Source organism: Alligator mississippiensis, chromosome 1 (assembly GCF_030867095.1).
Source record: "Alligator mississippiensis isolate rAllMis1 chromosome 1, rAllMis1, whole genome shotgun sequence".
In the NCBI taxonomy this organism is placed as follows: Eukaryota; Metazoa; Chordata; order Crocodylia; family Alligatoridae; genus Alligator; species Alligator mississippiensis.
In genome coordinates this window covers 418,730,495-418,867,661 of record NC_081824.1, presented here as the reverse complement: position 1 = coordinate 418,867,661, position 137,167 = coordinate 418,730,495, and the positions used below count along the sequence as shown (strand labels likewise).

At 50.4% G+C, this 137,167-nt stretch overlaps 1 protein-coding gene and 52 non-coding genes across 53 annotated transcripts; 1 reads left to right on the top strand and 52 right to left on the bottom strand.

Annotated features, from left to right (window-relative positions):
• Window positions 1-37,316: 37,316 nt before the first annotated feature.
• Window positions 37,317-37,389, bottom strand: TRNAK-UUU (transfer RNA lysine (anticodon UUU)). Its single transcript has one exon. It is a non-coding gene; the product is annotated as a tRNA-Lys (tRNA).
• A 1,210-nt stretch (window positions 37,390-38,599) lies between these two features.
• TRNAK-UUU (transfer RNA lysine (anticodon UUU)) lies at window positions 38,600-38,672 on the bottom strand. Its single transcript has one exon. It is a non-coding gene; the product is annotated as a tRNA-Lys (tRNA).
• Window positions 38,673-39,888: 1,216 nt separating this feature from the next.
• Window positions 39,889-39,961, bottom strand: TRNAK-UUU (transfer RNA lysine (anticodon UUU)). Its single transcript has one exon. It is a non-coding gene; the product is annotated as a tRNA-Lys (tRNA).
• Window positions 39,962-41,170: 1,209 nt separating this feature from the next.
• On the bottom strand, window positions 41,171-41,243 carry TRNAK-UUU (transfer RNA lysine (anticodon UUU)). The gene has a single exon. It is a non-coding gene; the product is annotated as a tRNA-Lys (tRNA).
• Window positions 41,244-41,825: 582 nt separating this feature from the next.
• TRNAP-AGG (transfer RNA proline (anticodon AGG)) lies at window positions 41,826-41,897 on the bottom strand. Its single transcript has one exon. It is a non-coding gene; the product is annotated as a tRNA-Pro (tRNA).
• A 1,844-nt stretch (window positions 41,898-43,741) lies between these two features.
• Window positions 43,742-43,814, bottom strand: TRNAK-UUU (transfer RNA lysine (anticodon UUU)). Its single transcript has one exon. It is a non-coding gene; the product is annotated as a tRNA-Lys (tRNA).
• Window positions 43,815-44,402: 588 nt separating this feature from the next.
• TRNAP-AGG (transfer RNA proline (anticodon AGG)) lies at window positions 44,403-44,474 on the bottom strand. Its single transcript has one exon. It is a non-coding gene; the product is annotated as a tRNA-Pro (tRNA).
• A 557-nt stretch (window positions 44,475-45,031) lies between these two features.
• Window positions 45,032-45,104, bottom strand: TRNAK-UUU (transfer RNA lysine (anticodon UUU)). The gene has a single exon. It is a non-coding gene; the product is annotated as a tRNA-Lys (tRNA).
• Window positions 45,105-45,692: 588 nt separating this feature from the next.
• On the bottom strand, window positions 45,693-45,764 carry TRNAP-AGG (transfer RNA proline (anticodon AGG)). Its single transcript has one exon. It is a non-coding gene; the product is annotated as a tRNA-Pro (tRNA).
• Window positions 45,765-46,321: 557 nt separating this feature from the next.
• TRNAK-UUU (transfer RNA lysine (anticodon UUU)) lies at window positions 46,322-46,394 on the bottom strand. Its single transcript has one exon. It is a non-coding gene; the product is annotated as a tRNA-Lys (tRNA).
• Window positions 46,395-47,610: 1,216 nt separating this feature from the next.
• On the bottom strand, window positions 47,611-47,683 carry TRNAK-UUU (transfer RNA lysine (anticodon UUU)). The gene has a single exon. It is a non-coding gene; the product is annotated as a tRNA-Lys (tRNA).
• Window positions 47,684-48,265: 582 nt separating this feature from the next.
• On the bottom strand, window positions 48,266-48,337 carry TRNAP-AGG (transfer RNA proline (anticodon AGG)). The gene has a single exon. It is a non-coding gene; the product is annotated as a tRNA-Pro (tRNA).
• Window positions 48,338-48,894: 557 nt separating this feature from the next.
• On the bottom strand, window positions 48,895-48,967 carry TRNAK-UUU (transfer RNA lysine (anticodon UUU)). The gene has a single exon. It is a non-coding gene; the product is annotated as a tRNA-Lys (tRNA).
• Window positions 48,968-49,549: 582 nt separating this feature from the next.
• Window positions 49,550-49,621, bottom strand: TRNAP-AGG (transfer RNA proline (anticodon AGG)). The gene has a single exon. It is a non-coding gene; the product is annotated as a tRNA-Pro (tRNA).
• Window positions 49,622-51,465: 1,844 nt separating this feature from the next.
• TRNAK-UUU (transfer RNA lysine (anticodon UUU)) lies at window positions 51,466-51,538 on the bottom strand. The gene has a single exon. It is a non-coding gene; the product is annotated as a tRNA-Lys (tRNA).
• A 588-nt stretch (window positions 51,539-52,126) lies between these two features.
• Window positions 52,127-52,198, bottom strand: TRNAP-AGG (transfer RNA proline (anticodon AGG)). Its single transcript has one exon. It is a non-coding gene; the product is annotated as a tRNA-Pro (tRNA).
• Window positions 52,199-52,755: 557 nt separating this feature from the next.
• Window positions 52,756-52,828, bottom strand: TRNAK-UUU (transfer RNA lysine (anticodon UUU)). The gene has a single exon. It is a non-coding gene; the product is annotated as a tRNA-Lys (tRNA).
• A 588-nt stretch (window positions 52,829-53,416) lies between these two features.
• TRNAP-AGG (transfer RNA proline (anticodon AGG)) lies at window positions 53,417-53,488 on the bottom strand. Its single transcript has one exon. It is a non-coding gene; the product is annotated as a tRNA-Pro (tRNA).
• A 557-nt stretch (window positions 53,489-54,045) lies between these two features.
• Window positions 54,046-54,118, bottom strand: TRNAK-UUU (transfer RNA lysine (anticodon UUU)). Its single transcript has one exon. It is a non-coding gene; the product is annotated as a tRNA-Lys (tRNA).
• Window positions 54,119-55,334: 1,216 nt separating this feature from the next.
• On the bottom strand, window positions 55,335-55,407 carry TRNAK-UUU (transfer RNA lysine (anticodon UUU)). Its single transcript has one exon. It is a non-coding gene; the product is annotated as a tRNA-Lys (tRNA).
• A 582-nt stretch (window positions 55,408-55,989) lies between these two features.
• On the bottom strand, window positions 55,990-56,061 carry TRNAP-AGG (transfer RNA proline (anticodon AGG)). The gene has a single exon. It is a non-coding gene; the product is annotated as a tRNA-Pro (tRNA).
• Window positions 56,062-56,618: 557 nt separating this feature from the next.
• Window positions 56,619-56,692, bottom strand: TRNAK-UUU (transfer RNA lysine (anticodon UUU)). Its single transcript has one exon. It is a non-coding gene; the product is annotated as a tRNA-Lys (tRNA).
• Window positions 56,693-57,274: 582 nt separating this feature from the next.
• TRNAP-AGG (transfer RNA proline (anticodon AGG)) lies at window positions 57,275-57,346 on the bottom strand. The gene has a single exon. It is a non-coding gene; the product is annotated as a tRNA-Pro (tRNA).
• Window positions 57,347-57,903: 557 nt separating this feature from the next.
• TRNAK-UUU (transfer RNA lysine (anticodon UUU)) lies at window positions 57,904-57,976 on the bottom strand. The gene has a single exon. It is a non-coding gene; the product is annotated as a tRNA-Lys (tRNA).
• Window positions 57,977-59,192: 1,216 nt separating this feature from the next.
• TRNAK-UUU (transfer RNA lysine (anticodon UUU)) lies at window positions 59,193-59,265 on the bottom strand. The gene has a single exon. It is a non-coding gene; the product is annotated as a tRNA-Lys (tRNA).
• Window positions 59,266-59,847: 582 nt separating this feature from the next.
• Window positions 59,848-59,919, bottom strand: TRNAP-AGG (transfer RNA proline (anticodon AGG)). Its single transcript has one exon. It is a non-coding gene; the product is annotated as a tRNA-Pro (tRNA).
• Window positions 59,920-60,476: 557 nt separating this feature from the next.
• On the bottom strand, window positions 60,477-60,549 carry TRNAK-UUU (transfer RNA lysine (anticodon UUU)). Its single transcript has one exon. It is a non-coding gene; the product is annotated as a tRNA-Lys (tRNA).
• Window positions 60,550-61,765: 1,216 nt separating this feature from the next.
• On the bottom strand, window positions 61,766-61,838 carry TRNAK-UUU (transfer RNA lysine (anticodon UUU)). Its single transcript has one exon. It is a non-coding gene; the product is annotated as a tRNA-Lys (tRNA).
• A 582-nt stretch (window positions 61,839-62,420) lies between these two features.
• TRNAP-AGG (transfer RNA proline (anticodon AGG)) lies at window positions 62,421-62,492 on the bottom strand. The gene has a single exon. It is a non-coding gene; the product is annotated as a tRNA-Pro (tRNA).
• A 557-nt stretch (window positions 62,493-63,049) lies between these two features.
• TRNAK-UUU (transfer RNA lysine (anticodon UUU)) lies at window positions 63,050-63,122 on the bottom strand. The gene has a single exon. It is a non-coding gene; the product is annotated as a tRNA-Lys (tRNA).
• Window positions 63,123-63,704: 582 nt separating this feature from the next.
• TRNAP-AGG (transfer RNA proline (anticodon AGG)) lies at window positions 63,705-63,776 on the bottom strand. Its single transcript has one exon. It is a non-coding gene; the product is annotated as a tRNA-Pro (tRNA).
• A 557-nt stretch (window positions 63,777-64,333) lies between these two features.
• Window positions 64,334-64,406, bottom strand: TRNAK-UUU (transfer RNA lysine (anticodon UUU)). Its single transcript has one exon. It is a non-coding gene; the product is annotated as a tRNA-Lys (tRNA).
• A 1,216-nt stretch (window positions 64,407-65,622) lies between these two features.
• On the bottom strand, window positions 65,623-65,695 carry TRNAK-UUU (transfer RNA lysine (anticodon UUU)). The gene has a single exon. It is a non-coding gene; the product is annotated as a tRNA-Lys (tRNA).
• Window positions 65,696-66,277: 582 nt separating this feature from the next.
• Window positions 66,278-66,349, bottom strand: TRNAP-AGG (transfer RNA proline (anticodon AGG)). The gene has a single exon. It is a non-coding gene; the product is annotated as a tRNA-Pro (tRNA).
• Window positions 66,350-66,906: 557 nt separating this feature from the next.
• TRNAK-UUU (transfer RNA lysine (anticodon UUU)) lies at window positions 66,907-66,979 on the bottom strand. Its single transcript has one exon. It is a non-coding gene; the product is annotated as a tRNA-Lys (tRNA).
• Window positions 66,980-68,195: 1,216 nt separating this feature from the next.
• On the bottom strand, window positions 68,196-68,268 carry TRNAK-UUU (transfer RNA lysine (anticodon UUU)). Its single transcript has one exon. It is a non-coding gene; the product is annotated as a tRNA-Lys (tRNA).
• A 582-nt stretch (window positions 68,269-68,850) lies between these two features.
• TRNAP-AGG (transfer RNA proline (anticodon AGG)) lies at window positions 68,851-68,922 on the bottom strand. Its single transcript has one exon. It is a non-coding gene; the product is annotated as a tRNA-Pro (tRNA).
• Window positions 68,923-69,479: 557 nt separating this feature from the next.
• Window positions 69,480-69,552, bottom strand: TRNAK-UUU (transfer RNA lysine (anticodon UUU)). The gene has a single exon. It is a non-coding gene; the product is annotated as a tRNA-Lys (tRNA).
• A 1,216-nt stretch (window positions 69,553-70,768) lies between these two features.
• Window positions 70,769-70,841, bottom strand: TRNAK-UUU (transfer RNA lysine (anticodon UUU)). Its single transcript has one exon. It is a non-coding gene; the product is annotated as a tRNA-Lys (tRNA).
• A 582-nt stretch (window positions 70,842-71,423) lies between these two features.
• On the bottom strand, window positions 71,424-71,495 carry TRNAP-AGG (transfer RNA proline (anticodon AGG)). The gene has a single exon. It is a non-coding gene; the product is annotated as a tRNA-Pro (tRNA).
• A 557-nt stretch (window positions 71,496-72,052) lies between these two features.
• On the bottom strand, window positions 72,053-72,125 carry TRNAK-UUU (transfer RNA lysine (anticodon UUU)). Its single transcript has one exon. It is a non-coding gene; the product is annotated as a tRNA-Lys (tRNA).
• Window positions 72,126-73,341: 1,216 nt separating this feature from the next.
• TRNAK-UUU (transfer RNA lysine (anticodon UUU)) lies at window positions 73,342-73,414 on the bottom strand. Its single transcript has one exon. It is a non-coding gene; the product is annotated as a tRNA-Lys (tRNA).
• Window positions 73,415-73,996: 582 nt separating this feature from the next.
• On the bottom strand, window positions 73,997-74,068 carry TRNAP-AGG (transfer RNA proline (anticodon AGG)). Its single transcript has one exon. It is a non-coding gene; the product is annotated as a tRNA-Pro (tRNA).
• Window positions 74,069-74,625: 557 nt separating this feature from the next.
• On the bottom strand, window positions 74,626-74,698 carry TRNAK-UUU (transfer RNA lysine (anticodon UUU)). The gene has a single exon. It is a non-coding gene; the product is annotated as a tRNA-Lys (tRNA).
• A 1,216-nt stretch (window positions 74,699-75,914) lies between these two features.
• On the bottom strand, window positions 75,915-75,987 carry TRNAK-UUU (transfer RNA lysine (anticodon UUU)). Its single transcript has one exon. It is a non-coding gene; the product is annotated as a tRNA-Lys (tRNA).
• A 582-nt stretch (window positions 75,988-76,569) lies between these two features.
• TRNAP-AGG (transfer RNA proline (anticodon AGG)) lies at window positions 76,570-76,641 on the bottom strand. Its single transcript has one exon. It is a non-coding gene; the product is annotated as a tRNA-Pro (tRNA).
• Window positions 76,642-77,198: 557 nt separating this feature from the next.
• TRNAK-UUU (transfer RNA lysine (anticodon UUU)) lies at window positions 77,199-77,271 on the bottom strand. The gene has a single exon. It is a non-coding gene; the product is annotated as a tRNA-Lys (tRNA).
• A 1,216-nt stretch (window positions 77,272-78,487) lies between these two features.
• Window positions 78,488-78,560, bottom strand: TRNAK-UUU (transfer RNA lysine (anticodon UUU)). Its single transcript has one exon. It is a non-coding gene; the product is annotated as a tRNA-Lys (tRNA).
• Window positions 78,561-79,142: 582 nt separating this feature from the next.
• On the bottom strand, window positions 79,143-79,214 carry TRNAP-AGG (transfer RNA proline (anticodon AGG)). Its single transcript has one exon. It is a non-coding gene; the product is annotated as a tRNA-Pro (tRNA).
• Window positions 79,215-79,771: 557 nt separating this feature from the next.
• On the bottom strand, window positions 79,772-79,844 carry TRNAK-UUU (transfer RNA lysine (anticodon UUU)). The gene has a single exon. It is a non-coding gene; the product is annotated as a tRNA-Lys (tRNA).
• Window positions 79,845-80,431: 587 nt separating this feature from the next.
• TRNAP-AGG (transfer RNA proline (anticodon AGG)) lies at window positions 80,432-80,503 on the bottom strand. The gene has a single exon. It is a non-coding gene; the product is annotated as a tRNA-Pro (tRNA).
• Window positions 80,504-81,060: 557 nt separating this feature from the next.
• Window positions 81,061-81,133, bottom strand: TRNAK-UUU (transfer RNA lysine (anticodon UUU)). The gene has a single exon. It is a non-coding gene; the product is annotated as a tRNA-Lys (tRNA).
• A 22,068-nt stretch (window positions 81,134-103,201) lies between these two features.
• On the top strand, window positions 103,202-134,969 carry UFM1 (ubiquitin fold modifier 1). Its single transcript, XM_006271526.4, has 6 exons — window positions 103,202-103,288; window positions 103,377-103,433; window positions 113,732-113,789; window positions 131,025-131,064; window positions 131,530-131,562; window positions 133,145-134,969. Coding segments are annotated over exons 1-6 (258 nt in total). The 5' UTR covers window positions 103,202-103,286; the 3' UTR covers window positions 133,213-134,969.
• The last annotated feature ends 2,198 nt before the right edge of the window (window positions 134,970-137,167 follow it).

Genomic DNA, 137,167 nt, shown 5'->3' with positions numbered 1-137,167 from the left:
TATTTCACCAAGGGTCCTGATCCTTCAAGAGATCCTTGAGGAACTCTTTTGTATGTATTATTTATACACAGTTAACATCAGACACCAGAGTTAGGATGAATGAAGCTCAGGAGGCAGGTAATTTAAAGGTAGTTTTAGGCTGCCATGTGTACACTAAATGAGAGGTGTGTGTGCACAACCCTTTAAAGTGGGCTAAATGCTTTTGCACCACTTTAATGGTGTCAGTGTTTGCACGCCTCAGCAGTGAATTGTGCAATAATTCCAACTGCTGTAGAAAATTCAGCAACATAATGCACCTTAAATTACTAGGGGTGCAGCAAACTAAAACTCAAGGACTGAGAGGGGATCTGGTAGCTGTCTATAAACTCACCAGGGGAACCTGTGGAAAATAGGTGAGGCTCCATTCCCCTGGGCACCACCTGGGATAACAAGGAATAACGGCCACAAATTGCTTGAGAGTAGGTTCAGGCTCGATATCAGGAGACGTTACTTCATGGTTAGGGCTGCCACGCTCTGGAATGGGCTCCCAAGGGAGGTGGTACTCTTCCCTACCTTGGAGGTTTTCAAGAGGAGGTTGGATATATGTCCCAGCAATCATTCCTGCCCAGGGCAGGGGGTTGGACGTGATGATCTGTTCAGGTCCCTTCTGGCCCTAGAAACTATGAAACAATGAGTTTTAGTTTGCTGCCCCTACAGCCACAGAGCCAAGCACCGGGCTCTGTGCAGCTCCATGGTTCTGCAGGAAGCCCTGCAGGCAGCAGCCCAGGAAAGCAGCTCCACCCAAGAAAAGTGGTGAGCCTGATCTTTTTTTTTCCCCCCCTCCCCTGGAACCTGTCTGCCTGAGCTGCACAGGGGCCCGGTGCTTCCCTACGCGGCTGCAATGTCCCCCAGGACTGCGTAAGCCAGGTGCCTGTGGTTACGTGCTGCCTGAGGGGGCGCTGCTGCCACAGAGGGATGCACCCCCCACCCACAGCCCAGGGACCGCTCTGCATGCCAGCAGCTTGTCCTCCCCTCCCCACTGGAGAGGCAGGTAAATCAGTGGGGTGTGTGCACGACACAGGGGTTTAATCAGCCCTGAATTGAAGTGGTATTTTTTAAAATCCATCACTTCCATGTTGGGCCCCTGTTTTGTCTATACAAGGCTTATTTCTACCTACCTTATGTTTTCCTAGGGATTAGGCCAGTCCCTGGGGCAAAACCTCAGGCTGATCTGCTTTATCCCTAATCATCTCATTCTGACAGCTGGGGATCATAGCAAAGGTGTAGACACAGTCTCTTTTTCTTAATCCATACTGATCCCTTTCTGTAGGGACAGCAGGAAAAGTGGGTATTGTAACCCTTCACCACTAGACAATTCTATCATGTATTTTCAGCTGATCACTTAAACTGACTTTAATTTTGCTTTTTGTGTCCCTGGATAGCATCAAGCAGATTTAATAAGTGAAAGGATGTGCCCCTTGGATTTCAACCTTCTCTTGGGACATACCAGTGCACATCTCTGACACCATTACAGAATCCCATTATAGCCACATTTCTTTAAGCTTCAAATTTTCTAAAACACTGAATACATCCTCTCAGACTTCCTACTTCAAGGTAAGGGAGAATAAATATTATGGGATAGTTTTGTTGATGTTTTTTAAGTAGGTTATCTTTTGGTTATTTGCTGCAAAGCTAAAAAATGTAAAGGATGCAAAAATATGCCACACTGGTAGGGAAAAAAAAAAAAAAAATCAACAAAAAATGTTCTCAGAACTGCAAAAATCAGGACTGGTTTGAGTTCTGGCCAGAGATTTGGATTAGTTCTTAACTTTTTGATTTGCCTACTATAAAGCAACAGATACTCTAAATGGTCCTTATTTCACCATTAAAAATATTAATGAGGTGTGTGTGCATCTTCCATACTATCTACACGTACATATTTAATCTTAAATTTTCACAAAAAAGGCATACTCTGACTCTGAGGATGCAATTAATTACACAGGCTAAGTACAGACAGTCAAAAAGTCCAAGACTGAATTGATTCAATCTTTGCAGGTTAGTCTAAACTTCATAGATTGAACTCATAAGTAAACAGATGTTCATTTTCCTTCCAGAAATGCAGTCACATGCCTGCAGTGGCCCAGGCTAGAAGCCAGGGTTGCTAGAGCAGCTTCCCTATTTGTCTAGAGCAGACAGCTTGGGCCAAGGCTAACCCACCCACCTTAAGCGGGGTAGGGGAGTGTCTGCAGTGAAGGTGCCAAGCATTCTGGGGTGCTGGGAGATTGTACGTTAACTTGAATCTGGAGGAGATCTGGGACAGAAGTTAAATAAACTGACTTAACCCAAATCTGTTAAGTCTGATACTACATCCATCCAGGTTTATTTTAAACAGTTTCAGCCATTTTGAAAGCAGTTTATGTTCTGAACTTCTGTTGTGTTACAGATTTGAACCAGTTTCTACTTACTTACTCAAGTTTGTATAATTTCTGTCCCTAGACATTAGTGTTTATGGTATACTTTATCCTTGATTAATGATTATGTAAGTGATACCAGGCTGATCAACGCAATCATTTAGCTAGTGCCAGGTTATCACTTAATACACTGCCCTGGTTGAAATATTCATATAATGCAGTATGTATCTCTTTGATGGAAATGTAGGTTCAGTAAACATATATAAACTATAAATTAGCTGAATTCTATTAATTAAAACACAACTACTATGATTCTTATATTGCCATCTTGTGGAAAGTCAATGCAATTTTAATTTTGGGTAACTTACACTGGAAACTCTTCATTTGATAGAGATTATTAGAAATTAATCAAAATATCTTTTAGAGAATTTTGGCACAAAATTATAATGTTTTCTTAATATGTCCATATAATTTCTATTAGCTTGAGCAAGTTCTGAGGGAAAATCAGTTCTTATATTCCTCTGAATGTTTTGGCATTGCCTTTTCTAATTATAACCAAAATACCTTTGAGAACTGAAATATTTACAGTGAACTGTCTTGATTAATAAATACATTAAAATGCCGGTAACTAAACATGTTCTGATTGGTATAACTTATGTCTTGCAATTATAATAATGGCTTCCTTTTCATAAGACATACACTTCTTATAAAAGGCTGAACATACATCCTCCATAATACCCATCAAGGTCACAATACCCCATACAATAAAATCCAGGTCCTACTAAAATCAAAAAAAGGTTTTCTATTCACTGAAATGGAGGCAGAATGTCACCCTAAATAGCTAAAAATTAATTATGTGCTCCATTTCTCACTTAACAGTTTTCTTTCTCCCAGTTACATGTATGGCTCTCCAAACACCTTTTTTATACAGAATATTTTTCAGGAAATCTGGTGACAGGATTTGATTTTTACATATAGTTTCTTAGTTTTCAAGGTCTATGGGGCATTAGCTTTTTTTAAAACTAATTTTCAAAAAATATATAGAAACAAATTGAATATAATTTCCCTTTAAATATATTCCAATGTGTTCAAACTGGTCATATTTGTATTCAGAATTATAAGGATTAATGATATTGCTTCAAATTAAAGCTTAGGTTCTGAAATAAAGAGAAGACATTAAAAGAAAATACCAGCTCATAAAGTTCCTATAAGCAGGTTTGATTCAGTCCAGATTATTAATAAAGAAGCAATAGTTTAGAGTTTGTGAAATGGCTGCCTGTATTTTTAGTTTCTTGAATATATTCCAAAGCAAATTATATTAAACATTGTGGTAGTGTCTCTAACCAAATTATAAAAAAAAAAAAAAAGACCTCTATTACTGTTACTGCACCTGATTCACCAATGTCTTCATCTAGTTTTATACCAGTACAATTAGAGGAATAACATCACAGTGGGTCAAAAGCATTGTCTATGCAAAACTAAAAAGCTGAGAATTCTGAATACTGCCTTGGTAATATCAAGTATTTGAACTTGATATCTTTGTGCCTTTCCAAAAGTCTAACATCTATCTCATATAAAAAGATTTATCTATGTGCCTCATTGATGGAATATCATATAGCTAAATTATAGGTACATTGTTAGAGGGTTTTTTAAACTTTTATTGAAAAGAGTAAAGAAAGTTAATTGTCTCATTTGCATGAAATTTCATATATTTGTTTCTTGGTATGGCCCAGGGAAGAAATTTAATTTATGCTATAAAGGCTTCACTTTTGGGGCATGTGTGTTATTATTTTTACTTGTAATTTTCACTACAGCATGTCTCAAAAATAATCTTATCTCCCATGGATTCTGCTAAAAACATGTGTGCAGCTTAATGGATTATACTGAAAATCGAGTGTGTTTTAAAGCTTAAAGGTGTGGGGGGGGAGCTTACAATTTCTTTATGCCTTTTATTTTCCCAGAATCAAATGGCTCACTAATGCACTTAAAGCACTCTCCTGTTGAACGTTTCTGTGGCTCTGGCTGTGAGAGAGACCAACCTAATCATCAGAAAGTTTTTCCTTTCTGGCCTCTCACATAATGCAGTTGTCCTTTCATCTCAATGGGTCTGTCTACATGAGACATTTTACTGCACATTAGACTACTCTAATGTGCAGTAAAGCATTACCATCTACAGGTGCACAGCAAATACTGTGTGGTTGATCAGTCTAATATATCATTTTTGAGTACCTATAGAGACAGATACTAGAAATCAGCACATTAAACTAATGCACCAAAGCACACACGTAGACAGTGACCAGGAGCAAATAGCACCTGGTCAGCCTAAGCAGCAGGGGGCTGTAGGGGGTAATGAGAGCTGTCCTGGTTCAGTGAGATACTGCCTTCCAGCCACATAGAGATCGGGACCATCCCAATCTCCACATGACTGGGAGGCAGCTGCCTGGCACCTGGGACAGTTCTCCCTGCCCCATGGAGATCAGAATGGGTCCTGATCTGCATAGGACTGGCAGGCAGCTCCCCACTACCACTCTGCATAGTTCAGGACTGCCCACAGAGCAGGATAGCTAGGGGCTGGCACCTGGGGAAGCTTGGAGCTCCCCCTGGCTACTGCACAGGGTCAGAGCAGGGCAGGAGCAGCCCTAGACTGGGTTGATCCTGTCAGGTGCAATTTGCTCCCAACAGGGGTACACATATAGATGTGTTCCCAGAAACGTTTTAATGGGCCTTAATTTTCTGCAGAGAAAATTCATGTGCATTAATTGTACATGTAGATGCACCCAGTGACACTGTATTACTTTGATGGGGACATGCAATAGCCCATAGGAATAAGACCCTTCTTAGCCCCGTCAGATGGGAAGATAAATTAGCATTTGCACAAAGAAATGCCTGGAGAAATAAAGGATCCCAATCTTCATTCCTGTCATGTGCCATAATGCAGAAACAATAAAGGACGAAACCTTATGCAAAATCTGTTGATATAAGATAGTGAAGGACAGTATCTGAATTCCAGTAAACTAGAGACTGATGGCCAAAACTCTCTCTAAAGGATTAATGCACCATATTCATTTTGCATTGATCTATTTGAGGCTCTGTTAAAGGATTCATACCAAAGAGGCCATATGATATATCCCAGAAAATAACTGTCATGGAATTCCTTCTTCAAATATTACCAATATCCTGAGTAAATCTTCAGGTGATTTGTCTGAAGGATGATAGTCGTTTTAAAGACAAAGCCAGAAAGAACAGTTTTTCAGAATTTGCTTTTGATGTTCATTTGAATTAATCACCAAAATATTCACTGAAAACCCAATAGCCTTTATGCATCTCCAGTAGTAGTTCTCTGGAAGAAAAATATAACTCTTAAGTTTTTCAGGCTAGTTGAAATTTAATTATTTAACTTAAAAAATGCTGATCTATTTTCATGACCATGAGGGAGGTATTAGCCATATTTTCTTGTTCTCTAAGATTTTCTGCCCAGATTATAAAAGAATATTCTGCTTTGAAAGAAGAAAATAAATGTCTGAGGACAGCCTTAATTATATGAAAAGGAATGTAACAGTTTAAGAGACAACATAATTGACAACTTTTTTAAGACCATCTCAACTGCTTTCTCTAGTAACCCAATCTTGGCAGTACTGGCCATAAGGCCTAATATATAAGGCTCACCTAACAAAACTATTGTCTGATCATGTATTGTCTCCTTCAAAATGTAAATTGCTCCAGAAATCTATCAAGTACTTGAGACTTGTGAATTTAGAAGAAAAGATTGGTACTGACAAGGGAAAAATGTCTATGACAGAGAAATGACAATAGTTTATCACTGTCCTAGAGCTATTCTCATTCTTGGGATATGCTAGGTTAATTTGTCCTAAAGTACTCTGCCATTGCAAAGCCACTGAATGCCTTCCTGGGTGGATAACCTCATAACATAAAAGAAAAAAATCCAAAATGCATCAAGAAAGCCATCACAGATTTCTGGATGCTGGCATGCCAGCAAATATTCAATAAATAACCTGAAAAGAAACCGTAATTTCAGTTTCCATACTGGCATTTGGAAGCTTCTTTATGTCCATACAGATTCAAGTGTCCAAAAATTGAAAGCAACCTTTTTGTGAGATTCAAGAGACTAAGCAAGCCTGGGCAAAACATGATTTGATCTGAAACAACATAAACTGTCTTTTACAAAAACTCAATTTCTAAAATATCCTTCAGTTGTTGAAAATTTTCATGTATGCCAATGGTGTAGAATTTGAACTGAACACTTAAAACAACTCACTAAAATATGTTCTCATTACAGTCAATTTAGATGCATAGAGGAATGAACAGCCAGCACTAGTTTTACTATGTAGTGTTGAAACTGGAGACCAGAATGCTAATTCAGAAAGCCTGTCAAGGATCCAACATGGCATACTGGAACAAGCCTTTGACTCAAAAAAATGGAAGTGTTGGTAAAAAGAATGAGCCTCAGGGCTTGCCCACTAGTGGAGGATATGTTATATTTCATGACTCGTATAGATCTAAAAGACTTTATATAGATCAAAGTTCTGAGAGTAATAAGTCAGTCATCAGGAAAAGAAGTCTTTTCATGCAGGAATAAGAAGTTCCAGGGAATGGTCAGGCACTCCTAATTTATCTGGGGTACCATCTACTGAATGAAAGCAATTACAAAGACAGAAAAATACATCTTCATCTTAAACAATCTTATTATTTTTGATAAGGGGAGGAACTAGATAAGATAGATGAAAAATCTGCAACATGGTTTTGCTGTGGAAAATAGCATGCATGCTGCAAACAGCAGGAACGCTATATCCTACATTCAGTAAAGACCAACAACTTGGTGCCGCTAGTTGTGGTTCCTTGTGTATTTACTACACACAAATCTTCTGTGGAATCCATGCTGCAGGAAGTAATCTAGGATCTCTCTTTTCTAACTAAAAATGTTGAAGGGTAGCTTTATATAACCCCACAACAAATTTGGCCCAAATTAAATATTCAATATAAAAGACATTCTCCTTTAATCAGCCTAGAAGTTCTCTTTTTTCACACCATTACATTATCCTATTTTTTTTAATATGATGCCATCAAATAGGGTGGTATCTATGTGTATCTCACTGTTAAGGCTTGAGAGATCTTGGAATACTGCTAAAATGCATCAATACTTTAGAAAATAAGTGGGCTTCATATATAAAAGGGTTAGATTTTTAAACAATGTTTTTGCACTAGAAATAGCAAAGTTGTAGTTCTCCCTGGGGCTATTGTTATTCCTTATACTCACAACTACTAACTGCATAAAATATATTCCTACGCTGGTAGATAAAGGAATGAATCTATTATCTCTTAGCTAACCAGTAATTTAACAACCTAGACCTTTCTTTTAGTTTAAGTGCACTTAGACTGTTCACCATGACTGACATGTAGCAGATCATTAATCTAGTCTGAAAATCTATTCTTTGAGTATGCAGAAGATATCATGTGTAGTGTTTCTGTAAGTAGAGCTGCACAAAATTGAGTGTCACTGTTTTTGAACTCTGGCAATTTAACCCTTCAAGAGCTCTGTGAGGCCCATCCCGAAAAGGCCTCTGGGAGGAGGCCAAACTGACACCCTGAAGTGGGGGTCAGCTTCGCGGAACCCGGAGGCCACGGGATCATGACCTAATGCATCTGCTGATCTGCTGAAAATAAGAAAAAGGAACTGCTTTATGTAACTAACTGTTCTGGAAAAGTACCCGAAATAACTGCTCTGGAAAGGGAAACTGCAACAAGGCCCGAGGTGACCCTGCTTTGCAGCATACGATGAGGCTTGCTCTAACCCGTAAAAGGTGATAAGGCTAGAAGCTTTCTGTGATTGGAGGATCCAATGGGGATGGGAGGCAGAAAGGTATAAAGGTTATAAGAACAGAGACTTGGGCAGAACTACTTTGGGGAGGACAAGGCTGAGGACCAGATAAAGGAGGTAGTCTCACCACCCTGGATGCAGGGTGGGGTTCCTGAGACCCATCAGGTAATAATATAGGACAGGGTGGGGAGTGCCTTTCCTCCTGCCTGATGTGCTAGCAGCTTGTGGGTATGATAATAATAACTCTGTGTGTGTGTGTTGTATTCATTACAATAAAGACTTGTACCTGAGTTTTACCTTGGTGAGTAACCCATAAGTCACACACCTTCTCCCTTTGGGAAGGGAGGGAGCCCCTAACAGCTCCCAAGACACGTTACTGGAATTCACCCTTAGGTTTGTTCTTCATTGTGCATCTCAAAGCATCCATTAGCCCCTCATGAAAGGACAAATCAGAAGCAAGGTAAAAAGAGAGTGATTATTCTACAGATAAGTCTACCTGTCCAAGCTGCTTCAGCTGCCAGTAGAATTGCTAGATACTGACAAACAGGGATAGGGGGAGCTAGTTGTGATAAATTAAAAGCTAAGCAAAATAGATTTTTGAGGATCAGAAAGGTCAAAAATGAACTTATTTTAAATGGTTTAACTATGAAATTTAACTATGAAGTCTATGTTCGTGACACGTTCATCCCAGTTTTACACATCCAAGATGCCAGGATAAAGTTATATAGGCATGCAGACATTTCAATACTTGTCTGAATCACCTGTCCATTTGCACATTCCTGTGATATAGTGCTTAAGCAGCTGGAGTTACATTGCAGTCTGAAATTCCTGATTTCTTTGTACTTACAGTATCACTCATATATTCCTAAAAAAGTAACATAAAAATATATACTGAACTCTAGAAAGAAGATGAGAGTTTTATTATTATTACACAGGAATGACAGGTCCAGTACTGGCATTAATAATTCTGTATAAGTAGTAGTAGATCAAAAAAGTCTTATTGAACTACATCTTATAAAGCTGACATCCAGAACCAATACATGCAACTTAACTGCATCTTTGAAGACATGATCATTTAGTCATTTAAAAGTTAATATAGCATCTGTGCCTAGCTCTTCTTTGCCCACAGAGATTTCGGTGCCCACCCGCCTCACACCGTCTAGATATGTAATGATTCATCATATGGAGCCATTAAAAGCTGCTGCACTATAAAACATGGGCTGGGGGAAGCCAAAACCTCATTTACTGTTATTGTCTGTAAATGTATCTGGCCTGATTTTCAAAGAGTGTAAGCACCCCCCAGAGCCTGCTCACACAGCAGATAAAGGGGGACAAGTCACTGCATCCTGGATGCTTCCACTGTGCATACTCCAGCAGCTGTTAACAAGCATGCCCACCCCATTTTTACCAACATGACTGAGGAGATTATGTTGTAGCAACGTTAGCTTTTAGTTACTAGTTTTGGACTCAACAAAATCTCTCACTGTGTTCCAGTTACTTGAGATCCTTTTATTTTGGTTCAAGGATTTAAATAACTTATTTTAATACTCCAAAATCAATGTGAACTTGATTCAAACCAATAATTTTCCCTTGAAATCTTGGGTAATAAGATATACATGTTCACATCACATGGATTCAAGTTGAATTTTTCTACTTCACACATTTGAGTTAGTGTCAGAGCAGCAAAAAGGGATCTAAAGAAACTATCTAGCTGTATAGGCAGTTTTATTCAGTTCCTTATTTATCCTAATTCTTAAATCTTTTGTCCCTTCTGCCACCCACCTGAACCTAATTGGCATAATGTTCTGTAGTATCTTGTTAATGTAGGCTATGTTGCAGACTTATTCCATTGAATTTTACTTTCTAAAAATTTACTAATGTAGCAGGCTTGCCTTTTGGAGCTTTGGTTGAGTTCCAGGCTTGAAATCTTGCTGTTTTGATTGGTGGAGCCCATCCACCAATCAGGAGGCAGCAAGAGGAGTTCAGTCACGTCCCTCTCCTGAGGGGAAGGGGAGAGGAGTTTCCTGCCCCCCATCCCCCCTGTCCTTGTGGACCTGATTGAAGACTGCAACACTCAGGTCTGGAAGACTTTGGGGTGGAGCCCTGGAGCATATAAAAGGAGCTGCGTGCCCAGAATGAGGGGAACACATCTGGGAGCGAGAGGAGCGGGGCTTAGAAGAGCTGAGGAGAGCTGCAAAGCAGGGCAAAGCAGTAGCCCAGGAGTGCCCCTTGAAGACTTCCATCAGCGGGGAACGGCAGACGGCTTCAGCAGCTAGGCTCTTGGTATGCAGCACGGCACACAGTGTCCAGACCTTGGGAGCTGCGTGAGGTGGCTCGGATCTACAACCTCTGGTGTGCTGCCAGGGACACGGTGCACAGGACGGTGCACGGAGTAGGACCTTTGGAGCACTTGGGCATCTCAGGTCCTCGACCCCCGGAACAAGGCTGGGAGCTCGTTGCAGGAAGCGCTGCATGGAGGGTCCAGGAGTGGACTGAGCCTGGTGCTGCACGAGGCAGCCCAGGCCTCCGACCCATAGCAAAAGGTTGAGTCTAGGGAGCCAGATGGTGATAGGGCTACTGAGCCAGCAGACAGGGCCAAGCCAGAGGCCCCAGAAGCCCTGCATAGCGGAGCTCTGTTCCAGGGGACAGTGACCCACCCCCGAAGCCCACTGCAGGCAAGAGAGCAGCCTGGCACAGAGGACGAGGGCCATCCTCCAGGCCTGGGAGCTGTGAGTTGCAGGGAAAAGAGGATTCCCATGGGGGAGGGGAGTTCCCCCCCTAGTTAGTTAAGGGCTCCTGAAAGGGGAGGTCCCACTGAGAGGGCCCCCCCTAAAGTTACCAGTTTCTTTGTAGAGCTTGGGAAAAGCCCAAGGGCATTGGGGTTTCCCCTCGGGATTGAGTTTATCTTTGGGGTTTATCTGTTTCAAATCAGATACTTACCTGTGACTTACCTATATCCGGAGCACTGGTATAAGAATTTATGTCATTTACCCAGAGGGTATTGTTTATGTTACTGGTTTAGATATCTTATTGCATGCATGCATGCATACATGCAGTGTGTGTGTGTATCCATGTTCCTTTCCCTTGTGATACGTTCATGTAAATAAATGTGTATATAGTTAAGTCCCCCGACTGTCCTGGCCTGGTTCTACAGGGATGGAGGGAAACTGAGCGGTCTGCAGTTCCCATCCTACAACACACCTGCCAGCTAACAATCCCCTTCAATTGGAGGAAGAGAGTATATACCCAAGTTACCTGGGCTACACTAACATTCCCAAATATTCTTGGTTTTTAAAAAGGATCATCTTTGACAAATAAAAAACCTTAGGGAAATAAAGAATATTATTCCATAAGTTTTACAGTTTTTTTTTTTCCTGATTCCATTATACTTGGCTGCCTTGTCAATATAACTAACATAGATATTAAACCCATGCCTGTATCTCTTTACATATTGTATTTTTACATATGTAAAGTATTTCAAAAGGTAGAGTTAATTCATTAAATCAATGTGGGTTTTTTTCTGCACATAAAGAGTAAAAGCTTCCATTTACCCTTCACACTTTTGAAGAGCTTCCAGAGCATATGTATAAATATATCTTAAATGTATAATACTATCTGCAGCACTTTTCACAGTGGTGATGATCTGCAAGGATGAGAAGAGGATCTTGGTGACTTTCAGAGCACAAGACAATAGTGCAAGGCTGACAATTAACTTTTTTATTTCAAACTGAGGAAGTTTGATATAGGCATTATTGAGAGACAGTTAACACAGACCACTACAACAACATACCATTTGGTGCTCAAATACACTTTTCAGAGTAGAAACAAATTCTAATTTGATTTACGATGGAATACTAGGAGCACACAATATCTTTAAAAGTTTGTTTCATTAATAATTCAGAATTCAGTCAAATTTAAAATAAGATAGTAAGTCATTACAAGTCCATATATACTTACAATAGATTTTCCCTTCCCTGATCATGCGTGGCCAAAAAGATTGAATATAGGCTGTTGAGCACAACTAGATTCACAATTTAGACTATTATGTGTAATAAGTAGGGCTGTGCGAAGCTTCAGTTGCTGATTTCATTTGGCAGCTGAATCTCTGAATCAGATCAGGAGACCCTTTAATCTCTCCAAATTGAATCAGAACCCTTAGAATCATCTCAGAAAGATTCAACAATTCAGACATAGACACAGCTTTAAATCTTTTTTCTATATACCTCAAGGTACCAGGCGGCTCGTGAATGCTGAGATGGTGGGGCAGATGGAGCATCCCACAGGAGCACAGGAGCAGTCCCTAATGCATTCAGTTTTGGACCTGAAAGTGGACCAGAATTACTTCCAGTCCACTTCTGGGTCTGCTGTGGAGCATGTGGGGGATTCCCCCCCCCCCCATCCCCTGGCTTGGTGACTGGTGCCTCCTGGGTCTGGGGGGGCATCCAGAGTCCCCCCCATGGCTGATTGCTGAGCCAGGAGGCCCACGGGGGGCGGGGGGGGGTCTCCCATGTGCTCAGCAGTGCACCCAGAAGTGGACTGGAAGTACTTCCAGTCCACTTCTGCATCCACCGCTGAGCACGCGGGGTGTCTCCCCATGCTTCTATGGGACGCTCCATCTGCCCCACCATCTCAGTGTTCAAGTGCTATGCCTGGTACCTCAAAGTACATAGAAAAAAAAAACATTTAAAGCTGTGTCTATGGCCAAATCGCTGATTCTCTGAATCAGCATTGAATCATCAGATTTGGATTCAACTGAATCAAATTGGGACAGTGATCCGAATCAACAAGTCAAATCACTGTGCCCCAATTTGGGCTGAATCTGAATTGAATCTGACCCACTTTGCACACCCTTAGTAATAAGCCTTCTGGGTAATTGTTACAATTGCTAAGGTTTGTGTCCTATTCATTTTAGAAGACAGAATTTCCCTAAGGATCTAATACCCTAATGCATATTTAATTGGATGCCAATCAAGTTTTGCTCAGAACATGCTGATAACTATAGTTCTTGTGGTGTTTAGTATTCATTTTGAGTCAAACTAAGTTTTTAATGACAAATATTTTCTTATGAGTAGCTGTTTACCTAAGTGTCAGTGGGCATGTCTCCACATGTGTTTTAATACACAGTAGATTATTTTACTGTGTATTAAAGCATCACATAGAAAACCATGACATTATGCTAATACACAGTAAAATAGTCTACTGTGCATTGTGTCACTAAAAAAGCATGCAAATGTGCTCTTGTGCATTAGCGCAGCCTAATGTGTATTAATTTAGTACCTCACACTGGAGGAGGGCGGCTGAAAACTCAGCCACAGTGAGAGGAGCTTCCAGCCAATCCTGGTCACCCACATTGATGTGAGGGAGTCCCTCCTACAGATTCTGACAGGCTTTGGCATTGGTCAGATCCAGGAAGAAGAGCTCTTCATAGAAGGCCTGCACGCACTGGCGCATCTCACCTGGATCTGTGAGAGGGGTGCTATCACCCACCAGAAGGCAGGTGATGTACTTTTTGGCTCCCCACCTCCTCTCCAGGGCATAGAAGAAGCGGGAGTCATGGTCCATCTCCCGAAGAAGCTGGATGCGAGAGTGGTCAAACGCACCGCGGGCGCAGTGGTCATCTACAGCACGAAGCTCTTCCCATCTCTCCCGACACTCTCTGCAGAGGAATGGGTTGGTTGGGTCAGTGGCGAGATGCCTCTCCAGCCCTAGCACTTCCTGCTCAAGCTGCTCCCGGACTTCCTCCCGCTGCTGGGTATGCCCCCTAGTGTAGCCACGGCAAAAAAGCCAGATGCGCACCTTCTCCACATCCCACCATCTCTGAGCCAAGGGGAAAGCTCTCCGTTGCTCCTGCCAGGCCTTCCTGAACCCCACATTCTCCAGCAGAATGGCATTGAAATGTCAGTAGGCCGACCCCAGATGCCCAGGCCCTAGTGTGGCCTGGGCCCAGACAAGGTGGTGATTGCTGAAAGGGGTCAGCTGGATGCCAGAAGATTGGGCCCGGGCAAAGTGCAGCAAAGAGAATGCAGGGCTTTTGCGAAAGTAAAGAAGACATATGAAAAACAGAAGAATTTCCACAGTTGTGAATCATAACTTATCTTATTACAGCTTTATACGTTTTCAGGTAGAAGTCATTTCAGTGATCCCCTTCCTACCCAAAAAAGTGAGTAGAATAAGAATATGATACCTTCCATTGGAGACTGTGAGCAGACTTCCAGTAGAAACTGTCACAGTAGAGACTTTGAAAATAAGATCAAACACAATGCTCCTATAACCACTAGGCAGATGCAATGAAATTATTCCTAATCATCCACACTTGAGTACAAGGAGTTAGGTGACATCTGGTGTCCCTGCTGCCTCAGGATAATGAATAGCAGAAAGATAAACAGTGAAACTAGAAGATGAATGTAATTGCTGGATAACATAAAAGAAGAGAATGAGAGAGGTACAGTTACTTTTCTCACTAGCCTGGCAGAAAGAAGGAATAACAAATTTATAAGAAGCAGAAATTCACTTAGTTAATATTCAAGCCAACAGTCACTATAATGTTCCGCTGAAAGAGAAAGAAAGAGGCAAATAAACTAAATATAGGCTCTACTAGTCACATTTGTTAACCCAGAAGGCATGGCTCCATAGAATTTTTTAAAATAAAAGATTAGTTTTGATCCACATGTAATAGGGAATTCAGTTAAAATGAAATTAAAATCACTATGCCTCAGCAGTTGTATTCTTCAACATACTCATTTAGGAGAAACTGAAAATGCACCACCCCTCTACACTGCATTTGTAAATTGTTTAGTTGCAGGAAGAAATTTTATAGTCTGCTACTGGCAACAGTTCAGTTAGCTTTTTTACTTAAATTCTTCAACACACATTCAATATCAAACTCTTTAGCAAGTACTGCTTGTTCAAATGATGGTTGTTTTTTTCTGTATTAGTTCTTGGCTGATCAAAGCAGAAAAAAAATTGTAACCTTGGTTCCCCAGAGAGATCAAAGTTAAAAGCAGTGGTGTGGTTCTGTCATATTTTCTTGGAACTGTAATTCTTCATCTAGTATTGAATGTGGAGAATGTGACCCAGCTATTGGAGGGTAGTCTGAAAAGCTCAGTCTTTTTGTATGGTATATTCACTTGAAAGAGTGGTGAACATTTTTACTCAGAACTGCAAATATAACTTCCTAGAGGAATTTTATATGAACTCAGATTTCTTACTATAGTAAGAGCAAAAAATGCACTGAAGCCCCTATGACATTGTTACACTTTCTTCTGGATTTTAAGTGTTATGTTGATCTAATCAAGGACCAGAAAGGTTATCATATGTCCTATCTGGCCAATCCATAATTAACAAAGAATCCAATTTACAATTCAAAGTATTGAATACTGGGAACATTTTGATCCGTATGATTTTTAAAAATATGCAGAATGAATCTGAATATACTGAAATCATGAACATGAAAGAGGGCATTACTATCTGATGACAGAAGTTCTATGAACTAGAGTAATTCATAAAAGGTTTGAATAAAATTACTTTCTGTGGATATTTGTTTAGTCCTATTACCTACAGAACACAAAAATATTTTCAACTTTATTGCCTTTCAAATATCTCCTTCCTGTTATGTATTGTTTTGTACCATTTGTTTAAAGAATATGATCATTGTGTTGTACAATTAGTACAATTGGTCTATCATTATAAGGAAAAGATATTGAAATATAAGGGACAAAAATTATTGAAATGGAATTGCTCTAATGGACTTATCTAAAAATAAAACAATGAGGCCTGTTTCTTCTTTCTGCTGGATAGGTTTTATCTGATGCGACTCTGGTGACATTAGTAGAGTTGAAAAATCTAATTCTAATGTCATAAACAGATGTTGTCCTTGGAGTGGTATCATCTGAGCTGGGATGTTTCTCAAGGCAAGTAATCCACTTCACTGGATGATATTCCTTGTCTTGAGTCAGCTCTTTCCTGGGGAATTCCCAGGACACATCTCTGCAAGTAGTTCCTGGTCAGGAACTCTCAGGCTTCTGGAGCCTGATTCTGCATGCCCTGGGAACTACCCTAGACTTCTGGGAGCATCTGCCTAGGGTAGCTCGAGAATGCATACAGCTCTAGGATGCTGTGACAGGTGCATGATCTGGGCCGACCTAAACGGGGCCCGCACACCTGTTCCTGGGGCAACCGCCCACCTACTCACCTGCCATGCCTTGTTATTAATTGATTAATTCATGTTAATTAGCGGGAGGCTGCCCTTGTACTGCCCCACTGCCAGGGGGCGCTATCTGCAGCTCCATTTCCTCCCCTACACCGCAGTCCACACCGCGCTGATGGAATGGATGTTATGTCTCAATCTAATTACGCACAGGACCCCTTTTGTTCTCTCTGGGCCTCCCCAGTCATTCCACCCCCACTCTGGGCTCCCCAATAATGCCCCCTCCTCTTGGGCTCCTCAACAACTGCCCCCCTCTCTGGGGCTCCCCAGTAGTGCTGCCCCCTTTCCAGGGCTCACCACGCCCGCACTGGGGCTTCTCTGTAACTGGCCCCTTCTCTGGGGCTTTCGCCTCCTCTCAGGGTGCTCTGCCCTCTCTCGGGGCCTTCTCTGTCAAGCCGCCCTCTCTCTGGGGATTTCACCTCCTCTCGGGCACTCCTCAATACTGCCGCCCTCTCTCTGGGGCCTTCTCCGTCACGCCACCCCCCCTCGGGCTCACCATGCCCTCACTGGGTCTCCTCAGTAATGCCCCCTTCTCTGGGACTTCTCAACTGCCCCTCTCTGGGGCTGGAGTCTATGCACCGCAAATGCTGGGCCCTCACTGGTGCTAGGGTCCTCACACTCTGCCGTGAGTCCCCTATGAGGCCTCCTCCAACCCCCAATAGCTTCACCCAAACCACCAGTGTAACAACAACAACAACAACAACAACAATGCAAAACACAAGCCCCTAGGCTATAACAACTTAAAGCCGCCCGGCTGAAACTACATTGCTCACACGTCCCAGAGCTGCCAACCTTTACCTGGCATGGGCTGTACCTGTGGTTCTCACATCTTTGCTCAGGAAGTTCCTTTCTCTCTGGCTGCTGGCAGGGAACTGTCTCTGGCCCCATCCCCTAGGGTTTATAAAAGGAGCCAGGCCCTGCCACTAGTGATCAGCTGACCTTCTCTGGTTGCCCTGGCAACCCACAGCTGGGCTCCTTATTCTCTGCTAGGACTTCCTCCCTAGCACTTTTCCCCTCTTTGGGAGCAGGGCACCTCAGTGTTCTGTGACAGATGCTCTCCCACCAAAAAGCAAATAGACATCCACCACAAAAAAGTAGCACAAATTTTCACTGCCTATAGTTATGGCCACAATTTGGGGCATTTGTGGCATGAAAAGAACATGGATGCCTATTGGCTCAGGCTATGTGCTGCCATAGAAATGTTTTTAAGGTGGGAGTAAGCCAACATCTGTTTGCAACCTAAATCTACAAATGTCTCATTTGGGTTAAACTTTCAAAAGGGACTGATTCATGTGGATGCTTTCTGAAGGTGTATCCATTATTCCTAGTATCTTAATTAGGAATAAAAGGATGGACAGGGCAGCCAGGCAATTTTATCTGGCCTGTGGGCACCCACCAATTAATTGTGCCCTGCCCAGCCCATACACTTTGCTCCCACCCTCATGTGCAGGAGGGCCCCGGTCCCAGCCAGCATGCACAGCTTCCAGGCAAGGTCACAGCTGCCACTGATGCAGCCATCAGGGGACCTGCTCAACTTTCCCAGCCTCCAGTGGCTCCTCCCCCTGTCCCTGCTGCAGTGCTCACTCCAGGCAGCAGAGGAGGAGGGGAGAACTGTAGCTGAGCAGGAGCATGGGACTGAGAGTGGGGGGTGGAATGGAGCCTGAACACAGTGGGGTTGCAGGAGCATGAAGCTTGGGTGAGCAGGGTGTGGTTGTGTGTGGGATTTATGGGGTATGAAGGAGGGTGGGGATATGGAGACCTCCCCAGACACTTTCCCCCCACCATTGGCACACAGTCCCTGCTGCCAGTGGCAGCAGCAGCAGTCAGGGGTCCCTTGGCCTGTGTGGGCCATGAGCACCCCAAGGGACTGCCCACTGCTGCTGCTGGTGATGGAGGCCGTGCACCATGAAGGGAGGGTGTGGGTGGGACCCTCACACTCTCCCACCCTCCCTCACACCCCACAAACCCCATACACCCAAACCCTGTCCCCACAACCCCTCACATACACACACACGCTACAACATACCCTACACTCCCCTACATACAACCTGTTACAAACCCCATACACATATACTCACAAACACACACACACACCATCATACACACACACAGTCCCCAACCACACCCCACACATTCACTCACACATGCCCCCACCCCCCCACATACAATATACAAGAGTAAGAATATTTTGAAGCTATTATGCAATCAGCTTTATATATACTATGCAAACAAATAAATCGGGGCAAAAGTATTTTTTGAAATCAAATTTAATTATGTTATAGTAGATGTTTTACTTTTAGTATACAATTTGATTTTTTTCTGGCTCTAAAATGGCACAAGCCCCCCTTTCCCATCCCTCCCAGCTCTAAAAGGAGTGCTTCTAAAGCAGGGCTGGGCAATTATTTTGGGTGGAGGGCCGCTTACTGGGTTTTGGCAAGCCATCGAGGGCCAGATGACAGGCAGCCAGGGGCAGGTAAATATTAATTTTCTAAATTTCTTAGGGGCCTGAGGGCCAGATAGAATGGCCTGGCAGGCTGCATCTGGCCTGTGGGTTGCATTTTACCCACCCCTGTTCGAGAGGCAAGGGTAGGGACATCTGGTGGCAAAGGTTAGGGGTTGGGGCAGAACTTCTGGTCCCAAGATGAAAGCCAGGGGTCACTTACTGAGGGATGGGGCTACCCTTGTGGCCCTCACCAGTTCCCTAAAACTCATTAAGCAGTCCTACAGCCAAAATAATTACCCACTCCTGGACTAGACTGTAATGACCTTTTTTTGTTTTGTTTTGTTTTTTGTTTTGTTTTTTGAGAAGGGTGAGAAAGAGAAATCTTTCTAATTGTGTTAGCATGAAAACTGTGATTTTTTTTTCCTGAGACAATATTGTTAAAACCTAATATTTTTTAAGGTGAAATTACTTATATATTTTTTTAACGGTATAATTGAGAACTGAATATTAGCTTAATTATTTAATATTACCTTCATACCCAAGGTACCCAAGTAGGAAAAATGCTGCAAGAAATACAATCTTTACTTTGCCTTCATTGGTCTGACTAAGGGCTTTGAGTCAGTCAACAGAAAGGCCTTATGGAAGATCCTGGTGAGATTTAGATGACAACCAAAGTTTGTTACTATTATAAGACTCCTTCATGGTGATATGACAGCACCTGTCCTAAGAAATGGTTCAGAAATGGACCTCTTCAGTATTAGAAGTGTGGGCAAGCAAGGATGTGTGATTGCACCAACACTCTTTTCCATCTATATCACAGAAATTCTGCATCTCATAGCTGATATACTTCCACCTGGAGTCAGCATCTAATCGTGCACGGATGGGAATCTCTTTAACATTGGTCAGTTCCTTTCTAAATCCAAGATAACCAATACCTACATTACTGATCTTCAATAAGTTGATGATAGTGTCATGTGTGCTGACTCAGTTAAAGATCTCCAGGTCACTCTTGACTGATTCTGTGAAGTGCATAAAATACTTGGACTCACTGTCAACTTCACAAAAACCAAAATACTTTACCAATCCACCCCAAACCAACCAGCTGCTCCTCCACACATTACAATTACAGGGCAGTCCTTGGAGAACACAGAGCATTTCCTCTACTTGGGTAGCTACCCTTTCCCAAAAAATAACCATAGGATGCATCTACATCTGCTATTAATGCTATAAAGGTTTACTGCAGTAAGCCTTCCCTGGGAGCAGATGTTCCCTGTTGGGAGCAAATCTTCTGCCAATGGGAGCAGCCAGGTACAAGGCTGCTCCTACCCTGCTCTTCCCTCTGCAGCAGCAAGAGGGAGTTCCAGGCTCCCCCTGGGTGCTAGCCTGGGGGCTGGCACAGAGGACAGGGCTGGTCCCCATGCACAAGGGGCCAAGGTAGCTCTGCTGGCTGCAGTGGCAGCTGCCTCCTTGCCCTGTACACATCAGCAAGGGTCCTGATGTGCAGAAAGGCCAGGAGACAGCTGCCACTGCAGAGCTCTCCCAGCCCCCTACACATTGGGACAAGCTGCATGCCCAGCAGGGCTTTCCCATGCAGCTGGGGGCTAGCCAGGAAATTCCCACCCAGCTGACCTAGAAACAGGACAGCTCCCAGCTAGCCCCAGGCTGCTCAGGGAAATACCTGTTGAGCTGGGAGCTGTCTGGGAGCTGCCCCAGAAGTGGGACAGTTTCTGGCCATCCCTTGGCTGTGCAAGGAAGCAGAGAGCACCAAAGTCCCAGCACTGCGTGGCTCCCAGCTCCTGTGGGGAGCTGGGTGCTGAGCAGCACTGGGGGCAAGGGTAGAGAGATACTCTGTCCAGGTACTGCTCAGTTCCCAGCTCCTGGGGTGAGCTGGGAGCTGAGTAGCTCCAGGATCTGGGGAGTTCCTTATCTCCCATGGTCCCCTAATGTTGGGGCTGACTGGAAGCAAATTTTCTCCCGGTCAGTGTCTACATATGCGCTACTGTGTAATATTTACTGCACAGGTAGTTTACTACTGTATTTACAGGTAGTAGCTAACTGCACAGTATACTAATTTACAGTTACAGATTAATCTACTGTGCAGTAAAGTGTTTCATGTAGACACAGCCAAGAAGACGATAGTCAACACCAGATAAAGTCTTCCAGTGCTGCTTTTGGAGATCTCCAAAATTGTGTCTTAGATAATTATGACACCAAAACAAACTGCTCATCTACCAGGCTGTTGTCATCCCTACCCTGTTGTCTGAATATGAAACATAGAAAACACATCAGAAACACCTGAAAGATTTAGAGTGTTACCATCAGTGATATCTTTGGAAAATACCTCATATCACTTGAAAGGACAGATGAATGAACACCAATATTCTGGCTTAAGCCAACCAGCATTGAAACCCTGTTTATATGGCACCAGCTCTATTGGACAGGACATGTCATAAGAACATGACATAATCCTGACAAACAGCTCCCAAAATAGGCCCCCAACTCACTGATGGTCACTGTCATAGAGGTGAGCAAAAGAAGAGATTCAAGGACACTTTGAAGTCCAATCTGAAAAAAATGCAATATTAACATCAATACCTGGGAGACTCAAGTACTGAATTATCTCCAATGGTGCCATGATGTACAACAAGGCATTGATCATTGTGAGCAAACTTGCCTCGCTATGGAGGCAGATAGCTGAGACAACCTGACATCACCAGGATCTACTCTGTCCACCACATGTGCAATTGAATGTGTAGATCTTGAATTGACTTCCTCAGTCATCTATAGACTCACCACTGACTTCCCTATTTACTGGAAAACTGTCATTCTCACATTGAGGGTCTGCCACCACCAACAACTCAGTCAGTACCCTCTTCTGTTGCTTATTGCACAGAAATATAGAAAACATGAGAAAAGCCTCCTGGGGATGTAGATAAGAATCCAGTGGGCTTGTGAAAATTGCAGTAGTTCAGGACTGTCCAAGATCTAAGTGGCTGGGGACTGCATACCCTGTGAGCTGCACCAAGAGGGGTCACAAACACACTATGCAGGCCACACCAGTGCAAACCACACACTCCTGGGGTTGCACACATAGGTGCCCCCACCTTTGCAGCACCGTAAGTGAAGCTGCCACAGCCTCACTCTGAGTTCCCTGGGCAAGGGCTTCTCTGTTGCACCATGCCCCACAGGTGCCCTGAGCCACGGACTGCACCACCCCTCTCACTGAGGCAGGGACAGGAATTGAAAGCTGGGGGAGGGGAGTCTGGAAACCCCAGCTGCTGCTGCCACTGGACTGATGGAGGCAAAGGCAGCCAGGTGGGAGCCTAGAGGCCTCAAATTAACTCCTTGTGGGCAGTTAGTTGGACAGCCCTGCAATAGATGAAATACCTAGGCCTTGAAATTAAAATATCTTAGATACTGAAATACCTTTAAATAACTAATGGTCAGAAGCAGGCAGCAGGGGACAGATTCTTTAATTTTAAGTGAATATCTTAAAGGTAACAGTAACTATAATCCTTATTCTGAAAAAATGCATAATAATCAGGGATCCCGGTTTTCCATCCATAACAGACAAATGTGGGAAAACCTGGATTTTCTCATTTTAAGGAGAAAAATGCAGGTTAAGGCGAGTTTCTCCTTCCAGGCTGGCAGAGTTCCAGTCTGTAAGAGATTGGGGGGAGTGGGAGGAGGGTGGTCAGGCAGGGTTGCCATGTGCATGTGAGCATGCATACATTCATATGACCACCAGGCAGCCTGGACAGCAGTTTCCACAGGTAAGTCAGGGGAGGAAATTGAGGCCCTCAAAGTGAGGGAGGGAGGGAGGGAGGGAGTTGGGTAGGGCTGGGGCTGGGGATACTGCCCACCCTGGGAGGTGCATGGAGCTTGGGGCCCAGGGCTACATGTGGGGAGTGAGGCAAAACCATGGGGGGGGCTTGTCAAAGTGGGGGGAGGAGGCTCCCTGCCACTGCACGCACTCCTGGGGGGAACATGGGGAGCATGTGTCCCCAAATTGTGCATGGGGTAGGTATGGGCTGCTCACTGCAAGTTCAGGGCTCCCCACCCTGCTGCCCTCCCCACACAACATTTGCAGCCCAGTGGGCAGGACCCAGCATGGTAGAGCAGAGTGGGACTGAGCAGGAAAGCTCAGTGCCACTGCTGCAAGCCCCATGCTTCCCTTGGTGAGGCGCCGCCTCACCGTCCAGCAGCAGCAGGGGTGGCCACGTGGGGTTGTGCCCCCTGCTGCTGCTGGGTGGGCAGAGGGTGGCTTGCCAGGGCAGTGCATGGTTCATGGCAGCAACACTAAGCTTCCCCACCCTGCTCAGTTTTTTAGTTAAGTATATTTTTAAAAAATATATTTTATTTTTATCTTCCTTTTTGCTTCTTGTTTAGGACTTCTGAAATCTCTTTAGTACAGCTACTTAGCAGGCAAACCTACAACTGTGCCCTGAAGCAAATATAGATACAAAGTTAGCCTATCCAGTTTCCTAGTCATTGAGAATCAGATTGTGTAACTCTTACTCAGGTTGGCCTGGGGGCTACTTCTGTGATAAGCATTCACTGATAAAACTTGGAGATGTATTAATCTAGTTCTGAAGTAAATGGCATTACTACTTGGAATATTCTTTAGCTATTTTGTTTTTGGAAAAGAATACATAAGACAGTATAGTTTTAAGCTGCAAATCTCTTACATTCTTGGATTCTTACATTCTTAATGTTAGATTACTCCCTCTTTTGTTTGTTCCTGATAGTTTCCTCCTGTGAGGTAGACAGCCCAAGTACAGAATGGCAAAACATAGCTATACTGCCTCTATTTGGGTGCTAGCAAACAAAGAACTAGTTCAGGTGGCCGTGACTACACGATACACTGACTGAGCAGTAGCCCGATACTACTGCGCAATAGCATCACATGGCAAAAACTGTGAGGCGACACTACTGCATAGTAGTATTAGGCTACTGTGCAATAGCATTACAGGAAAGGCATTCACTGGCACTAACTAATTCAAGTTACTGCATATTTATTTAGGACTTGTTTATACAAGTCCTAAATAAATGCACAGTAACCACTGTACAGTCGTGTCTCATGTAGACGCAGATGGTATGTCTGTATTGTGCTGCCTTATGCTGTATCATTGTACCTCTTAAGTCTGTTGTGGATTCTCTGGGTATCATCCTCCTAAATGTATTAGGATGCACAATGAATGATGGCATAATGGACACCAAATCCCTTGGCTTGTTTTCACATCTGATTACAGGATAATGCAATCTTTAGTATACCTATCAACTTCCCATTTCTATTAGAAGCCAAAATTAAATGTGTTAAGATAAAGTACTTCATTTCTACTTGGGATTCCCCAAAATACCCAGAATTTCTACCCACTATAATATTTATCTGCTGATATTAATCAAATTACAGAGCAAAAACATGTCTGTCATTCTGTAAATAAGGATCTATATTCTGTCAGTGAAAATCTTAGGAATAGTATTAATTTTTTGTCGAATTGATTCTGAACAAAACCAAAATATATATTCACCCTGAGGACATTCTCAAAATCTGGAATATTAATAAAATTAAGCATATATCTTTAGATCTGAATTTTAATTGAACATGCATTATGGATTCTTATAAAAGATATTTCATACTTGGTAAGTTCTCCAATAGTCAGAAAAACTAAATATATATATAACACAGATCCTAAAAAAGGAAAATACTTCATTTTGGGATATAACTGAAAAAAATATTCACCTATTTGGTAAGTACATAAAGTAAGAAAAGCAGAGTAGTATAATTGGTACCTAATGCCTTTTCATAGTCCATTTCCCAAAGCAATCTTCTGCTACAATCCAGTGGTGAAGACTATATTAGTCAATACGTATTTAAGAAATAACTTAGTTTAGTCAAACATCTGAATAACAACTTTTGTAGCTAAATTACCCAAAACACGTTTTGAGTAAATTCCATTTCCAGATGGAAAAGCAGTTCATTATATATAATTTTGTCCATTACTATCAATGAAGCAACCTAGATTTTTGGTTATGACAAAAGAACTCTTTTCTATTCTATCTTATACATCTAATTTTAACAATTGGAAACATATCCTGCCCTTCACCCAGAGCATTCATCACTGGCAAATAGCCTAAGTTATCTCTGACCTTGGTAGAACTGTGAAGTAATATATTTGTAAAGGTGACAGTAATAAGTAATAGTACTAAGTAATAGTACCATTAATGTATTAAGCACACAGTGTTACTACTGCTCAGTATCAGGCATTTCTTACATGTGCAGAATCAATGTGTGAAGTAGCCAGGACCCAAACTTCACAAGGTTTTATATATCAAAAGTAACATCTTGCTTTGTAACTAGGTATTGGAAGTTAGTGTAGACTCTGGAGCACAGGTGCTTCCTGTATGAAATTAGGCAGCCATAATTGCTATCTGAAACTTTAAGGTCATCTTTAGATGTTGCCTAAAGTAGAACCCATCACAGTAATCTAATCTGGAAGTGACAAATGGAGAACTATGGTTATGGGACAGGAATGAAGAATGACAACCATGTCCTGGCCACAGCTACTGCTGCCTGGCTGTCTAAAAAGCTGAGAATCTAACACAGGGGTTGGCAAAATATGGCTCATGGGCCGGATTTGGCCCATGAGGCCATTCTATCCATCTTGTGGGGCCCCTAAAAAAATTTAGAAGATTAATATTTATCTGCCCTTGGTTCCTGTCAAAAATGACAGGAGACAGGGGCATTCGGACCCAGAGGAAGCCCTGGGTGGCTCCTGCAACAGCAGGGCCCACCTGGCGCTGCCGCCCTGACCAGAAGCCCCAGCAGGAGCTTCTGGACTAGGAACATGCAGCTGCACCAGCGCCAGAACCTCAGGTAAGGAGGGGGAAAAGGGCAGGGGCAGGGGGAAGGGCAGGGGAGGACCCTGGACAGAGAAGGAGCCCAGGGAAAAGCTGCCCAGGGAAAAGCTGAGCACAGGGAAAAACAGCCCCTGGCCTACCCTGTGGCCGACACTCCCTGCTGCAGCTGCTCACAGCCTGCATGGGACTGTCCTGAGCAGGCACAGGCAGCCCCACATTGGCTGCAAGCAGCTGCAGTGTGGGGTGCCAGCCACAGGGCAGAGGAGGGGCAGCTTTTCCCCTGCACTCAGCACCACCTTGTAACCTGCCCCCACAGCCAGCTTAGGCCTCACGCCAGCTCCAGGCTTGCCCATTGGGGCTGTGTGTGGTGGCAGCATCTGTGGCCCCTGCACTTACCTTGCTGGGCAGTGTTTACCACTTCCACTTCTGAGCTTCCTAGCGCATGAGCTTCAGGTGGGCAGCAGCAGCAAACACTGCCTGGCATGGCAAGGGGGGGGGGGGGACCTGCAGCTGCTGCCACTGTGTGCAGCCCTGACAGGTGAGCCTGGAGCTGGCACTGGGGCCAGGCTGGCTGCGCGGGCAGGTTATAAGCTGGTGCCGAGTGTGGGGGGGGGAAGAAGTCCCTTGCCTGCCCTGTGGCCAGCACCCTGTGCTGCAGCCACTCACAGCCTGCTTGGGGCTGCCTGTGTCTGCTCAGGACAGCCCTGCATGGGCTGTGAGTGGCTGCAGCAGGGAGCGCTGGCTACAGAACAGAGAAAGGGATGCTTTTCCCACCACTCAGCACCAGCTCCTTCCCTGCTGGTGAGCAGGGGGTCAGGGCTGTGTGCTGCCCCCTGTCTGTACCACGGGGTGGGGGGGCACTGGGAGTGAACGGGCAGGGAGTCAGCAGGATCACAGGGCCTGCACTGGTGTGTCCCAGGGGCCAGTGCCAGTGAGGCCCAGAGCAGGGCAGCAGGGGTACAGGGTCCTGGCTGGCAGGGGCTCTATGGACCTGGGCCAGCTCCCCCCTCTCCCTGATGGTGAAGCCCAGCCTGGCTCCACAGACCCCCGCCAGCCTGCGCCCCACTTTGGGCCCCAACAGTGCTGGACCTGGGACATTGGTCCCAAGACATTGGGACATTGGTCCCAAGATGGTGACCAGGGGGTGGGGCACCTGTCAAGAGGCGGGGCTACCCATGCAGCATTCAACAGCTTGCCAAAACTGAGTAAGCAGCCCTCTGCCCAAAATAATTGCCCATCCCTGATCTAACAGGACATTTAGGTTCTGCACTTTGCATGGAATCTCTTCTGACTGTATCAAAGCAGAGAAGCTGTTTTCTTCTCTGAAAAAAAAGCAGCAAGCCTGGAGACACTTGCATGCCATACAGCTGCCAAAATGGTGTAGTCCTGTGTTTGACCTCTACCTGACTCAAGAAGTCTATGGGCCAACGAGAGGCAAAGCGCTGCTTGACCTGGTACTGGCTACTGGGGATGACCTAGTCGGCGACCTAGCGATCGATGGGAAGCTGGGTGACAGCGACCATGAGCTGATCACCTTCACCATCCACCGAAAAGCTGGCAAGTCAGTCAGCAACACGGAAGTCCTTGACTTCAGGAAAGCCGACTTTAACAAGCTCAGGAGGCTTGTCAGTGAGGCCCTAAGGGACCATGACCACAGGGAGAGGGGAGTTCAAGAAGAGTCGTTGCTCCTCAAGGGAGCAATTCTCAATGCACAAACTAAGTCTACTCCATCTCAGAGGAAAGGTAGCAAGAGGGCACAGCAGCCCCCCTGGCTCTCCAGGGACCTAGCAGACCTCCTGAGGCTAAAAAGAAAGGCCTACAAAGGATGGAGGATGGGAGTCACCTCCAAGGAGAATTATTCTGCACTGGTCCGGTCCTGTAGGGAGCAGACCAGGAAAGCCAAGGCTGCAATTGAACTCCAACTAGCTTTGAGCATCAAGGACAATAAAAAGTCCTTTTTCAGATATGAGGGGAGCCGGAGGAAAAGCAGGGGCAGCATTGGACCCCTGCTGAACCAGATGGGGCAACTGACAACTGACACCCAGGAAAAAGCCAACCTATTAAATAGGTACTTTGCGTCAGTCTTTCATCAGTCCCATGGGACGCCCATGCCCGCTACGGGACAGGGAAGTCCAGGGGAGGGTGATCCCCTTTCCTCCATTAATGCTGACTTCATGAAGGAACATCTTGAGAAGCTGGACACCTTCAAGTCAGCCGGCCCTGACAATCTTCACCCCAGGGTACTCAAGGAGCTGGCGAGCATCATAGCCCAGCCTCTAGCACGGATCTTTGAAAACTCTTGGCGCTCTGGTGCAGTGCCCGAAGACTGGAAGAAGGCCAATGTGGTGCCTATCTTCAAGAAAGGGAGGAAAGTGGATCCGGCTAACTATAGGCCCATTAGCCTGACTTCTATCCCGGGGAAGATCTTAGAAAAGTTTATTAAAGAGGCCATCCTTAATGGACTGGCCAATGCCAACATCTTAAGGGATAGCCAGCACGGGTTTGTTGCGGGTAGGTTTTGCTTGACCAATCTCATTTCCTTCTACGACCAGGTGACCTATCACCTGGACAAGGGAGAAGAGATTGATGTCATATATCTTGACTTCAAAAAAGCCTTCGATCTGGTTTCCCATGATCACCTCTTGGAGAAACTGGCCAGTTGGCGCCTTGGGTCCTCCACGATCCACTGGCTGGATAATTGGTTCCGTGGTCAGACCCAGAGGGTAGTAATTGATGGAAGTCACTCATCATGGTGTCCTGTGACCAGTGGGGTCCCCCAAGGCTCTGTCCTTGGACCCATACTGTTCAACATCTTCATTAATGATGTGGACATAGGAGTCAGAAGCGGACTGGCCAAGTTCGCCGATGACACCAAACTTTGGGGCAAAGCATCCACACCAGAAGACAGGCGAATGATCCAGGCTGACCTGGACAGGCTCAGCAAGTGGGCGGATGAGAATCTGATGGTATTCAACGCCGATAAATGCAAGGTTCTCCACCTTGGGAAGAAAAACCCGCAGCATCCTTATATAGGCTCGGCAGTGCCTGTTGGCTAGCACTATGGAAGAAAGAGACTTGGGGGTCATCATTGACCACAAGATGAACATGAGGCTAGTAAAGTGACCAAAACGCTGGCTTGCATCCATAGATGCTTCTCAAGCAAATCCCGGGACGTCATTCTCCCCTTGTACTCGGCCTTGGTGAGGCCGCAGCTGGAGTACTGTGTCCAGTTTTGGGCTCCACAATTCAAAAAGGATGTGGAGAAGCTTGAGAGAGTCCAGAGAAGAGCTACGCGCATGAGCAGAAGTCAGGGAAGCAGACCCTATGATGACAGGCTGAGAGCCCTGTGGCTCTTTAGCCTGGAAAAGCGCAGGCTCAGGGGTGATCTGATGGCCACCCATAAGTTTATCAGGGGTGACCACCAGTATCTGGGGGAACATTTGTTCACCAGAGCGCCCCAAGGGATGACGACTAGGTCGAATGGTCATAAACTACTACAAGACCGTCTCAGGCTGGACATAAGGAAGAATTTCTTTACTGTCCGAGCCCCCAAGGTCTGGAACAGCCTGCCACCAGAGGTGGTTCAAGCACCTACATTGAACACCTTCAAGAGCAAACTGAATGCTTATCTTGCTGGGATCCTATGACCCCAGCTGACTTCCTGCCCTTTGGGCAGAGGGCTGGACTCGATGATCTTCCGTGGTCCCTTCCAGCCCTAATGTCTATGAAATCTATGAAATCTATGAAACCCTCTCACAGGCATAGTTATTGGCAGAGAACTGTAGCTCATGCATGAAACAGCAAGCAAAATGCTGGTAGTATCTTGGTGAGACTTGCAATGTGGAAACAACATTTTGGATAAGTAGAAATGTTCTAAAAACCAAGACAGACTTGGTTTAAATTTCCTGATTTACTCTAAGTGCCCTAGGTTAGGTTGGGACTGAACAGAATAAGTGTTAGGCTTTCACATCTCTATGTATCTGACAGAAGATGTTCCAGGTGTGGTGGCCTGCTTTGAACTGTCTAAGCATGTCCTCCTGGCCCCATTTGGCCAGGAGGTCAGCCACAGCCAGATGGGTCCAAGGTGCCAGCTCTGAGTAAGCAAGGTCCTGCCACTGGCCTCCCTAGCAGGAATTCTGACATTCCCTACTGGAAAACTGAAAAATCCCTGATAAAAAAAATCCTGAAGTCACTCTCTAAAATACCCCCAAATCCATGTTCCTCCACAAGTAAAACAAAAGACCACTATAAAGAGAGAGAGAGAGAGTGAGACAGAGACAGTGGTCAGTTGGACAATGTTGTATTGATATATCTACAGTGTTAAAGCAATTCTCTTATCATAATAATAAAGTGAACTCTAACTACATGTTTCATGAATACATATTTTGCTGCCCTCCCACAGGGTGATGGCCCTTACACAAGGGGTTGGTCCCCTACACAAAGGCTTGCCCCACCCCCTCCCAACAGGGGATTCAGCCCCTACACAAGGGGTTTGGGCCCAAAGAAGGGGTTCAGCCCCCAACAGAAGTTTCAGCCCCCACACAAAGGCTACACCCCCGAACAGGGGGTTCATCCCCCACACAAAGGTTTCAGCCCCCCAATAGGGGGTTCAGCCCCCCAAAAGGGTTTCAGAGTCCCAACAGGGGGTTCATCCCCCACACAAAGAGTTTGGCCCCCAACAGGGGGTTTGTCCCCCACACAAAGGGTACAGCCCCCCAGTGGGGGGCAAACAGTCCCTGCAGGGGCTACCACCCCCCTGCAAGGCCCACATGCCCCACCCCAGCCCCCCAATTGCTGCCCCACCAGGACCCATCCCCCACCAACTGCTGCAGCCGCCACCAATGGCTGCCCCACCCCCTCCTCCCTCAGGCCCCCTGATGGGTGCCCCACCCAGCCTCACTCCTCAACTTGCAACCCCAGACCCCCAAGGCTACCCCCACAACCCTAGGCACCATCACTTAAAAAAAACCCGAGAAAAATAACAGAAAAAAATGGGGAAAAAAAAGCCTCTGCTTACCTTAGAAGCCGGGGGGGGGGGGGGGGGCTCCAGGGCCTCCTGGCAGAGCCCCCAAGGCAGCACAGGACAGCAGATGGGCAGGAGGGCCCAGGCTGGGGCCACTGGGGCTGTCACCCTGACCCGCACTGTGCAGGCAGGCCCCCAGTCAGCAGACAGCAGCTCCAACTGCTGGTAAGTGCCAGGGTTTGTATTTTTTCTAAAGTCTGGGGTGAGGGGGCAGGAATGGGGGGGGTTTGGGGGGATGAGGCTGGCCAGGGCAGGGGGAGGGGGTCTTGGGGGGGCTGGTGGGGGGAGGGGCTGGCCGTGGCAGGGGTTGGAGGGCTGGCAGGGGCTGGCAGGGGGAGGGTCAGCCGCAGCAGGCGTCAAGGGCCTCGGGGGGGCTTGTGGGGGGAGGGGCCAGTCGCATCAGTGGTCGGGGGCCTGGGGGGGCTGGTGGGGGCCAGGGGGGCTGGGGGAGTGGGTGGGGCCAGCAGAGGTCCCCCTCACAGTCCCTTCCCCGCTCCTCCAGCCCTCACAACCCCTTACTCACTGGCACCGGAGCCCTGGTGGTGAAACATGTGGCCTGGCCAGCCGTTTGTTCCAGACCAGGGCTAGGGGCCAGCCATAGAGACGCTCTGACAGCCAGAGCATCTCTATGGAGGACCCATCCTCCAGTTGCCTCAAGGCATGGTCAGGGACCGTGCCCTGCCCCACTTTTTTATATTGCAGTGTTTTTAGACCCCTGGATTTCCACGGGTCAAATTTTCTCCCCCATGCTGCAAACCTGCAGCATGGGGAACATTTTTTTGTTCCTGCACATGCCTGTTGCCCCGCCTCAAAGGGGTTTGAGGCGGGACAAGAGGCACGTGCACACTTGTGTGGACGTGCCCATAGAGTACATGCAGTCACAGACTAAAAAAGATTGTGTTGCTAGGAAAATACCCAACAATTTCTAACAACGCAGGCAGCTGTTTGTATGGAGGCTCAGTTCCTTGTCTGAGTAGATAAAATGCAAACAAATCTCCTACCATTCATTCCTTCACAACATTTTCTGATTCCAACCAACAGCTCCATTATCTGTTATCCAAACAAATCAATGTACTCCAAAGTCTATAAAATGCAATGAAAATTCCCTCAATTATCTGATACTTTGCTTATGGTATTTCTTAATGGCCTGATGATCTAAAATGGTTGGTATTTTAATGAAAATCACATCCTAATTTTGAACAGATTTAATTAGAGTTCTTCTGGGAAAGATAAGGATTAACTGTATCTTTTTAGTAAAGTACTTTAGCTGTTTTATTCCCATTGCATATAAAGCTTTCTCTGAAAATCTTCAGATCTAGTTCCAAGGACATTTCTCTAAAGTTGATTCATAGTTAGGGTATGCTCCAAATTTTACAGTCTCATAAATATCATGGTTGAAGTCTTGAATCACAGCATTGGAAGGGACCTGAAAGATCTTCTAGTAGGATTTTTTGTTCCTAAATCATATTAGACACACGCTTATTCACCCTCTTTCTAAAAATCCTGAGTGAATCCAGCTTCCCTAGGCAGAACCCCCATCCTCCCCAATTGTCTAACTGTTTCTATAGTTAGGAAGGTTTTTTTTAATATTTAATCTAAATCTTTTTGCTATCGTTTAAATAAGGGGTTCCTAAAATGTGGCCTGCAGGCCACACAGGCCCCTTTCATGCGATGTGCATCTCAGCAGTACTTTTTTTTCAACAGTTAAACCCCTGCTAAAAATATTGGGCAATGGCCACACTGTATGTACAGTATTATGAAACTTACTGGGATCAGGTCCAGTCTTTCAGGCTAGTTTGATCCAAGACTGCTCCTTTGACTAGCACAGCAGAGGAGACTATCAATGGCCTTGGTAGCCATGGGGACTTATCCAAGTGTGCACGTGTACCCGAGTTCCACTTAGAGACATTGTCTGAATCAGTGAGCAACCATGATTCAACATATTGGTTATGGAGCAAAACAAGAAGTACCATATTGTTGACAAAAAAAGAAAGTTTCAGGAGAAATGGAGTGAGACCTATTTTGTTTCAGAGCAGTGTGATGAAGTGTTGTACTTTATTTGAAAACAAAATATATGAAGGAATACAATATAAAACACATGACAAGATGAATCACAGTTCTTATCAAGGGGTTGTTGTTCACAGTCAAAAGAAAATGAGCTGTTGAAGAATGACCTTAATTACACAACAGTAAGGTTTTAAAACTGTTGTCCAAGGCAACAAAATCTTCTTTGCTGGCCAGCTCTGTTGTGGCTCATGAAATAGTAAAAAGAGTCTTTTACCAATGGTAGGTCCTTAAAGGTTGCATGCTGAAAATTGTGGATATAGTCTGTCCACAGAAAAAGCCTGCATTTAGTCAGGTTAGCTTGTCTAAAATGACAATGTCACATAGAGGTGAGGGTAATAGTGATGATTTAAACGTAAAGCTTCAGGATATTACCAAGTCTGTGACATATTCCAACATTATGGATCCTACTCGGGTCTTCATTTTCATTTGTCAAGCTAGAGGAGACTTTCAAACACATGAAGAGCTCCTTTTGTTTGAAAGCCTGAAATACTGAATGAGAGTAGTAGAGTGTTTAATAGTGTGCTGTGTATTTGAGGCAAGCATTGTGAAGTGTGAATTTCTCATTGGTGTCACTATAGTTCATGCTGTATCCATGGTAGGAGCTAAAACCAGAGCAATGGCACTACTAAACCTAAGTAATTACTGAAGAGCAGATTGTGAACATGTTATTATTATTACCACTGCATTATCCACCAAAAAAAGTTGTGTTGCTCAAAGTCTCAGGATGGCCCATTTCATGAGTGTTGTGATGAAGTTTGTGGACTTCACCAAATCTAGAAGACTCAGTCAACGGAAGCTGAAGGTCTTTTTGGAGGACTATGAAGATGAATTTGGAAATATTGTATCTTTAACAGCAGCAAAATGCTAAGTATGAGTACTATCCCAAAACACTTGCTTAGTTTCAGGAAAAGCAATTTTTGATTTTCTGAATGAAAATGGCCAAGATTTTCCTTAACTGACTGATCCTGTATGACTGTGTGATTTGGCATTCTTAGTCATCTCAATTAATTGAATTTGAAGCTTCAAGGCCATGGGAAATTTGCTTTGATTCTTTTTGGAATTGTTAAGTTTCCTCAAAGAAAATTAAAACTATACCAGAAGCAACAGAAGCAGGTAATATTGCTTATTTTGCAGCATACAAAGTGCTCTTAGATAAAGAACTCAGTGTATTTGAAGTTCTCTATTCCAAAAAGTATTTCCAAATTATTTAGTCTGTTGGAAGAATTCAGCTGGTATTTCTCAGATTTTAAGTCTCACAGGCAATAGCTGTTTTTCAACATTCTTGTGAGCCAGGAAGTATGCAGAACATGCAGTTTGAATTAATCCACTTGCAAGAGACTGCATAAGCAAAGGTAATCTAACTGTGAATCCAGTCCAGTTAAGATTTGCAAAGGACTTTCCCCAAAACCTACCGTGCAATATGTAATCATGGACAAGAAATGGCTTCTATATTTCTAGGTGTGAGAAATCCTTCTCTACAGTGATTAGCAGAGATCAGGGTTTTCCATTCCCCATGGAAGAACACAGATTTTCCCTTTTAAAGGAGAAAAACTGGGAGGCCACGGCTTTTCCCTTGTAAGCTGGCAAAATCAAATGCCAAAATATATAGGTATTTAGGATTAATTTCATTTTAATGATTGAGGCATCCAAATTGCTTTAAATTTTGTAAAACTATCAGTAAAACATTGTATTCAATGGATACCTATATATATAGTAGCGTTTCACTTCAATCACAGAAAAACATAGATTTGGGATCATTTTTTTTTAAATCAGAGATTTTTGGATTTTTTATCAGAGAAAGCCAGGGTCCCTGGTAATTAAAGACAAGTCTAAGCTAAGACTCAGGCAGATGGATGATCATCTTCATGCGATTCTCTATATTGCAGTGTCAAGCACTGAACCAAGATTGCAACAGATGGTATCTGAGAAAAATTAGCTGCATAACTCTCATTCAACAAAAAAATAGGGATAGGGCCTATTCACTTTTTTCAGAATCATGCCCCTCCAGTGTTCATCCCACTGTGGCTTAACATACATGTGACATGAGTTTTGCTTGTTAGCAGCTTGAGGTGCAGTTTCCAAGAACCCCCTGCACCTATCTCCTTGAAACTTGGCAGACTTTGTGGCCACAGCAAGAGCTACCATCCCTGCAATTTTCACCCCGCTGTGACTTAACACACACACGTGACACGAGTTTTGGTTTCAGGAATTTGAGGATCAGTTTCCCAGAAACCCCTTCACCTGTCACCTTGAAACTTAGCAGGCTTCATGCCCTCTGCAGCAGCCACCATCTCTGTAAGTTTCATATGAATTAGCCAAAAAAAACCCAGTTATAGATATTTCATTGTTGCCCCATTATACCCTATGGCCAAATCTCCAAATCGCTGAATATTTTCTGAATCTTTTCGGTCGAATCGAATCAGAAAAGAGATTCGGATCTCTGAATCAAATCAGACGAATACGAATTCAATGAATATGAATCCAAATGAAAAAACGTGCCTATTCACACAGGCCTAGAAATAAGCAGGGCTAACTCTGATGAATATGCAGTTGCACAGACCAAGCAATGGCAGCACCACCAGGATGTGGCAAGGACAGCAGATGGCAATTGTTTCCCTCTTGAAAAGCCACATATATCCTTTAATAGTGCTGTAACGTGGCAAGTACAAGTTGCCACAATAATAAGCCTGCCCAGCCCCCAGCGACAAGTTGACAAGTCCTAGGTAGCGAAGCAGGTGGAAGAAGATGTTAGACTCTTCATAGCTGTGAAGGCGAATGAAGGCTGCAGCACAATGAGATCCCCAGTTGCCTTGGACTCCTTGATCAAGGTCCCCTTCTGTCAAGAGCTGTGTGGAAGCTGATGTGCAGCAGCTTCTCCACAGTAAAAGAAGTCAAGCACAGGTGCCCTTCCATGCCAGCACGCAAACTGGTTACCTGATCAGATCAATTTGGTTCCATCAGCACCCAGGGGTGAATTTCATTAGATCCTGATGACTGAAATTCATTTAAATTACCCAGAGGCTCTTTGATAATCTGTTACTTAACATGTAACTCTTTACCTTATTTGTTTATATTAATGTTATTAGTTGTTTTATTGCTGACTTTTTTTTAGTGAAGACAGAAACAAAGTAGTCATTGAGCACATTTACATTATTTATGTTATCCATTAATACCTCACCATTACCCTGGAGGAGTGGACACACGATGACCCTGGCCTATCTTTTCAATCAGACGTGTATAAAACCCCTGGTTGTATTTAGCAATTAGCTGTAACTTTTTTTTTTTTAAGTATCTTATTTTTTACATTTGTCTGATTTTGCTTTTGCACTGGTACTGCTTGGTATATTTCCTTAGTGATCTGCTTTCCTTCCACAGTTCATATGTTTCTCTCTTACTTTTGAGGTAGCTAGATCAGTATCATGTGGTGGTTCTTATATCCCTACCTTAATGTTGTCACTCAAGACAATATTAGCTTTTTTGAACCACTTCAAACTTACATCTCTCTATCCATGGGACCTTATCTATTATTTCTCTGAGTTGGATAAAATAAGTCATTCTAAAGTTCAGTGTCCATGTTTTCATAAACTCATGCCGTCTTTTTCTTCTACTCATGGATTCTACGTATATTATGAGTTCTTCCTCCCAGATTTCCAATCACACTCATGTTCAGTACGAGAACAAGATAACAGGTAGATGACCTATTCACAATTATCTGAAGCAGAAAGTTGTCCGTAATTACTGTTATAAACTTGTTGGCAAGCCATAAGTAGACATGTTAATGATTTTATAAACCATAATAAATGATTAACACCACACAGTTTGAATCAAATTTAAATATGACTTAAAGGTTAATACACAATCAGCTCCTTAACAGACATAATTCAAAGCCTCTGTGTGTTGAATTAAAAACTTAGAACTTGTGGTTGGACGTAATAAGGATGGGATAATAATCATGTTTAGAGACCCCTACACTATGACAAACCTACTGACAGTTATATAAACAGTTCTTCCAAAAGCAGTAGTGAAGAGCTAGGCAAAACACAGCATGCAGGACACATGCAGCCTCACAAGGCAAACAATAGGCCAAACAATAGAGACCACAAGGCCACTAAAAAATTTATTAAATTAATTTTTATATGCCCCTAGTTGCTGTGGTACTCTGTAGCACAGTGGAGTGAACGCTTTTCTCCTCCAGGTGGGTTCCAGCTCCAGGAACGGGCAACGCTGCTACATGTCCACAACACTACCCCTGCACCCCGCAAATGGGATTTCGATGGGAGGCCAAATCCCAAGCACTGGTAGGCCGAAAAGGTCCCATGAGTGAGACCACAAAGGGAGCCCTGGGATGCTCCCAGTGCAATCAGTGGCTGTAGGCCAAGCAGCAGGAAAAGGGGAGCCACGCGCACACCCCTCAGAACCAGCAGATGAGCCAGAACCAGGTCTCTCTCTCACACCTTCAAAGGGGCAAGCCTAGCACAAGGCCCCACCTGTGCCTGAACAGGGACTTGAACCCTGGACCCTCAGATTAAAAGCCTGAAGCTCTGCCAACTGAGCTGTCCAGGCCACACCCAAAAGCCCGGCCTCACTCTCTTCGCCGCGCTTGCCACCCGCCCCAGGCCCAACCAAACAAGCTAGGCCAGGCCACGAGGACTCCTTCTGGCTCCTCTGGCACTCTCTTGCATAGCGGAGTGCACACTTTTCACCTCCAGCTGGGTTCCAGCTCCTGGCACGGGCAGCCCCTGCCACATGTCCACACCACTGCACCTGCACTCCCCAAAGCCTGCCCAGAAGACTCCTCGCTCAAGGACATGCCTCCCTGACGATGGCTCCCCTAGCTCTTTGGCCACACCCATGCACAAGTAGTCACCTGACCCAAGTGGGACCCAGGGGCCCTGCCCAAGAGGGGCGGGGCAGCACCAGGCCCTGATTTCTGACCACCCCCACGGCCCGACTCTCCTCGCATCGCCTCCTCCACCGCCACCGTCCCAAAACACTATGGGCGTGGGGGCCAGGGAGATGGGGCAAGCAGGTGACTAAAGCTCCCTGCTCTGGGCCATGCACCAGCCTCAAAAGGGAAATGGCCCCACCTGCCTCTGGAGCGGGACAAAAGGGGCAACCCGGCTCCCTCGGCAGGACGCAGAGCAGGGTTCGTCAGGGAGTTGCACCCAGGACCTCCTGCACACTAAGCAGGAATCATGCCGGTAGACTAACAAGCCAGGGACCTCCCCACTCGCCCCTCTGCCCTGCCACATCTCAGGTGCCTGTGACATGGGACCCTCTGGTGCCATGGATCTGCGACGCGGGACTTCCCAGCCCGGCCTTGCAGATCCATAGCATCCCCTGCTGCTCTTCCGCCATGGCGAGCTCTGAAGAGCAACCCTTCCGCTCAGGTCACTACGTCCTCTGCTGCCAACCGGGACTTGGAGGGGACGCCAAATGCCAGGCGCCGGTAGCCCCAAGAGATGCACTGGCAGGCCAGGCTTGGGCTGGGCGGGGCAGGGCCCCTTGCCTGCAGAAGCCCTGATTTTGCTTCAGCCACAGGGCTTGCGATGACGGCAAGAGGGAGGAGCACCTGCTGCCCTTTCCTCACCTGCCCCACATGGGTGGGACCACAAAGGGAGCCCTGGACTGCTCCCAGTGCAATCAGTGCCTGTAGGCCAAGCAGCAGGAAAAGGGGAGCCAAGCGCACACCCTTCAGAACCAGCAGCTGGGCCAGAACCAGGTCTCTCTCTCACACCATCAAAGGGGCAAGCCTAGCACAAGGACCCACCTGTGCCTGAACAGGGACTTGAACGCTGGACCCTCAGATTAAAAGTCTGAAGCTCTGCCAACTGAGCTACCCAGGCCACACCCAAAAGCCAGCCCTCCCTCTCTTCGCCGCGCTTGCCACCCGCCCCCGCCCCAGGCCCAACCAAACAAGCTAGGCCAGGCCACGAGGACTCCTTCTGGCTCCTCTGGCACTCTCTTGCATAGCGGAGTGCACACTTTTCTCCTCCAGCTGGGTTCCAGCTCCTGGCACGGGCAGCCCCTGCCACATGTCCACACCACTGCCCCTGCACTCCCCAAAGCCTGCCCAGAAGACTCCTCGCTCAAGGACATGCCTCCCTGACGATGGCTCCCCTAGCTCTTTGGCCACACCCATGCACAAGTAGTCACCTGACCCAAGTGGGACCCAGGGGCCCTGCCCAAGAGGGGCGGGACAGCACCAGGCCCTGATTTCTGACCACCCCCACGGCCCGCCTCTCCTCGCCTCGCCTCCTCCACCGCCACCGTCCCAAAACACTATGGGCGTGGGGGCCAGGGAGATGGGGCAAGCAGGTGACTAAAGCTCCCTGCTCTGGGCCATGCACCAGCCTCAAAAGGGAAATGGCCCCACCTGCCTCTGGAGCGGGACAAAAGGGGCAACCCGGCTCCCTCGGCAGGACGCAGAGCAGGGTTCGTCAGGGAGTTGCACCCAGGACCTCCTGCACACTAAGCAGGAATCATGCCGGTAGACTAACAAGCCAGGGACCTCCCCACTCGCCCCTCTGCCCTGCCACATCTCAGGTGCCTGTGACATGGGACCCTCTGGTGCCATGGATCTGTGACGCGGGACTTCCCAGCCCGGCCTTGCAGATCCATAGCATCCCCTGCTGCTCTTCCGCCATGGAGAGCTCTGAAGAGCAACCCTTCCGCTGAGGTCACTACGTCCTCTGCTGCCAACCGGGACTTGGAGGGGACGTCAAATGCCAGGCGCCGGTAGCCCCAAGAGATGCACTGGCAGGCCAGGCTTGGGCTGGGCGGGGCAGGGCCCCTTGCCTGCAGAAGCCCTGATTTTGCTTCAGCCACAGGGCTTGCGATGACGGCAAGAGGGAGGAGCACCTGCTGCCCTTTCCTCACCTGCCCCACATGGGTGGGACCACAAAGGGAGCCCTGGACTGCTCCCAGTGCAATCAGTGCCTGTAGGCCAAGCAGCAGGAAAAGGGGAGCCAAGCGCACACCCTTCAGAACCAGCAGCTGGGCCAGAACCAGGTCTCTCTCTCACACCATCAAAGGGGCAAGCCTAGCACAAGGACCCACCTGTGCCTGAACAGGGACTTGAACGCTGGACCCTCAGATTAAAAGTCTGAAGCTCTGCCAACTGAGCTACCCAGGCCACACCCAAAAGCCAGGCCTCCCTCTCTTCGCAGCGCTTGCCACCCGCCCCCGCCCCAGGCCCAACCAAACAAGCTAGGCCAGGCCACGAGGACTCCTTCTGGCTCCTCTGGCACTCTCTTGCATAGCGGAGTGCACACTTTTCTCCTCCAGCTGGGTTCCAGCTCCTGGCACGGGCAGCCCCTGCCACATGTCCACACCACTGCCCCTGCACTCCCCAAAGCCTGCCCAGAAGACTCCTCGCTCAAGGACATGCCTCCCTGACGATGGCTCCCCTAGCTCTTTGGCCACACCCATGCACAAGTAGGCACCTGACCCAAGTGGGACCCAGGGGCCCTGCCCAAGAGGGGCGGGACAGCACCAGGCCCTGATTTCTGACCACCCCCACGGCCCGCCTCTCCTCGCCTCGCCTCCTCCACCGCCACCGTCCCAAAACACTATGGGCGTGGGGGCCAGGGAGATGGGGCAAGCAGGTGACTAAAGCTCCCTGCTCTGGGCCATGCACCAGCCTCAAAAGGGAAATGGCCCCACCTGCCTCTGGAGCGGGACAAAAGGGGCAACCCGGCTCCCTCGGCAGGACGCAGAGCAGGGTTCGTCAGGGAGTTGCACCCAGGACCTCCTGCACACTAAGCAGGAATAATGCCGGTAGACTAACAAGCCAGGGACCTCCCCACTCGCCCCTCTGCCCTGCCACATCTCAGGTGCCTGTGACATGGGACCCTCTGGTGCCATGGATCTGCGACGCGGGACTTCCCAGCCCGGCCTCGCAGATCCATAGCTTCCCCTGCTGCTCTTCCGCCATTGCGAGCTCTGAAGAGCAACCCTTCCGCTCAGGCCACTACGTCCTCTGCTGCCAACCGGGACTTGGAGGAGACGCCAAATGCCAGGCGCCCCAAGAGATGCACTGGCAGGCCAGGCTTGGGCTGGGCGGGGCAGGGCCCCTTGCCTGCAGAAGCCCTGATTTTGCTTCAGCCACAGGGCTTGCGATGACGGCGAGAGGGAGGAGCACCTGCTGCCCTTTCCTCACCTGCCCCACATGGGTGGGACCACAAAGGGAGCCCTGGACTGCTCCCAGTGCAATCAGTGGCTGTAGGCCAAGCAGCAGGAAAAGGGGAGCCAAGCGCACACCCTTCAGAACCAGCAGCTGGGCCAGAACCAGGTCTCTCTCTCACACCATCAAAGGGGCAAAGCTAGCACAAGGCCCCACCTGTGCCTGAACAGGGACTTGAACCCTGGACCCTCAGATTAAAAGTCTGAAGCTCTGCCAACTGAGCTACCCAGGCCACACCCAAAAGCCCGGCCTCCCTCTCTTCGCCGCGCTTGCCACCCGCCCCCGCCCCAGGCCCAACCAAACAAGCTAGGCCAGGCCACGAGGACTCCTTCTGGCTCCTCTGGCACTCTCTTGCATAGCGGAGTGCACACTTTTCTCCTCCAGCTGGGTTCCAGCTCCTGGCACGGGCAGCCCCTGCCACATGTCCACACCACTGCCCCTGCACTCCCCAAAGTCTGCCCAGAAGACTCCTCGCTCAAGGACATGCCTCCCTGACGATGGCTCCCCCAGCTCTTTGGCCACACCCATGCACAAGTAGTCACCTGACCCAAGTGGCACCCAGGGGCCCTGCCCAAGGGCGGCGGGGCAGCGCCAGGCACTGATTTCTGACCACCCCCACGGCCCGCCTCGCCTCGCCTCCTCCACCGCCACCGTCCCACAACACTATGGGCGTGGGGGCCAGGGAGATGGGGCAAGCAGGTGACTAAAGCTCCCTGCTCTGGGCCATGCACCAGCCTCAAAAGGGAAATGGCCCCACCTGCCTCTGGAGCGGGACAAAAGGGGCAACGCGGCTCCCTCAGCAGGGAGCAGAGCAGGGCTCGTCCGGGAGTTGAACCCAGGACCTCCTGCACCCTAAGCAGGAATCATGCCCCTAGACCAACGAGCCAGGGGACTGCCCACAGGCCCCTTTGCCCTGCCACATTTCAGGTGCCTGTGGCATGGGACCCTCTGGTGCCATGGATCTGCGAGGCGGGGCTTTCCAGCACTGCCTCGCAGATCCATGGGTCCCTTTGCGGCTCTTCCCCCATAGCGAGCTCTGAAGAGCATCCCTTCCGCTCGGGCCACAACGTCCAATGCTGCCAACCGGGACTTGGAGGGGAGGCCAAATGCCAGGCGCCGGTAGTCCCAAGAGATGCACTGGCAGGCCAGGCTTGGGGTGGGCAGGGCAGGGCCCCTTTCCTGCAGAAGCCCTGATTTTGCTTCAGCCACGGGGCTTGCGATGACGGCGAGAAGGAAGAGCACCTGCTGCCCTTTCCTCAACTGCCCCCCATGGGTGGGACCACAAAGGGAGCCCTGGGCTGCTCCCAGTGCAATCAGTGGCTGTAGGCCAAGCAGCAGGAAAAGGGGAGCCACACGCACACCCCTCAGAACCAGCAGCTGGGCCAGAACCAGGTCTCTCTCTCACACCTTCAAAGGGGCAAGCCTAGCACAAGGCCCCATCTATGCCTGAACAGGGACTTGAACGCTGGACCCTCAGAATAAAAGTCTGAAGCTCTGCCAACTGATCTATCCAGGCCACGCCCAAAAGTCCGGCCTCCCTCTCTTCGCCGCGCTTGCCACCCGCCCCCGCCCCAGGCCCAACCAAACAAGCTAGGCCAGGCCACGAGGACTCCTTCTGGCTCCTCTGGCACTCTCTTGCATAGCGGAGTGCACACTTTTCTCCTCCAGCTGGGCTCCAGCTCCTGGCACGGGCAGCCCCTGCCACATGTCCACACCACTGCCCCTGCACTCCCCAAAGCCTGCCCAGAAGACTCCTCGCTCAAGGACATGCCTCCCTGACGATGGCTCCCCTAGCTCTTTGGCCACACCCATGCACAAGTAGTCACCTGACCCAAGTGGGACCCAGGGGCCCTGCCCAAGAGGGGCGGGGCAGCACCAGGCCCTGATTTCTGACCACCCCCACGGCCCGCCTCTCCTCGCCTCGCCTCCTCCACCGCCACCGTCCCAAAACACTATGGGCGTGGGGGCCAGGGAGATGGGGCAAGCAGGTGACTAAAGCTCCCTGCTCTGGGCCATGCACCAGCCTCAAAAGGGAAATGGCCCCACCTGCCTCGAGCGGGACAAAAGGGGCAACCCGGCTCCCTCGGCAGGACGCAGAGCAGGGTTCGTCAGGGAGTTGCACCCAGGACCTCCTGCACACTAAGCAGGAATCATGCCGGTAGACTAACAAGCCAGGGACCTCCCCACTCGCCCCTCTGCCCTGCCACATCTCAGGTGCCTGTGGCATGGGACCCTCTGGTGCCATGGATCTGCGACGCGGGACTTCCCAGCCCGGCCTCGCAGATCCATAGCTTCCCCTGCTGCTCTTCCGCCATGGCGAGCTCTGAAGAGCAACCCTTCCGCTCGGGCCACTACGTCCTCTGCTGCCAACCGGGACTTGGAGGGGACGCCAAATGCCAGGCGCCGGTAGCCCCAAGAGATGCACTGGCAGGCCAGGCTTGGGCTGGGCGGGGCAGGGCCCCATGCCTGCAGAAGCCCTGATTTTGCTTCAGCCACAGGGCTTGCGATGACGGCGAGAGGGAGGAGCACCTGCTGCCCTTTCCTCACCTGCCCCACATGGGTGGGACCACAAAGGGAGCCCTGGACTGCTCCCAGTGCAATCAGTGGCTGTAGGCCAAGCAGCAGGAAAAGGGGAGCCAAGCGCACACCCCTCAGAACTAGCAGCTGGGCCAGAACCAGGTCTCTCTCTCACACCATCAAAGGGGCAAGCCTAGCACAAGGCCCCACCTACGCCTGAACAGGGACTTGAACCCTGGACCCTCAGATTAAAAGTCTGAAGCTCTGCCAACTGAGCTATCCAGGCCACACCCAAACCCCCGGCCTCCCTCTCTTCGCCGCGCTTGCCACCCGCCCCCGCCCCCGCCCCAGGCCCAACCAAACAAGCTAGGCCAGGCCACGAGGACTCCTTCTGGCTCCTCTGGCACTCTCTTGCATAGCGGAGTGCACACTTATCTCCTCCAGCTGGGTTCCAGCTCCTGGCACGGGCAGCCCCTGCCACATGTCCACACCACTGCCCCTGCACTCCCCAAAGTCTGCCCAGAAGACTCCTCGCTCAAGGACATGCCTCCCTGACGATGGATCCCCCAGCTCTTTGGCCACACCCATGCACAAGTAGTCACCTGAACCAAGTGGCACCCAGGGGCCCTGCCCAAGGGGGGCGGGGCAGCGCCAGGCACTGATTTCTGACCACCCCCACGGCCCGCCTCGCCTCGCCTCCTCCACCGCCACCGTCCCACAACACTATGGGCGTGGGGGCCAGGGAGATGGGGCAAGCAGGTGACTAAAGCTCCCTGCTCTGGGCCATGCACCAGCCTCAAAAGGGAAATGGCCCCACCTGCCTCTGGAGCAGGACAAAAGGGGCAAAGCGGCTCCCTCAACAGGGAGCAGAGCAGGGCTCGTCCGGGAGTTGAACCCGGGACCTCCTGCACCCTAAGCAGGAATCATGCCCCTAGACCAACGAGCCAGGGGACTGCCCACACGCCCCTTTGCCCTACCACATTTCAGGTGCCTGTGGCATGGGACCCTCTGGTGCCATGGATCTGCGAGGCGGGGCTTTCCAGCACTGCCTCGGAGATCCATGGGTCCCTTTACGGCTCTTCCCCCATAGCGAGCTCTGAAGAGCATCCCTTCCGCTCAGGCCACAACGTCCTCTGCTGCCAACCGGGACTTGGAGGGGAGGCCAAATGCCAGGCGCCGGTAGTCCCAAGAGATGCACTGGCAGGCCAGGCTTTGGGTGGGCAGGGCAGGGCCCCTTTCCTGCAGAAGCCCTGATTTTGCATCAGCCACGGGGCTTGCGATGACGGCGAGAAGGAAGAGCATCTGCTGCCCTTTCCTCAACTGCCCCCCATGGGTGGGACCACAAAGGGAGCCCTGGGCTGCTCCCAGTGCAATCAGTGGCTGTAGGCCAAGCAGCAGGGAAAGGGGAGCCAAGCGCACACCCCTCAGAACCAGCAGCTGGGCCAGAACCAGGTCTCTCTCTCACACCATCAAAGGGGCAAGCCTAGCACAAGGCCCCACCTGCGCCTGAACAGGGACTTGAACCCTGGACCCTCAGATTAAAAGTCTGAAGCTCTGCCAACTGAGCTATCCAGGCCACACCCAAAAGCCCGGCCTCCCTCTCTTCGCCGCGCTTGCCACCCGCCCCCGCCCCCGCCCCAGGCCCAACCAAACAAGCTAGGCCAGGCCACGAGGACTCCTTCTGGCTCCTCTGGCACTCTCTTGCATAGCGGAGTGCACACTTATCTCCTCCAGCTGGGTTCCAGCTCCTGGCACGGGCAGCCCCTGCCACATGTCCACACCACTGCCCCTGCACTCCCCAAAGTCTGCCCAGAAGACTCCTCGCTCAAGGACATGCCTCCCTGACGATGGCTCCCCCAGCTCTTTGCCCACACCCATGCACAAGTAGTCACCTGAACCAAGTGGCACCCAGGGGCCCTGCCCAAGGGGGGCGGGGCAGCGCCAGGCACTGATTTCTGACCACCCCCACGGCCCGCCTCGCCTCGCCTCCTCCACCGCCACCGTCCCACAACACTATGGGCGTGGGGGCCAGGGAGATGGGGCAAGCAGGTGACTAAAGCTCCCTGCTCTGGGCCATGCACCAGCCTCAAAAGGGAAATGGCCCCACCTGCCTCTGGAGCGGGACAAAAGGGGCAACGCGGCTCCCTCAGCAGGGAGCAGAGCAGGGCTCGTCCGGGAGTTGAACCCAGGACCTCCTGCACCCTAAGCAGGAATCATGCCCCTAGACCAACGAGCCAGGGGACTGCCCACACGCCCCTTTGCCCTGCCACATTTCAGGTGCCGGTGGCATGGGACCCTCTGGTGCCATGGATCTGCGAGGCGGGGCTTTCCAGCACTGCCTCGCAGATCCATGGGTCCCTTTGCGGCTCTTCCCCCATAGCGAGCTCTAAAGAGCATCCCTTCCGCTCGGGCCACAACGTCCAATGCTGCCAACCGGGACTTGGAGGGGAGGCCAAATGCCAGGCGCCGGTAGTCCCAAGAGATGCACTGGCAGGCCAGGCTTGGGGTGGGCAGGGCAGGGCCCCTTTCCTGCAGAAGCCCTGATTTTGCTTCAGCCACGGGGCTTGCGATGACGGCGAGAAGGAAGAGCGCCTGCTGCCCTTTCCTCAACTGCCCCCCATGGGTGGGACAACAAAGGGAGCCCTGGGCTGCTCCCAGTGCAATCAGTGGCTGTAGGCCAAGCAGCAGGAAAAGGGGAGCCACACGCACACCCCTCAGAACCAGCAGCTGGGCCAGAACCAGGTCTCTCTCTCACACCTTCAAAGGGGCAAGCCTAGCACAAGGCCCCACCTGCGCCTGAACAGGGACTTGAACGCTGGACCCTCAGAATAAAAGTCTGAAGTTCTGCCAACTGAGCTATCCAGGCCACACCCAAAAGTCCATTCTCCCTCTCTTCGCCGTGCTTGCCACCCGCCCCCGCCCCAGGCCCAACCAAACAATCTAGGCCAGGCCACGAGGACTCCTTCTGGCTCCTCTGGCACTCTCTTGCATAGCGGAGTGCACACTTTTCTCCTCCAGCTGGGTTCCAGCTCCTGGCACGGGCAGCCCCTGCCACATGTCCACACCACTGCCCCTGCACTCCCCAAAGCCTGCCCAGAAGACTCCTCGCCCAAGGACATGCCTCCCTGACGATGGCTCCCCTAGCTCTTTGGCCACACCCATGCACAAGTAGTCACCTGACCCAAGTGGGACCCAGGGGCCCTGCCCAAGAGGGGCCGGGCAGCACCAGGCCCTGATATCTGACCACCCCCACGGCCCGCCTCTCCTCGCCTCGCCTCCTCCACCGCCACCGTCCCAAAACACTATGGGCGTGGGGGCCAGGGAGATGGGGCAAGCAGGTGACTAAAGCTCCCTGCTCTGGGCCATGCACCAGCCTCAAAAGGGAAATGGCCCCACCTGCCTCTGGAGCGGGACAAAAGGGGCAACCCGGCTCCCTCGGCAGGACGCAGAGCAGGGTTCGTCAGGGAGTTGCACCCAGGACCTCCTGCACACTAAGCAGGAATCATGCCGGTAGACTAACAAGCCAGGGACCTCCCCACTCGCCCCTCTGCCCTGCCACATCTCAGGTGCCTGTGGCATGGGACCCTCTGGTGCCATGGATCTGCGACGCGGGACTTCCCAGCCCGGCCTGGCAGATCCATAGCTTCCCCTGCTGCTCTTCCGCCATGGCGAGCTCTGAAGAGCAACCCTTCCGCTCGGGCCACTACGTCCTCTGCTGCCAACCGGGACTTGGAGGGGACGCCAAATGCCAGGCGCCGGTAGCCCCAAGAGATGCACTGGCAGGCCAGGCTTGGGCTGGGCGGGGCAGGGCCTCTTGCCTGCAGAAGCCCTGATTTTGCTTCAGCCACAGGGCTTGCGATGACGGCGAGAGGGAGGAGAACCTGCTGCCCTTTCCTCAACTGCCCCACATGGGTGGGACCACAAAGGGAGCCCTGGACTGCTCCCAGTGCAATCAGTGGCTGTAGGCCAAGCAGCAGGAAAAGGGGAGCCAAGAGCACACCCCTCAGAACCAGCAGCTGGGCCAGAACCAGGTCTCTCTCTCACACCTTCAAAGGGGCAAGCCTAGCACAAGGCCCCACCTGCGCCTGAACAGGGACTTGAACCCTGGACCCTCAGATTAAAAGTCTGAAGCTCTGCCAACTGAGCTATCCAGGCCACACCCAAAAGCCCGGCCTCCCTCTCTTCGCCGCGCTTGCCACCCGCCCCCGCCCCAGGCCCAACCAAACAAGCTAGGCCAGGCCACGAGGACTCCTTCTGGCTCCTCTGGCACTCTCTTGCATAGCGGAGTGCACACTTTTCTCCTCCAGCTGGGTTCCAGCTCCTGGCACGGGCAGCCCCTGCCACATGTCCACACCACTGCCCCTGCACTCCCCAAAGTCTGCCCAGAAGACTCCTCGCTGAAGGACATGCCTCCCAGACGATGGCTCCCCCAGCTCTTTGGCCACACCCATGCACAAGTAGTCACCTGACCAAAGTGGGACCCAGGGGCCCTGCCCAAGGGGGGCGGGGCAGCGCCAGGCACTGATTTCTGACCACCCCCACGGCCCGCCTCGCCTCGCCTCCTCCACCGCCACCGTCCCACAACACTATGGGCGTGGGGGCCAGGGAGATGGGGCAAGCAGGTGACTAAAGCTCCCTGCTCTGGGCCATGCACCAGCCTCAAAAGGGAAACGGCCCCACCTGCCTCTGGAGCGGGACAAAAGGGGCAACCCGGCTCCCTCAGCAGGGAGCAGAGCAGGGCTCGTCCGGGAGTTGAACCCGGGACCTCCTGCACCCTAAGCAGGAATCATGCCCCTAGACCAACGAGCCAGGGGACTGCCCACAGGCCCCTTTGCCCTTCCACATTTCAGGTGCCGGTGGCATGGGACCCTCTGGTGCCATGGATCTGCGAGGCGGGACTTTCCAGCACTGCCTCGCAGATCCATGGGTCCCTTTGCGGCTCTTCCCCCATAGCGAGCTCTGAAGAGCATCCCTTCCGCTCGGGCCACAACGTCCTCTGCTGCCAACCGGGACTTGGAGGGGAGGCCAAATGCCAGGCGCCGGTAGTCCCAAGAGATGCACTGGCAGGCCAGGCTTGGGGTGGGCAGGGCAGGGCCCCTTTCCTGCAGAAGCCCTGATTTTGCTTCAGCCACGGGGCTTGCGATGACGGCGAGAAGGAAGAGCACCTGCTGCCCTTTCCTCAACTGCCCCCCATGGGTGGGACCACAAAGGGAGCCCTGGGCTGCTCCCAGTGCAATCAGTGGCTGTAGGCCAAGCAGCAGGAAAAGGGGAGCCACACGCACACCACTCAGAACCAGCAGCTGGGCCAGAACCAGGTCTCTCTCTCACACCTTCAAAGGGGCAAGCCTAGCACAAGGCCCCACCTGCGCCTGAACAGGGACTTGAACCCTGGACCCTCAGATTAAAAGTCTGAAGCTCTGCCAACTGAGCTATCCAGGCCACACCCAAAAGCCCGGCCTCCCTCTCTTCGCCGCGCTTGCCACCCGCCCCCGCCCCAGGCCCAACCAAACAAGCTAGGCCAGGCCACGAGGACTCCTTCTGGCTCCTCTGGCACTCTCTTGCATAGCGGAGTGCACACTTTTCTCCTCCAGCTGGGTTCCAGCTCCTGGCACGGGCAGCCCCTGCCACATGTCCACACCACTGCCCCTGCACTCCCCAAAGTCTGCCCAGAAGACTCCTCGCTCAAGGACATGCCTCCCAGACGATGGCTCCCCCAGCTCTTTGGCCACACCCATGCACAAGTAGTCACCTGACCCAAGTGGCACCCAGGGGCCCTGCCCAAGGGCGGCGGGGCAGCGCCAGGCACTGATTTCTGACCACCCCCACGGCCCGCCTCGCCTCGCCTCCTCCACCGCCACCGTCCCACAACACTATGGGCGTGGGGGCCAGGGAGATGGGGCAAGCAGGTGACTAAAGCTCCCTGCTCTGGGCCATGCACCAGCCTCAAAAGGGAAATGGCCCCACCTGCCTCTGGAGCGGGACAAAAGGGGCAACGCGGCTCCCTCAGCAGGGAGCAGAGCAGGGCTCGTCCGGGAGTTGAACCCAGGACCTCCTGCACCCTAAGCAGGAATCATGCCCCTAGACCAACGAGCCAGGGGACTGCCCACACGCCCCTTTGCCCTGCCACATTTCAGGTGCCTGTGGCATGGGACCCTCTGGTGCCATGGATCTGCGAGGCGGGGCTTTCCAGCACTGCCTCGCAGATCCATGGGTCCCTTTGCGGCTCTTCCCCCATAGCGAGCTCTGAAGAGCATCCCTTCCGCTCGGGCCACAACGTCCAATGCTGCCAACCGGGACTTGGAGGGGAGGCCAAATGCCAGGCGCCGGTAGTCCCAAGAGATGCACTGGCAGGCCAGGCTTGGGGTGGGCAGGGCAGGGCCCCTTTCCTGCAGAAGCCCTGATTTTGCTTCAGCCACGGAGCTTGCGATGACGGCGAGAAGGAAGAGCACCTGCTGCCCTTTCCTCAACTGCCCCCCATGGGTGGGACCACAAAGGGAGCCCTGGGCTGCTCCCAGTGCAATCAGTGGCTGTAGGCCAAGCAGCAGGAAAAGGGGAGCCACACGCACACCCCTCAGAACCAGCAGCTGGGCCAGAACCAGGTCTCTCTCTCACACCTTCAAAGGGGCAAGCCTAGCACAAGGCCCCATCTATGCCTGAACAGGGACTTGAACGCTGGACCCTCAGAATAAAAGTCTGAAGCTCTGCCAACTGATCTATCCAGGCCACGCCCAAAAGTCCGGCCTCCCTCTCTTCGCCGCGCTTGCCACCCGCCCCCGCCCCAGGCCCAACCAAACAAGCTAGGCCAGGCCACGAGGACTCCTTCTGGCTCCTCTGGCACTCTCTTGCATAGCGGAGTGCACACTTTTCTCCTCCAGCTGGGCTCCAGCTCCTGGCACGGGCAGCCCCTGCCACATGTCCACACCACTGCCCCTGCACTCCCCAAAGCCTGCCCAGAAGACTCCTCGCTCAAGGACATGCCTCCCTGACGATGGCTCCCCTAGCTCTTTGGCCACACCCATGCACAAGTAGTCACCTGACCCAAGTGGGACCCAGGGGCCCTGCCCAAGAGGGGCGGGGCAGCACCAGGCCCTGATTTCTGACCACCCCCACGGCCCGCCTCTCCTCGCCTCGCCTCCTCCACCGCCACCGTCCCAAAACACTATGGGCGTGGGGGCCAGGGAGATGGGGCAAGCAGGTGACTAAAGCTCCCTGCTCTGGGCCATGCACCAGCCTCAAAAGGGAAATGGCCCCACCTGCCTCGAGCGGGACAAAAGGGGCAACCCGGCTCCCTCGGCAGGACGCAGAGCAGGGTTCGTCAGGGAGTTGCACCCAGGACCTCCTGCACACTAAGCAGGAATCATGCCGGTAGACTAACAAGCCAGGGACCTCCCCACTCGCCCCTCTGCCCTGCCACATCTCAGGTGCCTGTGGCATGGGACCCTCTGGTGCCATGGATCTGCGACGCGGGACTTCCCAGCCCGGCCTCGCAGATCCATAGCTTCCCCTGCTGCTCTTCCGCCATGGCGAGCTCTGAAGAGCAACCCTTCCGCTCGGGCCACTACGTCCTCTGCTGCCAACCGGGACTTGGAGGGGACGCCAAATGCCAGGCGCCGGTAGCCCCAAGAGATGCACTGGCAGGCCAGGCTTGGGCTGGGCGGGGCAGGGCCCCATGCCTGCAGAAGCCCTGATTTTGCTTCAGCCACAGGGCTTGCGATGACGGCGAGAGGGAGGAGCACCTGCTGCCCTTTCCTCACCTGCCCCACATGGGTGGGACCACAAAGGGAGCCCTGGACTGCTCCCAGTGCAATCAGTGGCTGTAGGCCAAGCAGCAGGAAAAGGGGAGCCAAGCGCACACCCCTCAGAACTAGCAGCTGGGCCAGAACCAGGTCTCTCTCTCACACCATCAAAGGGGCAAGCCTAGCACAAGGCCCCACCTACGCCTGAACAGGGACTTGAACCCTGGACCCTCAGATTAAAAGTCTGAAGCTCTGCCAACTGAGCTATCCAGGCCACACCCAAACCCCCGGCCTCCCTCTCTTCGCCGCGCTTGCCACCCGCCCCCGCCCCCGCCCCAGGCCCAACCAAACAAGCTAGGCCAGGCCACGAGGACTCCTTCTGGCTCCTCTGGCACTCTCTTGCATAGCGGAGTGCACACTTATCTCCTCCAGCTGGGTTCCAGCTCCTGGCACGGGCAGCCCCTGCCACATGTCCACACCACTGCCCCTGCACTCCCCAAAGTCTGCCCAGAAGACTCCTCGCTCAAGGACATGCCTCCCTGACGATGGATCCCCCAGCTCTTTGGCCACACCCATGCACAAGTAGTCACCTGAACCAAGTGGCACCCAGGGGCCCTGCCCAAGGGGGGCGGGGCAGCGCCAGGCACTGATTTCTGACCACCCCCACGGCCCGCCTCGCCTCGCCTCCTCCACCGCCACCGTCCCACAACACTATGGGCGTGGGGGCCAGGGAGATGGGGCAAGCAGGTGACTAAAGCTCCCTGCTCTGGGCCATGCACCAGCCTCAAAAGGGAAATGGCCCCACCTGCCTCTGGAGCAGGACAAAAGGGGCAAAGCGGCTCCCTCAACAGGGAGCAGAGCAGGGCTCGTCCGGGAGTTGAACCCGGGACCTCCTGCACCCTAAGCAGGAATCATGCCCCTAGACCAACGAGCCAGGGGACTGCCCACACGCCCCTTTGCCCTACCACATTTCAGGTGCCTGTGGCATGGGACCCTCTGGTGCCATGGATCTGCGAGGCGGGGCTTTCCAGCACTGCCTCGGAGATCCATGGGTCCCTTTACGGCTCTTCCCCCATAGCGAGCTCTGAAGAGCATCCCTTCCGCTCAGGCCACAACGTCCTCTGCTGCCAACCGGGACTTGGAGGGGAGGCCAAATGCCAGGCGCCGGTAGTCCCAAGAGATGCACTGGCAGGCCAGGCTTTGGGTGGGCAGGGCAGGGCCCCTTTCCTGCAGAAGCCCTGATTTTGCATCAGCCACGGGGCTTGCGATGACGGCGAGAAGGAAGAGCATCTGCTGCCCTTTCCTCAACTGCCCCCCATGGGTGGGACCACAAAGGGAGCCCTGGGCTGCTCCCAGTGCAATCAGTGGCTGTAGGCCAAGCAGCAGGGAAAGGGGAGCCAAGCGCACACCCCTCAGAACCAGCAGCTGGGCCAGAACCAGGTCTCTCTCTCACACCATCAAAGGGGCAAGCCTAGCACAAGGCCCCACCTGCGCCTGAACAGGGACTTGAACCCTGGACCCTCAGATTAAAAGTCTGAAGCTCTGCCAACTGAGCTATCCAGGCCACACCCAAAAGCCCGGCCTCCCTCTCTTCGCCGCGCTTGCCACCCGCCCCCGCCCCCGCCCCAGGCCCAACCAAACAAGCTAGGCCAGGCCACGAGGACTCCTTCTGGCTCCTCTGGCACTCTCTTGCATAGCGGAGTGCACACTTATCTCCTCCAGCTGGGTTCCAGCTCCTGGCACGGGCAGCCCCTGCCACATGTCCACACCACTGCCCCTGCACTCCCCAAAGTCTGCCCAGAAGACTCCTCGCTCAAGGACATGCCTCCCTGACGATGGCTCCCCCAGCTCTTTGCCCACACCCATGCACAAGTAGTCACCTGAACCAAGTGGCACCCAGGGGCCCTGCCCAAGGGGGGCGGGGCAGCGCCAGGCACTGATTTCTGACCACCCCCACGGCCCGCCTCGCCTCGCCTCCTCCACCGCCACCGTCCCACAACACTATGGGCGTGGGGGCCAGGGAGATGGGGCAAGCAGGTGACTAAAGCTCCCTGCTCTGGGCCATGCACCAGCCTCAAAAGGGAAATGGCCCCACCTGCCTCTGGAGCGGGACAAAAGGGGCAACGCGGCTCCCTCAGCAGGGAGCAGAGCAGGGCTCGTCCGGGAGTTGAACCCAGGACCTCCTGCACCCTAAGCAGGAATCATGCCCCTAGACCAACGAGCCAGGGGACTGCCCACACGCCCCTTTGCCCTGCCACATTTCAGGTGCCGGTGGCATGGGACCCTCTGGTGCCATGGATCTGCGAGGCGGGGCTTTCCAGCACTGCCTCGCAGATCCATGGGTCCCTTTGCGGCTCTTCCCCCATAGCGAGCTCTGAAGAGCATCCCTTCCGCTCGGGCCACAACGTCCAATGCTGCCAACCGGGACTTGGAGGGGAGGCCAAATGCCAGGCGCCGGTAGTCCCAAGAGATGCACTGGCAGGCCAGGCTTGGGGTGGGCAGGGCAGGGCCCCTTTCCTGCAGAAGCCCTGATTTTGCTTCAGCCACGGGGCTTGCGATGACGGCGAGAAGGAAGAGCACCTGCTGCCCTTTCCTCAACTGCCCCCCATGGGTGGGACCACAAAGGGAGCCCTGGGCTGCTCCCAGTGCAATCAGTGGCTGTAGGCCAAGCAGCAGGAAAAGGGGAGCCACACGCACACCCCTCAGAACCAGCAGCTGGGCCAGAACCAGGTCTCTCTCTCACACCTTCAAAGGGGCAAGCCTAGCACAAGGCCCCACCTGCGCCTGAACAGGGACTTGAACGCTGGACCCTCAGAATAAAAGTCTGAAGTTCTGCCAACTGAGCTATCCAGGCCACACCCAAAAGTCCATTCTCCCTCTCTTCGCCGTGCTTGCCACCCGCCCCCGCCCCAGGCCCAACCAAACAATCTAGGCCAGGCCACGAGGACTCCTTCTGGCTCCTCTGGCACTCTCTTGCATAGCGGAGTGCACACTTTTCTCCTCCAGCTGGGTTCCAGCTCCTGGCACGGGCAGCCCCTGCCACATGTCCACACCACTGCCCCTGCACTCCCCAAAGCCTGCCCAGAAGACTCCTCGGCCAAGGACATGCCTCCCTGACGATGGCTCCCCTAGCTCTTTGGCCACACCCATGCACAAGTAGTCACCTGACCCAAGTGGGACCCAGGGGCCCTGCCCAAGAGGGGCCGGGCAGCACCAGGCCCTGATATCTGACCACCCCCACGGCCCGCCTCTCCTCGCCTCGCCTCCTCCACCGCCACCGTCCCAAAACACTATGGGCGTGGGGGCCAGGGAGATGGGGCAAGCAGGTGACTAAAGCTCCCTGCTCTGGGCCATGCACCAGCCTCAAAAGGGAAATGGCCCCACCTGCCTCTGGAGCGGGACAAAAGGGGCAACCCGGCTCCCTCGGCAGGACGCAGAGCAGGGTTCGTCAGGGAGTTGCACCCAGGACCTCCTGCACACTAAGCAGGAATCATGCCGGTAGACTAACAAGCCAGGGACCTCCCCACTCGCCCCTCTGCCCTGCCACATCTCAGGTGCCTGTGGCATGGGACCCTCTGGTGCCATGGATCTGCGACGCGGGACTTCCCAGCCCGGCCTGGCAGATCCATAGCTTCCCCTGCTGCTCTTCCGCCATGGCGAGCTCTGAAGAGCAACCCTTCCGCTCGGGCCACTACGTCCTCTGCTGCCAACCGGGACTTGGAGGGGACGCCAAATGCCAGGCGCCGGTAGCCCCAAGAGATGCACTGGCAGGCCAGGCTTGGGCTGGGCGGGGCAGGGCCTCTTGCCTGCAGAAGCCCTGATTTTGCTTCAGCCACAGGGCTTGCGATGACGGCGAGAGGGAGGAGAACCTGCTGCCCTTTCCTCAACTGCCCCACATGGGTGGGACCACAAAGGGAGCCCTGGACTGCTCCCAGTGCAATCAGTGGCTGTAGGCCAAGCATTAGGAAAAGGGGAGCCAAGAGCACACCCCTCAGAACCAGCAGCTGGGCCAGAACCAGGTCTCTCTCTCACACCTTCAAAGGGGCAAGCCTAGCACAAGGCCCCACCTGCGCCTGAACAGGGACTTGAACCCTGGACCCTCAGATTAAAAGTCTGAAGCTCTGCCAACTGAGCTATCCAGGCCACACCCAAAAGCCCGGCCTCCCTCTCTTCGCCGCGCTTGCCACCCGCCCCCGCCCCAGGCCCAACCAAACAAGCTAGGCCAGGCCACGAGGACTCCTTCTGGCTCCTCTGGCACTCTCTTGCATAGCGGAGTGCACACTTTTCTCCTCCAGCTGGGTTCCAGCTCCTGGCACGGGCAGCCCCTGCCACATGTCCACACCACTGCCCCTGCACTCCCCAAAGTCTGCCCAGAAGACTCCTCGCTGAAGGACATGCCTCCCAGACGATGGCTCCCCCAGCTCTTTGGCCACACCCATGCACAAGTAGTCACCTGACCAAAGTGGGACCCAGGGGCCCTGCCCAAGGGGGGCGGGGCAGCGCCAGGCACTGATTTCTGACCACCCCCACGGCCCGCCTCGCCTCGCCTCCTCCACCGCCACCGTCCCACAACACTATGGGCGTGGGGGCCAGGGAGATGGGGCAAGCAGGTGACTAAAGCTCCCTGCTCTGGGCCATGCACCAGCCTCAAAAGGGAAACGGCCCCACCTGCCTCTGGAGCGGGACAAAAGGGGCAACCCGGCTCCCTCAGCAGGGAGCAGAGCAGGGCTCGTCCGGGAGTTGAACCCGGGACCTCCTGCACCCTAAGCAGGAATCATGCCCCTAGACCAACGAGCCAGGGGACTGCCCACAGGCCCCTTTGCCCTTCCACATTTCAGGTGCCGGTGGCATGGGACCCTCTGGTGCCATGGATCTGCGAGGCGGGACTTTCCAGCACTGCCTCGCAGATCCATGGGTCCCTTTGCGGCTCTTCCCCCATAGCGAGCTCTGAAGAGCATCCCTTCCGCTCGGGCCACAACGTCCTCTGCTGCCAACCGGGACTTGGAGGGGAGGCCAAATGCCAGGCGCCGGTAGTCCCAAGAGATGCACTGGCAGGCCAGGCTTGGGGTGGGCAGGGCAGGGCCCCTTTCCTGCAGAAGCCCTGATTTTGCTTCAGCCACGGGGCTTGCGATGACGGCGAGAAGGAAGAGCACCTGCTGCCCTTTCCTCAACTGCCCCCCATGGGTGGGACCACAAAGGGAGCCCTGGGCTGCTCCCAGTGCAATCAGTGGCTGTAGGCCAAGCAGCAGGAAAAGGGGAGCCACACGCACACCACTCAGAACCAGCAGCTGGGCCAGAACCAGGTCTCTCTCTCACACCTTCAAAGGGGCAAGCCTAGCACAAGGCCCCACCTGCGCCCTGAACAGGGACTTGAACCCTGGACCCTCAGATTAAAAGTCTGAAGCTCTGCCAACTGAGCTATCCAGGCCACACCCAAAAGCCCGGCCTCCCTCTCTTCGCCGCGCTTGCCACCCGCCCCCGCCCCAGGCCCAACCAAACAAGCTAGGCCAGGCCACGAGGACTCCTTCTGGCTCCTCTGGCACTCTCTTGCATAGCGGAGTGCACACTTTTCTCCTCCAGCTGGGTTCCAGCTCCTGGCACGGGCAGCCCCTGCCACATGTCCACACCACTGCCCCTGCACTCCCCAAAGTCTGCCCAGAAGACTCCTCGCTCAAGGACATGCCTCCCAGACGATGGCTCCCCCAGCTCTTTGGCCACACCCATGCACAAGTAGTCACCTGACCCAAGTGGGACCCAGGGGCCCTGCCCAAGGGGGGCGGGGCAGCGCCAGGCACTGATTTCTGACCACCCCCACGGCCCGCCTCGCCTCGCCTCCTCCACCGCCACCGTCCCACAACACTATGGGCGTGGGGGCCAGGGAGATGGGGCAAGCAGGTGACTAAAGCTCCCTGCTCTGGGCCATGCACCAGCCTCAAAAGGGAAATGGCCCCACCTGCCTCTGGAGCGGGACAAAAGGGGCAACGCGGCTCCCTCAGCAGGGAGCAGAGCAGGGCTCGTCCGGGAGTTGAACCCAGGACCTCCTGCACCCTAAGCAGGAATCATGCCCCTAGACCAACGAGCCAGGGGACTGCCCACACGCCCCTTTGCCCTGCCACATTTCAGGTGCCGGTGGCATGGGACCCTCTGGTGCCATGGATCTGCGAGGCGGGGCTTTCCAGCACTGCCTCGCAGATCCATGGGTCCCTTTGCGGCTCTTCCCCCATAGCGAGCTCTGAAGAGCATCCCTTCCGCTCGGGCCACAACGTCCAATGCTGCCAACCGGGACTTGGAGGGGAGGCCAAATGCCAGGCGCCGGTAGTCCCAAGAGATGCACTGGCAGGCCAGGCTTGGGGTGGGCAGGGCAGGGCCCCTTTCCTGCAGAAGCCCTGATTTTGCTTCAGCCACGGGGCTTGCGATGACGGCGAGAAGGAAGAGCACCTGCTGCCCTTTCCTCAACTGCCCCCCATGGGTGGGACCACAAAGGGAGCCCTGGGCTGCTCCCAGTGCAATCAGTGGCTGTAGGCCAAGCAGCAGGAAAAGGGGAGCCACACGCACACCCCTCAGAACCAGCAGCTGGGCCAGAACCAGGTCTCTCTCTCACACCTTCAAAGGGGCAAGCCTAGCACAAGGCCCCACCTGCGCCTGAACAGGGACTTGAACGCTGGACCCTCAGAATAAAAGTCTGAAGTTCTGCCAACTGAGCTATCCAGGCCACACCCAAAAGTCCATTCTCCCTCTCTTCGCCGTGCTTGCCACCCGCCCCCGCCCCAGGCCCAACCAAACAATCTAGGCCAGGCCACGAGGACTCCTTCTGGCTCCTCTGGCACTCTCTTGCATAGCGGAGTGCACACTTTTCTCCTCCAGCTGGGTTCCAGCTCCTGGCACGGGCAGCCCCTGCCACATGTCCACACCACTGCCCCTGCACTCCCCAAAGCCTGCCCAGAAGACTCCTCGCCCAAGGACATGCCTCCCTGACGATGGCTCCCCTAGCTCTTTGGCCACACCCATGCACAAGTAGTCACCTGACCCAAGTGGGACCCAGGGGCCCTGCCCAAGAGGGGCCGGGCAGCACCAGGCCCTGATATCTGACCACCCCCACGGCCCGCCTCTCCTCGCCTCGCCTCCTCCACCGCCACCGTCCCAAAACACTATGGGCGTGGGGGCCAGGGAGATGGGGCAAGCAGGTGACTAAAGCTCCCTGCTCTGGGCCATGCACCAGCCTCAAAAGGGAAATGGCCCCACCTGCCTCTGGAGCGGGACAAAAGGGGCAACCCGGCTCCCTCGGCAGGACGCAGAGCAGGGTTCGTCAGGGAGTTGCACCCAGGACCTCCTGCACACTAAGCAGGAATCATGCCGGTAGACTAACAAGCCAGGGACCTCCCCACTCGCCCCTCTGCCCTGCCACATCTCAGGTGCCTGTGGCATGGGACCCTCTGGTGCCATGGATCTGCGACGCGGGACTTCCCAGCCCGGCCTGGCAGATCCATAGCTTCCCCTGCTGCTCTTCCGCCATGGCGAGCTCTGAAGAGCAACCCTTCCGCTCGGGCCACTACGTCCTCTGCTGCCAACCGGGACTTGGAGGGGACGCCAAATGCCAGGCGCCGGTAGCCCCAAGAGATGCACTGGCAGGCCAGGCTTGGGCTGGGCGGGGCAGGGCCTCTTGCCTGCAGAAGCCCTGATTTTGCTTCAGCCACAGGGCTTGCGATGACGGCGAGAGGGAGGAGAACCTGCTGCCCTTTCCTCAACTGCCCCACATGGGTGGGACCACAAAGGGAGCCCTGGACTGCTCCCAGTGCAATCAGTGGCTGTAGGCCAAGCATTAGGAAAAGGGGAGCCAAGAGCACACCCCTCAGAACCAGCAGCTGGGCCAGAACCAGGTCTCTCTCTCACACCTTCAAAGGGGCAAGCCTAGCACAAGGCCCCATCTATGCCTGAACAGGGACTTGAACCCTGGACCCTCAGATTAAAAGTCTGAAGCTCTGCCAACTGAGCTATCCAGGCCACACCCAAAAGCCCGGCCTCCCTCTCTTCGCCGCGCTTGCCACCCGCCCCCGCCCCAGGCCCAACCAAACAAGCTAGGCCAGGCCACGAGGACTCCTTCTGGCTCCTCTGGCACTCTCTTGCATAGCGGAGTGCACACTTTTCTCCTCCAGCTGGGTTCCAGCTCCTGGCACGGGCAGCCCCTGCCACATGTCCACACCACTGCCCCTGCACTCCCCAAAGTCTGCCCAGAAGACTCCTCGCTGAAGGACATGCCTCCCAGACGATGGCTCCCCCAGCTCTTTGGCCACACCCATGCACAAGTAGTCACCTGACCAAGGTGGGACCCAGGGGCCCTGCCCAAGGGGGGCGGGGCAGCGCCAGGCACTGATTTCTGACCACCCCCACGGCCCGCCTCGCCTCGCCTCCTCCACCGCCACCGTCCCACAACACTATGGGCGTGGGGGCCAGGGAGATGGGGCAAGCAGGTGACTAAAGCTCCCTGCTCTGGGCCATGCACCAGCCTCAAAAGGGAAATGGCCCCACCTGCCTCTGGAGCGGGACAAAAGGGGCAACCCGGCTCCCTCAGCAGGGAGCAGAGCAGGGCTCGTCCGGGAGTTGAACCCGGGACCTCCTGCACCCTAAGCAGGAATCATGCCCCTAGACCAACGAGCCAGGGGACTGCCCACAGGCCCCTTTGCCCTTCCACATTTCAGGTGCCGGTGGCATGGGACCCTCTGGTGCCATGGATCTGCGAGGCGGGACTTTCCAGCACTGCCTCGCAGATCCATGGGTCCCTTTGCGGCTCTTCCCCCATAGCGAGCTCTGAAGAGCATCCCTTCCGCTCGGGCCACAACGTCCTCTGCTGCCAACCGGGACTTGGAGGGGAGGCCAAATGCCAGGCGCCGGTAGTCCCAAGAGATGCACTGGCAGGCCAGGCTTGGGGTGGGCAGGGCAGGGCCCCTTTCCTGCAGAAGCCCTGATTTTGCTTCAGCCACGGGGCTTGCGATGACGGCGAGAAGGAAGAGCACCTGCTGCCCTTTCCTCAACTGCCCCCCATGGGTGGGACCACAAAGGGAGCCCTGGGCTGCTCCCAGTGCAATCAGTGGCTGTAGGCCAAGCAGCAGGAAAAGGGGAGCCACACGCACACCACTCAGAACCAGCAGCTGGGCCAGAACCAGGTCTCTCTCTCACACCTTCAAAGGGGCAAGCCTAGCACAAGGCCCCACCTGCGCCTGAACAGGGACTTGAACCCTGGACCCTCAGATTAAAAGTCTGAAGCTCTGCCAACTGAGCTATCCAGGCCACACCCAAAAGCCCGGCCTCCCTCTCTTCGCCGCGCTTGCCACCCGCCCCCGCCCCAGGCCCAACCAAACAAGCTAGGCCAGGCCACGAGGACTCCTTCTGGCTCCTCTGGCACTCTCTTGCATAGCGGAGTGCACACTTTTCTCCTCCAGCTGGGTTCCAGCTCCTGGCACGGGCAGCCCCTGCCACATGTCCACACCACTGCCCCTGCACTCCCCAAAGCCTGCCCAGAAGACTCCTCGCTCAAGGACATGCCTCCCTGACGATGGCTCCCCTAGCTCTTTGGCCACACCCATGCACAAGTAGTCACCTGACCCAAGTGGGACCCAGGGGCCCTGCCCAAGAGGGGCGGGGCAGCACCAGGCCCTGATTTCTGACCACCCCCACGGCCCGCCTCTCCTCGCCTCGCCTCCTCCACCGCCACCGTCCCAAAACACTATGGGCGTGGGGGCCAGGGAGATGGGGCAAGCAGGTGACTAAAGCTCCCTGCTCTGGGCCATGCACCAGCCTCAAAAGGGAAATGGCCCCACCTGCCTCTGGAGCGGGACAAAAGGGGCAACCCGGCTCCCTCGGCAGGACGCAGAGCAGGGTTCGTCAGGGAGTTGCACCCAGGACCTCCTGCACACTAAGCAGGAATCATGCCGGTAGACTAACAAGCCAGGGACCTCCCCACTCGCCCCTCTGCCCTGCCACATCTCAGGTGCCTGTGGCATGGGACCCTCTGGTGCTATGGATCTGCGACGCGGGACTTCCCAGCCCGGCCTCGCAGATCCATAGCTTCCCCTGCTGCTCTTCCGCCATGGCGAGCTCTGAAGAGCAACCCTTCCGCTCGGGCCACTACGTCCTCTGCTGCCAACCGGGACTTGGAGGGGACGCCAAATGCCAGGCGCCGGCAGCCCCAAGAGATGCACTGGCAGGCCAGGCTTGGGCTGGGCGGGGCAGGGCCTCTTGCCTGCAGAAGCCCTGATTTTGCTTCAGCCACAGGGCTTGCGATGACGGCGAGAGGGAGGAGAACCTGCTGCCCTTTCCTCTCCTGCCCCACATGGGTGGGACCACAAAGGGAGCCCTGGACTGCTCCCAGTGCAATCAGTGGCTGTAGGCCAAGCAGCAGGAAAAGGGGAGCCAAGAGCACACCCCTCAGAACCAGCAGCTGGGCCAGAACCAGGTCTCTCTCTCACACCATCAAAGGGGCAAGCCTAGCACAAGGCCCCACCTGTGCCTGAACAGGGACTTGAACCCTGGACCCTCAGATTAAAAGTCTGAAGCTCTGCCAACTGAGCTATCCAGGCCACACCCAAAAGCCCGGCCTCCCTCTCTTCGCCGCGCTTGCCACCCGCCCCCGCCCCAGGCCCAACCAAACAAGCTAGGCCAGGCCACGAGGACTCCTTCTGGCTCCTCTGGCACTCTCTTGCATAGCGGAGTGCACACTTTTCTCCTCCACCTGGGTTCCAGCTCCTGGCACGGGCAGCCCCTGCCACATCTCCACACCACTGCCCCTGCACTCCCCAAAGTCTGCCCAGAAGACTCCTCGCTCAAGGACATGCCTCCCTGACGATGGCTCCCCCAGCTCTTTGGCCACACCCATGCACAAGTAGTCACCTGACCCAAGTGGGACCCAGGGGCCCTGCCCAAGGGGGGCGGGGCAGCGCCAGGCACTGATTTCTGACCACCCCCACGGCCCGCCTCGCCTCGCCTCCTCCACCGCCACCGTCGCACAACACTATGGGCGTGGGGGCCAGGGAGATGGGGCAAGCAGGTGACTAAAGCTCCCTGCTCTGGGCCATGCACCAGCCTCAAAAGGGAAACGGCCCCACCTGCCTCTGGAGCAGGACAAAAGGGGCAACCCGGCTCCCTCAGCAGGGAGCAGAGCAGGGCTCGTCCGGGAGTTGAACCCGGGACCTCCTGCACCCTAAGCAGGAATCATGCCCCTAGACCAACGAGCCAGGGGACTGCCCACAGGCCCCTTTGCCCTTCCACATTTCAGGTGCCGGTGGCATGGGACCCTCTGGTGCCATGGATCTGCGAGGCGGGACTTTCCAGCACTGCCTCGCAGATCCATGGGTCCCTTTGCGGCTCTTCCCCCATAGCGAGCTCTGAAGAGCATCCCTTCCGCTCGGGCCACAACGTCCTCTGCTGCCAACCGGGACTTGGAGGGGAGGCCAAATGCCAGGCGCCGGTAGTCCCAAGAGATGCACTGGCAGGCCAGGCTTGGGGTGGGCAGGGCAGGGCCCCTTTCCTGCAGAAGCCCTGATTTTGCTTCAGCCACGGGGCTTGCGATGACGGCGAGAAGGAAGAGCACCTGCTGCCCTTTCCTCAACTGCCCCCCATGGGTGGGACCACAAAGGGAGCCCTGGGCTGCTCCCAGTGCAATCAGTGGCTGTAGGCCAAGCAGCAGGAAAAGGGGAGCCACACGCACACCACTCAGAACCAGCAGCTGGGCCAGAACCAGGTCTCTCTCTCACACCTTCAAAGGGGCAAGCCTAGCACAAGGCCCCACCTGCGCCTGAACAGGGACTTGAACCCTGGACCCTCAGATTAAAAGTCTGAAGCTCTGCCAACTGAGCTATCCAGGCCACACCCAAAAGCCCGGCCTCCCTCTCTTCGCCGCGCTTGCCACCCGCCCCCGCCCCAGGCCCAACCAAACAAGCTAGGCCAGGCCACGAGGACTCCTTCTGGCTCCTCTGGCACTCTCTTGCATAGCGGAGTGCACACTTTTCTCCTCCAGCTGGGTTCCAGCTCCTGGCACGGGCAGCCCCTGCCACATGTCCACACCACTGCCCCTGCACTCCCCAAAGTCTGCCCAGAAGACTCCTCGCTCAAGGACATGCCTCCCAGACGATGGCTCCCCCAGCTCTTTGGCCACACCCATGCACAAGTAGTCACCTGACCCAAGTGGGACCCAGGGGCCCTGCCCAAGGGGGGCGGGGCAGCGCCAGGCACTGATTTCTGACCACCCCCACGGCCCGCCTCGCCTCGCCTCCTCCACCGCCACCGTCCCACAACACTATGGGCGTGGGGGCCAGGGAGATGGGGCAAGCAGGTGACTAAAGCTCCCTGCTCTGGGCCATGCACCAGCCTCAAAAGGGAAATGGCCCCACCTGCCTCTGGAGCGGGACAAAAGGGGCAACGCGGCTCCCTCAGCAGGGAGCAGAGCAGGGCTCGTCCGGGAGTTGAACCCAGGACCTCCTGCACCCTAAGCAGGAATCATGCCCCTAGACCAACGAGCCAGGGGACTGCCCACACGCCCCTTTGCCCTGCCACATTTCAGGTGCCGGTGGCATGGGACCCTCTGGTGCCATGGATCTGCGAGGCGGGGCTTTCCAGCACTGCCTCGCAGATCCATGGGTCCCTTTGCGGCTCTTCCCCCATAGCGAGCTCTGAAGAGCATCCCTTCCGCTCGGGCCACAACGTCCAATGCTGCCAACCGGGACTTGGAGGGGAGGCCAAATGCCAGGCGCCGGTAGTCCCAAGAGATGCACTGGCAGGCCAGGCTTGGGGTGGGCAGGGCAGGGCCCCTTTCCTGCAGAAGCCCTGATTTTGCTTCAGCCACGGGGCTTGCGATGACGGCGAGAAGGAAGAGCACCTGCTGCCCTTTCCTCAACTGCCCCCCATGGGTGGGACCACAAAGGGAGCCCTGGGCTGCTCCCAGTGCAATCAGTGGCTGTAGGCCAAGCAGCAGGAAAAGGGGAGCCACACGCACACCCCTCAGAACCAGCAGCTGGGCCAGAACCAGGTCTCTCTCTCACACCTTCAAAGGGGCAAGCCTAGCACAAGGCCCCACCTGCGCCTGAACAGGGACTTGAACGCTGGACCCTCAGAATAAAAGTCTGAAGTTCTGCCAACTGAGCTATCCAGGCCACACCCAAAAGTCCATTCTCCCTCTCTTCGCCGTGCTTGCCACCCGCCCCCGCCCCAGGCCCAACCAAACAATCTAGGCCAGGCCACGAGGACTCCTTCTGGCTCCTCTGGCACTCTCTTGCATAGCGGAGTGCACACTTTTCTCCTCCAGCTGGGTTCCAGCTCCTGGCACGGGCAGCCCCTGCCACATGTCCACACCACTGCCCCTGCACTCCCCAAAGCCTGCCCAGAAGACTCCTCGCCCAAGGACATGCCTCCCTGACGATGGCTCCCCTAGCTCTTTGGCCACACCCATGCACAAGTAGTCACCTGACCCAAGTGGGACCCAGGGGCCCTGCCCAAGAGGGGCCGGGCAGCACCAGGCCCTGATATCTGACCACCCCCACGGCCCGCCTCTCCTCGCCTCGCCTCCTCCACCGCCACCGTCCCAAAACACTATGGGCGTGGGGGCCAGGGAGATGGGGCAAGCAGGTGACTAAAGCTCCCTGCTCTGGGCCATGCACCAGCCTCAAAAGGGAAATGGCCCCACCTGCCTCTGGAGCGGGACAAAAGGGGCAACCCGGCTCCCTCGGCAGGACGCAGAGCAGGGTTCGTCAGGGAGTTGCACCCAGGACCTCCTGCACACTAAGCAGGAATCATGCCGGTAGACTAACAAGCCAGGGACCTCCCCACTCGCCCCTCTGCCCTGCCACATCTCAGGTGCCTGTGGCATGGGACCCTCTGGTGCCATGGATCTGCGACGCGGGACTTCCCAGCCCGGCCTGGCAGATCCATAGCTTCCCCTGCTGCTCTTCCGCCATGGCGAGCTCTGAAGAGCAACCCTTCCGCTCGGGCCACTACGTCCTCTGCTGCCAACCGGGACTTGGAGGGGACGCCAAATGCCAGGCGCCGGTAGCCCCAAGAGATGCACTGGCAGGCCAGGCTTGGGCTGGGCGGGGCAGGGCCTCTTGCCTGCAGAAGCCCTGATTTTGCTTCAGCCACAGGGCTTGCGATGACGGCGAGAGGGAGGAGAACCTGCTGCCCTTTCCTCAACTGCCCCACATGGGTGGGACCACAAAGGGAGCCCTGGACTGCTCCCAGTGCAATCAGTGGCTGTAGGCCAAGCATTAGGAAAAGGGGAGCCAAGAGCACACCCCTCAGAACCAGCAGCTGGGCCAGAACCAGGTCTCTCTCTCACACCTTCAAAGGGGCAAGCCTAGCACAAGGCCCCATCTATGCCTGAACAGGGACTTGAACCCTGGACCCTCAGATTAAAAGTCTGAAGCTCTGCCAACTGAGCTATCCAGGCCACACCCAAAAGCCCGGCCTCCCTCTCTTCGCCGCGCTTGCCACCCGCCCCCGCCCCAGGCCCAACCAAACAAGCTAGGCCAGGCCACGAGGACTCCTTCTGGCTCCTCTGGCACTCTCTTGCATAGCGGAGTGCACACTTTTCTCCTCCAGCTGGGTTCCAGCTCCTGGCACGGGCAGCCCCTGCCACATGTCCACACCACTGCCCCTGCACTCCCCAAAGTCTGCCCAGAAGACTCCTCGCTGAAGGACATGCCTCCCAGACGATGGCTCCCCCAGCTCTTTGGCCACACCCATGCACAAGTAGTCACCTGACCAAGGTGGGACCCAGGGGCCCTGCCCAAGGGGGGCGGGGCAGCGCCAGGCACTGATTTCTGACCACCCCCACGGCCCGCCTCGCCTCGCCTCCTCCACCGCCACCGTCCCACAACACTATGGGCGTGGGGGCCAGGGAGATGGGGCAAGCAGGTGACTAAAGCTCCCTGCTCTGGGCCATGCACCAGCCTCAAAAGGGAAATGGCCCCACCTGCCTCTGGAGCGGGACAAAAGGGGCAACCCGGCTCCCTCAGCAGGGAGCAGAGCAGGGCTCGTCCGGGAGTTGAACCCGGGACCTCCTGCACCCTAAGCAGGAATCATGCCCCTAGACCAACGAGCCAGGGGACTGCCCACAGGCCCCTTTGCCCTTCCACATTTCAGGTGCCGGTGGCATGGGACCCTCTGGTGCCATGGATCTGCGAGGCGGGACTTTCCAGCACTGCCTCGCAGATCCATGGGTCCCTTTGCGGCTCTTCCCCCATAGCGAGCTCTGAAGAGCATCCCTTCCGCTCGGGCCACAACGTCCTCTGCTGCCAACCGGGACTTGGAGGGGAGGCCAAATGCCAGGCGCCGGTAGTCCCAAGAGATGCACTGGCAGGCCAGGCTTGGGGTGGGCAGGGCAGGGCCCCTTTCCTGCAGAAGCCCTGATTTTGCTTCAGCCACGGGGCTTGCGATGACGGCGAGAAGGAAGAGCACCTGCTGCCCTTTCCTCAACTGCCCCCCATGGGTGGGACCACAAAGGGAGCCCTGGGCTGCTCCCAGTGCAATCAGTGGCTGTAGGCCAAGCAGCAGGAAAAGGGGAGCCACACGCACACCACTCAGAACCAGCAGCTGGGCCAGAACCAGGTCTCTCTCTCACACCTTCAAAGGGGCAAGCCTAGCACAAGGCCCCACCTGCGCCTGAACAGGGACTTGAACCCTGGACCCTCAGATTAAAAGTCTGAAGCTCTGCCAACTGAGCTATCCAGGCCACACCCAAAAGCCCGGCCTCCCTCTCTTCGCCGCGCTTGCCACCCGCCCCCGCCCCAGGCCCAACCAAACAAGCTAGGCCAGGCCACGAGGACTCCTTCTGGCTCCTCTGGCACTCTCTTGCATAGCGGAGTGCACACTTTTCTCCTCCAGCTGGGTTCCAGCTCCTGGCACGGGCAGCCCCTGCCACATGTCCACACCACTGCCCCTGCACTCCCCAAAGCCTGCCCAGAAGACTCCTCGCTCAAGGACATGCCTCCCTGACGATGGCTCCCCTAGCTCTTTGGCCACACCCATGCACAAGTAGTCACCTGACCCAAGTGGGACCCAGGGGCCCTGCCCAAGAGGGGCGGGGCAGCACCAGGCCCTGATTTCTGACCACCCCCACGGCCCGCCTCTCCTCGCCTCGCCTCCTCCACCGCCACCGTCCCAAAACACTATGGGCGTGGGGGCCAGGGAGATGGGGCAAGCAGGTGACTAAAGCTCCCTGCTCTGGGCCATGCACCAGCCTCAAAAGGGAAATGGCCCCACCTGCCTCTGGAGCGGGACAAAAGGGGCAACCCGGCTCCCTCGGCAGGACGCAGAGCAGGGTTCGTCAGGGAGTTGCACCCAGGACCTCCTGCACACTAAGCAGGAATCATGCCGGTAGACTAACAAGCCAGGGACCTCCCCACTCGCCCCTCTGCCCTGCCACATCTCAGGTGCCTGTGGCATGGGACCCTCTGGTGCTATGGATCTGCGACGCGGGACTTCCCAGCCCGGCCTCGCAGATCCATAGCTTCCCCTGCTGCTCTTCCGCCATGGCGAGCTCTGAAGAGCAACCCTTCCGCTCGGGCCACTACGTCCTCTGCTGCCAACCGGGACTTGGAGGGGACGCCAAATGCCAGGCGCCGGCAGCCCCAAGAGATGCACTGGCAGGCCAGGCTTGGGCTGGGCGGGGCAGGGCCTCTTGCCTGCAGAAGCCCTGATTTTGCTTCAGCCACAGGGCTTGCGATGACGGCGAGAGGGAGGAGAACCTGCTGCCCTTTCCTCTCCTGCCCCACATGGGTGGGACCACAAAGGGAGCCCTGGACTGCTCCCAGTGCAATCAGTGGCTGTAGGCCAAGCAGCAGGAAAAGGGGAGCCAAGAGCACACCCCTCAGAACCAGCAGCTGGGCCAGAACCAGGTCTCTCTCTCACACCATCAAAGGGGCAAGCCTAGCACAAGGCCCCACCTGTGCCTGAACAGGGACTTGAACCCTGGACCCTCAGATTAAAAGTCTGAAGCTCTGCCAACTGAGCTATCCAGGCCACACCCAAAAGCCCGGCCTCCCTCTCTTCGCCGCGCTTGCCACCCGCCCCCGCCCCAGGCCCAACCAAACAAGCTAGGCCAGGCCACGAGGACTCCTTCTGGCTCCTCTGGCACTCTCTTGCATAGCGGAGTGCACACTTTTCTCCTCCACCTGGGTTCCAGCTCCTGGCACGGGCAGCCCCTGCCACATCTCCACACCACTGCCCCTGCACTCCCCAAAGTCTGCCCAGAAGACTCCTCGCTCAAGGACATGCCTCCCTGACGATGGCTCCCCCAGCTCTTTGGCCACACCCATGCACAAGTAGTCACCTGACCCAAGTGGGACCCAGGGGCCCTGCCCAAGGGGGGCGGGGCAGCGCCAGGCACTGATTTCTGACCACCCCCACGGCCCGCCTCGCCTCGCCTCCTCCACCGCCACCGTCGCACAACACTATGGGCGTGGGGGCCAGGGAGATGGGGCAAGCAGGTGACTAAAGCTCCCTGCTCTGGGCCATGCACCAGCCTCAAAAGGGAAACGGCCCCACCTGCCTCTGGAGCGGGACAAAAGGGGCAACCCGGCTCCCTCAGCAGGGAGCAGAGCAGGGCTCGTCCGGGAGTTGAACCCGGGACCTCCTGCACCCTAAGCAGGAATCATGCCCCTAGACCAACGAGCCAGGGGACTGCCCACACGCCCCTTTGCCCTGCCACATATCAGGTGCCTGTGGCATGGGACCCTCTGGTGCCATGGATCTGCGAGGCGGGGCTTTCCAGCACTGCCTCGCAGATCCATGGGTCCCTTTGCGGCTCTTCCCCCATAGCGAGCTCTGAAGAGCATCCCTTCCGCTCGGGCCACAACGTCCTCTGCTGCCAACCGGGACTTGGAGGGGAGGCCAAATGCCAGGCGCCGGCAGTCCCAAGAGATGCACTGGCAGGCCAGGCTTGGGGTGGGCAGGGCAGGGCCCCTTTCCTGCAGAAGCCCTGATTTTGCTTCAGCCACGGGGCTTGCGATGACGGCGAGAAGGAAGAGCACCTGCTGCCCTTTCCTCAACTGCCCCCCATGGGTGGGACCACAAAGGGAGCCCTGGGCTGCTCCCAGTGCAATCAGTGGCTGTAGGCCAAGCAGCAGGAAAAGGGGAGCCACACGCACACCCCTCAGAACCAGCAGCTGGGCCAGAACCAGGTCTGTCTCTCACACCTTCAAAGGGGCAAGCCTAGCACAAGGCCCCATCTATGCCTGAACAGGGACTTGAACGCTGGACCCTCAGAATAAAAGTCTGAAGCTCTGCCAACTGAGCTATCCAGGCCACGCCCAAAACTCCGGCCTCCCTCTCTTCGCCGCGCTTGCCACCCGCCCCCGCCCCAGGCCCAACCAAACAAGCTAGGCCAGGCCACGAGGACTCCTTCTGGCTCCTCTGGCACTCTCTTGCATAGCGGAGTGCACACTTTTCTCCTCCAGCTGGGTTCCAGCTCCTGGCACGGGCAGCCCCTGCCACATGTCCACACCACTGCCCCTGCACTCCCCAAAGCCTGCCCAGAAGACTCCTCGCTCAAGGACATGCCTCCCTGACGATGGCTCCCCTAGCTCTTTGGCCACACCCATGCACAAGTAGTCACCTGACCCAAGTGGGACCCAGGGGCCCTGCCCAAGAGGGGCGGGGCAGCACCAGGCCCTGATTTCTGACCACCCCCACGGCCCGCCTCTCCTCGCCTCGCCTCCTCCACCGCCACCGTCCCAAAACACTATGGGCGTGGGGGCCAGGGAGATGGGGCAAGCAGGTGACTAAAGCTCCCTGCTCTGGGCCATGCACCAGCCTCAAAAGGGAAATGGCCCCACCTGCCTCTGGAGCGGGACAAAAGGGGCAACCCGGCTCCCTCGGCAGGACGCAGAGCAGGGTTCGTCAGGGAGTTGCACCCAGGACCTCCTGCACACTAAGCAGGAATCATGCCGGTAGACTAACAAGCCAGGGACCTCCCCACTCGCCCCTCTGCCCTGCCACATCTCAGGTGCCTGTGGCATGGGACCCTCTGGTGCTATGGATCTGCGACGCGGGACTTCCCAGCCCGGCCTCGCAGATCCATAGCTTCCCCTGCTGCTCTTCCGCCATGGCGAGCTCTGAAGAGCAACCCTTCCGCTCGGGCCACTACGTCCTCTGCTGCCAACCGGGACTTGGAGGGGAGGCCAAATGCCAGGCGCCGGCAGTCCCAAGAGATGCACTGGCAGGCCAGGCTTGGGCTGGGCGGGGCAGGGCCTCTTGCCTGCAGAAGCCCTGATTTTGCTTCAGCCACAGGGCTTGCGATGACGGCGAGAGGGAGGAGAACCTGCTGCCCTTTCCTCTCCTGCCCCACATGGGTGGGACCACAAAGGGAGCCCTGGACTGCTCCCAGTGCAATCAGTGGCTGTAGGCCAAGCAGCAGGAAAAGGGGAGCCAAGAGCACACCCCTCAGAACCAGCAGCTGGGCCAGAACCAGGTCTCTCTCTCACACCATCAAAGGGGCAAGCCTAGCACAAGGCCCCACCTGTGCCTGAACAGGGACTTGAACCCTGGACCCTCAGATTAAAAGTCTGAAGCTCTGCCAACTGAGCTATCCAGGCCACACCCAAAAGCCCGGCCTCCCTCTCTTCGCCGCGCTTGCCACCCGCCCCCGCCCCAGGCCCAACCAAACAAGCTAGGCCAGGCCACGAGGACTCCTTCTGGCTCCTCTGGCACTCTCTTGCATAGCGGAGTGCACACTTTTCTCCTCCACCTGGGTTCCAGCTCCTGGCACGGGCAGCCCCTGCCACATCTCCACACCACTGCCCCTGCACTCCCCAAAGTCTGCCCAGAAGACTCCTCGCTCAAGGACATGCCTCCCTGACGATGGCTCCCCCAGCTCTTTGGCCACACCCATGCACAAGTAGTCACCTGACCCAAGTGGGACCCAGGGGCCCTGCCCAAGGGGGGCGGGGCAGCGCCAGGCACTGATTTCTGACCACCCCCACGGCCCGCCTCGCCTCGCCTCCTCCACCGCCACCGTCGCACAACACTATGGGCGTGGGGGCCAGGGAGATGGGGCAAGCAGGTGACTAAAGCTCCCTGCTCTGGGCCATGCACCAGCCTCAAAAGGGAAACGGCCCCACCTGCCTCTGGAGCGGGACAAAAGGGGCAACCCGGCTCCCTCAGCAGGGAGCAGAGCAGGGCTCGTCCGGGAGTTGAACCCGGGACCTCCTGCACCCTAAGCAGGAATCATGCCCCTAGACCAACGAGCCAGGGGACTGCCCACACGCCCCTTTGCCCTGCCACATATCAGGTGCCTGTGGCATGGGACCCTCTGGTGCCATGGATCTGCGAGGCGGGGCTTTCCAGCACTGCCTCGCAGATCCATGGGTCCCTTTGCGGCTCTTCCCCCATAGCGAGCTCTGAAGAGCATCCCTTCCGCTCGGGCCACAACGTCCTCTGCTGCCAACCGGGACTTGGAGGGGAGGCCAAATGCCAGGCGCCGGCAGTCCCAAGAGATGCACTGGCAGGCCAGGCTTGGGGTGGGCAGGGCAGGGCCCCTTTCCTGCAGAAGCCCTGATTTTGCTTCAGCCACGGGGCTTGCGATGACGGCGAGAAGGAAGAGCACCTGCTGCCCTTTCCTCAACTGCCCCCCATGGGTGGGACCACAAAGGGAGCCCTGGGCTGCTCCCAGTGCAATCAGTGGCTGTAGGCCAAGCAGCAGGAAAAGGGGAGCCACACGCACACCCCTCAGAACCAGCAGCTGGGCCAGAACCAGGTCTGTCTCTCACACCTTCAAAGGGGCAAGCCTAGCACAAGGCCCCATCTATGCCTGAACAGGGACTTGAACGCTGGACCCTCAGAATAAAAGTCTGAAGCTCTGCCAACTGAGCTATCCAGGCCACGCCCAAAACTCCGGCCTCCCTCTCTTCGCCGCGCTTGCCACCCGCCCCCGCCCCAGGCCCAACCAAACAAGCTAGGCCAGGCCACGAGGACTCCTTCTGGCTCCTCTGGCACTCTCTTGCATAGCGGAGTGCACACTTTTCTCCTCCAGCTGGGTTCCAGCTCCTGGCACGGGCAGCCCCTGCCACATGTCCACACCACTGCCCCTGCACTCCCCAAAGCCTGCCCAGAAGACTCCTCGCTCAAGGACATGCCTCCCTGACGATGGCTCCCCTAGCTCTTTGGCCACACCCATGCACAAGTAGTCACCTGACCCAAGTGGGACCCAGGGGCCCTGCCCAAGAGGGGCGGGGCAGCACCAGGCCCTGATTTCTGACCACCCCCACGGCCCGCCTCTCCTCGCCTCGCCTCCTCCACCGCCACCGTCCCAAAACACTATGGGCGTGGGGGCCAGGGAGATGGGGCAAGCAGGTGACTAAAGCTCCCTGCTCTGGGCCATGCACCAGCCTCAAAAGGGAAATGGCCCCACCTGCCTCTGGAGCGGGACAAAAGGGGCAACCCGGCTCCCTCGGCAGGACGCAGAGCAGGGTTCGTCAGGGAGTTGCACCCAGGACCTCCTGCACACTAAGCAGGAATCATGCCGGTAGACTAACAAGCCAGGGACCTCCCCACTCGCCCCTCTGCCCTGCCACATCTCAGGTGCCTGTGGCATGGGACCCTCTGGTGCTATGGATCTGCGACGCGGGACTTCCCAGCCCGGCCTCGCAGATCCATAGCTTCCCCTGCTGCTCTTCCGCCATGGCGAGCTCTGAAGAGCAACCCTTCCGCTCGGGCCACTACGTCCTCTGCTGCCAACCGGGACTTGGAGGGGAGGCCAAATGCCAGGCGCCGGCAGTCCCAAGAGATGCACTGGCAGGCCAGGCTTGGGCTGGGCGGGGCAGGGCCTCTTGCCTGCAGAAGCCCTGATTTTGCTTCAGCCACAGGGCTTGCGATGACGGCGAGAGGGAGGAGAACCTGCTGCCCTTTCCTCTCCTGCCCCACATGGGTGGGACCACAAAGGGAGCCCTGGACTGCTCCCAGTGCAATCAGTGGCTGTAGGCCAAGCAGCAGGAAAAGGGGAGCCAAGAGCACACCCCTCAGAACCAGCAGCTGGGCCAGAACCAGGTTTCTCTCTCACACCATCAAAGGGGCAAGCCTAGCACAAGGCCCCACCTGTGCCTGAACAGGGACTTGAACCCTGGACCCTCAGATTAAAAGTCTGAAGCTCTGCCAACTGAGCTATCCAGGCCACACCCAAAAGCCCGGCCTCCCTCTCTTCGCCGCGCTTGCCACCCGCCCCCGCCCCAGGCCCAACCAAACAAGCTAGGCCAGGCCACGAGGACTCCTTCTGGCTCCTCTGGCACTCTCTTGCATAGCGGAGTGCACACTTTTCTCCTCCACCTGGGTTCCAGCTCCTGGCACGGGCAGCCCCTGCCACATCTCCACACCACTGCCCCTGCACTCCCCAAAGTCTGCCCAGAAGACTCCTCGCTCAAGGACATGCCTCCCTGACGATGGCTCCCCCAGCTCTTTGGCCACACCCATGCACAAGTAGTCACCTGACCCAAGTGGGACCCAGGGGCCCTGCCCAAGGGGGGCGGGGCAGCGCCAGGCACTGATTTCTGACCACCCCCACGGCCCGCCTCGCCTCGCCTCCTCCACCGCCACCGTCGCACAACACTATGGGCGTGGGGGCCAGGGAGATGGGGCAAGCAGGTGACTAAAGCTCCCTGCTCTGGGCCATGCACCAGCCTCAAAAGGGAAACGGCCCCACCTGCCTCTGGAGCGGGACAAAAGGGGCAACCCGGCTCCCTCAGCAGGGAGCAGAGCAGGGCTCGTCCGGGAGTTGAACCCGGGACCTCCTGCACCCTAAGCAGGAATCATGCCCCTAGACCAACGAGCCAGGGGACTGCCCACACGCCCCTTTGCCCTGCCACATATCAGGTGCCTGTGGCATGGGACCCTCTGGTGCCATGGATCTGCGAGGCGGGGCTTTCCAGCACTGCCTCGCAGATCCATGGGTCCCTTTGCGGCTCTTCCCCCATAGCGAGCTCTGAAGAGCATCCCTTCCGCTCGGGCCACAACGTCCTCTGCTGCCAACCGGGACTTGGAGGGGAGGCCAAATGCCAGGCGCCGGCAGTCCCAAGAGATGCACTGGCAGGCCAGGCTTGGGGTGGGCAGGGCAGGGCCCCTTTCCTGCAGAAGCCCTGATTTTGCTTCAGCCACGGGGCTTGCGATGACGGCGAGAAGGAAGAGCGCCTGCTGCCCTTTCCTCAACTGCCCCCCATGGGTGGGACCACAAAGGGAGCCCTGGGCTGCTCCCAGTGCAATCAGTGGCTGTAGGCCAAGCAGCAGGAAAAGGGGAGCCACACGCACACCCCTCAGAACCAGCAACTGGGCCAGAACCAGGTCTCTCTCTCACACCTTCAAAGGGGCAAGCCTAGCACAAGGCCCCATCTATGCCTGAACAGGGACTTGAACGCTGGACCCTCAGAATAAAAGTCTGAAGCTCTGCCAACTGAGCTATCCAGGCCACGCCCAAAACTCCGGCCTCCCTCTCTTCGCCGCGCTTGCCACCCGCCCCCGCCCCAGGCCCAACCAAACAAGCTAGGCCAGGCCACGAGGACTCCTTCTGGCTCCTCTGGCACTCTCTTGCATAGCGGAGTGCACACTTTTCTCCTCCAGCTGGGTTCCAGCTCCTGGCACGGGCAGCCCCTGCCACATGTCCACACCACTGCCCCTGCACTCCCCAAAGCCTGCCCAGAAGACTCCTCGCTCAAGGACATGCCTCCCTGACGATGGCTCCCCTAGCTCTTTGGCCACACCCATGCACAAGTAGTCACCTGACCCAAGTGGGACCCAGGGGCCCTGCCCAAGAGGGGCGGGGCAGCACCAGGCCCTGATTTCTGACCACCCTCACGGCCCGCCTCTCCTCGCCTCGCCTCCTCCACCGCCACCGTCCCAAAACACTATGGGCGTGGGGGCCAGGGAGATGGGGCAAGCAGGTGACTAAAGCTCCCTGCTCTGGGCCATGCACCAGCCTCAAAAGGGAAATGGCCCCACCTGCCTCTGGAGCGGGACAAAAGGGGCAACCCGGCTCCCTCGGCAGGACGCAGAGCAGGGTTCGTCAGGGAGTTGCACCCAGGACCTCCTGCACACTAAGCAGGAATCATGCCGGTAGACTAACAAGCCAGGGACCTCCCCACTCGCCCCTCTGCCCTGCCACATCTCAGGTGCCTGTGGCATGGGACCCTCTGGTGCTATGGATCTGCGACGCGGGACTTCCCAGCCCGGCCTCGCAGATCCATAGCTTCCCCTGCTGCTCTTCCGCCATGGCGAGCTCTGAAGAGCAACCCTTCCGCTCGGGCCACTACGTCCTCTGCTGCCAACCGGGACTTGGAGGGGACGCCAAATGCCAGGCGCCGGTAGCCCCAAGAGATGCACTGGCAGGCCAGGCTTGGGCTGGGCGGGGCAGGGCCTCTTGCCTGCAGAAGCCCTGATTTTGCTTCAGCCACAGGGCTTGCGATGACGGCGAGAGGGAGGAGAACCTGCTGCCCTTTCCTCACCTGCCCCACATGGGTGGGACCACAAAGGGAGCCCTGGACTGCTCCCAGTGCAATCAGTGGCTGTAGGCCAAGCAGCAGGAAAAGGGGAGCCAAGAGCACACCCCTCAGAACCAGCAGCTGGGCCAGAACCAGGTCTCTCTCTCACACCTTCAAAGGGGCAAGCCTAGCACAAGGCCCCACCTGTGCCTGAACAGGGACTTGAACCCTGGACCCTCAGATTAAAAGTCTGAAGCTCTGCCAACTGAGCTATCCAGGCCACACCCAAAAGCCCGGCCTCCCTCTCTTCGCCGCGCTTGCCACCCGCCCCCGTCCCAGGCCCAACCAAACAAGCTAGGCCAGGCCACGAGGACTCCTTCTGGGTACTCTGGCACTCTCTTGCATAGCGGAGTGCACACTTATCTCCTCCACCTGGGTTCCAGCTCCTGGCACGGGCAGCCCCTGCCACGTGTCCACACCACTGCCCCTGCACTCCCCAAAGTCTGCCCAGAAGACTCCTCGCTCAAGGACATGCCTCCCAGACGATGGCTCCCCCAGCTGTTTGGCCACACCAATGCACAAGTAGTCACCTGACCCAAGTGGGACCCAGGGGCCCTGCCCAAGGGAGGCGGGGCAGCGCCAGGCACTGATTTCTGACCACCCCCACGGCCCGCCTCGCCTCGCCTCCTCCACCGCCACCGTCCCACAACACTATGGGCGTGGGGGCCAGGGAGATGGGGCAAGCAGGTGACTAAAGCTCCCTGCTCTGGGCCATGCACCAGCCTCAAAAGGGAAACGGCCCCACCTGCCTCTGGAGCGGGACAAAAGGGGCAACCCGGCTCCCTCAGCAGGGAGCAGAGCAGGGCTCGTCCGGGAGTTGAACCCGGGACCTCCTGCACCCTAAGCAGGAATCATGCCCCTAGACCAACGAGCCAGGGGACTGCCCACAGGCCCCTTTGCCCTGCCACATCTCAGGTGCCTGTGGCATGGGACCCTCTGGTGCCATGGGTCTGCGAGGCGGGGCTTTCCAGCACTGCCTCGCAGATCCATGGGTCCCTTTGCGGCTCTTCCCCCAAAGCGAGCTCTGAAGAGCATCCCTTCCGCTCGGGCCACAACGTCCTCTGCTGCCAACCGGGACTTGGAGGGGAGGCCAAATGCCAGGCGCCGGCAGTCCCAAGAGATGCACTGGCAGGCCAGGCTTGGGGTGGGCAGGGCAGGGCCCCTTTCCTGCAGAAGCCCTGATTTTGCTTCAGCCACGGGGCTTGCGATGACGGCGAGAAGGAAGAGCACCTGCTGCCCTTTCCTCAACTGCCCCCCATGGGTGGGACCACAAAGGGAGCCCTGGGCTGCTCCCAGTGCAATCAGTGGCTGTAGGCCAAGCAGCAGGAAAAGGGGAGCCACACGCACACCCCTCAGAACCAGCAGCTGGGCCAGAACCAGGATTCTCTCTCACACCTTCAAAGGGGCAAGCCTAGCACAAGGCCCCATCTATGCCTGAACAGGGACTTGAACGCTGGACCCTCAGAATAAAAGTCTGAAGCTCTGCCAACTGAGCTATCCAGACCACGCCCAAAACTCCGGCCTCCCTCTCTTCGCCGCGCTTGCCTCCCGCCCCCGCCCCAGGCCCAACCAAACAAGCTAGGCCAGGCCACGAGGACTCCTTCTGGCTCCTCTGGCACTCTCTTGCATAGCGGAGTGCACACTTTTCTCCTCCAGCTGGGTTCCAGCTCCTGGCACGGGCAGCCCCTGCCACATGTCCACACCACTGCCCCTGCACTCCCCAAAGCCTGCCCAGAAGACTCCTCGCTCAAGGACATGCCTCCCTGACGATGGCTCCCCTAGCTCTTTGGCCACACCCATGCACAAGTAGTCACCTGACCCAAGTGGGACCCAGGGGCCCTGCCCAAGAGGGGCGGGGCAGCACCAGGCCCTGATTTCTGACCACCCCCACGGCCCGCCTCTCCTCGCCTCGCCTCCTCCACCGCCACCGTCCCAAAACACTATGGGCGTGGGGGCCAGGGAGATGGGGCAAGCAGGTGACTAAAGCTCCCTGCTCTGGGCCATGCACCAGCCTCAAAAGGGAAATGGCCCCACCTGCCTCTGGAGCGGGACAAAAGGGGCAACCCGGCTCCCTCGGCAGGACGCAGAGCAGGGTTCGTCAGGGAGTTGCACCCAGGACCTCCTGCACACTAAGCAGGAATCATGCCGGTAGACTAACAAGCCAGGGACCTCCCCACTCGCCCCTCTGCCCTGCCACATCTCAGGTGCCTGTGGCATGGGACCCTCTGGTGCCATGGATCTGCGACGCGGGACTTCCCAGCCCGGCCTCGCAGATCCATAGCTTCCCCTGCTGCTCTTCCGCCATGGCGAGCTCTGAAGAGCAACCCTTCCGCTCGGGCCACTACGTCCTCTGCTGCCAACCGGGACTTGGAGGGGACGCCAAATGCCAGGCGCCGGTAGCCCCAAGAGATGCACTGGCAGGCCAGGCTTGGGCTGGGCGGGGCAGGGCCTCTTGCCTGCAGAAGCCCTGATTTTGCTTCAGCCACAGGGCTTGCGATGACGGCGAGAGGGAGGAGCACCTGCTGCCCTTTCCTCACCTGCCCCACATGGGTGGGACCACAAAGGGAGCCCTGGACTGCTCCCAGTGCAATCAGTGGCTGTAGGCCAAGCATTAGGAAAAGGGCAGCCAAGAGCACACCCCTCAGAACCAGCAGCTGGGCCAGAACCAGGTCTCTCTCTCACACCTTCAAAGGGGCAAGCCTAGCACAAGGCCCCACCTGTGCCTGAACAGGGACTTGAACCCTGGACCCTCAGATTAAAAGTCTGAAGCTCTGCCAACTGAGCTATCCAGGCCACACCCAAAAGCCCGGCCTCCCTCTCTTCGCCGCGCTTGCCACCCGCCCCCGCCCCAGGCCCAACCAAACAAGCTAGGCCAGGCCACGAGGACTCCTTCTGGCTCCTCTGGCACTCTCTTGCATAGCAGAGTGCACACTTTTCTCCTCCAGCTGGGTTCCAGCTCCTGGCACGGGCAGCCCCTGCCACATGTCCACACCACTGCCCCTGCACTCCCCAAAGTCTGCCCAGAAGACTCCTCGCTCAAGGACATGCCTCCCTGACGATGGCTCCCCCAGCTCTTTGGCCACACCCATGCACAAGTAGTCACCTGACCCAAGTGGGACCCAGGGGCCCTGCCCAAGGGGGGCGGGGCAGCGCCAGGCACTGATTTCTGACCACCCCCACGGCCCGCCTCGCCTCGCCTCCTCCACCGCCACCGTCCCACAACACTATGGGCGTGGGGGCCAGGGAGATGGGGCAAGCAGGTGACTAAAGCTCCCTGCTCTGGGCCATGCACCAGCCTCAAAAGGGAAATGGCCCCACCTGCCTCTGGAGCGGGACAAAAGGGGCAACCCGGCTCCCTCAGCAGGGAGCAGAGCAGGGCTCGTCCGGGAGTTGAACCCAGGATCTCCTGCACCCTAAGCAGGAATCATGCCCCTAGACCAACGAGCCAGGGGACTGCCCACAGGCCCCTTTGCCCTTCCACATATCAGGTGCCTGTGGCATGGGACCCTCTGGTGCCATGGATCTGCGAGGCGGGGCTTTCCAGCACTGCCTCGCAGATCCATGGGTCCCTTTGCGGCTCTTCCCCCATAGCGAGCTCTGAAGAGCATCCCTTCCGCTCGGGCCACAACGTCCTCTGCTGCCAACCGGGACTTGGAGGGGAGGCCAAATGCCAGGCGCCGGTAGTCCCAAGAGATGCACTGGCAGGCCAGGCTTGGGGTGGGCAGGGCAGGGCCCCTTTCCTGCAGAAGCCCTGATTTTGCTTCAGCCACGGGGCTTGCGATGACGGCGAGAAGGAAGAGCACCTGCTGCCCTTTCCTCAACTGCCCCCCATGGGTGGGACCACAAAGGGAGCCCTGGGCTGCTCCCAGTGCAATCAGTGGCTGTAGGCCAAGCAACAGGAAAAGGGGAGCCACACGCACACCCCTCAGAACCAGCAGCTGGGCCAGAACCAGGTCTCTCTCTCACACCTTCAAAGGGGCAAGCCTAGCACAAGGCCCCATTTATGCCTGAACAGGGACTTGAACGCTGGACCCTCAGAATAAAAGTCTGAAGCTCTGCCAACTGAGCTATCCAGGCCACGCCCAAAACTCCGGCCTCCCTCTCTTCGCCGCGCTTGCCACCCGCCCCCGCCCCAGGCCCAACCAAACAAGCTAGGCCAGGCCACGAGGACTCCTTCTGGCTCCTCTGGCACTCTCTTGCATAGCGGAGTGCACACTTTTCTCCTCCAGCTGGGTTCCAGCTCCTGGCACGGGCAGCCCCTGCCACATGTCCACACCACTGCCCCTGCACTCCCCAAAGCCTGCCCAGAAGACTCCTCGCTCAAGGACATGCCTCCCTGACGATGGCTCCCCTAGCTCTTTGGCCACACCCATGCACAAGTAGTCACCTGACCCAAGTGGGACCCAGGGGCCCTGCCCAAGAGGGGCGGGGCAGCACCAGGCCCTGATTTCTGACCACCCCCACGGCCCGCCTCTCCTCGCCTCGCCTCCTCCACCGCCACCGTCCCACAACACTATGGGCGTGGGGGCCAGGGAGATGGGGCAAGCAGGTAACTAAAGCTCCCTGCTCTGGGCCATGCACCAGCCTCAAAAGGGAAATGGCCCCACCTGCCTCTGGAGCGGCACAAAAGGGGCAACCCGGCTCCCTCAGCAGGGAGCAGAGCAGGGCTCGTCCGGGAGTTGATCCCGGGACCTCCTGCACCCTAAGCAGGAATCATGCCCCTAGACCAACGAGCCAGGGGACTGCCCACACGCCCCTTTGCCCTGCCACATTTCAGGTGCCGGTGGCATGGGACCCTCTGGTGCCATGGATCTGCGAGGCGGGGCTTTCCAGCACTGCCTCGCAGATCCATGGGTCCCTTTGCGGCTCTTCCCCCATAGCGAGCTCTGAAGAGCATCCCTTCCGCTCGGGCCACAACGTCCTCTGCTGCCAACCGGGACTTGGAGGGGACGCCAAATGCCAGGCGCCGGTAGTCCCAAGAGATGCACTGGCAGGCCAGGCTTGGGGTGGGCAGGGCAGGGCCCCTTTCCTGCAGAAGCCCTGATTTTGCTTCAGCCACGGGGCTTGCGATGACGGCGAGAAGGAAGAGCACCTGCTGCCCTTTCCTCAACTGCCCCCCATGGGTGGGACCACAAAGGGAGCCCTGGGCTGCTCCCAGTGCAATCAGTGGCTGTAGGCCAAGCAGCAGGAAAAGGGGAGCCACACGCACACCCCTCAGAACCAGCAGCTGGGCCAGAACCAGGTCTCTCTCTCACACCTTCAAAGGGGCAAGCCTAGCACAAGGCCCCACCTGCGCCTGAACAGGGACTTGAACTCTGGACCCTCAGATTAAAAGTCTGAAGCTCTGCCAACTGAGCTATCCAGGCCACGCCCAAAAGCCCGGCCTCCCTCTCTTCGCCGCGCTTGCCACCCGCCCCCGCCCCAGGCCCAACCAAACAAGCTAGGCCAGGCCACGAGGACTCCTTCTGGCTCCTCTGGCACTCTCTTGCATAGCGGAGTGCACACTTTTCTCCTCCAGCTTGGTTCCAGCTCCTGGCATGGGCAGCCCCTGCCACATGTCCACACCACTGCCCCTGCACTCCCCAAACTCTGCCCAGAAGACTCCTCGCTCAAGGACATGCCTCCCTGACGATGGCTCCCCCAGCTCTTTGGCCACACCCATGCACATGTAGTCACCTGACCCAAGTGGGACCCAGGGGCCCTGCCCAAGAGGGGCGGGGCAGCGCCGGGCCCTGATTTCTGACCACCCCCACAGCCCGGCTCGCCTCCAAGCAGGCCAAGACCGAATGCCAGGCGCCGGTGGCCCCAAGAGATGCACTGGGAGGCCAGGCTTGGGGTGAATTTGGGAGGCAATGACGGTGAGAGGGAGGAGCACCTGCTGTCCTTTCCTCACCTGCCTCCCATGCCCCTAGACTAGGGGTGGGCAAAATGCATCCTGATAGCCTGATGTGTCCCAACAGCCCTTTGGGCTACTAGAAAATATCACATATTAATATTTTGCTGCCTATCATTTAGCCCTTGATGGCTTTCCAGAAGTCAGTAAGCGGCTCTCCGCCTGGAATAGTTGCCTGGCCCTGCTGTAATGTGTGCATTTGACCTGCATATTGCTGACCATCTCAGCTAATGTGTTGTTTATGTGATTTTGTTTTTTAATAGTTTTATTTCAGCAAATATTTTTCAAGAAAGGAAGAAATTTCATCTTTACATATGCTTTTTTTAGGATGCACCATACTTACAGCATTTTTATTGTTAATTAAAGTAAATAATTCTCGTTTATACAGAAAAAAATATTGACCCTTAATAGACAGTTACTGTATTCCATTATTTATTCTGGATGACATTGAGTATTATTAAGAGTACAACTTTGCGTTACAAGGCAAAAATATGTTTAAGCTAAATAAGTCCCTGCATATTCAAGATATTTACAAAGAACTACAAAAAAATCACCAATTCTGTGTTTTGTTGAACTTTAAAAAAACCCAAAACAAACTTGTAGAACATATCCCTGTAGAAAGTGTAATTGCCCATCTGTAACATGATTATGGAACATATTGAAATGTAGTGACACAATCATCAAGAAATAAAAAGTAGTTTTGTAAAAATGAAAATAACTTGCTCAAATGAGAGAATTTCACATATTCTTGTTTTAAGAAGCTTGGAATTTTCTATACTGTCATAATTATACTCAACCTTGATCTGAACTCTTTTGTGCTGAATACTGTACTAACACATGGCAAAAGATTGCTCCTATCCCAAAATATTTACAGACAAAGAATGAAAGAATGGAACCATTTATCCCCATTATGCAGATATGGAATAGGGTCAGAATAAGATTAAATGATTTTCCAGGGGTCATATATAAAGTAATTGGCAGTGCTAAGAATTTAATGTAGATTTCCTGAATCATAGCCCAGGGCCTACACCATAAAACCATTTGTATTTTACAATCCTTTTGAAATTGGTTGACATAATTAATATTCCCTATGACTTTTGGAACAGTGCTGCTAAATTATTATTCATTATTACTAGTTAACATTTATTGCTGCACTGGTACCAGATTCAGGGTCTCATTGTTCTAGTTCCTATATAAATATACAGAAATGTAGCCTTACCCCCGAAGTACAATTTAAAATATTTTATTATGTATTCTGAACTTTCCATAATCAAGTTAGTGGGAGGTCTTTGTAAATTACACTGTGGGTGCATCTACACGTTCATTAACGTGCAGTGCTTACTGTGCATTAATTTAGTATTTGCAAAAGGAAGGTGCAGTAAATGACCTACTGCGTATTAGTGCAATTGCACACTGTTTTTGTGATAGTTAATGTGCAGTAGACTAACACGTTAGTGTAACAGTATGGTTTTTGCATGACACTGTAATGTGCACTCAATTAGCCTAATGCACATCAAGCATCTCATGTAAACACACCCTCTAGGAACCTGATGGATAAATCCTCAGCTTCCCAGAGCATTGCGATTACCTTTCTCATTACTTTTATGTGTTGACAATCATATAAACAGCTTAAATATTAGGGCTGTGTGAAACAGCACCATTCCACTTCAACTTTCGTTTTGACAAAACAGTGTTTCTTTTCAAGTTTTGTTTCATTTTAAAAGCACCGTTCCATTTCATTTCATCCAAATGTTTCACTCTCTCGATGATGTTTTGACGTTTCACCCATAGGCTATTTCACATCCAACGCCAGGAAGATCGATGCTTCCACTGGCCCCAGCTGGCAGCATCAGCCTCCTGTGATCTGGCAGACAGATTGAGGTCCCGCATCCCCTGGAAGGAGTCCAGCATGAGCGAGCATGCCCCCAATCTGCCTGCCAGGTGACAGGAAGCTAGTGCTGGTTGCTGGGGCCAGTGCCAGCATTGATCTTCCTGGCATGGACTGCACCCAGCGCTGGTCCCAGCCAGCAGTACCAGCCTCCTGTCATCCAGCAGGCAGATCAGGGGCCTGCCCGTACCCCCAGGAGGGATGCAGGACTATGCTGGATTCCTCTAGGGGAGCCTGATCTGCCTGCCGAATGACAGGAGGCTTGTGCTGCTGCCTGGGATCAGAGCTGGGCACAGCCCACACCCAGCACCGGAAAGTTTGGTGCTGCCACTGGCCCCAGCCACCAGCACCAGCCTCCTGTGATCCAGCAGGGAAATCAGGGGCCCACACCCCCAGGAGAAGTCCAGCATAGCCCCCACAGCCCTCCCGGGGAAGTGGGCAAGCCCCTGACCTGCCTGCTGGATAACAGGAGGCTGGTTCTGCTGGCTGGGGCTAGCGGCAACACCAACCTTCCCAGCATGGACTGTGTCCAGCGCTGGTCCTAGCCATCAGCACCAGCTTCCTGTGATCTGGCAGGCACATCAGGTGCCCCCTGCCCCCCCAGAAGGAGTTGGCAGAGCTCTGCAGCCCTCTTGGGGGTGCGGGGAACCCCTGATTGGCTTGCTGGATCACAGGAAGCTACTCCTGCTGCCCGGGATGGCGCTGGGCGCAGGCCACAGCCAACACTGGGAAGATCAGTGCTGCTGCTGACCCAGCTGGCAGCACCAGCCTCCTGTCATCTAGCAGGCAGATCGGGGGCCCTGCCTGCATCCCCAGGAGGGCTGCAGGAGCTGTGCTGGACTGCTCCCAGGTGTGTGGACCCCCAACCTGCCTGCCGGATGACAGGAGGCTGGTTCTGCCACCTGGGGCCAGTAGTGGGGTGCGGGGCAAATCAGCTTTTGCGGAGACCCACCTCCACCCCAGGATCGGGGAGGGTCCCCGCACAAACTGATTTGCCCCAAGTGCCACACCCTCCTCGGGTCAGCTCTGGTACAGGGCCCGGGGCATATCAGCTCATGAAGGATGGAGGCAGGTCCCCACATGAGCTGATTTGCCCCAGGCCCCGCTGCTGGCCCCAGGAGGCAGAACCAGCCTCCTGTTATCTGTCAGGCAGATTGGAGACCCACACCCCCAGGAGCAGTCCAGCACAGCCCCCACAGCACTCCCAGGGATACGGGTGGGCCCCCAATCTGCCTGCCGGATGACAGGAGGCTGGTGCTGCTGGCTGAGGCCAGCAAAAGTACTGATCTTTCCGGTGCTGGGTGCGGGCTGAACCCAGTGCTGTTCCAAGCAGCAAGAGCAGCCTCCAGTGATCCGGCAGGCCAATCAGGGGCCCCCCACACCCCTGGGAGAGCTGCAGGGCTCCGCCAACTCCTCTTGAGGGTGTGGGGGTCCCCCAATCTGCCTGCCAGATCACATGAGGCTGGTGTTGCCAGCTGGGACCAGCGCTGGGTGCAGCCCATGCCAGGAAGATCGGTGCTGCCACTGGCCCCAACCGGCAGCACCAGCCTCCTGTCATCCAGCAGGTAGATCGGGGGCTTGTCCACACCTCTGGAAGGGCTTCAGGGGCTGTGTCAGACTTCTCCCAGGTATGCGGGCCACTGATCTAACTGGTGAATCACAGGAGGCTGCTGCTGCCAGCTGGGTCAGCGGCAGTACCAATCTTCACCAGCACTGGGTGCAGGCTGTGCCCAGCACCAATCCCAGGTGGCAGCACCAGCCTCCTGTCATCCAGCAGGCAGATCGGGGGCCCGCAGCCCCGGGAAGAGTCCAGCACAGCCCTGCAGCTCTCCCTGGGGTGCGAGTGGGCCCCCCATCTGCCTGCTGGATAACAGCTGGAACCGGCACTGAAGCCAAGTAAGCCTGGCTTCGAAACTCAAAATGTTTCATAACTTTCGGAATATTTCGAGTTCCTTGTTTCATTTCAAAGCTGTTTCAAAGGCTTTTGCTCCATTGTGAGCTCAAAACACATTGAAACAGCTTCAAAATGAAACAGTGGTAAAAATTTCACATAGCCCTATTAAATATAGAATAATTAACTGGGAAAGAAAAAATGAGGTGTCTTTAAAAATTCAGCTAATAGGGGGTGCAAACAGCCCTCAATATGACAAATCTTAGGAGGGTTTCAAACACAATAACGATCGCACTAAGACAGGGGCAGGCAATTATTTTGGGCAGAGGGCCGCTTACTGAGTTTTGGCAAGCCATCGAGGGCCACATGACATGCAGCCCAGGGTAGATAAATATTCATTTTCTAAATTTTTTAGGGGCCCCGTGGGCCGGATAGAATGGCCTGGTGGGCCACATCCAGTCCCCAAGCCGCATTTTGCCCACCCCTGCACTAAGAAGACAAAGACTGGTTTAGTTTCTCCAAATATCAATAGCATAAGGAAAGATCTTGTTTCTATGTAAGTCACTGAATGCATATAACTGAGGAAAGTATTATTTCAAGATAACCTTAATATCTCTGTTCTTCTTCTTACCTAGGAAGGGAGATGTACCTGAATAATATGTTCTTACCAAGTAAGATAACAAAAGGGGAAATAGTATGAATGAATGTATTATAACAAAAGCCGCTTTTAAGCTATTCTATAACTGCAGAATTGGCCACAGACACCATTTACAATGAATCCCTAGTCTCATTTGGAAGCTCTAGATGCTATTATAATACAAATAAAGAATAAAAATAATACTGGTTATATAGCAGCAAAAAAGAGCAATGTACTCTTGGGTTGAGGAGCGATATCATAAAACAGGGAAAAAACAGCTACTTCATAAACTTTATGGGTCAGAGATCTATCATTTTATTTTTAAAACACAATCCCTTCTTATTAGAGTACTACATAAATGATCATCTATGAGCTGCATCCCATGGAAAAATAAATACAAGACCCTGTTATTTAAAGATGTATCTTATCATGCATTATCAAAGGGGCTGAATTAAATTTGCAGAGGCAATCTTAATTCTGGAATGTATTGATTTGTGAACTATCCACTGCATAACATTCTGAATGTGTTCTTCTGTGTACTAGATGCATAAATGAGGTCAATATTTCATTGTGAATACTGTATTATCAGTCTAGTTTAATTCTATTCTTATTCTAGAATGTAATGCCACCCTGATGGACCTTCTACCTAATTCCATATTAAAATTAAAATAAATTCAATATTAAAATAGAAACATTGAAAAAATAAAACATGGCTTTTTATTTCTTTACAGCATACAAATAGTCTGCTTAGTAGTATATGAAATATAAGGAACCACGATTCCACAAGATATGCAATTCTATATTTTTTTGGCTCTGCCTCTTCTTTACAGTACCTGTACATTTCCTTGTGCTGGGAAAGCTGCCATTTTCTGATACAGTGTGCTACAAAGGAGACACACAGCAACAGTCTTTCATGGAGACAGGACATTTGTTCTTTCTTATTTTATTATTTCAGTAACTGAAATTATATCATTACTTCCCATTTCTGGGAAAACATACCAGACCCATGGTACCAATGTTTACTCTCCGCAATGGATAATACGATTTAAACATTTATAGAGTTACTATGAGTTGTAGGTTATATAACAATCATGCAGAAATCAGTGCTCAAATGCTTTGCAGAAGTATATTAGAGGGGATTTGAAGGAAAGGTGAAAATGGGATTAGATACTATGGCAATGTATGCAGTGCAAAGTTATATCATTTGGCACATGCAAGGATGGGACAGTACCAATACCGTAACAGGTGAAAAGACACCAAGATAAGGAATATGCAAACGGAAGATAGAAGATCAAGATTCAGCAAGGGAGGTTTAAGTTGGATTTAGGAAAAACTTTCTCACTAGGAGGGTGGTGAAACACTGGAACTGGTTACCTAGAGAAGTGGTAGAACCTCCATCCTTGGAGGTTTTTAAAGCCAGGCTTGACAAAGAGAGAAAATATATGGAAAGAATGACAAAAGAAACAGAATAAAATAGAAAATTAAGAAAGAATATTTTCTGTTTTACAGGAGCTTGCCATCCTACTCCTCTATTGTATTTAGTATTCCACCTTACTTGCTATTACTTTGAGGCATATCATGCTATTTATTCAGGTTTGTCAGAAAGTGATTTTGCATACATCTTTAACGCTACATCCCCTCTGTCCCAATTCATTCTATTCCACAGTTCTTTTCACATTGGCAACTCCTATTTTTGTCTTATTACGACTTCTTTCAGCTTTTTCTTTGGAACACTACATTGGTTTCTCTTTTTCAGTCAATTTTATATATTCTCCTGTTGTCCATTTTCCTACTTTTCTTTTTCAAATCCTTTTGTTTCCATGTATTGTACTGTTCATATTATCCATATTTCAGTTTCTCCTCACGTATATCATTTTGATTTCTTTGTCTTTGAAACTCCTCACCATGCAGTTCTCTGAAGGGAAAATTAAATGGAAGCATTAGAAGTACAAAATAACTGCTTAAGATATAAGAAAAGTATCTCTCACCAATCTCATCTGGTAGGGGAATTGTTTGAACTGAGGGAAAGCCCCAAGAAGAAAGGGAGGACACGCTGTAAGATAGGTTTGAAGTCTTACCCTTTCTTGTTTTTCTTTTTTTTACCTTTCACTTGGAACACCTTAGAAGTTTGATTCTGAAAGGCTCAATTTGAATATTTATGCATGTATACCATCTTGTAATGTACATAAAAATATACAAAGTGCCACACTGGGTCAGACCAATGGTCCATCTAGCCCAGTATTCTGTCTCCAACAATGGCAGAAATAGAAACTATAGAAGGAGAGCATTGAGCATAGAGTAATCTGTACCTATTCAATATCTTCCCAAGAATCCACCATGATTGGTTTAGAAATGCCAGAGAAAACATATCCAACCATTCTGTTCAATAGCCATAAGACACTTATAAATGTTTGCTGTTATTCAGTGATGGAAACATATATATCTTGATCATGCATGAGTATAGTACATCTCTCAGTGATCATCATGCCCATCTACTGGAAAACTATACGCGCATTATTTTCTCTTCATATATAAGGGAATTATTTCTTTACTTGATTGCTCTTTCAGCCCTAGAATTATTGCTAGCGGACATTATTTGCATTGATATATGCATTGTTAAGCTTATTAGTTTCCTATGTTTTTTACTTCATTTCAACTTAATACAGCCATTTCTGGGCTGCAAGCTTACCATGCCTGGCAGTGGCACCCTGCAGCATGCCACATGGCTCTGCATATGCTATTGGCCAGACATAAAACAGTACAGCTGTATTGTATGGTGCCAAGAGCGGGCTAATGAGCACTGATGCCCAGCAGTGCTAACTAAGCACCCTCAGCTCTGCATAGACCTTACTGTATTGCTTCACACAGAGCTATACAACATATTTGAGAGTCTTGCTTCCAGGCATGCTAAGCATGTGGTCTAGAAACAGCCACACATTATATGCAGAGAAAGTCTGTTCTTCTTCCAGTTGCTTCTTCTCTGACCCACACAGATCAGAAACGTCCATTGTCATCTCTGATTTCATCCCATAAAACTGTCAGTTCCTGTTCCACAGAGATCAACTATATCAATGGCAGAACTTCCAAAGCATTAACTCTAATGTTAGCAGGGTTATACCTGAGATTAAAATCTATTACATTTAGGTTTATGAGGATTTGTACATTTTTAAATTGTATTGAAAACATAATTTGTAGAAGGGAGCAAAAAAGCTTGTCTTTACCTGTGGATATGCTATACAGAAAGACTGCAGTTGAAAGTAAGCATAAAATCTCTCAAAGGAGCTATGTAAATTGATTTCTAGGCTAAATATGATAAAAGGAAAAATTGTAGCTTAAATTGTTATTTGCCTTTTATATTATTATTTCTTGATTACACTATTTTTGTTCTTTTTTTTTAATATTTGAGCCTTTAAGATCTCTGATGCCAACATGATAATTTTCTACTTACAAAAGACATTTTGCACTGTTGTTAATGGACCAAACTATCACTGTATCTAGTAGAGTTATTAGAAATATTAGATACATGTTTAGAATTGCATTGTAGAAGGTATTTAATTATCACAAACAATTCCCAGTTTAAAGTTTTCCAGAGAAAACTCTGAGTCATTAGAGTGTCCACTAAAAGGCATAAGGAAGTGCGCTTTTGGCATTGTACCCAAAGAAATTAAAAGCTAAAGCCTGACAGACTATGATTTGACGCCTGGAGTATGATTTGACGCCTGGATCTACTGCCACAAGAGGTAACAAAAGCCTGTTCTAAATGAACAAAATTAAAGGTCATGTTCATTTTGTTGCCAAACAAAGGCACTAGCAATTTAAGACTTCAGACTTTACCAAGACGACATATTTTTTTACTTTAATTTGCAGAGAAATGCATTAGTCTACACTGTTCCAGTAAATTTCTTAATCCCTTCAAGACACTAGACTAGTGATCTGCATAATATCACCCCCGTCAGTGAAAAACTGGCCTTTAGCAACAATATTGGCAGACTTTGCAAACCCTTTCCAGGATTTGCCATCAAAGAGAATGAGAAGAGGAACAGGAAAACACAAAAGGCATCTTCATAACAAATGACAGATTAAAGAAAATATAGCTCCCACTGACCTTATTTGGAAGGATATTGTGGTTGACATCTGTTACTCAGCCTGTCATAATCAAAGCTTCCAGGAGCTTATATTAATGTTTTATTACACAGTCCTATTCTCACTACATCTTAAAGTCAGATAATATTTTAGCTTTATTCTCTGTCTGCAAGAAACAATGAGAAGTTGTCCACTTAGTTAGCAGTGCTCCATTAATCTGAAGCTGAGAATGTGAGGGGTCATGTTGGTCATCATTAGAAATCAGGAAGTGCCATCATCTGGAATTATGTTTATTTTGCAATGCAGAAAGATACTCAGGCTGCAATAAAAATGTACTCAGACTGAATTTATATCTTTGTACACTTTTTTTTTTAAACGTTGGAGTCTGTAATATGTCTCTGTATGCTGCCTGACTTTCAGAGTCATCTTGTAAACAAGGTGATTTCATCTCCATTAGCAAGCTAACCCACTGAAGTATAGAAATATAGTACCATTACTATAAGCTACAAAGGCATTGTAAGGCCTGGACATGGAAATAGGGAAATAAACACAGGGCACATAGAGACATTACATTTAAACCAGTCTAAATTAACTTTGGTAGATCTAAACCCATAACCATACAGAAGTTTGGTGCACGTAGACCAGTCTAAAAGTGGTGCAAGTAATCTAAGATAGACCTAGTGCCAGGTACACTCAAGTGAGATCAATTTAGGTTATACCAATGTATCAAATGTCTGTACTGTTCCCATATCAATTCAAGTTAGATTGCTGTCCTCTGGCATCCCAGACTGCTTTGTGGCCCCCCTACCGCCCCCTCATAGGGAAGTGTGTTAGTATTCAGCCTGTGCTTGGCTGCTCCAGCTGAGTGACCAACAGGACCCACCCACTGGGCTATCCCGGTGCTCAGTAAGCACAGCTCCTATCCCCAGCCCTCCTCCTGCCTCCAGACATCTGTCAACCACAGGTAGGTAGCAGGAAGAAGTGAGGAGTCTGTCTCCCTCATGAGCCCTGGAACTTGGGCATCAAAGTTCCTGGGCTGTGCCCCCACACCTCCAACATCCCATCACAAAGCACCCACAACATACACACAGAGCCCAACACTGAGCCCAGGAAAACCCCAGCGCTTAGGACCAGCCCCTCAGACCCCTACCCTGGCACCCATGATGATGATAGGGAATCACTTGTGAATGAGTAAGATTGTGTTCCAAAGATCTTGATAGTGAGTCCACAGTTGGCTCCATAGTCCAATTCTAGCTTCACATGTCTTGTCGCAGTGAGAACAGGTGTTTCCAGGAGGGATGGGCACTGTGTTTCTGTGTTGGATGTTCTAATGTTCTTTTCACCTGTTCCTCTTTTCCTCTTCTGCCTGTCAATGAGCTGTTTCAAAGTGTTGAGACCCCTCCCAAAGAGCCTTCCTCCATTTGGGTCGGTCCTGAGCAAGGATCTCCCAAGTTTTGATATCGATGTTACACCTCTTCATATTTGGCTTCAGGGCATCTTTGAAGCACTTCCTTTGCCCTCTGCTACTTCACTGACCTTCTTTCAACTGTGAGAAAAAGATTCTCTTTGAAAGGAGTCAGGCATGTGAACAACATGACCTGTCCTGCAAAGTTGGTTTTGGTTGATCATGGCCTCAATGCTGCTGGAATTTTCTTTGACCAAGACGCTGTTTGTGCGTCTATCCTCCTAGCTAATCCAAGTGATCTTGCGAAGGCACCTTTGGTGGTACTTTTCCAAGCTCTTGAGATGTCTTTTATATGTGGTCCAAGTTTTCCGAACCATACACCAGAGTTGGAATGACAATGGTTGAATAAACCAAGAGCTTCATTTTAGCAAGGAGGTCATGATTTAAGAAGACTCTCTTAATCAGACGTCCAAAGGCTGCACTCACACATTTCAAGCAGTGTAGATTTCTGCGTCAATGTCTGCTTTAAACTAAGCCTGCTGGGGGACGGAGGGACTACCACCACTGCTGACCTGCTGAGCAATCCTTGCAAAGCCAACGGATCACGGCACTTAAGGGAGCCCACCCCCGCCCCAGCCCTGGTAAAATCTGTGGGCAAGGAAGGAGCCCCCCAGGGGACACTTGCCTGCCTGTACAATAATGCCAGGAGCTTGGGGAATAAGCAGGAGGAGCTCATCCTGCTCAGTGCAAACAATTACGATGTCATAGGGATAATGGAGATCTGGTGGGACTCCACCCATGACTGGACCACGGGTATAGATGGCTATACCCTGTACAGGAGGGATCGTGTAGAGAAAAGGGGCAGGGGTGTAGCTCTCTATGTTAAGGAAAGCTACACATTCCTGCAAGCCAATATTGGCAACCAGGGTGGACGGCTGGAGACCCTCTGGGTTAAAATCCGTGGGGAACACGGCACAGGGGACACAATGGTGGGAGTCTATTACAGACCTCCCACCCAAAGTCCTGAGCTTGACCAGGAGTTTGCCCAGGAACTGGCTGAGGCAGCTTGCTCCAGGACCATGGTTGTCATGGGTGACTTCAATTACCCGGACATCTCGTGGGAGGATCGCTCAGCAAAATCTGAGCGGTCGCAGAGCTTCCTCTCGTGCGTGGATGACCTCTACCTGACTCAAGAAGTCTATGGGCCAACGAGAGGCAAAGCGCTGCTCGACCTGGTACTGGCTACTGGGGATGACCTAGTCGGCCACCTAGTGATCGATGGGAAGCTGGGAGAAAGCGACCACGAGCTGATCACCTTCACCATCCACCAAAAAGCTGACAAGTCAGTCAGCAACACGTAAGTCCTTGACTTCAGGAAAGCCGACTTTGACAAGCTCAGGAGGCTTGTCAGTGAGGCCCTAAGGGACCGTGACCACAGGGAGAGGGGAGTTCAAGAAGAGTGGTTGCTCCTCAAGGGAGCGATCCTCAATGCACAAACTAAGTCTATTCCATCTCGGAGGAAAGGCAGCAAGAGGGCACAGCAGCCCCCCTGGCTCTCCAGGGAGCTAGCAGACCTCCTGAGGCTAAAAAGAAAGGCCGACAAAGGATGGAGGATGGGAGTCACCTCCAAGGAGGATTATTCTGCACTGGTCCGGTCCTGTAGGGAGCAGACCAAGAAAGCCAAGGCTGCAACTGAACTCCAACTAGCTTTGAGCATCAAGGACAATAAAAAGTCCTTTTTCAGATATGTGGGGAGCCGGAGGAAAAGCAGGGGCAACATTGGACCCCTGCTGAACCAGATGGGGCAACTGACAACTGACGCCCAGGAAAAAGCCAACCTATTAAATAGGTACTTTGCGTCAGTCTTTCATCAGCCCCATGGGACGCCCATGCCCGCTACAGGGCCGGGAAGTCCGGGTGAGGGTGATCCCCTGCCCTCCATTAATGCTGACTTTGTGAAGGAACATCTTGAGAAGCTGGATACCTTCAAGTCAGCCGGCCCTGACAATCTTCACCCCAGGGTACTCAAGGAGCTGGCGAGCATCATAGCCCAGCCTCTAGCATGGATCTTTGAAATCTCTTGGCGCTCTGGTGTAGTGCCCGAAGACTGGAAGAAGGCCAACGTGGTGCCTATCTTCAAGAAAGGGAGGAAAGTGGATCCGGCTAACTATAGGCCCATTAGCCTGACTTCTATCCCGGGGAAGATCTTAGAAAAGTTTATTAAAGAGGCCATCCTTAATGGACTGGCCGACGTCAACATCTTAAGGGATAGCCAGCACGGGTTTGTTGCGGGTAGGTCTTGCTTGACCAATCTCATTTCCTTCTATGACCAGGTGACCTATCACCTGGACAAGGGAGAAGAGATTGATGTCATATATCTTGACTTCAAAAAAGCCTTCGATCTGGTTTCCCATGATCACCTCTTGGAGAAACTGGCCAATTGTTGCCTTGGGTCCTCCACAATCCACTGGCTGGAAAATTGGCTCCGGGGTCAGACCCAGAGGGTAGTAATTGATGGAAGTCACTCATCATGGTGTCCTGTGACCAGTAGGGTCCCCCAAGGTTCTGTCCTTGGACCCATACTGTTCAACATCTTCATTAATGATGTGGACACTGGAGTCAGAAGCGGACTGGCCAAGTTCGCCGATGACACCAAACTTTGGGGCAAAGCATCCACACCAGAAGACAGGTGGGTGATCCAGGCTGACCTGGACAGGCTCAGCAAGTGGGCGGACGAGAATCTGATGCTGTTCAACGCCGATAAATGCAAGGTTCTCCACCTTGGGATGAAAAACCCGCAGCATCCTTATAGGCTCGGCAGCGCTATGTTGGCTAGCACTATGCAAGAAAGAGACTTGGGGGCCATCATTGACCATAAGATGAACATGAGCCTGCAATGCGATGCTACGGCTAGTAAAACAAACAAAACGCTGACTTGCATCCATAGATGCTTCTCAAGCAAATCCCGGGACGTCATTCTCCCCTTGTACTCGGCCTTGGTGAGGCCGCAGCTGGAGTACTGCATCCAGTTTTGGGCTCCACAATTCAAAAAGGATGTGGAGAAGCTTGAGAGAGTCCAGAGAAGAGCCACGTGCATGATCAGAGGTCAAGGAAGCAGACCCTACGATGACAGGCTGAGAGCCCTGGGGCTCTTTAGCCTGGAAAAGCACAGGCTCAGGGGTGATCTGATGGCCACCTATAAGTTTATCAGGGGTGACCACCAGTATCTGCGGAACGTTTGTTCACCAGAGCGCCCCAAGGGATGACAAGGTTGAATGGTCACAAACTACTACAAGATCGTTTCAGGCTGGACATAAGGAAGTGTCGCAGGGCACCTTAGTGCCTGCTCCTAGAGAAAGGAGAAACTGCCAGGGAGAGAGCCCTGGCAGAACCAAGTGAGCAAAGCTGCGGGTTGCTGGAGCAACTAAGGGGAGCCAGCTGCCTGTAGGGGGCAGGGCCTGGCCCTTATAAAGCTCAGGGCTGAGGCCAGGCTGGCAGTTCTCTGCCAGCAGCCAGAGAGGCAGGAGCTCCCTCAGCCGAGATATGGGAAGGAGCCTGAGTTGCAAGTACAGCTCATGATAGCCCTGGAGGCTTGAGCTATGATAATGAGTTATGGCCATGCGGCTTGTGGTTATGTTACAGCCTAGGGGCTTGTGGTTTTGCTTTGTGTTTGTATTATTACACCCGGAGGCTTGGGTGAGGCTGTAGGGGTTGGAGGAGGCCTCAATTATAGGGACCCCAGAGAGTGTGGGGTGCCCTAGCACCAAGAGGGCGCATTATTTGCATAACGCCAGGGAAGGCGCAGCTCGCACGCCAGTGCATGAGCAACTGGCGGCGAGGAGCGCGGCCAGTGGGTCGCGGGCGCAACCCGTAGGTTGCGGACAGGGACCTAAACCCCGGATTGCGTGTGGGGGGGAACATAGACCCCGGCCCCAGGAAAGGGGCAATGTTATTGAGTAGCCCAGTGTGGGCACGGCGAGCCCCAAAGAAGGGGGAGCGCCATTACTGAGGAGCCCTAGAGGGGCCATATCAAGGAGCCCGAGACGGGCGTAGCGAGCCCGGCCGCAGGCTAGTGCGGTAACACCCCTCAGACAGAGACAGGGCGCTGCGGTTGCCCCGAGAAGACAGGGAGTAGCAGCGCGGTGAGCCAGGGTCAGAGAGGGTGCCTGTGCGGTTGGCCCATAGGACCGGAGGCCCACTAGGGAGTCCCTGAGCGGGACCGTACCATCAGGGGAGGCCCAGCGGGAGGCTGGGCACAAGAGAGACAGACCCAACGTCTATTACATCTGTGAGGCTTGGGGCGTGGTATCAGGGGAGGTAGGAGCCACGCATAGCCCATAAGGCGGGGGTGCTTGGGTAGCGCCCATCACACGGGGAGACCCACGAGGGGTCCAGGAGCTTACGTGCCCAAGGAAACACAAGGCAGCCTCCCTATTATATATTCCATCAAGACGTGGCGGGCGAGAATGGAGGGTGTCCTCGGGCCGAAATAGCGCGGTGAGAGGGCCTCAAGGAGATCACGGCCCTCCGCGAGGACCCCGCCGTGACAGGAAGAATTTCTTTACTGTCCGAGCCCCCAAGGTCTGGAACAGCCTGCCACCAGAGGTGGTTCAAGCGCCTTCATTGAACACCTTCAAGGCGAAACTGGATGCTTATCTTGCTGGGATCCTATGACCCCAGCTGACTTCCCGCCCCTTTGGCAGGGGGCTGGACTTGATGATCTTCCAAGGTCCCTTCCAGCCCTAATGTCTATGAAATCTTTGATGAAAGATGGCTTCCAGGATAGGCAAAGTGATCCATGTTCTCCAGCAATTCTACATTGATTTGAATGGTGGGTGGGGGAGGGGGAGGTTGTTTCTCCATTTGGAGCAGGTTGGTAAAGGATTTATGTTTTCCTGATGTTTAGAGTTAGGCCAATACTCTTGTAGACTTCCAAGAATACATTAAAAATGGTTTGAAGTAGGGCTGTGCGAAACAGCACCATTTCATTTCGACTTCCATTTCACCGTTTCAAAGGGGCAGTGTTTTGTTTCACTATTTCGAAGCACTGTTCCATTTCATTTCATTGAAATGAAACTGTTTCACTGTTTTGACACGTTTTGATGTTTTGCCCATAGGCTATAACTGGGAATCATAAAAATGCCTATAATTTTGTCATTTCTGGGGCTGGGACCAGTGCCAGCACCCGAGTCTGCCCAGCACTGCCTGGTTCCAGCCGGCAATGGCAGCATGCTTTTATCCTACACGCAGATCCCGGAGGCCCATGCCCCCTGGGAGGAGTCTGGCACAACCTGACAGCCCTCCCGGGGAGTGCAGGCTCCCAAATCTGCGCGCAATGACAGCAGGCTGCCACTGCTGGCTGGGGTCAGCAGCAGCACCAGTCTTCCCAGTGCTTGGCACAGGGTTTCAGCAGGTTATTGCTGTTGGCTGGGGAAATAGGCCAGAGCCACCATCATCACCAGCTGGCAGTGGCAGCCTGCTGTCATCCTGCATCATCCAGGGACCTGCGCTCCCAGGAAGAGCTGGGGAAAGTAATCAGAGACCTGGGGGAAAGATTGGGGAGCTGGTGAATCCAACTGGGAACTTGTAGACTTCTGAAGCTACTACTTGAACATTCCCCCAGGACCCAGTTTGATTTCCCAGGTCCCACGTCTCAGACATTTAAGAGAAAGGAGAAAGGAGAAAGCTTTGTTGGGGATAATTGTAAGGAGCTTTGTTTATAGTATCACTGGAGGAGAGGATCTAATTGCATGGAATTCAGTTAAACATGTAAAAGAAGTCTTTCCTAATCTATCCCTGGCTGGTCTATGCATGGAAAAACCTAGCACACAGAATTGGCAAATTAAGTTGATATCCACTTTCCCTCTGTTAATCAGTGTTAAAAACTAGGGGTGTACCAATATATTGGTCACTTTTCAGATTGACACCAATAAAATGAAAATTAACATTATCAGTAATCAGCCTTTTTTTGGCCAGCATAGCTAATAATGTGACCGATAAATGTCACATGCACACACACACCCGCAGTATGCACGTGGCCAGGAATGGAGCCCAGCAGCTTGGAGAGCAGTGTCCAGCCAGTAAGTCTGTGGGAAGGAAGGGGTGTTGGGGAGTGGAGGGGCATGGTAGGGGGGCCGAACGGGGCCCCCATGATGAGGGAGAGAATGGAGCAGGGGCACGGGCAGGTGCTGCACAACCAGGGCAGTGAATGCGACCCTGCTGGAAGCAGGACAGAGCCGCAGGTGGCTCATCTGAGGGGGTACAGAGAAGTGGGGAAGGGGGTACCTCTCTGCTGCTGCATGCACCTCTGGCGGAGGCATGAGGGGCATGTGCCCTCCCTCCCCACCCCTCCATGCCCCCTGGATGAGCCATCCACAGCTCTATCCTGCTCCTGATGAGGTCACATTCACCGTCTTGGCTGGGCAGTGCCCGCCCCTGCTCCACTCCCTCCCTCACTGTGGGAACCCCAATCTTCCCCCTTATGCCCCTTCTCCCCACAGTGTGTGTGTGTATGGTGGGTTGTGGGGGGTGTCTGTGTGTGAATGCAGCTGACTCCAGCATGTGGGGCTTCCCTCCCATCCCACGAGTAGGGGGAGCACCGGCACATGAGGCTGTACTCCTCATGCCCACTGTTTCCCTACCTGCTGCCAGGAGTGAGCAGGATGCTGGGGAAACCTGCAGAAGTGGCAGCAGCAGCCCTGCCCAAAAGCTGCTGCTGGCTAGGCAAGGCCCTTCCACCCATGAGGGTGGGAAAAAGGCACAATAGGGTATGTTGGGGTGGGGGCTGTATATATGGGCACCTCGCTCCTACCTTTGTCAGGAGAAGGGCTGGGTGGGGTACAATTTGTTGGTAGGTGCTGCAGGCCAGGTGAAGATGCAGCTTGATCCACCTATACATAACATTCTATTAGGCAGTCCTCCACTAGCCCAAGAGTGGACTTGACCCGATTTATATCTCTGTACTTATAAGGCGCTCTCTACACGTTAGAAGTGTTGCTCAATGAATGCGTTAATTTTCCCTGTCAATTATGGCTTGGGACCCTCAATTAATGGGTTAATTGCACAATTACATTTAAGACCAGCTACACATGCAAAGTACCTATCACACAATAAAAAGCTCCAACCAGCTATAAAGTTAGATCTCAAATTGCGTACTAACTTTATAGCTGACTGCCATCGAGCTTTGATTTGCACGTGTAGCCGGGTCTCCCCTGCAACAGGGAGCCCCATCACCTGACAGGGCTTCCAGGCACAAGGATGCATCATGCCCAGCCTGAAAACGCCGGGCCCAGGATAAAGCAGCTGCAATGGTCCCCAGGTGCATGAAACCCCAGGGTCCTGGGGAGCACGAAAGGATTGCAGCAGCCATGATCCCCCAGGTCCGGGGGTTTCACATACTCCTGAGTCTGGGAGATTGTGGCTGCCACAGGCTTTCAGCCACAGGAGTGCGTGGAGTGCCCCCGCGGCTGGAAGACCCTCAACAGAGAGGGCTCCTAGCTGCAGGAGGATGCCTCTTGCCAGTGCTAGGGGAGCCCAGGATTGGGTTCCTACTGCATTGGCAATAAGGTATGATGGGATTGAATGTGCAATCCCATAATTATGCCTCCTGCCATTCATGTGGGGCATGGCAGGAGGTGCAATTGCGTGGATCGGGCGTTTGATCCCATTGCATCTGCACCTGCATGTGTAGAAGGGGCCGAAGGTAGGTAAAAGTCAGCCTCTTCAGACTTGTTAACATGTCTCCAACAAAAGTAATTTATTTATACAAAGGAGGGAGCTTTTGCTGTCAAAAGAATTGTGGCTCTTCCTATTGTATCACTCGTCCTTCACCCTTCGAAACTGGGAGTTATTCTGAACAGAGTAGTTAGAAATCACTAGAGAATCAAAAAGCACAGACTTAGGGGGGACCTGGTGGCTGCCTATAAGTATATAAGGGGTATACATCAGGATCTGGGGGAATGCCTGTTCACCAGAGCGTCCCAAGAGAAGACAAGGTCAAACGGTCACAAACTCCTCCATGACCACTTCAAGCTGGATATAAGGAAGAACCTCTTTACTGTCCGAGCCCCCAAGGCCTGAAACAGACTGCCACCAGAAGTGGTGCGAGCACCTACTCTGGACTCCTTTAAGAGACATTTGGATGCTTATCTTGCTGGGTTCCTTTGACGCCAGCTAACTTCCTGCCCCTGGGGCAGGGGGCTGGACTTGATGATCTTCCGTGGTCCCTTCCAGCCCAAAAGTCTATGAAATCTATGAACACTTCATTGCGGTGTTCTAGTAAATCCAGAGATGTGAATCTAGGGCTCTCATCCCAGGTGCATCACTTTTCTTTTACATTTCTTATACCTCCTTCTTTTGTATCTAAGGCAATGCTGATATTGCAGATTTATGGTATGGTATTACATCTGCCAGCGGTGCCCTCAAACCTGCCTTGCTGCTCCATGCACACTGCCCTATCTCTTCCTGACCAACGAACCAAAATAGCCGCACCCTTGCTACCCTAGAAACAGCCTCTCACACAGGTTACACAGCTGTTAGCATGGTAAGGTGCTGCTCCCAGGCATGGTAAGTTTGTGACCCACACGTGCTGTAACAAAACTCCTGTTCAGTGAGAGAGGGTGTGTTTAATGTTGTGACTCTTTGCTAGGCCCAGTGTCACCAGATTTGCCCATCACTTTGGGGTGTGCTCATTTATTAGGGATACGTTTCTAGGGTTTTTGCAATTCTATCAATGTGCTGCTTGCGTTACTTGTGTTTCTATATGGAGCTGTATCTCTCCCTTCTGCAAGTCTTCATTCCCAATAGAGCTATCTTGCAGGACTCTGCTTCAGTGGGGCTAGGTTTCTCCAGCCACCAAATCAGTCACACACACACACACACACACACACACACCTTAATGTGACACACCTGACCCAGCTGTGTTGATCAGCATATACAGGCTGACACCCTTATATTCCAGGAATCATTTCATTAAGGTAACAATAAAATGCAGTCAGATGCAAGCACACAGGTGAACAGAACACTTCTGAATCTGGCTGGGTGTCTAACTTGACACCCTTATGAGCCAGCATTCAGTTTATTAGGGCATGTCTGAGCCAAACTGGGTCAATCAACCTATACAAGCTGATTCCCTTATGTCTCAAACTCAGCACATCCCAATTTTTTACCCTAACTGTCCTAGCAGTGGTAGCCTCTTAATAAGCAGACCCCACAGTATTTCTGGGCTTCACAGGGATCTTTGGCTTAGGTAAAAGCGTTGCTGCTGACCAAGTGGGGAAGGGGAAGTAGAGAAGGAAAAATATACCTGGTTACCACCAGTTTGACTATAAAAGTTATTTATTGCTAAGCATATGAAATTTATAATGCTACTGGTAGTAATAGACATGCAAGGGAAAATAAACAAAAATAATTACAATATTACCTTGGTTTAATTGAGTATTTGGGGAAACCTAGCTCAAGCTTAATTAATACAATTTAGGTTCAGAAAGCTATGCCTAGAGAGAAAAAGAAAAAGAGAGAGAGAAAGAGGGAGAAAGAGAAAGAGAGAGAGAGAGTGAGAGCTGGGATCTCACCATTCCAAGGCACTCGGGTGATTTCTTGACAAGCAAAGTTTCTAACACGATCATGGAAGGGAGATGATCTGTTTCTCTCAGCTTCTCAAGAACAGTGGTGGATGGTGTCAGAGAGATTTCTCTCTTGAAGCACAGTTTACTTCTTTACAGCTTTCTTATACCCTTAGTCCAGCCTCTTTCAAGCATTCTTCTAATTGTGTAAATCAAGAGGGTCCCAAGCCATAACTGACAGGGAAAATCCTGTTATATAAACAGTTTAAATTTAAATGAATTACCTTTCTCAGTGACAAGGGGTTATCTGGCTTGAAACATCTCAAGAAACTGATTAACAACCAGGAAAAACATCAAGTTTTAAGGAGTAACCAGACACTTAGGAGCCAGATTGAAATTATTATGACTATAAAAGATATACTGGAAGGGATACCACATTGTTTCTTCTCAGATGGCCTAGCTATGCTTACACTGTGAAGTCAGCATCAGTGTTTTGTATTTTACCTGTTGTGAATAAGCCTCAGTTAAGCATGACTTTCAGATTTTACTGTAGTCTTTTAACACTCAAGGGGATTACTTGGAGTGTTCATAAACTTTGTGGGGAGGACTTCCACCAGTCATCCTGGGAAAAGTATGACAGCATTTGTGGTCAGGGCTCCTGAAAAAGTCCTTTGTAAATCCAGCAAGCTGGGTGCCAGGGCTCCCTCAGGAACACAGAGCTGACAGGTAACATCAGTTCCTGCTTGCCAGTCACAGGGAAAGATTAATTTCCACAAAGCGGCCAGAAGAAAACAAAAGCAATTCAGCCATACATTTGCCAGAGGAATTAAGGCAAAACACAGGAGTAGCTAATTGGGTCACATGCTGTACTCTGTGGCCTACTAGAAAATGCAACAAGCATCAGAAACAAAAGCGATTTTTTGCTATCCTTCCCTCATTTTTGTGTTGGTCTTATGTGCCTCAAGAAGAGGCTTTCTTTTCTGCAGGAAGAGCCTTGGATGCGAGGTTCCCTTTTCAACACACTAGGGGGAAAAGCAAACAAAGATTTCATTTGGAGGGCCGAGTGTAGACAGTGGCTCCTGTTCTCTTTAGCTTGGGCATGTGGTTGGGCTACTTCTTTACTGTTAAATGTAAAGGCAGAAAAAAATAGACTGAAAATATCATTGGCTTGGCAATGACCAACCAAGACCAAAACAACCAAACCCAAACGACGGAAGCAGGAAAATCCATCCAGTGGGCATCGCAGGGCTTGCACTCCTTCAGTACATGCACCCAGCCTTGCAGCAGTCACCTTCCAGCTTAGACTCTCTCCTTTTCAGAAAAAACCATACCAATAACATTATTACCAGAACAACCAAAGCCAAGCAACAGAAGAAAAAAGCCACCCAGTTGGGTATCAGAAAGCATACCACCACTCCACTGCACATACCCAGTTGTGCAATAATCCCCAGTCCTCCCATTTTCTCAGAAACTGTCCTTTATCTCTAGTGGACAACCCCTGGCAGGGGCAAGGCCCTCTGAACCCCAGTTTTCAAAGTGATGGCAAGGCCCTAGGTCTGCTAGGCCAGTGGTTCCCCAGCTGTGGTCCATGGGCTGGTGGCAAAGTCAGGGCAAGCCTGCTGGACTGCACCCACTCTGCTCCCAGAGCAATGAAGGGTGGAGCCCGAGCCCCTACATCCCAGAGCGCCCCCCCAAGCAGGCAAGTGGACCTCGTTCAGTCCCTGGGAACCTGCTGCTCTGGCCCCGCCCCTTTCGTTCCTTATGCAAATGAGGCGCGTAAGGCCCGCCGCCTTCTTCTGTGGCCGCGCCTCGGACCGTACCATCGCGCCAGGAGAACACTGCTCCGCGCACCCGCGCGCCCCCTCCTGCGCGGCGCTGGGCGCGTGGTACTTCCCACCGCTGAGAACGGGTCCTTGCGGCAGCCCGGCTGCCCTCTCAGTGCCTGATTAGAAAGTCCCTCCGGAGCGCAGCCACGGGGCCTGCCCCGCCTCTCCCGCGCCGTCCGAATAGCTCGGAGTTGTCCCCCACCCCCGTCCCGTGCGCAGCGGGCACGCGATCAGGCTGGCCACTGGCCAGCTCAATAAAGGCGGAAGCGGTCGCCGGGGCCCTTTCGGCGGCACCGGGCTGACGTGGGCTCCGGGAGCGGCCGGGCCGGGACCATGTGAGTGACAGATCCTTTGCCCCGGCCCCCACCTTACCCCCCTCCCCGCCCCAGCCCGGCGCGGCACTAACCCGCTCTGCTCCCGCAGGTCGAAAGTCACCTTTAAAATCACGCTGACGTCGGACCCGCGGCTGCCCTACAAAGTGTGAGTGACGCGCGGGGTCGTCCTGCCCCCCCCCCCCCAAGCCCTTGCCCTCCACCCCCGCCCCCCACAGACCGACCTGTATCCAGCTGCCGGGGTGGTCCCACCCCTGCCTGGCTACACATGTTCGTGCGCCCTGCCTCCGGTTGTGCTGCCCCCAGCCCCAGGCAGCTCCTAGCGAGCGCAAGCTGGGAAGTGCCGGGAAAAACTTTGAAGCTGAGCTGACCACAATTCCAGGCATTTGATCATATTAAAAACAAAAACCTCTAGGATCAAGATGGGGAGATCTAAAAAGAGGGCGTGTCTAGGAAAACCCAGACATATGGTATCCCTAACATTGTCAGGCTTCCCGCAGGGGAGAGCAGGCCCTTGCCTGGGATTCCTCTGGTCTTCCTGCAGAGGCACCACGTGCCTTGCATGCCTCAGAACTGCCTGCAGCGCTCGCCCAAACCAGCTGCGGGCGGGGCACCATGTATGACATGGATCCTGGCGCAGACGCCACTTGCAGCATATGCCCAGAACAAGTTGTGCCACCTGTTGCATGCTGCGTGTGGTGTCAAGCCCTGGCTGAATGGGGCCATATGGGTCTGACACCCGTGTTCTGTGCTATTGGTGTCCAGGACTCCCAGTTTGAGTGTGCTTGGCTGCTTGCATAGTTGCACACAGTGGGTTTGAATGTAGTTATTTGGAATGGATTCACTGCATCCTTGCAATTTATGAAGTGAAAATATAAAGAAGGCAGGGCAGGATGCCTGCCCCTTGGAAACTAACTGGTTCAGAGGGGTGTGAGGTTTCATAGGCAGCATCCTACTTGGTCAGATGCTGTGCAACTTTATCAGGTGCTATATAAGGAAAAGCTATGGATCTAAATCAGTGGTACCCAACCTGCAGTACGAGTGTCACAGGTAGCACAGTCAGCCCCTGTGTGGCACATGGTAGATCAGTGTGGGGCAGGCAACACTGCGGCAAATATGGCAAGAGAAAGTGATTGGAGCGGCACTTAGGAAGTGTTTGGGACTAATTTGTTGACATGCCTGTGAAAAAGATTGGCCCCCCACTAATCTAAAATAAGTGGTGTGCCATGTGTAAATAGGCAGAATTAAAATGTGAAGAATAACAGCCTAACTTATGGCTAGAGAAAACAATTTATGCAGCTTGATCACAATCTAAAGGGCCAAGTTTGTTGTTTTTTCACGGTGGCCCTGCCCCTCAGTGCTGATTGGTGGAGAGTTCCCACCCCTTGGCGCTGATTGGCAGAGAGATCCCTGGAGGAGGAGGGACAAGAGGGCAGCCACCATATTGACACCTAGCTGTTCTTTGTGCAGCCCTTCTCCTTGGTGCTGATTGGCAGAGGCACAAGCGGCAGCTGCCCTTTATACAGCCCCACCAGCCAGAATATTCCCCTCCTGAGCAGGCTGCAAGGCTGGGGAACCAGCACTTTATTTCTGTTAAATTTGGGGGTTTTTTGGTTGATTTCCTGGGAAATCGCGGCCAAGGCTATTTTTCACAGCAATTGCTATTTAAGTAGGTCCCTAATTGTGATTTAATACAAGACTGACAGATTTTAAATTGTGTTATAACTTGTTTGGAAAGTATTTTTCAAACAATTTCCGTGCTGGGCCAAACCAGAGGTCCATGTAACCTAGTGATGTGTCAACAACAGAGATGTGGGGTTTCTGGAAAATTTTGAGCTGGACAATTTTCCAGAAAATTTTCCAGTGCCCTAAATAGAGAGTGATCTGATTTAGCATGTTTTTTTTTACCTGTATTTAGAAAACAAAACTAAAAAAGTACCCCCATGTTAATTTTATGTTCCAGTAGTTGCAAATATTTGAACTGAAATATTTGATTAGGAGCTCATGATCCACAACGAGCATTAATTGCTGCTGTGCTCCCTCGATTACCACAGTGGCAAGTCAGTTAATTAACGAAAGCTATAAGAAGTGTGCAGCAGGAGCCATGAGAGCTGGCGAGAGCATACAAGGGGGAGAGCCTGCACAGGGAGAGAGCACAGGTTCAAATATTTGCACTGCGAATATTCAAAACCATGAATGGAGAATCTGTGAATGGTGGGTTTCCTGTACACAATAGTATATACTTCCCTTATGTTGTTTGTTTAAATTTATGAAAAAAAACAAAGACACTGAAAACTGTTGACACACTAATTTTAGCACACCCAAAGAACTGTGCATGATATGCCTTGGTTGTCCACTCATCTACTTCAACAGAGTTGAACGCTCTTTCACTGAGGTCATTGCAGCACCTCCATTTTCACTGTCACTATCTGTAGAATCACTTGTACTACTACTTAGTTCTATTTCAGAATCGGATTGAGGCAAATCTGATTCAGAACTACTTGAACCACATTTTTTTTCGCTAAAGGATCATTTTACCAATGAATCTATGGGCAAGGGCACCTTATCAAGTGGCATCTTCTTCACTAATGGTGCTTCTGATTACTTCTCAAAATCTCTTGATTTTGGAGAATCAGAAACAAGCTTAGCAATGCATTCATTTGTTAGTCTATTCCTCTTTTTTGTCTTGATTGAGCTCAAAGCCTTCCAGTTCTATTCAAAGGAAGCTGCTGTTGGTGAAACGCGTAGGATCCTTAGAGCAACCCTGGACAACAGTCAGGGGTTACAGTATCCCTTCCACTACGTAAGAGGAGACCTATTCTCTGCTGCCTGCCAAATTGTCTTTCTCCAAAGTTTTTTCTTTTGCACAGTATTTCAGCAGTGTCTGCTATTTCGTCCGTGTTGGGGACATTCTTAGCTACTTGTATTGAGAGCAGTAGATAATTCATCTTCTGATTAAATATTGTCCTCTGTGTTGAGGATCCAAAAGGTTTGCTGTCAGATAAACTAGATGAGAGCAAAACTCAGATCTCTTAGTAAATATTTGTTTTACTACTATTTATTTTTTTGGATAGAAGTGAAGAAGGCAAAAGCTCAGTTAGATTTTCATTCAGTTGTCTGACTATCTCTGGAATATTTGAAAGGCTTGGTGCATTTCCTTCAAGTTTCTTGATAGCCAGTAAAACTGGTAGTAGCAAACTGAATGCTCCTTGAACTCGAACCCAGAACACATTGTTGAGAATCTGCTTCCAAATGTTCACGGGAATGATCTGGGATACTGTGTCATCTATTGAAGCACGCTGCAAACTGTTCTTTGTGTGCAGCAAACTATGTTAGTACTTTGTAGCCGAGCCCCATCTAGTTTCGCCTGGCAGTAAAAGTGCACTTTCCTTCCCCTGCTTCTCTTTCTGTAATTTCTTCAAAGTCTGATTTTTTAACAATCATCATGTTGCTATACCTTCACAATCACCTTGCAGTTTGCCAGTATTGTCTTCACTGTATTCACACTTACTGTGTCCTTTGCCAGAAGATTCAACCCATTAGCAAGACAGCCAGATACTGTTAAATGAGGATATTTAGCCTTTAGTATTTGCCACACAGCTTTTATGTTACTTGTGTTGTCAGTTACAAGGGCTTGCGTCTTGGAGGGACCTGCACTTCCAATCTCTTCACTCAATAATTTGGCTATGCATTCACCTGTATGACGAGAGGATTTTGTAGCATATTGCTTTCAGGAATATTGGTCCAGGTGTTGCTAACATAATATTCAATAAAGGATTTTCTTGTATATCTATCCATCCATCTGACATCAGAGTCAGTGCTTGACCAATCCTTTGAATAACCATTGTTTGAACTCTGTCATGCTCTCCGTCTAAGAGAATGTGAAGGTAACTTATGCGATGGGTGAATTAGTTTGTAAAGTTCCTTCCAGTATTGATTTTTATCAAATGATGTTCTACCACTTGGTTGTATTAGCTTTCTGTATATGGCTTGTACTCTTTCAGTACAGTTTCTACATGTTGTTAAGTGTTTTGTCATCTTGTTGTGCTGTTGGCATAATCCTGCCTGAAATATTTACATCTACCAACTTCCTGCCTTCCTTCAGTGGTTTGAACTTCACTATAACGATGCCACACACTAGTTTGTTTGTTTTTTTCTGATTAGGCATTATAAATGTAATAGCTTTCATAAACATTTAGGGCTGGAAGGGACCTCGCAAGATCATTGGGTCCAACCCCCTGCCCAAGGGGCAGGCAGTCAGCAGGGGTCAAATAATCCCAGCAAGATAGGCATCCAGGTGCCTGCACCACCTCTGTGGTGGGGAGTCTATTCCAGGCCCTAGGGATTCGGACAGTAAAGAAGGTTTTCCTTATATTCAGCCTAAAACAGTCTTCCATGACTGTTTGTAACAGTTGGACCTAGTCTTCCCATGTGGTGCCCTGGTGAACAGATGTTCCCCCAGTTCCTGGTGCGTACCCCTTATATACTTATAGGCTGCCACTAAGTCACCCTTGAGCCTACGTTTTTCCAGGCTGAAGAGTCCCATGTCTCTCAGCCTCTCCTCAAGGCCTGCTCTCTTGTCCTCTAATCATGCACATGTCTCTCAGGACACTCTCAAGCTTCTCCACATCTTTTCTGAATTGCGGAGCTCAGAACTGGACACAGTATTCCAGCTGTGGTTTCACCAAGGCTGAGTAAAGTGGGAGGATGACTTTCTGGGTCTTGTTTGAGATGCAGCAGTAGATGTAGGCCAGAGTTTTGTTTGCTTTGCCGGCTGTGGCATCACATTTGTGGCTCATGTTCATCTTGTGATCAATCATGACTCCCGAGTCTCTTTCAGATGTGGTGCTCGCTAGCGTAGGGCTGCCGAGCCTATGAGTATGGTGTGGGTTCTTTCTCCCAATGTGGAGTTGTTAGTATGACTGCTTGAAACCAAAAGCACTAAAAAACTAACTATCTTATGAAACGCTTTCAACTTCCCCAACTCAAGAAAAGAAATGAGACGCTGCTCTGTGTGTTTGCTGAACTGGAAGTGAAACAAAAACTTATTGCAGTTTTAGTTTTGGTTTTGCTTTCACTTGCAGTCAGAGATGAAACAAGAATTTTAACTTTGGTTTTGATTTGACCTGCACAGCCGATTAGGTAAACTTGTAACTTGATTTTTAGTTTGGATTATTATTGTCATATTGAATGTAATAGTTTGAATGTTTGCAATAGTTGCCCATTAGCCAATTTAGAAAAAGTCAAGATTCATCTTCTTATCTAGGCCATTGTTTTGGCCTGCGTGCGGAAGGTCCTGACTTTGCTCAAAGTCTTAACTCTTGAATTTTATCTTTAGAGGCCTTTAACAAAGTTAACCTAAAAATGACCCTTAAGCAAACATCACACATTCCGAGAAATCAAACCCTAGGAGCCTTCGAAAAAAGTTTGGAAAGAAGGGTCACTGCAGTGATGTGGAAATTCCCCAAAGTAACTAAACGGTCAACAAAAGAAACTAAACCCAGCAGAAATCTGTTGAGTAAGATCTGAGCCCAAATTTGGAAGTAGTGACAGGTTTGCGTAGGAGGGGCCTAAGACAGCAACTCACTCAATAAAAACTGTAACCTACTGTCCCAATTTGGAGGTAACCTCACTTGCAGAACAACGAAGGAAGAATTGCAAGTGTAGGCCGGATCAGACTGATCACCTGAACCACCCTGTCCTTGAACATGAATCTCTTAGTTCATGCTGAAGCTGCGGAGCACCCGGAAGGGACTGAAGGAAGGGGACTTAGTCCTATCAGTATTGAGGCGAGCCCATTGAACCGTACTACTGAGGCCAACCCATTAAAATTATACTACTGAGGAATGAAAGCATATCTAGGTGTTTGGCTTCTCGGAATTCTAGGATTGTAAGTATATTATGAAAATAATAGTATTGATTCAAATTTAACTTCTGAGTTGTAAGTGTAATTGTTTTTGTAATATTAATTCTTATAGCACTGTTTGGGAAGGAAGTGCATTTGGAGCATTGTTTCTGATATATGTAGTTATTGTGTTTTTAATGTTTGTGGTATTTCTTAAAGCTAAGCAGTGTTATATGTGTAGCAAAGAATTTTAAAATAAAATTGTGTTGTATGAATTAAGAGTGTAATCATTGTGAAATCGTGCAAGTAGCTAAAAATTCCCCCAGCCAGTGCATCAAATGAATCAGTAAGTTGTGTGGGATTTTCTCTGTTCCATAACCCACTAGAGACAATTATGAGTGTATTTCCCCTCCTATTTACAAATCAATAAAATATGTATGTATTCTTTCACACACTTCCTATGGATAATCACCTGAAAAACATTAATTACAACTTTGAAACTGCCAAGCTTGCCTAATATTGTATTGGCCTCCATTCATTGTTACTAATGAATTTTATGAAACAGTGAATTTTTAGAAATGGAAAATTTCCCGTGGAAAAATAAAGCACTGGAAAATTTTTCCACCCAACTTCTCTGGTTAACAATAGTAAGCAGCTGCTACTCTAGTTCAGGAAGTAGAGCAGCATATTGGTTATGGGTGTCAAAGATACAGGTCAGACCAGCCCACAGAGCCCTTTCATCTGACCCACGGTGGGTCAGCAGCTAGACCTGCCTGTGGCATCCAGGACTGGATCTGGCATGCTTGTTGCGCACACCACCCCCAGCTGGATTGGCTCCATGCACTGGATTTAGTGTGCAGGGCCAGTCTGACCCATGGACCATAGATTCATAGATGTTGGGGTCGGAAGGGACCTCAATAGATCATCAAGTCCGACCCCCTGCATAAGCAGGAAAGAGTGCTGGGTCTAGATGACCCCAGCTAGATACTCGTCTAACCTCCTCTTGAAGACCCCCAGGGTAGGGGAGAGCACCACCTCCCTTGGGAGCCCGTTCCAGACCTTGGCCACTCGAACTGTGAAGAAGTTCTTCCTAATGTCCAGTCTAAATCTGCTCTCTGCTAGCTTGTGGCCATTGTTTCTTGTAACCCCCGGGGGCGCCTTGGTGAATAAATCCTCACCAATTCCCTTCTGTGCCCCCGTGATGAACTTATAGGCAGCTACAAGGTCGCCTCTCAACCTTCTCTTGCGGAGGCTGAAAAGGTCCAGTTTCTCTAGTCTCTCCTCGTAGGGCTTGGTCTGCAGGCCCTTGACCATACGAGTTGCCCTTCGCTGTACCCTCTCCAGGTTATCCGCATCCTTCTTGAAGTGTGGCGCCCAGAATTGCACGCAGTACTCCAACTGCGGTCTGACCAACGCCCTATAGAGGGGAAGTATCACCTCCCTGGACCTATTTGTCATGCATCTGCTGATGCACGATAAAGTGCCATTGGCTTTTCTGATGGCTTCGTCACACTGCCGGCTCATGTTCAACTTGGAGTCCACTAGGACTCCAAGATCCCTTTCCACCTCTGTGCCACCCAGCAGGTCATTCCCTAGGCTGTAGGTGTGCTGGACATTTTTCCTCCCTAGGTGCAGCACTTTGCATTTCTCCTTGTTGAACTGCATCCTGTTGTTTTCTGCCCACTTGTCCAGCCTATCCAGGTCTGGCTGCAGCTGTTCCCTGCCCTCCGGCGTGTCCACTTCTCCCCATAGCTTTGTGTTATCTGCAAACTTGGACAGAGTACATTTCACTCCCACGTCCAAGTCGCTGATGAAGACATTAAAGAGTATCGGTCCAAGGACCGAACCCTGCGGGACCCCAGTGCCCACACCCTTCCAGGTCGAGACTGACCCATCTACCACGACTCTTTGGGTGCGACCCTCTAGCCAATTCGCCACCCACCGGACTGTGCAGTCATCCACATCACAGCCTCTTAATTTGTTCACCAGTATGGAGTGGGATACCATATCGAAGGCCTTCCTGAAGTCCAGGTATACGACATCCACCCCTCCTCCTGTGTCCAGGCGTTTCGTAACCTGGTCATAGAAAGAGACTAGGTTGGTCAGGCACGATCTGCCCGCCACAAACCCATGCTGGTTTCCCCTCAGCATAATTTGTCCTGCCAGGCTCTCACAAATGTGAGCCTTGATAATTTTTTCAAATACTTTACCAAGGATGGAGGTGAGACTGACCGGCCTATAGTTGCCTGGGTCCTCCTTCCTCCCCTTTTTGAAAATGGGGACCACGTTAGCCCTTTTCCAGTCCTCCGGGACTTGGCCTGTGCGCCACGAGCATTCGAATATTCCTGCCAGTGGCTCTGCAATGACGTCAGCCAGTGCCTTCAGCACCCTCGGATGGAGCCCATCCGGGCCTGCCAACTTAAAGGCATCCAGTTCTTCCAAGTGACTCTGCACCACCTCAGGATCTACGCATGGAAGTCTGGCGCCTTGCTGCTGCCTCTCTACAACCCCAGTGAGAGACTTGTCGTGCCCCTCGCTTAGGAACACTGAGGCAAAGAACTCGTTGAGGAGTTTAGCCTTGTCCCCCCTATCTGTCACCAATTGCTTCTGCCCATTTAGCAGGGGTCCTATTCCTCCCTGGGCCTTCCTTTTACTCCCTATATATCTAAAAAACAATTTCTTGTTGTCCTTTACTTGGGTTGCCATCCTCAGCTCCATGGTAGCTTTGGCCCGCCTAACTGCCTCCCTACAAGCACGAGCAGAGGAGGTATATTCATCTTTAGTGATCTCACCCTGTTTCCACTTTTTATGTGCTCCCCTTTTGGCCCTTAGGCTGCCCTGGATTTCTCTGGTCAGCCATGGAAGCCTCCTGGCCCCTTTCCCTCTTTTGCCTCGCTCTTTCCCTCTTTTGCCTCACAGTTCGACCACACCAGTGCTATTCAGCTACTTATCCAGTTTGTAGGACCTGAAAATTTTGACACCACTGCTTTAGAGAAGTATAAGAAACAAGGCATATGTAGTGTGCAGTATGACACCCCGCCTCCCCCCACCTCTCCCCCCCCCGCATTGTATCCCCTTCCTAGTCGCAAGCAGTTACAGTTTTAGGAATATCTTCAGTCTAAGGTTATATCTTCATGCTTAATAAATAGCCCAGATGGACTATAAATGTGTCTGATTTCACAATATAAATATACATTATATAAAGAAGGATGCACAGAAAAGATGTTTTGAGAGCTCTGTCTTCCTCCTCTGATGCATGTTTTTTACTGATGATGAAATATAACTTTCTGTTATTGTTAACCTGTCTAGATAGCATTACTCTAATGTGCCATAGCATCTAGTAATCCTCACAACTCTCTCTGGTGTAGTACAGAGATCATGACCACATGTATTCCTTTTGTGACCCATCAGTACAGTCTTGTAAAATGGTTTGAGATCCAACTTTAAAACTAAAACTAATTATATTACTCCTAGTATTAAATTGTTCCCTATGGAAGGTGAAGTTGAAAATTTATCATCTAACACACTCAAAAAGTCACAGGCTATAAACTTGGAATTCTTACATGATTTTTCTTTTTGTAAATATATTGCTTCTGGCATGTGTGCAAGTAATAAATCCAAATTAATTTATCTAAAGAAAATAACACTTTTGCAGCATACTTATGTTTCTGTACTGATAAAACAAAACATTGAACCACATAATGTTGCTTTAATTCATTGAATCATACAGAAGTAGAGATGAAAAGGACCTCCAGAGGTCATCTAGTCCACAACCCCCGATACAGGCAGGATGATCCCTATTGAAACTATCTTATACAAATCCATTGTCCAATATATTAGTGAAACTATGCATTCAACCCTGACCCAACCACAAGGCGCAACACCCTAACCTGCTACAGGTAAAGCAGTGGTTCTACAATAGCCAATGACCTGCTGGTACAAGGGATATTTAAAGTGCATTCAAGAGATCCAAGGAAGAGGGCCATGCCCTCCCCACTACACAGGAAAGGCAAATCCTCCACAGTTTGTACAGTCGAATCAAGCGGTAAAATTCCTTTCTGACCCCAAATATGGTAGTTGGTCTGACTCTGAGTGAAGGCGGCTTCCTTTAGCCAGGAACCTCTGGGTTTTGGTCCCAGGATTAGCGTACCACAGTTAAAATCCCAAGGTTTGGCTACAGCCAATCCCCAGTGCTTCTGAAGAATGTTAAAAAAACAAACAAACCCTGATACACATAGCAGGCAGTGAAAAAAGTCTTTCCTAGCCCCATGTGGCAACCAGCAAAGCCTGGAAACATGGGACATGCCCATAGTAGAGAATAGACATCTGGTCATCGCTGACCAATGCTTGTCCAACCTCATCTCAAACATGGAGATTCCATGGCTTCCCTAAGCAGGCTGTTCCACTGCCAACTGTTCTAGCAATGAAGAACTTGTTCCTACTGTCCAGTCTAAACCTACTTTTCTGCAACTTCAAGTCATTGTATGAGAGCAGCCATTGATATTATTGAAATTGTAAACTGCAGTTTTAGAAGTTTGGAATAGCTCTTTACTTTAGCCTAGAAATAATATTCTCTACTTTCATTTTACTCTTCATTTTAGGTTAAGTGTGCCTGAGAATACACCTTTCACAGCTGTCTTGAAATTTGCTGCAGAAGAGGTAAGTAGTGAATCATGACAGTATCCAAAAAGGTAAATTACAAGTTTTCATATAAATTTGTATTGCATACTTACAAATGGCAGAGTTAGCAGAAAAGCATGCAGAAATATGCAGTCAAATTTGCATGATTAACCACCAGGGATCCTGGTTTTCTCTGATTAAAAGAAAAAACAAATCCCCAATTTTCAGATTAAAAAAGTAACCCAAAATCCACATTTGTCCGTGATTAAAATGAAACACCACTATATACAGATTTATTTTTTTTAATATATCTATATATTAGTGGTGACTTTTTTTATGTATCCCTATGTTAGTGGTGTTTCATTTTAATCGCAGACAAATGTGGATTTGGGGTTACTTTTTTAACCAAAAAATTGGGGATTTTTTTTTTATCAGAGAAAACCAGGATCCCTGTTAATCACTTCATTAAAGTTCCACATGCACATGCTTAATCCACACAGTTTTTAAAACCCTTAAATTTAGCAAATTTCACAGTACATATGCCAATTAATGTAATAATTTACATTTATATAGCATCCAACATCCCAGCTTTGCAAACCCTTTCCATGCACCTTCCCCCTCTGTTTTAATAGAAATTTGCTACACTTACATTCTTACACATTTGATGCAATGCCCGGATGAACATCTGTCCCCCACTTCACAGACTAAGCACCTGAGTTGGGGTTCCAGGCAGACAGCTCCATCCACTTGGGATACAAAGCCCGAAGTCCTCTTCTGAGGACAGGCTCCTAAAATTCTCCTTTAAAAGCAGTGATTAGGGCTTGCTCTTTTCTTTTTTAAAACTAAAACCCTAGAGAAGGAAGTGAAGGAAAGTAATACTAGTGCACCCTCTGTCTCTATTTATGTGCGCGCCACATTTTGCAGACCAGAGTTCAAGAATCATAGGTCAAAAAAAGAAAGCAAAGAGGAGACATGACTTGCCTACTGATTATGGCATTTACCAAGAACTCTTGGGTTCTGATACTGGTTCCCACCTTGTTTAACCATAACAGCTGAATGGAAAATGCATAAACTAGCAATAATCCTGGGAACAGCAATTGAAACCAAACACTGTCCCATCCTAAGTGAGTACCCTAAACGCTAAAGTGCAGAGTCATACTTCTTGTGCTGTCTCTTCCTGACTCTGATTCTTGCATTCATGGCCATATAGTTGGTATAGTTTCAACTGGCACAAGGGAAAGTGCTATCCATCCTAGAATCTGTGCTTGATTAGATAATCTCAGGCAAAAGATGACACAGAACCCAGGTTTTCCATTTCTTGTGTGACTTCTCTAATCGTTGGGCTACTACAGGGTTTTTCAACCTTTTTTGGTCGGAGTACCCCCGGTGGCCAGTCAAAAAGCAGGGAGTCCCCCAGCAGCTGGCCGATGATGGGGGGTGGGGTCCCCCACATAGCGGGCGACAGCAAAACCGGAAGTGCCACTGGCTTCTCTGTGGCTCTGCTGCATACCTCCTGGGGCCTTCCAAAGTACCCCCAGGGGTAGGCATACCCCCAGTTGAAAACCCCTGGGCTACTATATAAATGTAGTGAGTAACTTTCCTGGCTTGGATGTAAAATGTTTGTGCCCATCATTTTTAAAAGTCTGTAAAATAAGAAGTAAATAATGGATTAATGTAAGAGATATCTGGAAAGAAGTAATGATTAAAGTCTAGTTGTGACTTTTTTTTAACAGTAAATAAGACATGATGTAACATGCGTTTTGTGAGGAGTCTGTTATTGCTGGTAGGCTTTATGCATGCTGCTGGATTGATTAGACACTTTTCTGTATTGAATTCTCCTTGGAACTCATGCATCACTTTGCTTAGTTTCTGGATCCTAGAGAAAGCATAGCTGGGAGGTAGGTACTCAGACTTGGGCAGTTTGGGGCATATGGAGAAGCAGAAGTGCAGGCAGCTGGAGAATTGTCAAGCTGAAAAAGAAAGGATGTCATGAATTCTAGGTGTTTCTAGGGTTAGATGGCCTCCGAGAGAGGCAAGAGCTTGGGTTGAGGTTGTATATCAATTTTGGATTTAGGTGCCTGTGTCTTTTGAATCTAGTCCACATACCTTTTAGTGTGAGAGAGACTACAGTCATCAAATTTGCAAAATCCAGGATCATTAGTACTCAATACATCATGCTTGTTTCTGTCTGATTCATCTAACCCAGAGGTTCCCAAACTTTTTCTTATTGTGTACTCCCTTCCAGATTTACCAGCTGCTCATGTACCCCTACCAGGATATGTTTTCTATTTTAACCCCTTAAATGCCTATTTGTTATTGTTATGAAAATTAAGTCCACCATTACACAATTTCTGTTGCATACCCCCCAGAGATGTCTTGCATACTGGTACCCCAGGAGTATACGTACCACAGTTTAGGAACCCCTGATCTAACCCACTGTTGAAAGATTTTCTATGAGAACTACTATTCTTTTGTTTGGTCATCCTGAATTCATCCTGGAAATAATATGAAACTACTTGAAGGAGAAAGTTTGCTCAAAACTATAGCTTTTTCTTGAATATTATATAGAAAATAATTACATGTTTTCTGTTTTCTTAATATGAATAAGAGGAGGTTACACCTATGATTAAAATTACTTAAGCATTCAAATAGATACTCAACATTCAAATAGATACTCAACATGTTCTGTAGCCCACTTTTCCAACATAACTGCATCTGCACTGTGCCCTTTAGTGACATTGCTATAAAGTGTGATTTCCTCCCCCACCCCTCTCAAGCTGCTGTCATACACACATTCTCTCTCTCTCTCTCTCTCAGATAACAAAGCAATGATAGGTAGGCCAGGGCTTAATCATAGAAACATAGAACTGAAAGGGATCTGTAAGATCATCAAGTCCCGTCCCGTCCCTGTGTGGGCAGGAAGTTATTGGGCTCAGATGAGCCCGACAAGGTACCTGTCCAGGCTCGTCTTGAACACCTCCAAGGGGGATGACTGCACCACCTCTGCTGGGAGTGTGTTCCAGATTCTGGTTAGCCTTACAGAGAAGAATTTTTTTCTTATATCTAACCTGAATTTGCCCTCTATTAGTTTATGCCCATTGGTCCTCGTCCTACCTTGTGGTGCCCTCCTGAATAGTTGCTCTCCTAGTTCTTGATGCTCCCCCCTGACATACTTGTAGGTGGCTAGCAAGTTACCTCTCATAAGACGTACCCTCCATGCCCTTAACCAAATGGGTTGCCCTTCTTTGTGCCCTCTTCAGCTTATCCACATGCTTTGTTGAAGTGCGGTGCCCAGAACTGGGCACAGTACTCCAGCTGAGGCCTCTTCAACACCGAGTAGAGAGGGTAGAGTACCTCCCTGGATCTGTTGGCCACACAGCAGCTGATGCACGGCAGAGTTTTGTTTGCCCTATTGGCTGCCTCATTGCACTGTTGGCTCATAGTCATCTTCCAGTCAATCATGACCCCCAGGTCTCATTCAGTGCCAGCCAGTGGACCACCACCCATTGTATATTTGTGGTGGGGATTCTTCCTACCAAGGTGAAGGACTTTGTACTTCTCCCTGTTAAACCTCATCTAATTTCATTCCTCTGCCTCCAAGATTCAGCCCTCTAATAGGGCTCCTCTACCTCTAAGATTCAGTGATATATGGGTCTACAAAAACAGGCAAGCTAGAAAAGAAGTCATTATTTTAAGTAGTTACACTAAACAAGACACCCCAGAAGTTGATGTGGGTATGTATTTTGAGCATGATCCAAAGTCTGTTGAAATCAATGGGCTTCTTTCTCTTGACCCCAGTGGGCTCTGAATCAATACCTTTCTGTAGGTTTAAAACCTTACAAAGATAATTATAGCCATTTTCTGGAGGCTTAGGGGGAAAATGGAGAACATTTATTTTAGTAGGCTTTTTAGCACCCTCCTAGTCATTATAGTTCAGTTCTATAAATCCATCTCATGCATATAGAAGAAAACTTTCTTTTTAAAAGATAAGTTTGTGGTTGTTTTGGAAACTCCCTAAAATACAGCATAACATTTAGCATTTTCACAGGCTGATTCAAGGGTCTATTTAGGAGATGATGGAATAGAGAGAGAATTGCTTTTCAGAATATTGGATTGTTTTTGGTGGTTGGTGTATTGTCTTAGTGCCTAGGAGCTTTATTTGTAGACCAGGTCCCCAGTGTGCTAGATTTGGTACAAACACAGAAGGAAAAGGCCTTGTTTCTTTGCTTATTAACTGTGTTCTCTGTGGAGGTAAAGGGTACTTTATATAATATTTAATTCAGCTACTCAAATCTGGTATTGAAAGGAACAAGGAATTTAATTTCTAGTTTATTAATGGGCTATAGCCATTGAGCCAGAAAGCTTATTGTTAACTCTGCCAGTTGGATAATTCCATGAACATGCATCACATATTAAGTATAGTTTTGCTGTTTTAGAATAAAATACAGAAATATCATATGCATCGTTTACTACGTAACCATAAATCAAAAAGCACATTTTCCTAAATTCCATTTAACTTGGCCCTGCCACCTGAAATGTTTAGATGTTTTGTCCATTTTATTAAAATAATGTCAGTTCTTAAATATTGGATGAATTAGTTTTGTACTATAAAAGGTAATATTTTTACTTTATTAGGTTTAGTAGTGACATTTTTGCAGAGCACATTGAAGCAAATCTTCAAACTGTGACTTAATCATCTTTTTATGCATCATTTGCCACAAATATTGCAAAGGGTACAAATTTTGGATTTTTTGCACTGAGTTGACATTTGCATATAACAAGTACAACTATTGAAATAGGAAAGCTTCTTAGACCATATCAAATATGATCTTTATTCAGTAGACTTGGAAGTACTGGCATTCTAATAAGGCCTTCATCCTGCTCTGACTGACTTTAAAGGAGCAGAACCAAGCTCTATGTTACATTACATGCATACGCACAAAACCCTATATTATAAAAATGGTATTATGCTTTCAAAGGCAAGCACTCTGAAATTCCATCATATGGCATTATTTTGTTGCACCTAAGGATCATCTGTAGACTTGGACCTTTTAGATCACTGAGCAGACCTCTGCCTTCTGTAGGTTGTCAGCTTCATTGTGGACTGGTATAACAGGGAATGAAAGAGAAATTTTGCCAGTGGGTTTCACAAATGTTTGCTGACAGCAAGAGAACATTGCAAGAGGAATCTTGGGACACCTATACGTGTGCCTGACACCTGCTTTACATGCACTAATTAGTATGTGTTGGAGCAGACTCCAATTAATCAAGTCTGTTGGAGAATGCTAATTAGAACATTCCAGTATCTTTGTCGTGAACTGACCCTGCTGCCTTTTTGAAGCGTGGGAGACTGAATACACAAGATGCTGCAGGTGCTTTAATTAAACCGGTCTCTCTCCCTCCCTCCTTCTCTTCCCCCCTGAGCATATGTCAAGATGCCCTTGGGCTCTTTTTCAGGCCCTGGAGTGGAAGAGTTCCTGTATCACAGTATCATAGCAGGTAGGGTCAGAAGGGACCTAAACAGATCATCAAGTCCAACCCCCTGCCTTGGGCAGGAACAGATGTTGGGGTCATATGACCCCAGTCAGGTGTCTATCCAGCCTCCTCTTAAAGACCCCCAAGGTAGGAGTGAGCACCACTTCCCTTGGAAATTGGTTCCAGGCCCTAGCCGCCCTAACTGTAAAGTAATGTCTCCTGATGTCTAGCCTGAACCTGCTTTCTATCAACTTGTGGCTGTTATTCCTAGTTACCCCCTCCCCCCCACACCCCTTGGGGAAAAGAGCATCTATTCCCTGCTGATCCCCGCTGCTGAATTTGATGGCCACCAGATCCCCTCTCCATCTTCTCTTGTGAAGGCTGAATAGGTTCAGGACCCCTAGTCTTTCCTCGTAGGGCCTGCCCTGCTGCCCCCGATCATGTGAGTGGCTCTCCTCTGGACCCTCCCAATGCTGGCCACATCTCTCTTGAAGTGCAGCGCCCAAAACTGGATGCAGTACTCCAACTGCGGCCTGACCAATGCTGCCTAGAGTGGGAGGATCACCTCTCTGGACCTGCTTGTGATGCATCTGTGGATGCATGACAAGATGTGGTTAGCCTTACTAACAGCTTCCTCGCATTGGCAGGTCATGTTCAACCTGGAGTCAACAATGACTCCAAGATCCTTTCCCACCTCTGCTTATGAGAAGGGTGTTCCCTAGCCTGTAGGTATGCTGCTGGTTCCTTCTCCCTAGATGTCCATGTTTAATTCCATCCTATTCTTATCTGCCCATCTCTGCAACCTGTCCAGATCTAGCTGGATTCTGTACCTCCCTTCTGGCATGCCCACCTCACCCCACATCTTGGTGTCATCAGCAAACTTGGACAACGTGCTTTCCACCCCCTCTTCCGAGTCGTTGATAAAGATGTTGAATAATACAGGCCCAAAGCCCACCTGGTAACGCCAGCTCCATTGACCTCACCGATGCAGGCCTTGTGGCGCCATCCGCATCTACTCACTGGGAGAATAGAGGAGAATACCACCTGCTCCCCCATCTCCTTGAACTTGGTGCAGACTTTTCTGCCCCTCCTGTTAAAAATGTACCTATCTACTTCTTTCTTTGCTCCAACCCCATCTCCTTGGCCCAATCCCACTTTCCCTGCCACACCAGTTCTAGTGTCTATTCCTTAGATTTCACATCATTGTCTCTTTGCCAAGCCAGTCCTAGTCCTCACCCTGTCCCCTCACATCTCGTCTGAGTTCCCACTTCCCAGCCCTTATCTGGTCTCTCCTTCCCTGCCTGACTAGCTCTCATCTAATCTCCTTCCATTGGCCACTCCTTTATTATCAGTCTGTGCTTCAGTTCTTTCCAGTTCCTACTCCCAGTATCTCTGCTGGATGTAAAGGTACTTCCCTGCCTTACTTTAGATTCCTTTTTCAAAGCATATGGTGTGTTAGAGTTTTTAAATCAAAGGTTGTCAGATTGTGTGTGGGGGGGGGGGTTGATTGGGCAGAACATTCTATTGGTTTAGATTTGTTTTCAGAAATGACTGAATGATATTAGCCAAAATTATTTGTTAAAATTCAGGCAGGCACCCAAGCATCTGGAACTTTAGCTAAAATGGTTAAAACTTGGCAAAAGCTATAAGAAATTGAAAACAAGACTTTATGAAGGAAATGATCAGCCAGCATGGCACTACCAAGTCTGCCTATAATATGAATTTGATGTGCAGGCAATACAAATTTGTTTGAATATGGCAACTGGGACACAGTATCTATTATACCTTTTTGCCTTATTTTGCTTCATGCAAGTCTCATACAAGTTCCAAGTATAAGCTATTACGATAAATGTACTTTAAGATATAGTGATGTATACACATTTCTGCTTAATCTTGATCCTTTTAGTATTTCTCCTAGTTTATTGTAAATGTAGGCAGTCAGGTGGTGCTCAGAGCCATGATGGATATTAATTATTCTTCATTTTAACACATGCTTGACTTTTATTTACATAGCAAAGTTGTGTGTGTCTGTGTATGATTATATGAATGTATAAATACTGTAGGAATATAAAGATTTAAATCAAGGATAGGCAACCCCCTGGCATGCATGCCAGTTACTGGCATGTGCAGGCATTTTCCTTGGCATGCCAGGAGCTGTGCTGAGGAAATTATTGTAAAAAATTGTTTTTGAAGTTGCTGCTCTGGGCTCTCTCGGCAGCTGTGGCTGCTCCACCGCCATGGCAGGCACTGGGGGCAGGGTGAGGAGATCACAGGCAGGGACATGGCCCCGCTCACATGTCTGTGGTGGTGCTGACCTGCCACGGTGCTGGGAGCTTTTATGAAGCTCCCTCAGGTGTGGGGGAGAAGAAATGGCACTGAAACAGAACCCAGAGCTGACATTGAACTTGACAAGGTATTATGGGCTGCTGGCAGGGGCCCAAGTGCTTGCACCACACCTCTGGCCAAGGCAGGAGCTGGGGTTGGGGCTGGGGCCATGGCCATGGCAAACAGCCTGAGCCCAGCCACCATGCTGCGCAATAAGCCTCCCCGGCACCACCACTGGCGTCACCTCTGTCCCTGCCTGCCTGCCTGCATTGTTGGGGGGAGCAGAAGGGAAATTCTTTTTTTTTCTCTTCTCTTTTTTCTTTCTCTCCTCTTTTCTTTCTTTCCCTCTTTTTTTCTCTCTCTCTTCCCTTCCTTTGGTCTTTTTTTTCTTTCTCTTCTCTTTTTCTCTCTATCTTTCTCTTTCTCCACTTCCCCCCCCCCCATCACAACATGCTAAAGAAAAAAAGAATACACAAGAACGAAGGTAGTAGATGAAGTTTTATTTGTCCCCATGTTTAGAATTTTTAGAAAACCTGGTGTTTGCCATAAAAAACAAACCAAAACACCCTCCCCTCCCCCCAACATTTATGATTATTAACTGTATTACTATGCATTGCATCCTCCCCTGTACCTCCTGACCTGGTCTTATTTTTCTGGTATGCCAGCACTCCGGCACCTTACTAGGTAGACATTGTGGTTTTTTCAGCACTGCAGCCAAAAACATTGCCTATCCCTGATTTAACCATTAAAACCTCCCCTTTACCAACCATTTTAGTTAATTCCATTGCCATATATCAAAGATGACAAATACGTCTTAATTATTTAGAAATCAACTTACACTTTCTCTTTAATTTCTTTTTTTACACAATGCTTAAATGTATTATGTTTTCATGCATATGTCTGCTATTTTATTACTCCAGAAGGTAACTTTATTGCTGTAAGAGATTCGTTGCTCCTCTTAAACAGCAAGAGAGAATTCATACAGGTTTATAACCTTAAAATATTGCAATCTTTGATTTGATAGTAGATCTTGGAAAAAAATCCATTCCCCAAGGTAGAGAAATAACTTGTGCAGCAGCCTAAGCCATTGATTCACTACAACTTAAATTATTTCTTTTATCTGTTTTGTTTTGGGTTTTTTTTAATTGTGGGAGGGGGAGGGAGGGAGGGAGGGAGAGGTAGATGAACCAGCGGTAAAGGTATTGGCCTGGAACTTACAAGAATTGTGTTCGGTTCCCACTGAGGATGTCAGTGTGACTTAGAGCAAGCCACTTAGTCTCCTTCTGTGGGATCCATGGAGGAAGTGTGCATATTGCAGGTTCTACCCAGTTACTTGTAATCTGCATTTCCTCTAACCACTGCAAAAAGTATTGGCGTGATGCATAAGAAATAAAGGACCACTTATGTTTCCATTGGAAAAACATCCAGTCTTTAAGTGCTGAAGTGACTAACTTTAGTCGAGTAGATCAGGGGTGCCAAACATCCAGGCCACAGGCTAGATCTGGTCTACGGAACTGTTCCACATAACAGAAGTTGGGGATGTGGCAGGAGGGGTATGTCCTGCTGCAGAATTATGGGACACCAACAGCAGTGGAATGAGTGAGTGCTGTATGATGCCCCTGCCCACCTAGCTGCCACTTGGTCCGTTGTTGGACCCTCACCCTTGCAACCACTGGTAGCACAGATCTGGCCGTTTAAAGGTGTTAATCGCCTACCATTGTGATTTTAATTAAATGAACTGACTTGAGGGCAGAAATGTTTGGGGAGATAACAGTAAGTGTACAAAGAAAAGCTCTGATAATGCAGTTTATAAAAAGATATAGTAATAAGAAAGAGCTTGACACCCCTGTTGTAGGCACCTTCTTGTTGTATATCTTTGACTTCATGCTAGTGTTCGTAATCTACTTAGCAGCTGCAGTTGTGGTTTCCTATTGAAGAGTGAATAACATTGCAAATAAACCAAAATTCTACTGTTTACTCGCACAAATGATGTGTAGCTGTATTTCCAGTGATGGTTTCCTTTATATATGCACGTGTTACATTCATTTAATTGTCAGCAGTGTATAAAACATGGCAACAAACATTCTTGCTGTCTAAGGCTCAGTATTTCAGAATAATTACTTCATCATAGATGCCTGTTGAAAAAATAAAATGGTATATAGCAACTCCCCAACTATAAGGGGGATTTCAGTATAAAGTATTTTAGTACTTTTAAGAAGCAAAAGAGGTAGATGAGGAGAGCCACCTAACATTCTAGAAAAGTCAAGATCTCTGTGGCAAAAAGGATGAGAAACAAGACATCAACAGGTCACCTTTTGAGACCTGAATGTTTAATAAAAAGACTTTAAAAGCCCTTGTCAATAACTAGTATTGTCTTCAGGATGGTGAAATTCAAGGAATATCCTCAGTTTCACTAAATGTTAGTAAGGCCCTGTGCATCAGCAAGCAAGCAAGCAGCTTTTTTCATTCTTTTTTTCATTCTCTCTCTCTTTTTCTATTAAACATAAAAAATCTGTAGTAAATTGTCAGGACCCAGGGCAGCTGGCCAGCAGCTCTCCCTGACTCCCACCCGGGCAGATAAGGGTCCGGGGTCTTAGAAGGCCGTTAGGCGGGTACTTGTGATGCTTGAAGTGGAATTAATTAGATGGACGCTTATCGGTTGCAAAGCAAGATTATTTACTCACGCCGTCAAGGTGGTGAATAGCGGAGGTCAGAGATACTTGGTTAGTTACAGCTTAAGGTTCGAAGGTCGGTCTGCATAAACGTTCTTTGGTCGGGCAGATAAACGGAGAAAAAATTGGGCCGGCAGGTCGTTGATTTACGTCTGATAAGGTCGAGACGGGGGAGACTGACAAGCGATCAATTTGTCAGTTATTCTCATGCATAAGTTCAGAGGTTTTTTCAGGTGTGTGCACGGAGGTCTCCCGTTCTTCACGGAAGTGAAGACAGGTTTTATTTGTGTAATAGCCAATTGCTTTTTGCCACGTCATAAATTTAATTAGAATTGCCAACTATCTAGCGGTCTTCGCTAGGGTTTTCTCACAAGGTTACTCCCTGTTTTCTCTGACCAGTTATAATGATTTATGTACAGCACAGAAGGCTAAGTTTCATTTCATGTTAGTGTCGCAGTTATAAATTTCTTTTTGACATGCGCAGCAAAAAAAAAGCGGTCACTATCATTATTGTTAACCCTTAGTTAACCTAGTGCAGAAAAAAAACTGTTTTGAATGGTTTTACTTGTTTGTGACATGGGCACTACTTAATTTGGTTGTGACATGCCCCCTTGCCCATGGCACAGCAAGTTACATCATGTTTACGTACAGACCATTTTGTTCATCATTGTTAGTGTTTGGTAAGCGGGTGTATACAAAAGCAAAAAGCGTGGTTAACTTTGTTTTGAGATACTGTAAAATTTAACAACCAAAACAAACAAATACAACAATGGCTGTTATGATTCATGGTAAACACAAGATAATCAAAGACACCGACACTTGAATTAACTTAAACGCAGTAAACTGGAACCCTTGATTTTATATAATTTTTTCTAATTCGGTTTTTTAAGGTAATTGAGAGTGCGGTATCAGATTAATGCCCCCTATATGGAGGGTTTCTATAATTGTGGCTTATTATATTTGAGTTAAATTGTAGCTCTGAAAACACCAATTTTCGTACCGTCATTAGCGGCCTTTCTTCATTTCTTCTACTGTTACCTCTCTTCCCAAATCGCTCCTTTTCCTCTTTTTTAATGTACAGGTTCCTTTAGAACCTTACTACTTGCCCCCTTCCATCATCATCTCCCTCATCTCTTTCTCACGTCCCCTCAATTAATGCTTCTGTTTACACCCGACCTTTCTGCGACATCCCCCAAACCTTCAGACTATCAATGCTGTTCTTTCTTAATAATTCGGAGCTTTTCACTCAAAACATTATGATTTGGCTTCACTGCGTAAAGTTTCGAACAGGCTTTAAAACAAAACAAGTATGTACAAGATTATTAATAGGAAAAAGAAAAACCATAAAATGAGTCGTTAGTTATGTCTTTGGCCTAAAATGACAAAAGGTTTAGGACCGAGTTGGAGGTTTTGAAGTCAGCTCCGTTCACCGAGGAACCTGTTGGTAACAGCAGGAATAGAGCGACGACCCTGCTTGCGACATATGAGCAGGCGGCCATTGTGGCGTCGACCCGGGTGTGTTGCAGGTTGGTGCTTGGTGATTCTCATGATTGGGCAGTCACAGATTGCTTTTTCGTTACCGCTGGGCCTATAAGGGAACAAAACAAACGAACAGACAAACAAACAAACAAAACTAAAAAACAATAAAATTGTTTTTTGTATATCTACGAGCATAATGTCGTAGTGGTTGGAATAGTTTATAGATGCCCCCTTCGAGTAGTTGTTTGTTGGAGCAGGCTGCGCTGTTAGGCATGGATGCCTCTGGGGCCCGGACCAGTTGGCGGGATCGGTCGAGGTTGGTAGCCTAGTATATGTGCCAGTTGTTGTTGTTCCACATCTTCTAGGACGTGTAGCCGTTGTTTGGTAAGCGTGAAGTGGTTTAGGAGGAACCCAAACATGGCTTTTTCCTCTGGCGTCCTCTGGGGTGGCAGTTTTGATTCCTTTCGTGAGTTGAATTGGGAATGTTTTGGCTTTTGATGTTTGACTGGATATGCAGTAAGATAGCTTACGGCGACGGCTGCGTTTGCAGTTGTTGATTTTATAAGAGCTTGCAGCCATGGAAGTTGACTTAAAAGATTTTCTGCTGGCTGAGTAACGAGCAGGTTGAGGAGAAGGCGAAGGTTGATGGTATCCTTTTCTCCATAAATCTTCATGCATGCTTCGATGACGTCAAGGGTGGTGGTGGTGGTTGCACCCTCTGGGTTGGTTACTTGCTTGGTTATTGTTACAGGATGAGCAGCAGCTGTAGTTGTTACTGTGTCTGGTGGGAGGATCGAATTCTCGCTCGTTGCCCCCTCCCTGTGGGACGGAGGTGGGGCCGTTGGGAGCGATGTCATCTCAGGGGGCGGGCTTGCTGGGTGGAGTCCCACCTGTTCTTTTGTGGCTCTGCCCTTCTTTTTCAGGTTCTCCGGGCAGCTCATATTTTTCTCGGTGCCATTTTCTGGTGGCAACAGAGGGTTTTGGCACGCTGCCATCTCCGCAGCAGCTTTGCTGACTGTAGCTAACTGGGTTTTTAAGTTTGCATTTTCACGCAGTAGGAGTGACATTACATTAATCATCTTTTCTTTGTCCCACTCGGAGCTTGCCCACTCCTTTCCGACTCCCTCTTCTCCTCTCAGCGAGAAGTAGCCGCTGACGCGCCCTGACTCCGCTCCGCTCGCTTGGTGATAAATGAACATTGTTATGGTAGTTAAGTTGAGCATCAAAAAGAAATGCCAAAATTATGTCTCCTGTGCAACTTTAGTTCGGCCCTGTATAGTATATGCATTATTATTCAGTTGTTAATTACACAAACACATGGGATTTTTAGCACAAAATCTTTACATCCATCAGTGCACAGGATGGACAGTGTTTAATGAATGATCAGCTGTTCAGTATTTTGTTTTCTACCATTTGTTCATAGCATATCCCAAAACTTGTTAACTGCATACTGTTCAAACCCTGTTCTGCAGGCGGAATTATTAATTTCTCCATGGGCCTTTTTCTCATCACTATAGTACATGAGTATTTTATAAACATTGATTAATATATCTTCACAGATATATAATTGATATTTTATGGTTGGGAAACTGAGGCACAGACATTGAAGTGGGGAAAAAAATCCTTTGATTTTGTTTGTTTGTTTGGGGGTTTTTTTAGTTTTGGTTTTGGGGGTTTTTTTGGTACCCAGCCTGACCTGAGTATCTCTTGATTGTTTTCTTTTAATCACTTCACATTTTTATGACTGTTAAACACTTCAAACACAGCTTTCATTTTCTTCATTTGCTTTAGTAAATACTGAGTACTTTTTTGCAAAGCAGGCCTCAGGATCTCAAGTTGGACAAACAAAATGAGGAACATGCAATTAGTGACCATCCCAGAAAGGTTTGGTTTAAGTTGCACACATGAAATCTAAAGCAGAGGCAGAGAAATAATCCAGTCTGTTCAGTTCCTTTGAGCTCTCCTTTATCTTTATGCAGTTCCCTACTTCAGTCACTACATATCTTCTAAGTTCTGCAATAAATGATGTAGAAAGCCTTCTTCACTGCACACCGCTTGTTCAGTCCAGAGGAAGTTCATTCTAAATAATGCAGAAGTCTTATGGGAAAAGTTGTCTGATTTTTTCATCTAAGAATTCTATTTTGGAGTGTCTATACATATACAAGGCTTATTCCAGCATCTCCTGTTGTCTGAGTGCATTATATTTTTTTTTTTTTTTTTTTTTTTTACTATAGATTTTTGTATGCAATTCTCTAGGTTTTTAAAAGAGCAAACTGAAAAAGCAGAAATGTCTTTCTGTGGCATGATGTAGAGACCCATGTGTCTGCTTATAACAATTGTCACCCACTGAAGACTAGGCTAGAGAAACTGAGACACTGTCAGGGACTTCCATAGAAACTTGCTGATAACATAAGAATGGTAAGACTCGGATGTCTCGCAGGCTCTAGAGGAAAGTGTTTCCTCATGGACAAAGACTTCTGCCCCTTCTTCACTAAGCCTTGATTTGACCTCATCTGCCCTGTGTATTCTGACATTTAAGTTCTGCCTGACTCCTGCTGGTGAATCCTTGCCCAAGTTTTGTTCTCTTTGCCTAGCCAGTCCTAGCATTTTCTCCTCAAATGTCTTGTCCTGGTCTCTTATCCAGCCAGTTCTAGTCTATCACCTTCTAGCCTTGTTGGCCAAGCCTTAATGACCTCTCCTGACTCCTAGTTTTTCCCTGTCCTTCCATCCTTTTCAGCAAGTGGGGCTGACCTTTTATGCAGTGGGTTACCAACTACAGCATCAAGGAGTTGTGCGACACCTACATTTAATTTCCTCCTCAGGCAGAACCGTTGAATGTATTTGGTCCCATTGGCAGGCTCCAGCCTGTGGGGCTTCCTACAGACTGAATGTCCCATCTCCAGCTCCAGCCTCTAGGGCTTCTTGCAATGGCTGCCAGAGCTGCTGTGTTGGCAACAGCAGCCTAAAGTCACTGTCACTGCAGCTGCCAGAGCTGCTGTGCTGAAACAGCAGCCCCAGTGATGGTGGTTAAGCAGCAATGGCATTTAACTCATTTGCTGCTGGCACTGACGCTGAGGCTTCTTCACTGCTGGCAGCCTCATCAAGAAATCCTGCGGGCTGCATGATCCACTTGTGAGCACCCCTAACCCAGTGTTCGTCAGATCACATCCCCGCCTCCCAGCAGACAGCCTTAACTACCGAGCCCCAATAGATTTGGCCTGGAGCTGGGGGAGAGAAGGGATCTACTTTTCCCTGCTGTTGAAACCGAGGCATTGTGCAAAACATAGAAGGCACCGAAGTTCTTTATTGGATGCATCTTGAAGACCCTAGCCTAAAATTTTCCTTCAAATTACGCTGTTGTCCATTCTGAATTGAATGAATAAAGGGCACAGAATTCAAGAGCTAAATAGCAATGTTCTTGTTCCCTTTTTTCAGTTTTCATTGTATGATTTTATTTTTCATGTTCATATTCCATTTTAATGATAGACTTCTTTGGTTTTATTTACCTCTTTCTCCTTGGTTACATCAAGGAAAACCATTAGTTTTTTAGGTTTGTTTTGTGAAGCAGTACAATAAGAAATAGTTCGAGGCCAGTGCTAAATATATCTGGCTTTTTCTTAGGAGCTGATGTGATTTAGAAGAATGAGACCCAAGCTCATTAATTCCTAATGAGCTGCACCATATTGTAGGGTATCTTCCTAATTAGGTAAATCTTGGATAAATTATTTCTACTTTATTCAGTAAATGATGCAAGGTTCTGTAGAGTTTAATTAACTTTCTTTTAGTTGTCTCTTAGAAAGTGATCATTAAAAGATCTGGAGTTCACAAGATATAAGACATAAGCCAGGGTACAGACTAAAAACATAATTTCACTTTGGCCAAAGGGATAATAATGTAGTAGTTTCCCAAAATTTTTAATAGGTAAATTCTTGCTATTATTCCCCATTGGCAGTTCAGTTGCAAACTGCTTTACCCATTTTCACCTTGTAGAAAATAGAGAAGTTTGCTGAGAGTGGCTAACAGTGCATTAATGATATGGCCTTTAGGCTTCCGTTCTTTTGTTTTTCAAACTTTCATGCAGTAAGGATAGCAGGGAAACTACTAGAGCTGTTTCCTAGCACATGCCTAGATAAAACAATCTTGCTTACAGGCATAACCCTGCATAGTCAATGAAGTACTTTTACTCCTGAGAGTTGGTACAAAATCTTGCTGTTCAAAGAGCAGGTAACTTCAGCAGTATAAGACAGTGAAAGAAGATATCATCCAAAGCTTAATAAGATGTCAGAATTTCAAGACCAGTAATAAAAAGCAGTGCACGTGTACATTTATGGAAGCCTGCGCACAATAGTTATTAATATTGTGGTAGAATTAACTGCATTGTACAGTTTTAACAAAAGTATCAAAATTGCTCAAGCATGTAATGCTGTATCTGAAAGAAATTGTTCAATACCTGAAATAAATAGTTTGGAAAGGCTTTTTTCTTTCCCTTTTTGGAGTTAAGTGTGTAAAGTAACTGTAAATTAACATACAGTACCAACCCATGCTTGTACCCATGCTTGCTTAGCCCCGTGGTAAAGCCTAGCAATAAGTCTGCATTGCAATTCTGTCTTGTGTATGTAAAATCAATATTACTAAATACACTAACTCTGTGATGGCTCATGCACTCAAAATTAACTGTTGCTCACAATATGAGCACTATACAGATGCAGATTTCAGACTTGAGCTGTTTTTCCTGAAGCCATGTCTTTCGAGCCCAAAGATCAGAAAATTTTCCTCCATTCCTGCAAATGCTTATGCACATGAGTAGTACTTAAGTCGATTGCCAATTCATGTACGTTTGCCAGATTGGGGTTTTATTTATCTGGGATTTTTTATTTCAGAAGATTGTGGCATCTGGATTCTGAGCAATGTTAACAAAACCAAGTACTCATTGCATGTGACATTTAAAGTTTCAAAAAATGTTTGCAAGGCAGTAGTTACTTCCATGAACATTTTGAGTGCTGTATTCCTTGGTATTATTGGAGCTAATGTTACTGAACTCTTTATACAGTTGACCTAGCTTGAATATTTTTTTTTTCTGGATAGTACAAATAATTATATCTAATCAGCTATTCAATGCTACACTTGTTCTGTTTTCATATTGTATAATAGGCTTCAAGTAAACAGTTATTTATTTGATGATCCTATGAATTTGAATAAGTTTTTCTCATAAGTATTCTTTATACAAGGCTAAACTAAAATTACAGTTTGAATATTCACAATAGTAGTTTCCACTTTGTTCTCTGTCTTTAAAATAAATTTGTTATATTTTTGTTTTCTTTAGTTCAAAGTTCCTGCAGCTACAAGTGCCATTATAACAAATGGTAAGAGTATAGTTGTTATACTGTAGTGTCAGTTAAACTGTATTGCAGAAGGGTCTCAGCACCATTTTTTTTCCTGTAATATGTACAGCTTCAGAAGGTGATGAATTGTCTGATCCTCAAAGTTCATTCTGGGCTTTTGATTACATGAGATTGTAGACTTCCAACATGGGGTTTATCACCAATATTTTATTACTATTTGAATGGTTGTATACTACAATATATCTTGCATTTCATTGTGCTGAAGATTTTAATCATCTGGTGCTGCAGTAAATAAAACTGGTCATAGGTTTTGACAATGGCAAATCAGTGCTTAAAGCACTGGGATTTAATAACCAGTGCAATGTATTTTTAGAACCTTAAATATTTTGCCCTCATTTTGCTGCTGCATGTTCACACTAGTAGATAGTGTATTTTTGTTTTTTTAGCAAAAATTTTAAAAAAGGTTGTGTTTTAACTTTTTTGTAGATGGAATAGGAATCAACCCTGCACAGACAGCAGGTGAGTAGTGATTTGTGAAGTCTAATTGAAGAAATTATTTCCATTCTATGCCCAACTGATGTAGAGCACTGGCATTGATTTATGTTTTCATGGAGGTAATCTGAATTTTAATATCTTTTCAAAAGAGAATGTAGAAATACTAAACAATGGTTGAAAGCTACGTCTAAAGCCTTCAGAGCATTATGCAAAGACATACATTTATTTGAGAACACATAATTACTATTCATAATTTTTTATTTAGATCTGTCTGAATATTCTGGGTCTTGTTATTTAATGCAATAGAAAAATGGTTCCAGGTTATATTTATAATTAAATAAATAATGAAGCAACACAAGCTATGGTTCCAAATTGTCCATTTTATATCATCCAACAATATTACTGCTTGAACAGCCCTTCTAAGAAAACGTTTTGCATTGGCATATCTCCTTGTAGTGGTATTTTTCTTCTCTTAATACAAAACTGACATAAAGATGATGAATTTGTCAGAGGTGCAGTCTTAATATTAACTATTTTTCATTTGCTTTCACTGATCTGATTGCAATAAAATCCTAGTTTTATGGAAAACTGGAAGGAAACTGGATACTTTTTATTACCAAAATGAGACTGAAGCACAAACAAAATTTCACTTAAAACATGTTCTTCTGAGCAATGAACAAAGAAGAAAACCATGAAAAGCCCTTACACAAGCAAATGTTTATTTTGGAATATGTAGATAAAATGACAAAGCAGTGCTTTGCAAGTAAACTTCTTTTTTTTCCCTCTCTCTCTTACTTTAAAGATCTTAATCTGTTTGGCAACCTGCTAGTCTGTGGTTGTGGACAGATTAAACAATTATACCACTCTAAAAAGGAGAGAGGATAAGCTTTAAATGCATGTCATCTGATCATTGTCTCCTCGTGTCCCTCAGTAAGTGAAGCTGAAGTGGGGGAGTTTGCATTGGAATGAACCAGGTGCTAAATTATTGTAGTTTAGCTTCTATTTGTTGGAGGATAGAGTGGACAAATGAAATGCAACAGATCAGCTTGCAAAGCCATTAAGTTTTCCTCTTTCCTTTTCAGTCAGTTCAGATATTTCAACTGTCTGTATGTTATTCAGTCTACACTGTTAAAACTTAGTCTGTTTTGCAAAATAGAAAATAAATAAATGGGACATAGCAGGCAGTCCATGCATAATTCTGGGAAGACCTAAATTATTTTATATTTACAGCATCTCTGCTTTGATTTGTTTCTTTTTTATCTTCATTTTTATGTTATCTTTAAAATTATACTGAAATAATTTAAATCATATTGTTAACTGATGAGTTTAATGTGTAACCTTGTACCAGGCATTTTTCTTTTAAATTGTGAAGTACTTATTAGACGGTGCAAATGTAGGAGGAAAAATAATTTTTATGAAACATGTAATCAATTACTGATGAATAAGAAGGATTATTTCTAAAGAATTTAAAATTCTTACATGATTATAATAATGTCCTTCTTTAAAAGAGACATAGGTTGTAAGTAAATCTTGAACAGCTCTTATGACATGTACATTACTTAACCTACAGATGACCAACTTTCTTTCTTTTTTTTTTTGTGTTCAGGAAATGTTTTCCTAAAGCATGGTTCAGAACTACGGCTTATTCCCAGAGATCGTGTTGGAAGCTGTTAGCAACTACTGATAGCATCATGCTAATGAGTTAATTGTCATATTTATTTTGAAAGTCTACAGTACAACTAAAGAATTTGCCTTTTTAAAGTTATGTAAAATCACTTCCTGGGTTTAAATATATTAATTGAAATATAATTTACATTACCTTTCCCTGAACCTTCCTCAAGTTGTAGAAGAATGGTTTGATTTAATGCTATATTCTTGGAAAGAAGATGGATGTCTTAGGACATGTTATTGAAAGCAAAATGATAGACCTTGACAATGGAAACATCCAATAGCTATCAATAGATAAATAACAGAACCCCTTATTGTGGGGGTTAGTTTTGTAGAAGGAGAAGCTGTGCAGGATTTTCAGGGAAGAAAACATGTAGGAGAAAAAAAATTCACTACTGAAAAACCTAAAAGCATCATTTTACACTATGAATTATGCATTCTGTATATTTGCAGAATCTAAGGCATTTTGCTCCACAGTTAAATATTTCAGTTCAAATAGAATGGAAACTTCAAATTGCCCTATTACTGAAATATGTAGACAACATCTAAATGCTGTAAATATTTGGTATAATTTAAGATACTGAAAAATATTTAGTTAAAACATTTACTTTTGTTAAATCTTTAGTTGAGCTTTATTGGTCAAACAAATCTTAATTTTTTTTTACTGAAACTGAATTTAATATAACTTAATAAAGTGCCATCAGCCCAAACATGTTGCTAACTCAGAGATACTGGGGATCCTATGAACTATGTTGATATGTCACATTCCTTTATTAGCAAGCTAATATTGTCTCTGTGTAAAAGTCTTAGTTTCTTTCTTATGTTACAGGGGAAAGTATTTGAATCACTTGTGTGCATGTATTAAGCATTTTTTATAAATTATCACAAGGTAAATTGTTAATAACTGTGGACCCTTATAAGAGAAACTAGTGCAACTTATTTTTAACGAGTAAAAATATTCTGTAAGGTATTAGGCATTTTGTCAGATAAATTGCATTTTATCTACCCGTAAAACTGAGGTTACAGAAAGTCAGACAGTAAACTGTAATGCTTGGTAAAACAAGTATTTGTCCTAATGTCTTTAGCCCATGAGCCAAAAGAGACCTAGAAAGGATTCAAAAGGTTGGTATTATAGGGTCTTTTGAGTCTCCCTTCCGAGTGAAGATCTGCATGTGGAGGCTCCCGTATCTGAAAGGGGTGTTTTGGGCCTGTGAATTTTTCAGCTGTATCTTAAAGCAGTAGTTTTATTTTTGTTTCTCTTATCAGAAAAAAAAAAACAAAAAACCCCAATATTTGGGGAACAAAGAGCAAAAAGGATTGTGAGCAAAAAGGATTTGGGGGGGGAGGTTGAGGCATTTTATGTTCCTTTACTTACTTGCCTAATTAGATTGTGGCAATAAATTAGAAATTGTGCCCTTTGACCTTTTAATCAACATACTGTGAAATTTATTTTAAACCAAGAATGAACAATGAATTGTAAAGCATGATGATTTAAGGGCAAAGGGCATAGTTTCTATTAATCCATTGCCACAGTATAATTGGAATGAACAGAATTAATTGCTTCTAATTATTGTCTGCAAGACTGTTTAGCTGGATAACTGCTGGGGGACTATCCGGGCCACAGAATATAACATAGGGTTGAAATTTTATTTTTCTGTACAAAGGTACAATACTTCTTTGCAAAGCAAAGTAAATTCCAGTGTACTTTGGAAGTCTCTGTGATATTTTGATGTTTAATATAAAAGCCAGATAGCTAAAAGTAATTTTGACTCAAGAAGTCTATGGGCCAACGAGAGGCAAAGCACTGCTCGACCTGGTGCTGGCTACTGGGGAGGACCTAGTCGGCGACCTAGTGATCGATGAGAAGCTGGGTGACAGCGACCACGAGCTGATCACCTTCACCATCCGCCAAAAAGCTGGCAAGTCGGTCAGCAACACGCAAGTCCTTGACTTCAGGAAAGCCGACTTTGACAAGCTCAGGAGGCTTGTCAGTGAGGCCCTAAGGGACCATGACCACAGGGAGAGGGGAGTTCAAGAAGAGTGGTTGCTCCTCAAGGGAGCGATCCTCAATGCACAAACTAAGTCTATTCCATCTCGGAGGAAAGGCAGCAAGAGGGCACAGCAGTCCCCCTGGCTCTCCAGGGACCTAGCAGACCTCCTGAGGCTAAAAAGAAAGGCCTACAAAGGATGGAGGATGGGAGTCACCTCCAAGGAGGATTATTCTGCACTGGTCCGGTCCTGTAGGGAGCATACCAGGAAAGCCAAGGCTGCAACTGAACTCCAGCTAGCTTTGAGCATCAAGGACAATAAAAAGTCCTTTTTCAGATATGTGGGGAGCCGGAGGAAAAGCAGGGGCAACGTTGGACCCCTGCTGAACCAGATGGGGCAACTGACAACTGACGCCCAGGAAAAAGCCAACCTATTAAATAGGTACTTTGCGTCGGTCTTTCATCAGCCCCATGGGACGCCCGTGCCTGCTACGGGGCCGGGAAGTCCGGGTGAGGGTGATCCCCTGCCCTCCATTAATGCTGACTTTGTGAAGGAACATCTTGAGAAGCTGGATACCTTCAAGTCAGCCGGCCCTGACAATCTTCACCCCAGGGTACTCAAGGAGCTGGCGAGCATCATAGCCCAGCCTCTAGCGCGGATCTTTGAAAACTCTTGGCGCTCTGGTGTAGTGCCCGAAGACTGGAAGAAGGCCAACGTGGTGCCTATCTTCAAGAAAGGGAGGAAAGTGGATCCGGCTAACTATAGGCCCATCAGCCTGACTTCTATCCCGGGGAAGATCTTAGAAAAGTTTATTAAGGAGGCCATCCTTAATGGACTGGCCGACGCCAACATCTTAAGGGATAGCCAGCACGGGTTTGTTGCGGGTAGGTCTTGCTTGACCAATCTCATTTCCTTCTACGACCAGGTGACCTATCACCTGGACAAGGGAGATGAGATTGATGTCATATATCTTGACTTCAGAAAAGCCTTCGATCTGGTGTCCCATGATCGTCTCTTGGAGAAACTGGCCAATTGTCGCCTTGGGTCCCCCACGATCCACTGGCTGGAAAATTGGCTCCGGGGTCGGACCCAGAGGGTAGTAATTGATGGAAGTCACTCATCGTGGTGTCCTGTGACCAGTGGGGTCCCCCAGGGCTCTGTCCTTGGACCCATACTGTTCAACATCTTCATTAACGATGTGGACATTGGAGTCAGAAGCGGACTGGCCAAGTTCGCCGATGACACCAAACTTTGGGGCAAAGCATCCACGCCAGAAGACAGGCGGGTGATCCAGGCTGACCTGGACAGGCTCAGCAAGTGGGCGGATGAGAATCTGATGGTGTTCAGTCCGATAAATGCAAGGTTCTCCACCTTGGGAAGAAAAACCCGCAGCACCCTTATAGGCTCGGCAGTGCTATGTTGGTTAGCACTATGGAAGAAAGAGACTTGGGGGTCATCATTGACCACAAGATGAACATGAGCCTGCAATGCGATGCTGCGGCTAGTAAAGTGACCAAAACGCTGGCTTGCATCCATAGATGCTTCTCAAGCAAATCCCGGGACGTCATTCTCCCCCTGTACTCGGCCTTAGTGAGGCCGCAGCTGGAGTACTGTGTCCAGTTTTGGGCTCCACAATTCAAAAAGGATGTGGAGAAGCTTGAGAGAGTCCAGAGAAGAGCCACGCGCATGATCAGGGGTCAGGGAAGCAGACCCTACGATGACAGGCTGAGAGCCCTGGGGCTCTTTAGCCTGGAAAAGCGCAGGCTCAGGGGTGATCTGATGGCCACCTACAAGTTTATCAGGGGTGATCACCAGTATCTAGGGGAACGTTTGTTCACCAGAGCGCCCCAAGGGATGACGAGGACAAATAGTCACAAACTACTACAAGATCGTTTCAGGCTGGACATAAGGAAGAATTTCTTTACTGTCCGAGCCCCCAAGGTCTGGAACAGCCTGCCGCCGGAGGTTGTTC

Coding starts and splice junctions, on each gene's coding strand:
- UFM1 (XM_006271526.4), top strand. Junction 103,434..113,731: donor CCGCGGCTGCCCTACAAAGT/GTGAGTGACGCG, acceptor TCTTCATTTTAG/GTTAAGTGTGCCTGAGAATA. Junction 131,065..131,529: donor AAGTGCCATTATAACAAATG/GTAAGAGTATAG, acceptor ACTTTTTTGTAG/ATGGAATAGGAATCAACCCT.